At 35.3% G+C, this 121,550-nt stretch overlaps 4 protein-coding genes across 7 annotated transcripts; 1 reads left to right on the forward strand and 3 right to left on the reverse strand.

Annotated features, from left to right (window-relative positions):
* Positions 1–14,296: 14,296 nt before the first annotated feature.
* LOC136031342 (galactose-3-O-sulfotransferase 2-like) lies at positions 14,297–37,023 on the reverse strand. Of its 4 annotated transcripts, XM_065710830.1 has the most exons (5): positions 32,812–33,077; positions 29,620–29,915; positions 23,869–24,223; positions 22,857–23,065; positions 14,297–15,392 (listed from the first exon to the last, which is right to left on the reverse strand). In XM_065710830.1, exons 1-5 carry the CDS (start codon positions 33,009–33,011, stop codon positions 15,361–15,363), a joined length of 1,092 nt encoding a protein of 363 aa, XP_065566902.1. In that variant the 5' UTR covers positions 33,012–33,077; the 3' UTR covers positions 14,297–15,360. The 4 variants fall into 4 exon arrangements, with proteins under 4 accessions (XP_065566902.1, XP_065566904.1, XP_065566901.1 ...); XM_065710832.1 differs by lacking the exons at positions 14,297–15,392; positions 32,812–33,077 and adding an exon at positions 36,931–37,023 and having other exon boundaries at positions 22,066–23,065; XM_065710829.1 differs by lacking the exon at positions 14,297–15,392 and having other exon boundaries at positions 22,066–23,065.
* A 9,497-nt stretch (positions 37,024–46,520) lies between these two features.
* On the forward strand, positions 46,521–81,630 carry LOC136031344 (proline-rich protein PRCC-like). Its single transcript, XM_065710834.1, has 7 exons — positions 46,521–46,566; positions 54,607–55,022; positions 59,968–60,021; positions 70,546–70,683; positions 72,521–72,820; positions 75,583–75,795; positions 81,473–81,630. The coding sequence occupies exons 2-7, from the start codon at positions 54,642–54,644 to the stop codon at positions 81,557–81,559; spliced, it is 1,173 nt and encodes a 390-aa protein (XP_065566906.1). The 5' UTR covers positions 46,521–46,566; positions 54,607–54,641; the 3' UTR covers positions 81,560–81,630.
* Positions 81,631–88,867: 7,237 nt separating this feature from the next.
* Positions 88,868–105,088, reverse strand: LOC136031343 (protein asteroid homolog 1-like). Its single transcript, XM_065710833.1, has 3 exons — positions 104,991–105,088; positions 91,410–92,237; positions 88,868–89,990 (listed from the first exon to the last, which is right to left on the reverse strand). Exons 2-3 carry the CDS (start codon positions 92,205–92,207, stop codon positions 88,989–88,991), a joined length of 1,800 nt encoding a protein of 599 aa, XP_065566905.1. The 5' UTR covers positions 92,208–92,237; positions 104,991–105,088; the 3' UTR covers positions 88,868–88,988.
* Positions 105,089–111,109: 6,021 nt separating this feature from the next.
* LOC136030812 (zinc finger MYM-type protein 1-like) lies at positions 111,110–112,027 on the reverse strand. Its single transcript, XM_065709858.1, has one exon. The coding sequence runs from the start codon at positions 112,025–112,027 to the stop codon at positions 111,110–111,112; it is 918 nt and encodes a 305-aa protein (XP_065565930.1).
* Between the last annotated feature and the right edge of the window lie 9,523 nt (positions 112,028–121,550).

A 121,550-nucleotide genomic window follows, 5' to 3' on the forward strand; every position in this document is an offset into this window, starting at 1 on the left:
ATACGGGCCATTTTCGATGACGAGGAAACATATCTACAACAAAAATGTATTCGGTACAACAAAAAATGTATTCGGAAAAACAAAGATGATAAAAAAATAACATTTTGATACGAATAGCTAATATGTTTCAAATAGCTAAATACTATAAATATTAGCTAAATATAGGCAATATGTATATATTGCTATATTTAGCCAATTAGCTAAATATTAATAAATTTATAAATATGTTCCAAAAAAGTTAAATACAAAAGCGATTTACAAAATAAAAATACTTCACCCATTATTTAGAATGATTTAATAAATATCAAAACATATTCAATAGGATCGACCTTGGAAAGAAACAATTCCCACAGTCGTGTCGAAATTAGATCAAACTTCAAAGTATAAGAATTACGGGTAGATAATATCCCCGGCCAAAACACGAGGAGCCATTTTCGATGACAAGGAAACATATTTACAACAAAATGTAATCGAAAAAATAAAGATATAGAATAAAAAAATTGTCACCTGCTGGGAACCGTTACCAACGCACACCGTCCTTACTCCGATTCAGTCTCTATGGAGACGATACAGATCGGTAGCCAGCGCCACTTCGCCAAGCTGACATGTCACTAAATAATATTTTGCAATAAGTTGATTACTGTTTAAGGGTTTTTTTTTCGCAGGTATTTGGATTATTTCAAATGAATTATTTAAGATAATTGATGGATTGGGTGACGCAAGATAAGGAAATGGAAAGTTTCTCTATCTTTTTTCTTTAGTCAATATCCATCTTTGGTTCCAGAATTTCAAAACTTTTATCCCGAGATTTTTGTTGTTGTTTCACTGTCAAATAAAAGGATATGTCCTTATTGAACTGTTTTTTATACGTCCTAGCAGGGTGATGTGGTCTTCGAAAATATTGAAATAAAATCTTTGCATGAGATTAAAAGAAACTCCTTACTAAAATATCAAAGAATAATATTTCCATTTGATGTCCAATTGCTTTGTGTACATACGAGCAAATAGGGGAAATTTATGAAAAGTAATTCAACGTTAAATTTTATTGTTCCTAAACTGGAGTTTTTACTATCATTATAATTATAATCGGTATCTGAATAATCAGAAGAACTATGTTATACTTGAGACTGGTAATCACTACCAGGGGTTTAAGTTGCTACTCCTAACATTGCCATAATTAAAAGGACAAGTTGTCCTTTTTATTATGTTACTTCCGAAAATATCAATAATTTCGTTTGAGTGGTCAAAAGCTACTGCTCAGAGAAGGTAAAGAAAATCAAACAATTTTTGAAAGTTGCCTATCATTTGAAATCCACAGTGAATTTAGTAATAGTCAGAATCTCTGGGACATTTTGTGCGTTATTTGGATACATTACGTCAAATTCTATTCTCGTATCGCCGGTTAACGCTAAGTTAAAGCAAAATAGATGTAGAGGCAACTAGCTCACGCAACAAAAGCGAACCATTGTTTTTCTTCAAGTCTGTTATTATGTAGGTTTAATGATCAGATGTTTCGCTTTATATTGGAAGCGTTGGGTGATAATTCGACTAAACGATATATAGATGCTTTCACTTTCACTGGCTATCTTTTGCTATTCAAAATCATGACTATTTAAATATTTTCCCCTGAGAATTGTTTGTGCCTTTGAGTGATTAAAAAAATCCTTTTTCAACAGGAAGTAAGGATCAACATTAAAACTTAAACGGACAGAACTTACTGCGTTTATGAGGAGGACACCCCCTCCACAATACCACGCTCTTCAATGTTACGTCTTATGCTAATTCAACAAATCTTGTGTTTCACTTGTTTTTTGCAAAGGATACTGATACAAAGTCATATTTTAGGGTAAAAAGTGAAGTATTTAAAAGGGTATCCCCACATCCTACCACTAAAAAATTCCCCCAGAGAAGAATCGCCTCCCCGAAATATGTCTGTTTACTGCTCAATAACAAATGCTATGTGTATATAATAAAAAATTATTTTTTTATACTGAAATTAAGGAACAAAACTAAAACTTAAAATTGAAAAAGAAATTATTCTGTATAATAATGGCGCTGTCAAATAAAACGATATGTCCCCACTGAACTGATGAAACTTGATGGGAAGAATAAGCACAAGTTATAGATACAGGATTGACATAATTGGTACGGATCCGTTCTCATTGGAGGAGCTGGGGACTGTTAATTTGGAAAATTAGAAAAATTGAGGCATTTGTAACTTAAGAACAGGTGACCTGATCTTAATGAAATTTGATATTTAGAAGTGACTCATGTCTCGGAGCATTTATTTCGAATCTCGACCAGATCTGTTTACATTGGGGGGAAGTTGGAGGGGGAAACCGGAAATCTTGGAAAACTTTTATAAATGTCCTAGATACGTGATTGACGTAACCGGACTGGATCCGCTCTCTTTGGGGAGCTAGGTGGTGGGGCTCAGTGCTTTTGGCGAGTTTGGTGCTTCTGGACGTGCTAGGACGATGAAAATTGGTAGACGTGTCATGGAGCAGCACAAATTAACTTGTTAAAGTCGTTTTCCCCGCTTCGACCATCTGCGGGGCTGAAGGGAGAGGAAAAATTAGAAAAATTTAGGCATTTTCAATTTAAGAGTGGGTAATCGGATCTTAATGAATTTAGATATTTACAAGGACCTCGTGACTCAGAGCTCTTATCTTAAATCCCGACCGGCATTAAGCCTCTGATTTTCCTTTTAAAGACATCACATTTCTTGATGATAGTCGAGAAAACTGTTGAGGTTTAACAAGGCGCTTGACATGGGCAATATATATATATATATATATATATATATATATATATATATATATATATATATATATATATATATATATATATATATATATATATATATATATATATATATATATATATATATATATATATATATATCCCGGTCGTTATTTATATTCCCTGTGTCCCGGTCGTCATTTGTTTCCCGGTGTCCCAGTTTGTGATTTCTCTTTGAGTGTCCCGGGCGTCATTTATATTCCTTGTGTCCCGGTGTCCCGGTCGTCATTTATATCCCCCTGTGCCCCCCGGCGTCCCCGTTGTTGTGTCCCTGTGCCCCGGTCGTCATTTATATTCCCTGTGTCCCGGTCGTCATTTGTATCCCGGTGTCCCGGTCTGTATATACATTCGTTTTTTTAGTTTTGTTTTTCTCGTTTATTTTTCATGTTTTTCCTTTTTTATTTTTTTTTTTATTTTTTAGTTTTTTTTTAGTTTTTTAGCTTTTATAGTTTTTTTATTAGTTTTTAGTTTTTTTCTTTTTAGTTTTTTTGTAGTTTTTACCTTTTTTCTAGTTTTTTTAGTTTTTTTTTACTTATGTCCTGGTCGTCATTTATACTCCCTGTGTCCCGGTCGTCATTTGTGTCCCGGTATGTAATTTCATCAGTTGACAAACATGACGTCAGTCGGCAAACTACAGCTCAATCCTTATAACGACGTCAGTCGACAAACATGACGTCAGTCAACACACAAACATGACGTCACTCGACACACACACAGACAGACAGCTTATTTTTATATATATACTAGCTGTTGGGGTGGCGCTTCGCGCCACCCCAACACCTAGTTGGTGGGGGCGCTTCGCACACCCCCCAAGCCCCCCCGCGCGCGTAAGTCGTTACGCGCCATATTAGTTACGCGCCATTGTAGTTGTGTCCCTTGATTGCCCTTGAGCTTTGTTGATGGTGATTGCTAATCGACCATTTCCTTTGTTGCCGTCGTCATTTATATATCCCCCTGTGCCCCCCGGCGTCCCCGTTGTAGTTGTGTCCCTGTGTCCGGGTCGTCATTTATATTCCCTGTGTCCCGGTCGTCATTTGTGTCTCGGTGTCCCAGTCTGTGATTTCTATTTGAGTGTCCCGGGCGTCATTTATATTCGTCAGGATATTGTAGGGCATCGTAGCATCGATGAGTTTATGCAATTCTTGTCAACTGATTGTTTCGCCTATAAAGAACATTATCTCGAGGTAAGAACTGATCACCGACCACAACGATTGCCACTTTGTTGATAGTTGCGTATCAGGAGGCATCAATTCGATTGCTGTTTTTAAACAGAAGCACTAAATTATTATTTTTGTGGAAAAGATGATATATATAAATATATATACAGATTTTCTTTTTGGTTTTTTTGTAGTTTTTACCTTTTTTAGTTTTTTTCTTCTTTTGTATTAATGCTAAAGCCAAGGTTCAAACCTGGAGCCTCTCGGACCTAGAACCTGAAACATAACGCTTTACCAACTCAGCTACTTCGGCTTGAATACATTCGTTTTGAGCAGCTTCCTCGGGTGTTGCCATTGTAGGTTCTTCAGTCATTTTACAATTAGAAATTTCTCTTTCAACGGTCTTCTTACAATTAAAAATTTGTCTTTGAACGATATTCTTAAATACCTGTGTCCTGGTCGTCATTTATATTGCCTGTGTCCCGGTATCCCAGTCTGTAATTTCTCTTTGAGTGTCCCGGTCGTTATTTATATTCCCTCTGTCCCGGTCGTCATTTGTGTCCCGGTCTGTAATTTCTCTTTGAGTGTTTTTTCTTTTTAGTATTTTTTAGTTTTTTACATTTTTCTTTTTTCAGTTTTCTTTTTCTTCTTTATTTTTCAGCTTCACTATGAAATACATATCGCCGAACCTTTGTTTTTTTTAACTAAAATCTGGTAGGCATTGATGACCTTATCCAAGTCAAGATCCCAAACCCAATCATCATCGCTATCATTTTCAGTTTTGATATGTTTTGACTCTCGCTGTCCAGGTGGATCTTCATCTAACTGCGCGGTTTTGCGTTCTTTAGCCTCAAGCCTGTTTCCTTGCTGTTCTTTTGATTCCTCGGCACGCTTTCTTTTCTGACTTTCTCTATCAGCAGTAAGTTTTTTGGCATAGACTCTTTGAGCATCTTCATCGGCTTTTGCCATGGTAAGTTCATCAGTCATTGTAAACTTAAACATTAATAGATTTCTACGTGAACATATGTCTTAAATATCTTGAATGACGTCACCGTCAAAGCAAAAATGACGACAACTAATTTCATGACGTCAGTCAACACAGAAACATGACGTCACCTGATCCACAGACAGACAGACAACTTATTTTTATATATATAGATAGATAAATAACACATATAACAATGTGTGATATATAACATAATATATATAACACATATATAAATCTATCTATATTCACAGGTGGGACACAGGGACACAACTACAATGGCGCGTAACTAATATGGCGCGTAACGACTTACGCGCGCGGGGGGGCTTGGGGGGGCGCGAAGCGCTCCACCAAATAGGTGTTGGGGTGGCGCGAAGCGCCACCCCAACAGCTAGTATATATATATATATATATATATATATATATATATATATATATATATATATATATATATATATATATATATATATATATATATATATATATATATATATATATATATATATATATATATATATATATATATATATATATATATATATATATATATATATATATATATATATATATATATATATATATATATATATATATATATACATATATATATATATATATATATATATATATATATATATATATATATATATATATATATATATATATATATATATATATATATATATATATATATATATATATATATATTCACAGGTGGGACACAGGGATACAACTACAATGAAGCGTAACTAATATGGCACCTAACGACTTACGCGCGCGGGGGGGCTTGGGGGGGGTGAAGCACTCCACCAACTAGGTCTTGGTGTGGCGCGAAGCGCCCACCCCAACAGCTAGTCTATATATATAAAAATAAGTTGTCTGTGTGTGTGTGGGTCTGTTGGGTGACGTCATGTTTGTGTGTCGACTGACGTCATGTTTTCGACTGACGAAATTACAGACCGGGACATCGGAACACAAATGACGACCGGGACACCGGCACATAGTGAATATAAATGACGAACGGGACACTCAAAGAGAAAGCGACCGGGACACAAGGAAGGTTCGATTAGCAATCACCATCAACAAAGCACCGGGACACAAATGACGACCGGAAACAGGGAGTATAAATGACGACCAGGACATATGTAAAAAAAACTCAAAAAACTAAAAAAAGGTAAAAACTAAAAAAAAATAAAAAGAAAAAAACCTAAAAACCAATAAAAAAACTAAAAAAGCTAAAAAACTAAAAAAATTGAAAAAGAAAAAAAAAGAAAAAAAGGAAAAAAAATGAAAAATAACACAACTACAACGGGGACGCCGGGGGCACAGGGGGATATATAAATGACGACGGGGACACAGGGAATGTTCGATTGCAATCACCATCAACAAAGCTCAAGGGCAATCATTAGAATCATGAGGTATAACTAAAAAAACTAAAAAAAAGGTAAAAAAACTAAAACCTAAAGAAAAGACCAATTCAAAAACGAATGTATATACAGACCGGGACACCGGGACACAAATGACGACCGGGACACAAGGAATATAAATGACGCCCGGGACCCTCAAAGATAAATCACAGACTGGGACACCGGGACACAAATGACGACCGGGACACATGGAATATAAATGACGACCAGGACACAGGAACACAACTACAACGGGGACGCCGGGGGGCACAGGGGGATATATAAAGGACGACGGCGACACAGGGAATCGTCGATTAGCAATCACCATCAACAAAGCTCAAGGGCAATCATTAGAATCATGAGGTATAGATCTGAATACGGATTGTTTTCCCATGGACCATTATATGTTGCATGTTCAAGAGTCGGTAAACCTGACAATCTATTTATATGCACAGACAATGGGACAGCAAAGAATGTTGTATATTCGCAAGTTTTACGTGGTTAAAAACATATATATATATATATATATATATATATATATATATATATATATATATATATATATATATATATATATATATATATATATATATATATATATATATATATATATATATGTATATATATATATATATATATATATATATATATATATATATATATATATATATATATATATATATATATATATATATATATATATATATACATATAAATATATATCTCTATTCAAAGGTGGGACATAGGGACACAACTACAATGGCGCGTAACGACTTACGCGCGCGGGGGGGGCTTGGGGGGCGCAAAGCGCCCTCACCAACTAGGTGTTGGGGTGGCGCACCCCTACAGCTAGTATATATATAAAAATAAGTTGTCTGTGTGTGTCGAGTGACGTCATGTTTGTGTGTCGACTGACGTCATGTTTATCGACTGACGAAATTACAGACCGGGACATCGGGACACAAATGACGACCGGGCCACTGAGACATAGGGAATATAAATGACGACCGGGACACTCAAAGAGAAAGCGACCAGGACACAAGGAATGTTCGATTAGCAATCACCATCAACAAAGCACCAGGACACAAATGACGACCGAGACACAGGGAATATAAATGACGACCAGGACACTCAAAGAGAAATTACAGACCGGGACACCGGAACACAAATGACGACCAGGACAAAAATGACGACCGGGACACCGGGACACAGGGAATATAAATGACAACCGCGACACTCAAAGAGAAATTACAGACTGGGACACCGGGACACAAATGACGACGGGGACACAGGGAAACAACAACAACGGGGACGCCGGGGGGCACAGGGGGATATATAAATGACGACGGGGACACAGAGAATGTTCGATTAGCAATCACCATCAACAAAGCTCAAGGGCAATCATTATAATAATGAGGTATAGATCTGAATACAGATTGTTTTTCCCATGGACAATTATATGTTGCATGTTCAAGAGTCGGTAAACCTGACAATCTATTTATATGCACAGACAATGGGACAGCCAAGAATGTTGTATATTCGCAAGTTTTACGTAGTTAAATATATATATATATATATATATATATATATATATATATATATCACAGGTGGGACACAGGGACCCAACTACAATGGCGCGTAACGACTCAAAGAGAAAGCGACCGGGACAAAAGGATTGTTGGATTCGCAATCACCATCAACAAAGCACCGGGACACAAATGACGACCGGGACACAGGGAGTATAAATGACGACCAGGACATAAGTAAAAAAAAACTAAAAAAAATAAAAAAAGGTAAAAACTACAAAAAACTAAAAAGAAAAAAAACTAAAAACTAATAAAAAAAACTATAAAAGCTAAAAAACTAAAAAAACTAAAAAAGAAAAAAAAAAGGAAAAAAAAATGAAAAATAAAGGAGAAAAACAAAACTAAAAAAACGAATGTATATGCAGACCGGGACACCGGGATACAAATGACGACCGGGACATAGGGAATATAAATGACGACCGGGGCACAGGGACACAACTACAACAGGGACGCCGGGGGGCACAGGGGGATATAAATGACGACCGGGACACCGGGACACAAGGAATATAAATGACGCCCGGGACACTCAAAGAGAAATCAAAGACTGGGACACCGGGACACAAATGACGACCGGGACACAGGAAATATAAATAACGACCGGGATATATATATATATATATATATATATATATATATATATATATATATATATATATATATATATATATATATATATATATATATATATATATATATATATATATATATATATATATATATATATATATATATATATGCCCATGTCAAGCGCCTTATTAAACTTCAACAGTTTTCTCGACTATCATCAAGAAATGTGATGTCTTTAAAAGGAAAATCAGAGGCTTAATGCCGGTCGGGATTTAAGATAAGAGCTCTGAGTCACGAGGTCCTTCTAAATATCTAAATTCATTAAGATCCGATTACCCACTCTTAAATTGAAAATACCTAAATTTTTCTAATTTTTCCTTTCCCTTCAGCCCCGCAGATGGTCGAATCGGGGAAAAGGACTTTAACAAGTTAATTTGTGCTGCTCCATGACACGTCTACCAATTTTCATCGTCCTAGCACGTCCAGAAGCACCAAACTCGCCAAAAGCACTGAGCCCCACCACCTAGCTCCCCCAAAGAGAGCGGATCCGGTCCGGTTACGTCAATCACGTATCTAGGACATTTATAAAAGTTTTCCAAGATTTCCGGTTTCCCCCTCCAACTTTCCCCCAATGTAAACAGATCTGATCGAGATTCGAAATAAATGCTCCGAGACATGAGTCACTTCTAAATATCAAATTACATTAAGATCAGGTCACCTGTTCTTAAGTTAAAAATGCCTCAATTTTTCTAATTTTCCAAATTAACAGTCCCCAGCTCCTCCAATGAGAACGGATCCATACCAATTATGTCAATCCTGTATCTATAACTTGTGCTTATTCTTCCCATCAAGTTTCATCAGTTCAGTGGGGACATAACGTTTTATTTGACAGCGCCATTATTATACAGAATAATTTCTTTTTCAATTTTAAGTTTTAGTTTTGTTCCTTAATTTCAGTATAAAAAAATAATTTTTTATTATATACACATAGCATTTGTTATTGAGCAGTAAACAGACATTTTCGGGGAGGCGATTCTTCTCTGGGGGAATTTTTTAGTGGTAGGATGTGGGGATACCCTTTTAAATACTTCACTTTTTACCCTAAAATATGACTTTGTATCAGTATCCTTTGCAAAAAACAAGTGAAACACAAGATTTGTAGAATTAGCATAAGACGTAACATTGAAGAACGTGGTATTGTGGAGGGGGTGCCCTCCTCATAAACGCAGTAAGTTCTGTCCGTTTAAGTTTTAATGTTGATCCTTACTTCCTGTTGAAAAAGGATTTTTTTTAATCACTCAAAGGCACAAACAATTCTCAGGGGAAAATATTTAAATAGTCATGATTTTGAATAGCAAAAGATAGCCAGTGAAAGTGAAAGCATCTATATATCGTTTAGTCGAATTATCACCCAACGCTTCCAATATAAAGCGAAACATCTGATCATTAAACTTACATAATAACAGACTTGAAGAAAAACAATGGTTCGCTTTTGTTGCGTGAGCTAGTTGCCTCTACATCTATTTTGCTTTAACTTAGCGTTAACCGGCGATACGAGAATAGAATCTGACGTAATGTATCCAAATAACGCACAAAATGTTCCAGAGATTCTGACTATTACTAAATTCACTGTGGATTTCAAATGATAGGCAATTTTCAAAAATTGTTTGATTTTCTTTACCTTCTCTGAGCAGTAGCTTTTGACCACTCAAACGAAATTATTGATATTTGGGAAGTAACATAATAAAAAGGACAACTTGTCCTTTTAATTATGGCAATGTTAGGAGTAGCAACTTAAACCCCTGGTAGTGATTACCAGTCTCAAGTATAACATAGTTCTTCTGATTATTCAGATACCGATTATAATTATAATGATGGTAATTACTCCAGTTTAGGAACAATAAAATTTAACGTTGAATTACTTTTTATAAATTTCCCCTATTTGCTCGTATGTACACAAAGCAATTGGACATCAAATGGAAATATTATTCTTTGATATTTTAGTAAGGAGTTTCTTTTAATCTCATGCAAAGATTTTATTTCAATATTTTTGAAGACCACATCACCTTGCTAGGACGTATAAAAAAACAGTTCAATACGGACATATCCTTTTATTTGACAGTGAAACAACAACAAAAATCTCGGGATAAAAGTCTTGAAATTCTGGAACCAAAGATGGATATTGACTAAAGAAAAAAGATAGAGAAACTTTCCATTTCCTTATCTTGCGTCACCCAATCCATCAATTATTTTTAAATAATTCATTTGAAATAATCCAAATACCTGCGAAAAAAAACCCTTAAACAATAATCAACTTATTGCAAAATATTATTTAGTGACATGTCAGCTTGGCGAAGTGGCGCTGGCTACTGATCTGTATCGTCTCCATAGAGACTGAATCGGAGTAAGGACGGTGTGCGTTGGTAACGGTTCCCAGCAGCTGACAAATTTTTTATTCTATATCTTTATTTTTTCGATTACATTTTGTTGTAAATATGTTTCCTCGTCATCGAAAATGGCTCCTCGTGTTTTGGCCGGGGATATTATCTACCCGTAATTCTTATACTTCGAAGTTTGATCTAATTTCGACACGACTGTGGGAATTGTTTCTTTCCAAGGTCGATCCTATTGAATATGTTTTGATATTTATTAAATCATTCTAAATAATGGGTGAAGTATTTTTATTTTGTAAATCGCTTTTGTATTTAACTTTTTTGGAACATATTTATAAATTTATTAATATTTAGCTAATTGGCTAAATATAGCAATATATACATATTGCCTATATTTAGCTAATATTTATAGTATTTAGCTATTTGAAACATATTAGCTCTTCGTATCAAAATGTTATTTTTTTATCATCTTTGTTTTTCCGAATACATTTTTTGTTGTACCGAATACATTTTTGTTGTAGATATGTTTCCTCGTCATCGAAAATGGCCCCGTATTTTTTGGGTGGGGATAGTTACTTACTGAAATTATTGTGCTTTGAAGTTTGATCTAATTTGGACACGACTGTGGGAATTGTTTTTTTTTTCTAAGGGCGATCATACTGAATATGTTTGGATACTTATTGCGCCATTTTTGATAATGGGTGAAGTATTTTTATTTTGTAAATCACTTTTGTATTTAACTCTTATGGAACGTAATATTAATTGTAATATTTATAGTATTTAGCTATATGGAACGTATTAGCGCTTCGTACCATGGTGCAAGCATATATCGAAATTTAGCCAACCCGGAATTTGATCACCATTCACATATTTTTCGTTCATTCCTCCTATACGCACACGTGTTTATAGCCAGTTATTTTACAGTATAATATTTTACTGTATTCTGTTCCTACAAGACGATTGATGGCGGTGGAACTTGTGGAAATAGAACAAATTCAACTTCTAGGTAATGTTATTTGACTATTATCATATGAATATGATCATATTTGGTCCTTTTTTTGGTTAATCTACCTGGAAAGATCTTATATTTCTTTTTGGAAAACAACTCAGAATTTGATCACCATTCACAAATTTTTCGTTCATTCCTCCTATATGCACACGTGTTCATAGCCAATTATTTTACAGTATAATATTTTACTGTATTCTGATCCTACAAGACGATTGATAGCGGTGGAACTTGTGGAAATAGAACAAATTCAACTTCTAGGTAATGTTATTTGACTATTATCATATGAATATGATCATATTTGGTCCTTTTTTGGTTAATCTACCTGGAAAGATCTTATATTTCTTTTTGGAAAACAATCTTTCCTCTTAATATCACCAGGCAGATGTCAGCAGTTTTTACCTTCTGAGCAGAAGATATTTCAACTTTCCATAAAAAAAAAAGCTTGAAAAATTATCTTAAGCCAATTTTTTGGAACACGTCAATTCACAACAATTTGGGGTAATATTCCAAAAATTTCATCTGAGAAAAAAGGGGAACAGTATAGAGAATTTTGTAGTTAAAAAAGCAAGACAATAAAAATGACAATAATAAGTTATAAAAACCATCCCATTAAAAAAATAAAAAATCTGTTCACTATCTATAAAAAAAAATTATATTTAATATTTTCTACATAATTTTTTGCCTTTGCATTTCTGACCACTGACGAGTGAGTAAAGCTTTTTATTGTCAAAAAAAAAAAGATTTTTTTTTCAATGCCTCGCGCAACGAGCGAGGTATTGACAAGGAGGCGGACCCCCATATATACGTAATAATTTCTGTTCGTTTTAAGTTTTCATGTTGCTCCTTACTTTCAGTTGAAAAAACTTTTTCTTATTTAATTTCTGATTGTTTTTTTTTTATAATACTGGGACACCGGCGCCCCCTTTATGGAAGATTCTCTTCTCCCAAACATTCCTCCATGTTTAAGTAGATCCTAACCCTCAAATAGGGTTTCATTACCAACGATATAGTTGTCTAGTCCATTGCTAAGTTGTTAGCTTACTCTTGTAGTAATTTTGTCTATTACTTTTAATTTTAATTTTCATTTTAATAACGGGGATTCAGTTAGCTAATATTTGGTACTTGTAATTAAACGAAACACACTCATGAATTAGGCTACTTAAGATCTGTTGAAAAACAAGTTTGCCTAATGGTTACAGGTGACAGAATACATTGAACTTATATAATGTAGGCTATATATTTGCACATTAGGCGGGGTGCGGGTAAAGTATTTGGACAGCGTGAAGTTAAAAAACAATTATTACTTCAAAATGTGCAAAAGAATTGTAGCTAACACATTTTATGTCTTTCAATTTAATTTCTTTTAATGCTTCAAGGTTTAATTGACAACGATATAAAGACTATCGTAAAAACCGTTCAGAGGGATTTACTTCTTCCGATAAATGAGGATTGTAAGAATGTGATTTTTTCTGTTAACTCGATTTGAATTGAAGCATTCCTTAAAGTCTTTTTTTCTTAAGTCCGATTCCTTCCGAGCTTCCATGAAACTATTCTCAAAAGATTCTCTTTTCTTGGACTAAAACGGATCCATCTCAGTGACTGGTCAATTTGGCCTTAGTAAGTAAATTAATATAAAAAAATTAATTGAAAGTAAGGAGCAACATTAAAAATTACGACGAGTAGTAATTATTCCATATATGAGGGGGACTGTCCCTCCCTCGCCCCTTACTCTTTACGCTAAAGTCTTAAAACTCTTTAGAATAATTCTCATTCAAATTTAACGGCCTCTTTGTTTCAGGAGTCGTTCTTAAAGAATTGTGACAAAAAGTCAAAATTCAGCGTGAAGAGGCAGGGATGAGGAAGGGGTAGCTCAGCTCATATAGGGAATAATTTCTGCTAATTTTAAGTTTTGATATTGCTCCTTACCTTCAAATGAAAAACTTCTTTCTTTTTACCTAATTTCTGACCGTTTTTCAGGTCATGCTAGGGAATCCCCTTCTGTGTGTAAAATATTCCTGTATAATTCTTCTCAGAAACTTTCCTCTCCACAGAAAATTCTCCCCGATGAAAATCCCCAACCCCCCATAGATAATTTCCTGTAAAAAATTTCCGTTTGTTTCCCAATAACAAATACTATAAGTAAGCAATTGGCATATTGCAAAACTTAAAGCCCTTTTCACAGGGGTTGTGGCTGTGTCATGTCATATCCAGAGGCATAGTTGTTGAAACTTTCAAATAATCTGAATCAAATGGGTACCTCCAAATAATGATTGAATGTCTTTGGGGAAAAAAGGGTTGTGGGAAGGATTCTAGTTGCCATCCAAACCTTCAGGTCACTCAAAAGGGTGCTAGAACTTCAAGTTTCTGTTCAAATGGACCTCCTTCCGACCTTCCAGGACCACTAATTCGATACGATAATCTCTGGGGAAAAACAACAACAAATGAAGACGAAAAAGTGATCTTTCTTCTGGCAAAACAAAATACAGAATTCTACATTTCGGTGCATAGGAACTAGAAACTTGAACAGTAGGGTTCTCTGACACGCTGAATCTGACGGCGTAATTTCCATTAGCATCGCTTGACCTTTTGAGGATATTTCCTCTTTTTTTGGAAAACCAATCAAATGTTGTCAGGCTCGGAGACTTTTGATGGGTAACATTAAATTTAATGAATTCAAAAATGCTTTCTCTCTGATTCACCTAAACATTTTTGAGCTAGAAGCTTCTATAGGAATTCGAATCTATTCACGTCTAAGTAGAACGGTAAATCAAAAGATGCTACGTGTTGCCAGGATATCAAAATACTGTATTTGAAATATTCCAAAAATGGCTTGATCTATTAGGTTAAGTGGAAATTTAAGAATATCTATCTCAGTGACCTGTTTATTTGCCCTTATTAGGTGTTTCAATTAGTGCCCTTAAGGAGTGGATAGTAAAAAAAATGTAAATACAAAATTAAAACTTTAAAAAATCGAAAAAAATGCACCATATTTTCAATCCGAGTTAAGACCTAAGATTCAACCAGTAAATTTGTTCCAAACAACTGGTTCATATTTACATAATGAGGAATAACTGAAAATTTTTAAAAATTTATAAATTTAACACATAATATAGCGACTCTTCAAAGAGATCTTCTAAATATAATGCTGGAGTCTTTAGCTCATCGTCACCATAGGGGGATCGTCATTGAGAGCGAAGATTCATGTCAGCAACTGTAACATTTGCATGATCTAGGGAATCAATTCTATAGCATAAATCTATGACCAGTAGGCTGGTCATTTTCATTACATATCAGACGGGCTGTAAGGCTAATGCACGATGGAAATATTGTATCAAGCATGCATCAACGACTAGGACTTTCGTCCCATTTATATCACTCGGTTGTGAGGTTATGATAAAACCTGAAATCTCGTTGCCTTTGTAGGACCTTTAGTTCATCAATGAAGACGTTTTCTTTCAAGCCATATAGTCTGCACCGAATGTTCTCGCTGAAAAATAAGAACGTTCTTTCAAGAAATTAACATTAAAAAGAACTTTTTCCAGAAAAGAACTTATTCAACGAAAAGTAAAAAGCTACAGTAAACCGAAAATGAGCAGAAATAAAGTCAAATAATCTTTTTCAATCTATGAGATCTTGGAAAACTTGTTAATATTTATCTGTGAAGCACCTGTCTTACATAATATTTGCATAATTTGGAGTCAGTGGTGGCTATAGACTGTTTCAAGTTTATAGATATAACAATCTAGTTATATGCAACATCGTATTTGGTCATAAATGGCCCATAACTTAACCTGAAATCATTGTAAAATGACCAGCTTTATTGTTTATGTTATTGTAAATCGAAGACTGAGAGAACCGATAAAAGATACAAGAATATACAGGAGTGCTGGTATTGACCTAATAGTGTCTAGGGTTAACCTAAAGCCGAAATTTAGGAAGGGTAGTTGCAAACCAGTAAGCTATGACCTCCTTAGAAGTCATACCTGAGAGAGAATTTTCAGGAACAGTTTAATATTAAATTGGAGTCTAAAATTTGAAAATATAGATTAGGGATAGAAGGAAAATAGTTGCAAAGTAGTGGATAGTCTTAGGAAGGAGAATTAGGAAAACAGCTAAGAACATTAGTTAAAACGTTTTAAGTTCAGTAGAAAAGAGGAGGGGCTTGTACAAGAAGTATTTGAGTGACAGATCTTATGAGAATAAGAGGAATGTAAGGAAATTAGGGAAAGCATTAAACATAATATAATTGTGTAAATTAAGGAGGCTGGGATCAAATGTAAGTTAAGGAAGCGTGAGGAGGAGGCGATAGATAAGGTTGCTGAGGATTTGGAAGAAGCAGCCAGACAGCACAATAGTAAAATGTTGTTTTGGCATGCTAAAAAAAAATGAGAGGGAGTGTTAAATCTGAGGTTGCCCCAGTTAAAGATAGGAACGGGGCCTCAATTAGAGATAAGGAAAATGTTAAAGACAGATAGGTAGAGCTTACTGATAATGTGCTAAGCAGTGGTAAATTTACAGGAAATGATAGGAAAAAAAAATGAAATAGTTAGCGACACTTTGGAAGTGAAGGAAAACTTATTTTGTAAGGAAGAATCACAGACAGTATTAAGATACTGTTTGTAAGGATTGAAAAACAATGATGCCCCAAGTGCTGATCATGAGATAAATGAATTATTTAAATAGGGGGGTTGTGAAGTTACAGATATAATACTGAAGATGAACAATATGATTATTAAGAAAGGGGAAGTGCTTATCAATATCAGGAGAATTTAATTTGACCCCTCTATAGGAAAAGTGTTAAAGAGTGATTTTGATAATTATGTAGGTGTGACCTTTGTTTCTATACGAAGCAAATACCCTAGCTGGCGATACTTATTATGCTCATAGACTTTAGAGATAACAATTTTAAAAGAAGAACAGGGTGGTTTTAGGAAGGGGAGAGGATGAGCCGATCAAATTTTCAGTCTTAGATTAAAAAATATGAAGTGCCCCTGGGTTATGAACAAACGTTTGATTCAGCCGATAAAAGAGCTTTAGCAAAGGTCCTATCCTTATATAGCGTACCAAATAAATACATTATATTGATTAGTGCTATATACAAGAACAAAATTGGTGTGGTTAACTTGCTAAATCGTGGTAAATTTACGGGAAATGATAGAATTCTGCGTAAAAAGTGGAACATGAGTGGGGTTTCCATTCACAAAATATGATAATTTTTGTTTGTGAAACGTTTTCGTATTCACTTAATAATTAGGCAGGCTGATTCTCTATCACCATTTAAATGGATCATTTCGATGATTTTACTCCAAATGAACACGGCAAAGGGTGTCGGAGAGCATTTGATGGGTTGTCCCCTCCGCAATCCCTCGCTCTTTATGCTAAAGCTTTTAATTGTCTTAAAAAGTAGAATTGTGGCAAAGAGTCACACTTTAGCGTAAAGAGCGAGGGATTGCGAAGGGGACAACCCATTTCATATACGGAGTAATTTCTGTTCGTTTTAAGTTTTAATGTCGTTCCTTACTTTCAGCTAAAAAAAATTAGTTTTTTTATTTAATTTCTGAACGTTTTTGAATTAATGCATGATTGGTTTTGGCTCTCCGCACATAAATTATTAAAATGAAATTTGTATATTAATTCATTTTTGGCTAAATGGCTTTCTCTTAGTTTTGATCAGACGATTTTGAGAAATAAGGGGTGGAGAAGGAGGCCTAGTTGCCTTCCAATTTTTCGGTTACTTAAAAAGGCAACTAGAACTTTTAATTTTTAACTAACGTTTTTATTAGTAAAAAATATACGTAACTTAAGAATTAACTTACGTGACAAACTTTCATAACCTTATATTTTTATTATGTATACGAGGGGGTTTGTACCCTCGTTAATACCTCGCTCTTTACACTAAATCGTAAGTTTTGTCCCAATTCTTTAAGAATGACCCCTGAATCAGAAAGGCCGTAGAATAAATAGTTGAAATTACTAAAAATACTTTAGCATAAAGAGCGAGGTATTTATCTCCTCCTAAATACCTCGCTCTTTATGCTAACGTATTATTAGAACCCCTCATATTCGTAATAATATCTGTTCGTTTTAAGCTTCAATGCTACTCCTTCCTTTCTTTTGAAAAAGTTTTCAGGTTTATTTTTCATTGTTTTCTTATAGTAATGCTAGAAAATCCTGCGCCCTTTTCATTGAATTTTTCTTCCCCCATGACCGATTCCTCCAAGGAAAGATCCTCCAACATAGCCCCCTCTCCTCATCCCCACCCCCAAACAAAATAAAATCCCCCTGAAAACGTCTATACACTTCCCAATAACCATTACTATATGTAAACACTGGTCAAAGTTTGTAACTTGCAGCCCATCCCCCAGGGATTTTGGGGGAGTAGGTCATCCCCAAAGACATAGTTATTATGGTTTTCAACTATGCTGAACAAAATGGCAATCTCAAAATTTTGATCTGTTGATTTTGGGAAAAAATGAGCGTGGGAGGGGGCCTAGGTGACCTCCAATTTTTTTGGTCACCTAAAAAGGGCACTAGAACTTTTTATTTCCGTTAGAATGAGCCCTCTTGCGACATTCTAGGACCACTTGGTCGATACGATGTCCCCTGAGAAAAAGAAAAAACAAACAAATAAACACGCACCCGTGATTTGTCTTCTGGCAAAAAATACAAAATTCCACATTTTTGTAGATAGGAGCTTGAAACTTCTACAGTAGGGTTCTCTGATGCGCTGAATCTGATGGTGTCGTTTACGATAAGATCTTACGACTTTTAGGGGGTGTTTTCCCCTATTTTCTTAAATAAAGCAAATTTTCTCAGGCTCGTAACTTTTGATGGGTAAGACTAAACTTGATGAAACTTATATATTTAAAATAAGCATTAAAATTTGATTCTTTTGATGTAGCTATTGATATCAAAATTCAATTTTTTAGAATTTTGGTTACTATTGAGCCGGGTCGCTCCTTACTACAGTGCGTTACCACGAACTGTTTGATAAACACAAAGTACAAACAACAGGGATTTTTTCTAAGACAGTGAACTTCAATTCAGTGGATATTTCGGCCCTATATCCAAGGATCGTCTTCAGCATAACACCAGAATATACATGCGTACATACTGCATTGGTGATTTCTCTTTTCATGATATATATATATATATATATATATATATATATATATATATATATATATATATATATATATATATATATATATATATATAATGAATAAAAATATATATAATTAAGGAATATATATATATATATATATATATATATATATATATATATATATATATATATATATATATATATATACTATGAATAAAATTGTCGAATAAAAAGCATTACATTGGGCTTATTTAAGTTTACAACAGTTCAAAGCATTTGTGTTACATTGATTGGTAGGCTATTCACTTTTCAATTTTCAATATTTTTTTTTTTTTTTTTTTTTAATTCTCATTAAATAGATGACACTGTCAAGGAAACAGGTTATGTTTGTACTGTTCTATTATCATTTTTTGCTTCAAACCAAAGGAAATATTCATGATATAAGTAACTTACAAATTAGCTTACGTAACGAACTTCTGTATTCTCATGTTTTTGTTACGTATATGAAGGGATTCAACCCCTCGTCAGTATCTCGCTCTTTACACCAAAGCTTAAATCTTGTCCCAATTTCTTAAAAATGACCCCTGAATCACAAAAGCCGTAGAATAAATAGTTGAAATTACTAAAAATGCTTTGGCGTAAAGAGGGAGGTATTAGGAGGAGGTGAGCCCATCATAGACGTAATAATTTCTGTTCGTTTTCAGTTTTAATGCTTCTCCTTACTTTCAGTTGAAAAAAACTTTTTCATATTTATTTTTTATTGTTTTTTTTTAAATGATGCTTGAAAATCCTGCTCTCCCTTTATGAAACTTTTCTTCCCCCATGACATATTCCTCCAGAGAAAGTTCCCCCCAACATATCCCCCTATTCTCAACCCCCCCCCCCCCTCAACCTAAAAATCCCCCAGAAAACGTCTGCACTCTTCCAAATAACCATTACTATATGTAAGCACTTGTCAAAGTATTTAACTTGTTGCCCCTCCCACGGGGACTGTGGCGGAGTAAGTCGTCCCCAAAGACATAGTTATAAGGTTTTTTTACTACGTTGAATAAAATGGCTATCTCAGAATTTTGATCCGTTGACTTTGGAAAAATAATTAGCGTGGGAGGGGGCCTAGGTACCCTCCAATTTTTTGGTCACTTAAAAAGGGCACTAGAGCTTTTCATTTCCGTTAGAATGAGCCCTCTCGCAAGATTTTCGGACCACTGGGTCGATACGATCACCCCTGGAAAAAAAACACACAAATAAACACGCATCCGTGATCTGCCTTCTGGCAAAAAATACAAAAATTCCACATTTTTGTAGAGAGCTTGAAACTTCTACAACAGGGTTCTCTGATATGCTGAATCTGATGGTGTGATTTTCGTTAAGATTTTATGACGTTTAGGGGTTGTTTCCCCCTATTTTCTAAAATAAGGCTAATTTTCTCAGGCTCGTAACTTTTGATGGGTAAATTTAAACTTGATTAAACTTATATATTTAAAATCAGCATTAAAATGCAATTCTTTTGATGTAGCTATGGTATCAAAATTCCTTCTTTTAGAGTTTTGGTTACTACATTCTAGGACCACTCGGTCGATACGATGTCCCCTGGGAAAAAGAAAAAACAAACAAATAAACACGCACCCGTGATTTATCTTCTGGCAAAAAATACAAAATTCCACATTTTTGTAGATAGGAGCTTGAAACTTCTACAGTAGGGTTCTCTGATGCGCTGAATCTGATGGTGTCATTTACGATAAGATCCTACGACTTTTAGGGGGTGTTTTCCCCTATTTTCTTAAATAAAGCAAATTTTCTCAGGCTCGTAACTTTTGATGGGTAAGACTAAACTTGATGAAACTTATATATTTAAAATAAGCGTTAAAATTTGATTCTTTTGATGCAGCTGTTGATATCAAAATTCAATTTTTTAGAGTTTTGGTTACTATTGAGCCGGGTCGCTCCTTACTACAGTTCGTTACCACGAACTGTTTGATAAACACAAAGTACAAACAACAGGGATTTTTTCTAAGACAGTGAACTTCAATTCAGTGGATATTTCGGCCCTATATCCAAGGGTCGTCTTCAGCATAACACCAGAATATACATGCATACATACTGCATTGGTGATTTCTCTTTTCATGATATATATATATATATATATATATATATATATATATATATATATATATATATATATATATATATATATATATATATATATATATATATATATATATATATATATATATAATGAATAAAAATATATATAATTAAAGAATATATATATATATATATATATATATATATATATATATATATATATATATATATATATATATATATATATATATATATATATATATATATATGAATATATATACTATGAATAAAATTGTCGAATAAAAAGCATTACATTGGGCTTATTTAAGTTTACAACAGTTCAAAGCATTTGTGTTACATTGATTGGTAGGCTATTCACTTTTCAATTTTTAATATATATTTTTTTTTTAATTCTCATTAAATAGATGACACTGTCAAGGAAACAGGTTATGTTTGTACTGTTCTATTATCATTTTTTGCTTCAAACCAAAGGAAATATTCATGATATAAGTAACTTACAAATTAGCTTACGTAACGAACTTCTGTATTCTCATGTTTTTATTACGTATATGAAGGGATTCAACCCCTCGTCAGTATCTCGCTCTTTACACCAAAGCTTAAATCTTGTCCCAATTTCTTAAAAATGACCCCTGAATCACAAAAGCCGTAGAATAAATAGTTGAAATTACTAAAAATGCTTTGGCGTAAGGAGGGAGGTATTAGGAGGAGGTGAGCCCATCATAGACGTAATAATTTCTGTTCATATTCAGTTTTAATGCTTCTCCTTACTTTCAGTTGAAAAAACTTTTTCATATTTATTTGTTCATTGTTTTTTTTTAAATGATGCTTGAAAATCCTGCTCTCCCTTCATGAAACTTTTCTTCCCCCATGACATATTCCTCCAGAGAAAGTTCCCCCCAACATATCCCCCTATTCTCAACCCCCCCCCCCTCAACCTAAAAATCCCCCAGAAAACGTCTGCACTCTTCCAAATAACCATTACTATATGTAAGCACTTGTCAAAGTTTTTAACTTGTTGCCCCTCCCACGGGGACTGTGGCGGAGTAAGTCGTCCCCAAAGACATAGTTATAAGTTTTTTTTACTACGTTGAATAAAATGGCTATCTCAGAATTTTGATCCGTTGACTTTGGAAAAATAATTAGCGTGGGAGGGGGCCTAGGTGCCCTCCAATTTTTTGGTCACTTAAAAAGGACACTAGAGCTTTTCATTTCCGTTAGAATGTCGAACCACTGGGTCGATACGATCACCCCTGGAAAAAAAACACACAAATAAACACGCATCCGTGATCTGCCTTCTGGCAAAAAATACAAAAATTCCACATTTTTGTAGAGAGCTTGAAACTTCTACAACAGGGTTCTCTGATATGCTGAATCTGATGGTGTGATTTTCGTTAAGATTTTATGACGTTTAGGGGTTGTTTCCCCCTATTTTCTAAAATAAGGCAAATTTTCTCAGGCTCGTAACTTTTGATGGGTAAATTTAAACTTGATTAAACTTATATATTTAAATCAGCATTAAAATGCAATTCTTTTGATGTAGCTATGGTATCAAAATTCCATTTTTTAGAGTTTTGGTTACTATTGAGCCGGGTCGCTCCTTACTACAGTTCGTTACCACGAACTGTTTGATATGGGATAGTGTTGATGGCTTTACATTGTTTGCAACAAAAGTGGGCGGAATGTGTCCTCCTGATATAAAAAAATACATATAAGCCATGTTATTTTTTTCGTATTTATTACCCTGCAGTAAAGAAAAAAAAGATACGTCCCTGACTCGAACAACAATCACTTCGTCACTGTAAGGTCGGCTCTTCAAGTTGCTTATTTCGTCGTGCTTATTTAAACCCAAAACACAGTTCCTTTGAACAAGTTCATTGGCTTTTTTCAGTTTCTCCACTTCCTGGTCCAAATAGACAGAGTCAAACTCGCTCACCTTCTCTTCAAATCTTCTGTAAAGACATGGAATAACACTATAAGGAGCTTTATTGTAATTTTGTGATATAACAATATTAACTACAGTATAGACATTACCGAACAGTCTGAAATAACGGGTTCCCTGAATAGTTAATAGTTAAATAATAGTTAAATAATTTTATATCTGTACACTGTCAATTAAAAGTTTTCATCCCTATTTTGAACTGTTTTACTTTCGTTATGAAATATTTTACTACAATGTTGGTATTAAATGCACATAACAAGCCCAGTACTTTTCACAGTTTATTTTCGTGGATCTATATGCCATTTATGCCTTCTGTCGAAGAAACCAACAGATGTTTTAATCAAATAATTCCCCAAGAAAGAACTTTCTAGATGGATGAGCTGCACCAAGCAAAGCCACTTTTAAAATATTCTTTTCAAAGGTTTTCCCTTTTAGATACTAAGAGCGAGCTATTTTCTGGATAAAACTTGAAGAATTGTGTTTTCCTGAAAAATTACTTTATCGGCCACTGTAAACAACATTTTAAAGCATTTGCTAACTCTGTCAGTTCGTCATTCCTCTTTACTGCATCCCCATAATTTGGCTAATTAATTTAGCTAATTGGATTACTGTCCACCGGAATGAGGAGGGATTTTATCCCTCCTCAGACAGATTTAGGAATTTGACCTGGCAAATGAGTGCCAATGATTTGTCTCACAACACCCTATTTTTCTAAAAATAGTCAGTTGTGCTTAAAATGTGAGCAGTGTTCTTTTAATACAAGTTTGTCACGAATCTTGGAAAAATTCCTGAATTTTAAAGAGAAAATCTCACCTTAAGAAATATTTGTATATCATCATGTCTGCAGAAAGCCATTCCTCAAGAGTTTCTCTTTGTCTTTTTGAAAGTGCCTCTTTATTACCAGCTTTTCTCTCGTTCAACTTCAAACTCGTGACGTCTTCAATCGACCAGCACAAGGAGCTCTTAAGTATAACCAGGGATTTTTCGATTTGTTCAGCAATCATCACTAAGTGAAAGTTTTCTTCTACCGATCTTATGAAGTCTTTTATTTTTTTTGGACGAGCAAAATCACGAGGCATTAATCCGAAGTCCCAAGATATTTGATTCCAACCATATCGGCCATTGAGACGCATTCTTTGAACATCAGTTATATTGTTTCTCTCGAGATCTAAGAGAAAAGGAGATATAATACACTTGGATTACAATGAGTGATTCAGTTACAATTAAGTGTTTTTCATTTTATTTCTTGTTGACTATTGTTATTTTTTTTAATGCAATAGTAAATGTTGGACCTTTGACTCTGATTATCTGATAAATGTACTTTTCTCGGAATTTATTATTTTCGTTTAAACTCATTCTTTCCTCCTCTGCAATCCTTTTACATCTTACATGAATAAGCCAGCTGATTAAAGTCAACTGGATATTTGCCGGGACGATAAGCTAGTTCAGATACCATGGTTAGTGTTTGTCTGAACTACACTGTAGTTTAGCAGCCAATTCATTGAGCAGGATCATATGGTTGCCGTATGTCGCAATGAGCCTTGATCGCTCAGGTCGTCAAAAGGATACACCCGCTCAGAAGCTGCTAAATTTTTTTGTCCTTTGTTTTTTCTAAATCCAGTTTTTCTTACGCTGAACCCAAAAGTTAGTCTTTTCCAGTTATTGCGTCTATATATAGTTATTTCTTAGCCTAGGTTCAGGTTTTCGAAGTTTTACCATGATTTTTGTTTTAGGAGAATTCGTCTTCTGTTTCGATACTAGGATATCTTACCTATGGGATAATCGGTTCTAGGCGTTCACCATCCCTGGAGATTATCCCCGCAGAAACTGCCCCCAGCAAATCCCCCCTCAGAAAATAAACCCCGGAAAATACCCCCCCATAAAATCCCCTTCCCCCCGTGGAAAATAAGGCTTTCCAAATTTGAGAATTTTATTTGAGTTTTTTTTTATATTTCCGTAGGGGAAAGAATTTTGGTACCTGTGTAGTATGCGCCACTCACTCAAGTCTACGCTGTGTAAAACTCGAGAAGAAACCAGTTTCTTCGTTATTTTTTTTTCAGCTTAACACGAAACAAGACAAAGACAAGTCCATATATGAGAAATATATAATTTGGGCTATATATTTCCATATAATGGGGGGGGGGTAAAGGATTTGGACAGTTTGAAGTCAGAAAACAATTCTTACTTCATAATATGCAGAATAATCGTATCTAACACTTTTTGCATACAGACTTGTCAAACTTAGCCCAAATTTGTTTCTAAAGTAACTAAGAAAGTAACGAAAAAAACGGTTTTTTCTCGTGTTTTACACATCGTCAACTTTTGTGAGTGGCGTATAATAGACAAGCACCGGAATTTTTCATAGAGAGAGAGCCGGATTTCCTAGTGTTATTTAAAACGATCAGGAATTATATTTAAAAAAGCAAGATTTTTCAACTGAAAGTAAGGAGCAACATTGAAACTTATAACGAAAAGAAATTATTACATATATGAAAGGAGTTGCCCCTTCCAAATAACCTTGCTCTTTACGCCAAAATTTTTACTTTTTGTCCAAATTCTTTAAGAACGATTCCTGAAAAACAAATGGCTGTTTAATTAGAACAATAAGTTTTGTTTAAAATTCTATACAAAAACTTAAGCACAAAGAGAAAGGTCTTGAGGAGGAGGCTATTGCTCCTTACTTTCAGTTGAAAAAACTATTTTTTATAAATTTCTGATCGCTTTTAACTAATATCGGGAAATCTGGCTCATCCTTCGTGAAAAATTCCGGTACTTGTGTATCATGCGCCACTCACTCAAGTTTAAGGTGACTCGAGAAAAACCCGGTTTCTTCGTTACTTTAGAAACAAATTTGTGCTATATATTTTTACATTAGGGGGGGGGATAAAATATAGTCGGTTTGCATGAAAAATATGTTAGCTACAATTATTCTGCAGATTGTGAAGTAAGAATTGTTTTCTGACTTCAAACTGTCCAAATACTTTACCCCCTCCTCTTACGTACAAACCTACAGCCTAAAATATATATTTCCCATCTATCCTATCACTTGACTTTGTCTTGTCTCGCGCTAAGCTAAAAAAAACAAACTATCGAACACATCCGTTTGTTCTCGAGTTTGACACATAGCGTAAACTTGAGTGAGTGGCACATAATACACAAGTACCAAAATGTCTTCCCCCTACGGAAACTGAAAAAAAAACTCAAATAAAATTCTCAAATTTGGAAAGCCTTATGTTCCATGGTGGGGATTTTCCGCGGGGGGAGGTATTTGCCTGGGGTAATAGCCGGGAGGATTTAAACGCTGGCCACCGGGATAATCCTTCTTCAGCCTAGTATTGAGCGTGGTAGCCCGAGGTGGCGAGTGATTAACAGAGACTCAGAAAGATTCCAAGTGTGGGGTTTCTCTGGGACGGTTTTCTTTAGGCTATATGAAAATGCCCAAAAGGATTATGTATATAGGCTATACTATCACATTAGGAGTAGACTTTAAGTGTCAGTTGTACTAACAGCCCCTTCCAAACCTAAAACACTGGTTGCATCGGTTCGAACCTGCTATTTTGAGGATGTAGGCTATTTTAGCCTATGTAAATTATGCAAATATCTAAAAAACTAAGAATTTTCTTCCTTGATAAAAAATGTCGGGGACCTAGCCAGAATCTGGGACTAACGTATTAAGAGAAATACTGTACCAAAACATCGTTGATAGGATGATTCACAGGCATAATCTATAGGGATCTATTACCCAAGGAATCGCAAAAAATAGACGCGAGAAATTGAGTAATTTCATCCCGGAAAGAAATTCTTGTTGGTGACTGACGTGTTTTTCCGATTAGAAATAGTGAAATTGCGCAAATATATATTTAAAACTATAGAATGGAAGAGTTAAAAGCACCATATTTTCAACGATAGTGCATTTTTAATTTAAGCATGTGAATTGAGCAGAGTATTTAGTATAATCTTCAGAGTTGAATATTATTTTTGGTAAATTATTGAGATTTGGCTGTGAGTTATGAAGAAAGGTGGTAAGCCTGTCCTTTAGAAGCAAACTACCAGTTTGGAAGTTATAATCTCGCAGTTTAAGGAGAAACTTCTTTGTGGGAGAAGAAAAAACTAATATTTGAGCTACATATATTAAACGTTGCGATACAGGGTAGTTTTGCCTTGTTTATTTTATAGTCTTGCTAATTCATTAAGAAGATTTTTTGTTGCACTCTAATAAATGTAAGTGTGTTGTTCCTTTAAGGACTATACGCATTGAAGTTCAGAGTTTGAAGTTAGAGAAGAACTGAATTCGGACTCCCGACTTCAGAAATGTATTCCCTGAAAATTGCAATAGTTGTTGAAAATTGAGATTTACGACGCCTACAAGGTAGATAACGCTTTCCAGTTCCCCCAAGAGAAGAGATAAATTGCTAGAATAAGAATAAACTCAAGGAGAAGCCAAGGAGGTTGAAAAAATCGGTCATAAGGGTTGCTACCTGAAGAAAAGACAAGTAGAACAAAAATCATCGGAGAGCTCTTCAAGCCAAGCACTGATAATTATAGATTAACGATGGTTTCAACGAGAAGTTCACTTCCATCAGTACCAACACATACCAATATCAACAGGGTTACCTGTCGACGAAAAACGTAAGTTGAGTCAGCTCATTAGATAACAGTTTCATATAAAGGGGGTGAATTCCCAAGAAGCTCATGGATACTGAGATCTCCAATATCATTTGAAAGGCGGAGGACAATAAACACCAAAATCAAAAATATTTATTCCTGTTTTTCAGTCTTTAAAAAAATATATATCTGTCAATTCGGTAAATTATCGGCAACCCTGTCACATTCCCCCCCCCACCCCAAAAATTTCCTCTAAACCCGCCTTTGAGGATACCATAACATAAAACTTAGGAGAACTAAAAGAAATGTTTGGCAAAATAGTAATGGGATAACATTGGAAAATATTATAAGCAAATTGAGAACATATTTAAAAGAACAAAACTGGAAACAAGTGAAGAGCTGGGAAGGCTAGCCGGCAATTATGTTGAGATTAAAAAAGATTTATCAACTGCAACAAGAGGTAATAGTAGGAGCTGTGTTAATAGTAGGGGAGGTAATAGTGGGGGCTGGGTACTATTACACAGGAAAAAAATTGGATCAAAAATAAAATGGAACCTACTTGCTATCATTGTAGCCCTTAAGGTCATTTTAACAGAGACTGGTCTAAAAGAGAGGATCAAAAGACTCATACAACAATAACAAAAATACTGATAGGTTTGTGGAATCATACAATGTACATGGAAAACTATATACAGTTAGTAGAAGCGGCCATTCGTCCTTGTAGTGATAAAACCTACGTGTGGACTACCCTAAATAATAGAACAGGGATTAACCCTATCTGGATTGGAATGAAAAGGATACTTAAGGCACTATAAGACTTTAGCGAAAAGGATGGCCGGCTTCTACTCCCTCTCCCCGTAAAATACCCCCCCCCCCCGCGAAAAATTCCCCCCAAGAAAATACCCCAAGAATATACCCCCACCCCGCAGAAAATACCCCACCACGGAAATATCCGCTGGAAAAATACCCCCCGCGTAGCGGGATTGTCAAGAACGAAAATGGATTGATTTGAGAATTAGAAAATCTTTCTTAATCTTGTAACATTGGAAAAGTATTTGAATCCAAGTGATCAATGTTAACCGTACAAAAGAAAATATTCTCTAAAAAAAATGCTTGACATTATCATGGAAGGTGATTCTCCGGCTTTGGATTATTGTATGAGGCTTTTACCTTGTAGACCAAATGTGTTTACTCAATTTATTAACGAACTGATTGAGACAAGACAAAATGCTATGGTTGATTTGATTTTTAACACTACCTAAAAAATTCAAGTTTCCATGACGATTTTTTAGTCTCTGTTGTTTTTTTTTCGTTAGACAGAAGACAATTTAAAAAAAAAATCTGTCAAAAACAGATATAATTGATTTTAACGTCACTCGGTTACTCCTCTCTCTATTTCTCTATAAAAGTAAAAAGAACATTCCTGTTTTTCGTAAGTCAGTTTCTATTTGGTGGTGTGAGAGTCAACATAGTAAAAAAATTTCTACACATGACCATCCTGTTAATATACATCGGGCAGCTGTTTGTCATCGGAGAACTGCATTACAATTGATGACTATAGTGAACTATAATAAAATGCATTGTCTTCAAGTCAGTGGTGATTGATAACATAATCACTAAACAATTACTTTAAAATTAGTGATTTAATTGTCGTTCGTTATGGACCGCGGTTCGCTCTTTACTAGATTACATTCAACTTATTGATATTTCTCAGGTTTCGAGCCGGAGTATTTCATTTGTTAAAAGCCAAGGTTTATTTGTTATTTTATACTCAGTTTTGTAGCCCAGGAGTATACTATGAAGGGGAGCTTTATCATTCTATATACTCGCCTGGATATGCCCATTTTAACATACATTACTACCACGACAATAGCAGATAGATGTAAGACCAAGCAAAACAGAACGGAAATTCAAACAAGGAACAAATTTGCAGATAAAATAAATCGACTATAAGCATACGTTCAATGAACTCCACTAAGGATCCTCCGTAGAACTTATCCAGATGTCCATAAGCAAATAATGATTCAAACAGATCAACAGGATGACGAAGAATAGTTACGTAGAATGTATTAGGCCCAAGTACTTTTGATACTTCTTGATGGTCCCATCTCGTGTGCAAAAGAAACATTTCAAATCCTCCATAATGCCCGGGAGAATTCTTCAGCAATTTAGCTTCGAAATGATGCGGATTTCCAAGATAGTTGTTATATTCTTCAGGTGGTACGGCAACATTGATATTATTCAAATAAGCATGCCTAAAAATAAACATTATAACTAAACTAGCTAGTCAATACAAATCGATGACTGGAACTTTAATCTCAGGTATGTCACTGGAAATTTTGTGGTGTCCTGCGATTTACTTGAAAAAAAAATCCTGAGGCTGGGAAAAATTTTAAGGTAAAATATAATTATAACTCTATACTTTAGAAACTTAGCGAGTAATTTTTAATAAATACAAATTTCCAGAGATTTAAATTGCATGACTGCTATTGCAGTTTTCTTTGCTATTTTGTTTACTAAGATTGCGGTAGTCGTGGTGGTGAGAGGTGGGGGGATAAATACCGACATTTAGCAATAGGCAATTATTGGAGGCAATTATACAGATTATTTCGTCTAGGGCCAAACAAAAAGCAGGTCGTCCCCGGTTGGGTACGAGGAGGACGGTTGGGTACGACATATCGCAATAGGCAATTATTGGAGGCAATTATACAGATTATTTCGTCTAGGGCCAAACAAAAAGCAGGTCGTCCCCGGTTGGGTACGAGGAGGACGTAAGGAAAGATTTAAGTGAAATTGGAACTTCCTGGGAGGGTGTAAAGAAGGAATCTTTGAATAGATTGGGCTGGAGGAGGAGCGTGCGTAGCTATGTTAGCCTCAGGCTACTTGGTGCTGCAGTGAGTAGTAGGTAGGTGGGGTAGGTAGTACTATTGCTGGAAATAATTCACATTGAAAATCAATGAGTGATTCTGTTCAAACAATGTCTGACATAGTCGTACCTATCTTTCTGCAAAATAAAGGTCGATAGGAAGGGATTGGAGATGCATAGGTTGGCTTTGTGCATCTAATTATGAAATTTTAATCTCTGAGCCTTCTCAATTTGATTAAGGAGCTAGCTGGTAGGAAGTTGGAACTGGGAAAGCACTCAGTGCACTTACCCTTTTTATACACAAAATCATAATCCAGTATTTCTCGCTATTTAGTATACCATAATAATGAAGTTGTAAATTCCTTGAAAATTTCAAAACGGTGCATCTCTACACCAAAATTTAACGTGATAGAACTAATGGTGTAAGATCGGCTCAACTCATCAGTAATAAGTGACCAAGGTTAAAAAAAAAGAGAAATTCTCTTTTGCCTCAAAAGTTGAAAATCTTACTAAAGGTAAAATTTCAAATATTGGTAGGCCTTCTAAGACAGAGTATAAGGGAAAACTCCAGTTTCTTATGTGATTACAAAACATTGAAGGTTATGAGACACATCTGAATCATATGATAACATTCCTCTATTCCTCTATTAAACACAGAAATTCGATAACAAATCGAACAGAGGTCATGAACAGAAAAGGCTAGTAAAAGCAGATGGAGCACTTTCAGAGCCGCGCAGAATCTTACATTTTGGATCTCTAATTTTGTTTCCTACTTGTAAATCTTATGTTTCCTACTATTAAGATATTTTGGCGATGGGACAATGAAACGGTTGCACGTCTTAAGCAGTTTTAGATTCCAGTCTAACCTCAGCAAAAACTGATGTTTCCCCCAATGCCTGCTAGAACGGAGCTTTCCCCGTGAAACCAGAAGCATGGCTCGAAGAAACGAAAGTTTGGCGGAAAAACCTTAGAAGCTAAACCTTTACCAATTAGTCGTGATCAACCAAAACCAGCGGCATAGAAAAAAAAACAAATACAAAACGGAAATGCCGCTCCTTCAACATAACTTATAAAAGCCTCATTGCTGTAGAATCCGCCTTTTTTTGTCAAGCCTACCTTAGCGTGTTTTTAGCAGACTTACCGGGTTTCTAATCTTACCTGGAGCAATTTTTGTTTGGGTACTTGTATGATATCCCGATCATGATGAAAATATAATGCTTTTGTAACAAAATTGCAGAAACTACAACAAAGAATTATGGAAAGCAGGCCACCCAGAACGCATTATATTAAATACCTAACCTAACACCTTTATATATTAAATATTTAATTAAAATATATCTGTTATTTTTTAATCCCAAAAACACTAAAATTTGAACCAAGCCGAAAATTTATTAAGAAACATCAGAATGTGCAGAAAATCTTCCAAGATGCTAAAACACAGTTCGATGACTTCGTCCCAATAATAAAGTTGTAAAGTTGTGCGATTTCATATTGCGTCCACCCCAAAGATTATGGGCAGCCAACAAAAGTTGAAACTGATAATAGTGTCGACAAAAATCAGGGACACCATCTAGCCTTTGGAGTTTCTTCACATTTATTTCAAGATTCTTTACATTTTAGGTACTTCCATATTAGCCAGTACACACTCGAGAAGTTTGTTGAATGAAAGATCTCAGAAAAACCGGTTTCATAGCCACAAAGACAAACGATGGGTGACAGAATGCATTGAACGTGTATAAATTGGGCTATACATTTGCACATTAGGGGTGGGGGTGGTGGTAAGGCTGTGTTACTTTGTCCCCCCCCCCTATTGTGCAAATGTAAAGCCCAAATCATATTATTATATAAACTAAAGTATTGTATTTTCACCATATATTGGTATATTTTGTTAGGATTAACCTAATTTCGCTTCTCAAGTGTGTACAGGTACTGGCTAATACGGAAGTTCCACATTTTTAATCAAGGTTCTAACTGTTTTCGTATCTTTTAAGAACCTGAAAACAGACAAATTACTGCTCCGACTTTGTACAATTGCTTTTATTACACTAATTTTGCCTCATTACCAGACTGAAAAAAAAAACAAGAAAATCCAAACGTTCGATGGCGTTGTTATTTGTTTGTTTTTTTTCCAACACTAGCACTAATTCCCCCTGTTGTGTATTACTCATACTCTTTGGTCCGTCTTTTAAACGAGGGCACTTGATCTGAAGAGTATCTACTTTCAGAATTCCTAAGGCAATTTAGAAATTCGTTTTGTGAAACGTTTTCTAAATAAATTTACTTACCTCAAAAAAATGTTTTGAATAGTTGAACTTGCGCATTTATGGATTTTCAGAAAACCGACTTTCCTTTTTGATACACATTGTAATCGAAATTTAGCGGAAAAACTTGAATTTTTCTTATTGAAACTTTTGAGGAAGATCATGCACGTTAAAGAAAATGCGCAAATAATTGTCATAGTAAAAAATTTCCTTCTGCTAGACATTGCTAAACTTCTCTTTTTTCACACACAGAAACCAGGCTTGAGGAGGTACAAGGTAAGCTTACTAAGTGAAAATGTCTTGTATTAGCGCATAAACAAAGCAAGTTAATAAATGTGCCTAGGCGTATTACCTGTTTGATGACGTCAATCTCGCAATTAACAACAGCCGAAGACACGTTGTACGTTATGGTTGCTGCCTAGATATTTTTACTATTTAAATAATTTTTTCCACGAAAATCTACTTATTAGATAAATTTTCAAAGTTTAAATTAGGAACTTTATTTTATTGTTCATTAAAATAGGTATATAAAGAAAATCCAAACATAAGAAATTAAGTTGATAAACACAAGGAGATCAAGTTTAGACTTCTGTACAGACAGTCTGTCTGAGGGTCTTAGATAGAAGACTTTTGTGTTCTCCATTTAGCGACAAATCTGCATAGTTTAATGAAAAAATAAAAATTACTAAAATTTTGGGCAATGCGTTTTCCAAAATAGGATTGTCAAATTGACTGTTTTCTTATCACCTGGTCATGCTTTAAATTGTGCATTTCCACAATCCACAAAGGTAGCATAAACTCAAATACTGAAGACCAATGTTAGTATGAACAGCATTTTTCTTAAAAGTAGATGAATTTTTCAAGGTTATTATTCACAGACATTTATTCCGAGAGGAATTGATGCAAATTAGCAAATTTTAATATTTGATGGACCTTTTCAAAAGAATATTAGCGGATAGACGATTATTTGACAAGTTCTATCAGATAGATTTCTATCCGTCACCTCGTTCGTCACAACTAATCTTTCGGAGTACAAGACATTCAATGTCTGCAGCGTTAAGAAGTACTTCAAATACAAACACCTGAAATACCGTGCTTATTACTTAATCAAAAAAAAAAGGTTTTTCAACTGGAAGTCATGAGGAGCATTCAAACTTAATTTGAACAGAAACTATTTCGTATATAAGGGGGCTGTCCCCTCCTCACAACCTCACTCTTTAAGCAAATGTTTTTTTGTATTAATAAAAAGCTTCTCCTTTCAAATCAGGCAACCTACGCGCTTCATGAGACATTCTTCAAGAATTAAATAAAAAACAAGTTTTTTTATCTGAAAGTAAGGAGCGATATTAAACTTAAAACGAACAGAAATTACTTCGTATATGAAAGGGGCTGCTTCCTCATCAACGCCCCGCTCTATACGCTAAAGTTTGAATCTTTCTCTCAACTCTCCTTTTAAACAGTAAAAAACTTTAGCGTAAAGAGCGGGGCGTTGATGAGGAAGCAGCCACTTTCATATACGAAGTAATTTCTGTTCGTTTTAAGTTTTAATGTTGCTTCTTACTTTCCGATAAAAAAAACTTGTTTTTTTTTTATTTAATTTCTGAACGTTTTTAAATCAATGCATGTCTTGATTTTGGCTCTCTGCAGAGGAATAGTTAAAATGAAATTTGCATTTTTTTTTTTTTTTGGCTAAATGGCTTTCTCGTAGTTTTGATCGAATGATTTTGAGAAAAAAGGAGCAGGGGAGGAAGCCTAATTGCCCTCTAATATTTTGGTTACTTAAAAAGGCAACTAGAACTTTTAATCTTTTACGAATGCTTTTATTAGTAAAAGATATACATAACTTATAAATTAGCTTATGTAACGAACTTTTGTATTTTCATGTTTTTATTACATATATGAGGGGGTTCACCTCCTCGTAAGTACCTCGCTCTTTGCACTAAAGCTTAAATTTTGTCCAAATTCAATAAGAATAACCCCTGAATCACAAAAGCCGTAGAATAAATAGTTGAAATTCCAAAAAAAAACTTAGCGTAAAGAGCAAGGTATTAGGAGGAGGTGAGCCCCTCATATGCATAATAATCTCTGTTCGTTTTAAGTTTTAATGCTGCTCCTTACTTCCAGTTGAAAAAAACTTTTTTATATTTATTTTTTCTTTGTTTTTTTTAATAATGCTAGAAAATCCTGCACTCCCTTCATGGAAATTTTCTTCCCCCATGACATATTCCTCGATGGAAAATTCCCCCAGCATATCCCCCTCTTCTCAACCCCTCCCCCAACCAAAAAATCCCCCTGAAAACGTCTGCACACTTCCCAGTAACCATTACTACATGTAAGCACTGGTCAAAGTTTGTAACTTGTAGCACCTCCCAGGGGGCTGTGGGGGAGTAAGTCGTCTCCAAAGACGTAGTTATAAGGTTTTTCGACTACGCTGAATAGAATGGCTATCTCAGAATTTTGATCCGTTGACTTTCGGAAAATAATTAGCGTTGGAGGGGGCCAAGGCGCCCTCCAATTTTTTGGTCACTTAAAAAGGGCACTAGAACTTTTCATTTCCGTTAGAATGAGCCCTTTTGCAACATTCTAGGAGCACTTGGTCGATACGATCACCCCTGGGAAAAAAACAACAAACAAACAAATAAACACGCATCCGTGATCTTCCTTTTGGTAAAAAATATAAAATTCCACATTTTTTTAGATAGGAGCTTGAAACCTCTATAATAGGGTTCTCTGATACGCTGAATCTGATGATGTGATTTTCGTTAAGATTCGATGACTTTTAGGGGTTTTTTCCACCTATTTTCTAAAATAAGGCAAATTTTCTTAGGCTCGTAACTTTTAATGGGTAAGACTAAACTTGAGAAAAACTTATATATCTAAAATCAGCATTAAAATGCGATTCTTTTGATGTAGCTATTGGTATCAAAATTCCATTTTTTAGAGTTTTGGTTACTATTGAGCCGGGTCGTTCCTTACTACAGTTCGTTACCACGAACTGTTTGATTTGGACAAAAGTCAAACAATAACTTAAAGTGTGAGGTATTGAGGGTTTGGCAGCCCTCCATGTATATGGAACAATTTCTGTTTGTTTTAAGTTTTAATGTTGCTACTTACTTTCAGTTGAATACACCTTTATTATATAATTTCTGATCATTTTCCAAATAATACCAGGAAATTAGCCTCCACCCCTCCATGGAAAATTCCCAACCCACCTCCGCGAAAAATTCCCCCAAGAAAGAAGTTAAACGTACAATCTCCCTCTGGAAAATTTCACCTTTGGTGAAAATTCTCCCCAAAAATTTCCGGCGGACAATTTTGCCTGGAAATTTTTCCCTAGTGGCACTTTAAAAAGACTTGTGTTTACCTAAACTTTGATTTTTCTTAGAAATCTCCCCCCAAGGGAAAGTTTCTGATGTAGAAAATTCCCCCATGGAGATCCCCCATGTAGGTCTGGAAAAAGTGACTGTATTTCGGCTTTAATATACTGCGGGTAAACTGCAAGTAACTTTTTCATTTAAATATATTTTTTGTGCGATGAATACTTTAATGCTATCATTACCTCCCCGTCCCAATTCTGTCTTTCAAGAAAGGCTCGAATCTTACTTGTATATGATTGTACTATGTCTTTAGGATCCGAAAAATACTACTCTCTCTAAGGGTGTTAAATGAATCCCCAAACTCAGCTTTAGGAATATAAGCACTACTTAAGGCAGTATTAGACAGATAAAAATCAGGCATTACTGGGGTGAACCACTACTACTTCGTTCTGCTCCCCTTGAAATTCTTTGAAAAAATTCTTTTTGAAAAAATGGCTTTTTTTAATTAATTGTAATAAAGCATAGAAATTATACCACATTTTCTTTTTCAAAAATATTCCTGATTGATTGTTTTTAATATACTTCAAAATTATATTCAAACCTTCCTGTAACGGCAGTACATTCACTATATTTACCTTTGCTGAAAAAAAAAATTGTTCATCCACTTTAAATCTACTCAAAGATGTCACATATCTACCAAACATTTCCACCCACTCAAATGTCAATCAGCATACTTTAACGATTTCTACTGTCACGATGGGCCTCTTTTCTTCGTATCATCATCAGTGTCAGTTCTCATAACATCCAATAATATCAAACCACTTACTTCAACAATCAAGAAACCGATCCAAAACGTTTTCGAAAGTTAAAAAAATTATTTTTTCTTAAAAAACTATAATATAAGTGGATTTTGATCAGTCGACACTAATATTAAATGTATCTCTAGTATGACGGACTACAGAAAGTATTTTTACTTATATTCACATATAAGGGACGTAGAAACAGTTTTTAAATGAGTTTCAAAACATGCATAACTAGTTTTAGGATAAATATTTTTTGAAATTCCAATAAATTAATTAGGGCCGTGCCTTAAAAAGCATAAATCTCTAGTATTGATTGAGGGTCTTTCTGCTAAAGCTGCTGAGCATAGACACTTTTCCCTTTCTTTTAATCAATGAAAGTCGGCAAAAGAGAAAAATAAATATAACAATAAGGTATATGAGCGTCGAAAAAAGAGTAAAGTTATGGTGAAATTCAATCAGGAACGAGTATTAATAAAGTAAAAGTTTTATGGTGTTTTCCTATTTAAGTGTCTAACTAAAGCTTTCAAGCATTTTTTTTTAACCAGTCTGGTTTGCAACTTCTAAAGGTTATTATCAAAACAATAGAACAGAACTATTTTTACAGATAACCCAAGCATACATTTAAACACACTAGTAGCTAAAGAAAAACTAAAGCTTATTTTTTGTAAATAGCAGAATAAGATACTTGTTTACAGAAGGGTGTAATCAGGATTGGGATGTATAAAATTCGAAAATTCTTGCAGGTTTTCAATCTCTGTGATTAGAAATCATCCTCAGAATCCATACAAGTGTCATAGAACAGCCTCTCAACCCACCTATGATAAGTCATATAACAAGTCAGACATAACAGAAATAGAATTGATTATGAACGAATATACGGAATTTAGAACAAACAAAACTGAAACTAGACCTACGTTGCCTGGGCAACGTGAAGTGTTGCGGCAACCTTTGTCCGGCTTTGCCGATTAAAGTGTTGCGAGAGCAACACTTTGGTTTTGTTTCTTCGCTATCGGTTAAATGCTGAAGTTGTCAGCCTATCGAAGCTTTCAAAACGGCATATTCAAAGAAGAACACAATCAGTAATCACATGATCACACCCCAGCGTTGAAAAAACAACAACAAAAGAATATTGAAAGAAAGGACTAAATTGACTTTGCAGCCAGTTGAACATTATCTTTTTCAATCGTAGACATCGTAACGGATGAAAACTAGGAACAATATCTTGTATAATCTAGTTGGTATTAATTATAAAACTATCCGGAGCTTTTCAGGATCAAAATACCATAGATGACATTCTATTAATTATTACGAAACTACCTCATTGTTTTGTATTATCGTTTGTACCCGTTGCGTAGCATCTTAATTCTAGGTTACAGTGATTGATAGACCATCGATATGAACTTTCTTACCGACAGATTTACAGGGATCGAATACAATGTGCACCAATTTGGACAAATTTCTAGCCTAAAGTGAACTGATTTTTACTTACAAGTCCCTCTCCCGAGATAGACATCAAGTTCAACCGGAAACAAATAATGGGTACACCAACAAGCAAAAGTTGCAAACTCCTCATCTCTGAAAATAATTGTAACCTAACAGCCGATTATTACTTACTAGGCCCCTAAATGTCACTTTGCAGCCGGTTGTACTTTATCCTTTTCAATCGTAGACATCGTGACGGATGGAAACTTGGAACATTATCTTATGTAATCTAGTTGGTATTATAAAGCTATCTGTAACTTTTCAGGATCAAAATACCATCAGGGACCCATAAATTTCCTGTAATGACTCGCCATCCAGGATCGCTTATTATTGGATGGCGAGTCATTACAGGAAATTTATGGGTCCCTGATTCCATAGATGTGTACCAATTTGCACAAATTTGTAGCCCCTCGTGAGCCTCCTCTAGCAACCGATTCTTACTTACAAGTCCCTCTCCCGGGATATACATCCAAGTTCACCGGAAACAAATAATGGGTACACCAACTAGCAAAAGTTCCAAACCCCTTGTCGCTGAAGTCATTGTAGCCTAAGAGCCGATTATTACTTACAACTCCCCTACATGTCTTACAATCGGGAACCAAGTTGTTCTTACCATCAATTACACCAGAAACAGATAATAGGTACACCAATCAGCAAAAGTTGCAAACCCCTCATTGCCAAAGATGATTATAAGCTAATAATCGACTGTTGCTTGGAAGTCCCCTACATATCTCACAATTGGTATCGGCCTATTTTTGGTTCAAGTGTGTACCTTACCACTGAAGTTGTCAACCCCTTGAAACTTTCAAACTGGTGTATGTCATGAAGGAATTTTTGTAACAAAAAATGGATGACATATACTTTGATCAGCTCATCAAGGTCTATCGATTGTCGTTGAAAAAAAAAATTCTATCTGTCTTAGTTCAAAAGTTGACTTTTTTGCCGGAGGCCAACTTTCTAACACCACCACTTAGAAAGGAGCAAAGGATAAACTCTAATTTCTTTAGCAATGAAAGAACTTTTAAAGTTTAAGAGGTATATCTGATACCATTTCTCTATTGCAATCCCAAGTAGAAAAAAAAAGAATGGTAAAGTCAGCTGAACTCACGAACAGAAATGGCTAGAAACAATAGATGGCAGCACTTTCAGACCCGTGGGAAAATCGCACTTTTTTGTTTCTGTAAATTTTTCTATTTATCACTCAAAGAAGATATATTGGCTGTGGGGCCGGGGAACTACCGCATATATTTAACACTTATAGATTTTAGTCCATCTTCAATTTGAAACTGGTGCCTGCCTGCTTGCCTGCTAGAACGGAGCTTTCCACTCGAAAGCAGAAACATGGTTTGATGAAACGAAAGCTTGGCTGCACAACTTCAGATACTCCTCTCTGACATAGGCTATATAACTCCACTTCACTTCGCACACCATAGGCTCTGGCTCGAGGACAAGCAAAAACCATCCTTTTTGGCCCCAGGCAAGAGTTCTACGGAGCTTTCCAAAATATAATGTCATATTCATCAATCCGGCCTGAGGTCCACACTTTCCGTAAAAACCGCACAGGTTAGACCCTTACCAGTTTCCAGGAATAAGCTGAGATCGGCGGCATAGGAAAAAAAAAACAAAAAAAACGGGACAAAACCAAAGTGTTGCTCTCGCAACACAATGAATAATCAAGTTTAAATTAAAAATCACATAAGCCAACTCATGGAAGAGTGGGGTTCCACTCACCTTAAACCCGTCTACTGATTAGATTAGCGGTTTCCAAACTTTATTTTACCACGGCTCCTTAAAATTATAAAATCACGTGGAGCCTCCCTTCCATTTTTTAGATAATATAGACACAAAAATGTTTAGTACTATGAATTCTTTTAAAGATAGACTATTACAATCAAAGAAACGAATAACAATTTTAAATTTTTGTCTTTTAGTAATATGGATGCACTTGCCTATAATAAGCACAAAATCCATCAAATGTCGTGGTCAATCATGAGATAGCTACACGAAGCTCATCTTCTATAACCAAACGGGCACAATATTTCAATTTCGTTTTAGCTAATGCAGATTTTTTTTTTTGTACAAATAAGATTTTGCGAACGGCAGCAATACTTTTAAAATTTTATTTGACAAAATATCATATTCACTCAACATAGCTTTGTAAATAATCGAACTGATCAAACAGTTCGTGGTAACGAACTGTAGTAAGGAGCGACCCGGCTCAATAGTAACCAAAACTCTAAAAAATTGAATTTTGATATCAATAGCTACATCAAAAGAATCGCATTTTAATGCTGATTTTAAATATATAAGTTTCATCAAGTTTAGTCTTACCCATCAAAAGTTACGAGCCTGAGAAAATTTGCCTTATTTAAGAAAATAGGGAGAAACACCCCCTAAAAGTCGTAGGATCTTAACGAAAACGACACCATCAGATTCAGCGTCTCAGAGAACCCTACTATAGAAGTTTCAAGCTCCTATCTACAAAAATGTGGAATTTTGTATTTTTTGCCAGAAGGCAAATCACGGGTGCGTATTTATTTGTTTTTTTTTTCTTTTCCCCAGGGGTCATCGTATCGACCAAGTGGTCCTAGAATGTCGCAAGAGGGCTCATTCTAACGGAAATGAAAAGTTCTAGTGCCCTTTTTAAGTGACCAAAAAATTGGAGGGCATCTAGGCCCCCTCCCATGCTCATTTTTTCCCAAAGTCAACGGATCAAAATTTTGAGATAGCCATTTTGTTCAGCATAGTCGAAAACCTTTATAACTATGTCTTTGGGGATGACTTACTCCCCTACAATCCCTGGGGGAGGGGCTGCAAGTTACAAACTTTGACCAGTGTTTACATATAGTAATGGTTATTGGGAAGTGTACAGACGTTTTCAGGGGGATTTTATTTTATTTGGGGGTGGGGCTGAGGAGAGGGGGCTATGTTGGAGGATCTTTCCTTGGAGGAATCTGTCATGGGGGAAGAAAAATTCAATGAAAAGGGCGCAGGATTCTCTAGCATTACTATAAGAAAACAATGAAAAATAAACATGAAAACGTTTTTTCAAATGAAAGGAAGAAGTAGCATTGAAACTTAAAACGAACAGAGATAATTACGCATATGAGGGGTTCTAAAAATACTTTAGCATAAAGAGCGAGGTATTTAGGAGGAGATAAATACCTTGCTCTTTATGCTAAAGTATTTTTAGTAATTTCAACTATTTATTCTACGGCCTTTCTGATTCAGGGGTCATTCTTAAAGAATTGGGACAAAACTTACGATTTAGTGTAAAGAACGAGGTATTAACGAGGGTACAAACCCCCTCGTATACATAATAAAAATATAAGGTTATGAAAGTTTGTTACGTAAGTTAATTCTTAAGTTACGTGTATTTTTTACTAATAAAAACGTTCATTAAAAATTAAAAGTTCTAGTTGCCTTTTTAAGTAACCGAAAAATTGGAGGGCAACTAGGCCTCCTTCTCCACCCCTTATTTCTCAAAATCGTCTGATCAAAACTAAGAGAAAGCCATTTAGCCAAAAAAAGAATTAATATACAAATTTCATTTTAATAATTTATGTGCGGAGAGCCAAAACCAAACATGCATTAATTAAAAAACGTTCAGAAATTAAAAAAAAACTAATTTTTTTAGCTGAAAGTAAGGAGCGACATTAAAAATTAAAACGAACAGAAATTACTCCGTATATGAAATGGGTTGTCCCCTCCGCAATCCCTCGCTGTTTACGCTGAAGTTTGACTCTTTGCCACAATTCTACTTTTTAAAACAATTAAAAGCTTTAGCGTAAAGAGCGAGGGATTGCGGAGGGGACAACCCATTTCATATATGGAGTAATTTCTGTTCGTTTTAAGTTTTAATGTCGCTCCTTACTTTCAGCTAAAAAAAAATAGTTTTTTTTTGTTTTAAGTAAATAAGACAGCACTAGGCCCTTAAGGTCCTAACTAGTGGCGCTGATCTCCGTTTCGTGACCCTTCAGGCAGGTAGTGCAATGGGAGGCAGGGGGCCATCTTATGCTTTCGCAAGCCCTTCCTGCTTACCTTCCCCATGTTTCTCCAGGTACCCATTTAGAGCTGGAAACTTATAACGGATTGTTTTTATACAGTTTATATTTTTTTATTATTGTAAAAACTTCTTTATGTTCGTCACTCATATTTTCAAACTGTTTGTGATAAGTAAGGAGCTATGCGGCTCAATAGTAACCAAAACTACAAGAAATGGAGTATTGATAACAATAGATACATCAAAAGAATTGAATTTTGAAGCCTATTTGAAATATTTAAAACTCATCAAATTTAATGTTACCCGTCAAAAGTTACGAGGCTGAGATAATTTGCCCAATTTCTAAGAAAAAGGGGGAAACGCCCTCAAAGCATCAAGTAATCTTAATAAAAATGACACCATCAGATTCAGCATACCAGAGAACTCTACGGTAAAGGTTTCAAGTTCATATGTCTAGAAAGGTGTAATTATGCTTCTTTTTTTGCCGGAAGAAGGGTCACGGATGCGTGTTTTTTTTTCCAGGGATGATCGTATCGAACCAGTGATCGCTAAAGATCGAGAGAGGCCTCATTTGATAGTTTTAATGTTGTTCCAAACTTTCAGTTGAAAAAAAACTTATTTTTTATTTCAGCTTATATAAGAGCTGCTTTGTAAGGCATGCAGTGAGTCGAGAGAACATCGGTTGTTTTCATTTTAGTTAGTGCTAGAAGGTAAGTTTTGTGTTCTGATATTGACTTAGCACTGTAAGTATTATTCCACAATATGCCTTTCTCATTAAAAAAATGTCACTTATATTGAAATTTCGCTGGATGTGACTTTGCAAGGAATGAGATCGCAAAAAAAATAATCTTCAGTTGTATTATTCTCTTCAACATATTGCAAATATCCTATCAAATATGCGGTTTTAGCTGCCTCAGTTCTTTCTTCAAATTGTGAGGTGAATTCCGATTTTGAAGTGTGTATTGAGAAACTAATTGATTACCATGATCGTCTTCAATGATCCTCTAATTGATTATCCCCCTGAAAGGATTATTTACCATCATCTATAAGATCTCGCTAATTTTACTTTAAGATGGTGACAAAGGTTTTGTTCAGCCTGGACCAGGAAACCCCGTCAGTCTCGAAACGGTTGGGATATTTTGCGTTTCTTCGTAGTTTTAATTTCATTTGATATTGTTTTAAATTATGTTAGTCAGTGCCACCCCAGGGAGGCGCGCTACCCAGTTTGCAAAACGCTGGATTAGATCATGTTTATCACTTTACTGAAAACAATTTGCGTTTCGAATAGTTGTTTTAAAATATACTCGGTTTGCTCATACTTTTACATTGAAATATCTTGGGTTAGATGTAGGAATATAAAGACATTGAATCTTATAGAGTGCCAGCATTCACTCCCTCTCACTCATGGGGTGTAGACAGTACTTGATGTTTAAGCCAATCTCTTTTTTGAACTTTGGTAGGATTAAGGAACATTATTCAAAGAACAAAATAAAATTTAGGCTAAATATCTCACAGAAATTGTTTTTTTTTCGTGATTTTGTCAAAGTTTGCTTGAGAATATTCGTATGAAAGTAAAAAAGGCATCTACTTAATTCGCTTTAAATATTTGATGAATGTTCACTCTGTAAATCACAAAATTCAGTGCGAATAATCAAATCTTCGTGCGACTACGAAAGTTGGATCCCACAAGAATACTCTTTAGCACAGGCTTCGCTTCATCCATTGGAAAAGATAATCTAAAATATTTTAGATTTTTAGAAATGATACTGCCAGTAATCAGAGAAAATGGAAAGAAACTAGTCAGTTTGGAATAATCACTTTATTATGGGTTGTTTCAAACTAGGTTGTATTTTTCCAGGGGAAAACATAAAAATAGCCTTAATTGCAAAAAGAAAATGAGAAGTAAACTATTAATATACAGATACTGATGTTAAACATTAACATCAATACTGAAAAACATCAATACGTTAAAGTTTAAAATGTTAAACTTCAACAATATTTCATACTGAAATATTGTTGTTAAAAATTAACAACAATAACATCAATAACATCAATACCGGGAAAACCTCCTATTTTATAAGGTTTTCCCGATAGAAGAGTTTTCAACTAAACGATTGACGCTCAAACTGTTTGAATTTGTTATCAAATATGGAATCATAAAAACATAAACTCAATTACTTTACAACAAGCCCGACTGCTTGACTGTTATTAGCAGTGACTTTGAAAGGATACCATTCATAGAAGACAAAACGAGAACATCTCACCGGACAAAAGAATACCCTCGGTTTCTGCATAGTTTTCTATTTATTTATCAGGTTTTTTTTTTATTTGGGAATGTAGTACTAATATATTGACCAGAAAAGAATGTGCTGGATCTGTCAGAATTGTAACTCTGACAGAAACGTATCCTGTTTAATCAATCGTGTTTAACCTTTAGTGTGTATTTGAAAGGAAATTTATGAAATCCTAGGGATCTGGCTGAACAATTTTATAGACAAAAAATCTACTGAGGATCTGTTTGCGATAAAAACTTAACATAATGTATTTTTTTACCATCTGAGGTGTTCTGGTGTATTTTCCGATAACTGTAAAATCTAAAACAGTAATTTTTCAGAAAGCTCACATTGAGTAGTTATTAAATTTACTATTCTTCCTTCCAAACTGTAGCTTAAAGAATCGAAGCGTCTTAAAGTTGCTTTTCCTGTTAAAACAATTGCTTACATGAGTTAATTCACGACAAGCAGTATCCACCAGGGGACACCCAAGCTGGCTTGTGATACTAGTTAGCAATGTTTATATCGGCCAGTCGTGAATAATGATTAAAAACAAGTCACTTCAAAACTGACCATGCTACTATTATTCTATTCATAACCATCTTAGGCTTTCTGTCGATAAATCGGATGTAATGGTATGGTTTTGCAGAGTTTTCGAAAACACCATTTATTTCTTGAACTCGTTGACTATAAAATAGCGGAAAAAGACAAAATGGAAGTCTTATAGGAGTCATAAGCAAAATAACTTGAATTTAGCGCTGAAATTTTTTTTCTAGAACCACTTTCCACCAATAGGCTGGATTCGTTTTCCAAGTCTAGCCATTCCAGTTTTTTTCGTTGTCAATTATTTAGCATCTGTCTGCTAGTTGAGAAGAAAGACAATAAACAATGGAAAGCTAAACCAGCGCCTTTTTTCGGCTGACCAATAAAGACCTTATATCGACTATATTTTAGAGAAAAATTTGAAACTGCAGTCATAATATTACAAAATAGGGCAAGTTTAACGTGTGAAAATTCAAGTTATTCATAAATTGACCGCGCTCATACATTCTCATAATCAATTTTTATCTGTGAATCAGCGTTAATAATGTGGCAGTTTTTACACTGGAAGGCTTTGAAAATATAGATATAGCACGAAGAAAGAAAAAGGCAAAATCAAAAGTTTTATAAAATCTAGTCAATTCTTCTTTTCTCTTGAATAACCCTTTGGCAGGTTTGCGCACCTCACGAATGGCTAAAATATACAATGAAATGCTAAGCAGGGTTTGCTTTCCAGGTTAAGAAAACAGGCCTTTCTTTGCTCTGGATTTCAAAAGTGTGACTGTAGGTGTAGCATACATAATGGAAATGATAATTTTTTATAAATCTTATAAACACTGTGGTATTTTCTGTTAAAATGAGAGTTCATTGTGGCTTTCATTAATTCTTTGGAATCCCTAGGCCAGTTGCAAGTCCATCGTCTGAGGTTGTGCTAAGAATATCTGAAGGGTATTCGGTGAAAAATGAGCCCTTTTGAACATCTTACCATACAGAAAACTGATGATTTTTGTTTTCCTTTTCTTTTGAACAATGCATCATAATTTAAATAGATTTGCCAAGACAAATTTGTTCATTAGACATATAAAGAAGAATCTAAAGGGTTGACTTATGCTTTACTAGCTCTAAAGGAAACAGGGCTCGTAAGAATCCGCTTGTGCGTTAGAAACTTCGGTTCATTATCCCTTTCATTTACAAGGTAAATTATTTAGTTTTGCAAACTTTTATTCAAATGAAAAAAATATAGCGCTGCCTATTTATTTTGTCTCAAAATAGATGGGCCGTAAAACAACGAATTTCAAACATTGAGAATGCTTTTTATTCTTTATCCATAGAATTAACTGCAATAGTTTTGAAATTTCGTGGTAGTTAGCTGTTGTAAATAAGGCATGTTCACTTATGATAAATGAAATACATTAAGTAGCATTGAATTAGAGTTGAATCCGCAACAAGAGGCTTTTGCTATTTGGAAATTTGTTGACTTAGGTGAATGAAACTCTCAGGAATAGCAGAGCTTTCTACCCCAAACTATAATGTTAGGATGGTATTTTCATAACTCTGCCCCTTAGTAACTTTTCGGCTTTAAAGAATTGGTAAAGACAGGCCTAAACATAACTAGGCTAGCCTAATCTAACTTCATGAAAAATGTTGCTAGGCCTAGACATGCAGTCTCATGTAAGATTCTTTGTGGGGTTGCATTTTGTCACATTATAAAGTATTTGGGTAAAGTTCTAGTTCATTGACTTCTTACTATCTTGGATAGGGGCTAGGTTAGGAAAATGAAACTTTCAGGGATGAATCTACAGGCTAAAGTATATCCTGGGAAGATATTTTAAAGTACCCACCTCCACTCCTTCTCCCCCTAGAGGGCCCTGATCTTTGATGACCTTTAAAAATATGTGTTTTATAAAAGTGAAACCTTGCAAAATAGATATTCTGCAGAAGTGCTTCTGAATGAAGTACAACAAAATTGTTTTCAGCTTCACAACTTTGCTCAATCCCAATTTATAAGGTTTTAAAGATATGCAAATACAGTTCCTAAATTTTGAAAAAAAAAATGATATGGCTGGGAATTCTACTCAAATAACAGGAATTGCATTTTCAGAACTAAAGACAGAGAAAAAGCAACTGGTAACTGAGAATTAAGGTAAAATGTTGTTTTGTCAAAATTTCAATAGGTATAGACCTGTCATTTAAACAAATTTCAGGGCCCTCTAGAGAGAGAAGGAGCAGAGGTGGGTACTTCAAAATAGCTTCCCAGGACATACCTTAGCCTTTAGACCCATCCCTGAAAGTTTAATTTTCCTAACCTAACCCCTTTCCAAGATAGCCAAAAGTCAATCAACTAGAATTTGGTAAAATTATAGCAAACAGTATTACTGGCTTTTGTATAAAGTGAATATACCATTTGATGCTTTTTTTATGCTCTTTACAAATATAATAATTGCTTCTACTAGAAATTCAGTTTTAAGCACTTTTTGACCTCTTAAAAATGACCTAAATATAGGGTATAAAAAAGGCTTAAAACATTGCTCTCAAACTTTATAACATTGTACTCAAACTTACTGTTTCATTATAAATCCATTTTTTTTAATGTTATATTATCCAGAAGCACTGATTTTCCACAATTAAATTGGATAAATAAATTTTATCATTGTTATGGCAGCTTCTTCTTCATTGTTGCCAAAATTGCCATTAAAGCATGCGTTTTTGGTTGTTTTTTACAAAATAATAGGATATTTGAAATCACAAATCTGTAATAGTTTAGAAACAAATTTGGGCTTTATATTTACACATTGGGGGGTTGGGGTAAAGCATAGCATATATTAAATATGCAAACTAACCATTGCTGTATTTAATATGGTTAAATTTATAGCAAACAGTATAACTGGTGTTCATAATAGCTGGCTTTCATATTTTTGACCAAAAACGCATGCTTTTATTTAAAATTTGATGTCAAGGAAGAAGTAAACATCATAACATTGGAAAAATTAATTTATCCAAATTAATATTGGAAAATCAGTGCTTGTGGATTATATAACATAAAAAAAATGATTTATAATGAAACAGTAAGTTTGAGATCAATGTTATAAGGTATTTAAGGTTCAAGACCAATTTGCTTAGCCTTTTTTATACCCCATATTTAGGTCATTTTTAAGAGGTCAGAAAGTGCTTAAATCTGAATTTCTGGTAGAAGTGATTATTATATTTGTAAAGAGCATAAAAAAAGGCATTGAGTGGTATATTCACTTTATACAAAAGCCAGTAATACTGTTTGCTATAAAATTACCTAGAATTTTAACAGTTTTTGGGTTTAACAAATGAATTCAGAGCTGAAGTTATGCCTGTTGCTCTAAGAAGACATTTTCAAGCTCCTAGCTTATTAAATTTACATTTTACTTATTGCCTAGCCTAGGGTTTAAATAAGGATAAAGGTCTAGAATAGCTCTGCTTCAAAAGGACATGTGCTTAAAAAGGAGAGATATAACATTTCCATATTTTCCAGGGGGTAGCCTATATTCTGCAGGGGGTAAATGCCAGCCAGCCCACAGTGATAATTTTATTTCATTCAACTTGTTGTAATGAATTTCACACATACATCATTAGACTATATTGAAACAGATTTTGAAACAAAAGTAGTAAGCTTTAAGCTACAGATATTAGCATTAATTTCACCCTGGCTAAGTTAGCATGATCATAGCTCTGCCTAGATTTTTCTTGAAACTAACATGTAATGCTTAAACAACTCAGTGCCAGCAAAAGAAGTGAAGTGGCAGGTATGGCTATGGACTCTTCCAATCATCACATCCTTCCATTGTAAACATGAATTAAGACAAAGTGGGATCTGCTTTCTGTAATTCGTGTATAGCACAAATTACACTGACCATTGAGCAAAGCACTGTTGCTCCACCCACATCTTCTAAATGGCACCCTTCTGGAAGGTTCTTACAAATGCTGATAAATTGAAAATCTGTTCCACTTTCTTCTGTTTGCAAAATACCTACTGAGATATCCAATTTGGACATTCAATGCAAAGCTCACCAATATTCTTTGCAAACCAGATCCTACTAAAGCTGTTGCTAAACTAACCAAAAGATTTCAAGACATGCTTGGAGCCAACTTCTTCAACTCCAGTTACATCATCATAGTTGTATAGTGATATTGTACTTTTGTTTTTTCTCTTTGCAGTGCTTTGTGATTTTCTGTTTTCAATATATAATTTTAATTATAATAATAAGCTTCTTACAAATACATACATTATGACTCTTGTTGCATTATTCATGTCAAGGCTCAACCCAAATTTTTGCATTAAAATTAAGATAAAAATTTAATGGCAAATTGGGTAATTGCTAAAATTGGCAACATAAAATGCAGTACTAGTAGAAATAGAAGCCTGGACCCATTTTGATAACCACTGGGGGGTGTATGTGCATACTAAATTTTTTCTTGCACTTTAGAGATTAAGACAGTGAGATAAAGAACAAGAGATAGAAACTGAAAACTTTTTTGCTCAGATAGAAGCTTGAAAAGTAGTACTATAAAAGAAAAAATTACAGTATTTAAAATAAAGTATTTGTATCCATGTTCATTCCTGAAATTTGAGCTACATCGTTGTGTTTTATATTATTAAATAAAAACATTTCTTCAACTGAAAGTAAAGAGCAATATTAGAACTTAAAATAAGCAGAAATTCTTCCGTGTGCAAAGGGGACTGTCCTCTCCTCAATCCCTCACTTTTTATGCTAAAGTTTTTTAGCACCTAAAGAATGCTTCTTACTCTAATAACATGGCCCTTGTGTTTCAGGAGTTGTTCTTAAAGAATTGGGACAAAAAGCCAAACCTAAGCATAATGACTGGAGATTGAGGAGAGGGCAGTCCCCCTCATATGTGCAATAATTTCTGCTTCTTTTAAAGTTTAATGTTGCTCTTTACTTTCATTTGAAAATATTTGTTTTTTTAATGATTTACCCCCCCCCCCCTCCCTAAAAAAATTCCTCTTGACAATTCCACACTTGCTGAGACTTCTCCTGGGAAAATTTCCTCTGACAATTCCTCACTTCCATCTGAAAAAAAAAATGTTTTTATTTATTTCTGATCATTTTCTTTCCTCCCTTTCCTTAGTAATTGTTTTGGAAACCCTCCCACGGAAAAATCACCCCAGACAATTCCAACTCTGATAATTCAGAAAATTTCCCCTGGACAGTTCCCCTGGAACCTCTCCAGTTGTAAAATTGAGTTATCAAAGAGAATGTAAGACAAATAAAACACATTCATTATGTAGATTTCAGTAAATTCTCCAGTGTAAATTTTCCCCTAGAAAAATCCGCCAGGAAACTGCCATTTTGCAGGAAAATCCCCTATGGGAAATGGCCCCCTGCTGAAAATCCTCCCCCCAAAAAAAGTCTATATATTTCCCAATAATATGTGCTAAATGTAAACAATAGACAAATTTCACTTGCCCTTTCTTTTGGGGCTATTGGGGTCATATCATCCCCAAAGGCATAGTTGTTGGATTTCTGGATATGATGAACAATATATCATCTGTAAAATCATGATCATTTGATCAGGAGAAAAGGAACATAGAAAGGGGGCTAGTTGACCTGTAATATTTTTGATCACTTAAACAGCATCCTAGAACTTTAGGTTTTAGTTTGAATGAGCCCCCCTCTAAACTTCTATGACCAATATATATATATATATATATATATATATATATATATATATATATATATATATATATATATATATATATATATATATATATATATACATATATATATATATATATATATATATATATATATATATATATATATATATATATATATATATATATATATACATATATATACATACATATATATATATATATATATATATATATATATATATATATATATATATATATATATATATAGCATAAAAAACATTTCTTTTCATTCATCTATTATTGTCAGAATCTCAATTTTCATATTTGTAGTTACTATTGGGCTGAAATGCTCATCACTTACAGTTTGTTACCATAAACTGTTTGTTAATCATACCAGGTAAATATATGTTTAATAAATGGTATGCTTTACATTTGACTAACCCAACCCACTACTACTACTACTATTTTCCTTGGCATAGGCCTATCAAAATGTGATAAATACATACCAGTGCCATTGTTTTCCCATAAAATATTTTCAGCTTTCACCCTAAACAAAGAATGGCAATATTTACAATATTGATTGTCTTGCAGGGAGCAGCAAAATATACATTTGCCCACCTGGAGAAAAAACCTAAATCCAACTTTGATTATAATTTATTTTTTTCCAGAGGAAGTTCATATGGAAGAGGTGGTCATATAAACTTCACATGGGATTCATTCCATTGCAAATTAAAAGTTCTAGTGCCCTTTTTAGGCATCAAAAGTGATTGAAAGACAACCACCACCCCCCACACACCGTTTCCCCTAAATATATCAAACCAAAATTTTGAAATAATCATCAAGTTTAAAATAGTCCAAAGGTCAAATAACCATGCCTCTGAAGTTGTCCACCCCCTTCAGTCCTCAGGGCAAGGGCTGTAAGTTATGCAAGCTGCCCATTGTTAAGATGTAAAGTTTTTATAGGAAGGGTGGTTGTATAAACTTTGGAGAGGGATGATCTAATTGCAAATCAAAACATTCAGTGCCCTCTTTGAAATTCAAAAGTGATTGGAGGGCAACCACCCCTCCCCTGCCCCTATTCCCTTTTCCCCTAAATGCATTCAATCAAAATTTTGAGATAGCTGGTTTTTGCAAAATAGTCTTAGAGTCAGATAACCATGCCTCTAGGTTTGAAAACCCCTATCCTGCAGCTCCAGGTGCAAGGGCTGTAAGTTATTGTTCATATACAGGATTTATCATTGGGGAAAGGGGAAAGCTTTGATTGTGGGTTCATTCAAAAATGTAAAGGTTATTAAAGTGAAACTCTGGAAAGTTTTTAGGGGTATCTTGTAATAAACAAGAGGCACCAAGTGCATCCAGTTTATCAAAAAGGTGATCTGCAATGTCTTAAGAATTGCTAAAGGTTTTAAGTTGAAACTTACACATTGAGACCTCAGATAAATACAGAATCAGCTCCAAGGAGAAAGGGGGGTGGTGGTAGAAATTGAAATATAGTGCCTCTTGATTTCCGGAAATATTTTTTAGCTATATCAGTGTTCCATTAATGAGAAAATTTACTAGTGTTTAACCCAAATTCAAGTTTTGGAGAAGGTATTTAGTAATGATTTGTGTAATGAACACTTGTCAACATCTGACAAAATATCCAAACATGGGGTTAGTGGCAGGAAATTGGGCAGGGTCACACCATTGAACAACTTTTCTGAAAGCTTGCACTTTAGACTAGCTTGCAAATAAACTGAACCAGGTTAAGCAGCATGTAGTTTATTTTCAATTTTCTTAATAAAAGCTTTCTTGTGTCAGAAGGGGCCTGATTTGGAGACCAAGTGAAGTCAGCTCTGGCACTAGGATGATCTCCAGCTCACCAAGTCATGCACTATCAGGGAATGCCCTGTTAGGGTAACTGAAAAATAGCATTTGTAATTTAGCCAGGGAAATAGATAAACCCATGCGAAAGTAACAGGCTGCAAGCTTACATCACAGTGGTCATTACCATAACATAGCATCAAGACCCATAGTTATATATAATTAGAGATGTAATTGTTCTTGGTTAATGTCAATATTAATGCCTGATTACCATAATTAGTTGGTATGTATACATTAATTATAGCTACATCATTGACTGCAACAGCACCATATTGATATTTGAGTTCCATGGTGTGGGTCTGGAGCTGGCCTAGTACAGCGAGGTCACTAGTCATGGAAATTGTATTTGGTAATATTTTAGATAATGTTTCATGCCATGTTTTCAACATTTAAAATAGACAGCCAGTCATCCAACAGATAGTGTTCCTGGAAGCCCAATACCCTGCAGTTCTGGGTTACCATTAATTTGTGCACAGTACTGATATTCATAAAAAGTTCAATCATATTCAGGATGACCAACTTGACCAAATTTATGTCTTTCATATACAGTCAAAATATTAGAGGATTTGAAAATTTAGATATGCTTCCTACCTTCTTTTAAGCCATAGTTTTTTTCACTTAGTTATGATTTAAAGCAACAGTTGCTTCAATTGTTCCATCTTAACATTAATTTCTACCAAAGAGGTAGAAATAAGAGCAAGAGCCAGAGCCTGCAAGATTTTACTTCTAACCCAGAGTCATGCTAATTTCTAGACTGGAAAATTTTAGTTAATCTCCCTTACCCCTAGACTTTTTTTCTTCCCTAGACTTGGAAAAAAAATACCTTTCTTTTATATTTCTATTGAAAAATTGTTTATGTATATTCATTTGAAAAATTGGAAAAAGGACAAGGTTGATCTCAAATCTCATTAAATGTAGTTGCTGTGGTAACTCTGCAGGGTTATCTGTTTCCTTAGCAAACCCCGTTTTTCTTGTAGCAGTTTTGTAGGGTGGTAGAAGTTACATTTTCCAGGCCTTGTCAATCATAATTATTGAGGTTAAAATTGTTATTTTCACGTTTTCCGTTTTATCAATGCTATCTAGAAGAACTTATATATTTCTACAGAGTATTGCCAAGCAAGAAAACCTAATTACAAACTCAAATTAACCAGGTGTTTCTTTTTCAATTTATCAAGGGTTTTTAAAGGGACCACAAAAAAAGTTACTGTTATTGAAAGATTCAAATTATTCAGAGTTGACTGTAGTATGATTATCCAGACGATTATTCAAATAATCTGAATGAAGTAAATATTTCTCCAATGGTGTTTTGTTTCTACTAATTTACAGTCAGGGTTTTCTTTTAGCTCCTGAATTTTGCATTGAAGAATTTCTGAGCTTGTAGTTTACATGGCTAAAATTTCAACTTAGAGGTCCAAAAGCAAATCATAACTTATACATATGTCATAATGGTACTTGATTTCCGCCAAAGTCACTAATTATGGAAATGCAGTTGAAATTACAATTAGGAAAATTTAAGAAACTTATGGAATATTTGACTAATATATGCTTTTCTATCTTTTCCTCTGTATTTGTCCTTTACTCCGTGGTGTCTATTTAAGTAATTTAGGGGGTTGAGGGGATGGGGGGATTTTTTTTCAATGAAAATACCAAAAAAGAATTTTCAGTAAGAATACCAAAAATGTCGTTTCTTAAGTCAAGGAAGGCGATGAATCCAGGGAATAAATGTCCCTCCTCTTTCCAATTGACACTCGTGCTTTTACTGTTAATTTCATTTTGTCAAATCTGGGCCAATCAATTTCTGAAACTTTTTTAGTTGTTTAGAATCAATACTTATAAATGCCTAAAATTTTCTGAGAGTCATCTTTTTTTAAATTTAAATATTTTGTTTTAGGTCCTATTACTTGCTATTTGTACTCTAGATATAGGATGGCTTTAGTGGCCTACAGTGATGAAAGTGACTATGAAGAAGAAGAGGAGCAAAATGATGTGGACTCTAAAATTAGCTTAGTTACCAATGTAGTTGATAAGCTTTCAGTCAACCAAGCAGAGACAAAGATAACAGAAACCAAGAGCATATCTGATGATGAATATGGAGAAGAAGCGATACAAGTTAAAAAATCAGCAATATTCGCATCAGTGCCACTGCCTTCCAGACTTAGAGATAATTTTGTGGAAGAAGAAAGTGTGATTCCTGTTGCATCTCAGAAGGAAAGAGAAGTAGCAAATGTTCTTGAAGAAGAAAAGAGGAAAATAAAAGAAGCAAAGCAAAAAGGAAAAGTAAAAATCGTCCTGCCATCACTTGCCCAGGTAATGCATTCTACCAAAAAAAGTAGGATTATTTTCTAGTTGGATTAGTGTCTTATTTGGTTGCTGAAAGCATAAACATTTATGTATCTAGATGTTTTAGGTGATTGGCAGGGAGATGCCTCTCTTTATTAGTTTCTGGATAACTATGCTGAGGTAGAAAAAATCTAAATATTATGTCGTAGAATTACTAGCATCAACTTGGAATGTGTCCTTTGCATTCTGGAAAAAAAGCTAGCTTTGGCAATATTTGTCAGAATACTCTCTCTTATTATGTATCAAATTTCTAAATAGTTGAAGTTCCAAATTTAATATACTACTATATCATTTTTCCCAAAAAAGCAGTAGAACTTCGATTTTTAGTATTTTTAAGGAGCACATTTTTAGAATTCTCATAATTATTAGCTGGAGGAGAGTGGTGATTGACTATTGATAAGTTGTATACAAATGAATTAGATATTGTCACAGGCACATCCTTGTGCACAGTTTATTGGGGACGAACAGGCTGGCACAAAGAGTAATTTAAAAAATTTTCTAAAAAGTAATTTTTAGAATTCTCATAATTATTAGGCGGAGGAAAGGGGTGATCGAGTATTGGTAACTTGTATACAAGTAAGTTAGATATTGTCATAGGCACATCCATGTGCACAGTTTTGGACAAACAGGCTGGCACAAAGAGTAATTTTTTGTATCAATAGTTTCTTATAATTTACCTGTTTTTATAAAAATTTCACTTTACAAATATTTAGTGGAGTGACGTTTTTTTTGAAATTGGGGTTTACCTAAAATCAGAACTGAAAATTTTTCACAGTTGTTGATTCAAAATGTTTCCTCAGTCAAGTTTTATTTCTTCCATATGAGACTGTTGCATCCTAGACTCCTATTTATTCTTCAAATGTTATTTTTCAATCTTCAAATATAGACTTTACTTTGACTTGCAGCAAGTCGCAGATTGAAGATAAGCTGACTTATTTTAAAAGTTGTCGTAAGTTACTTCTGAATAAATTTGGCCTGGCCAATACTATTTTGATTCTACAGATCAACAGCTTCTTGTTAAACAATTTCTGTCTATTCTGCTTAAAGTCCAATGCCAAACTGGAGATATCTATTCGGACTTAAAGTTGTTTTATTAAATAAAACAAGAAGTGTTTTCTTCAGTAATGTAACACATATTAACATAGCTTAAAAGTATAATTTTTTAACTAAAGTAAGACATTGTTTAGCTTTATTTTCTTAAATTATTCTATATGGCATAAAACAACAGGTACATACGCAGACACTTATTTTTCGGAGAAGTATGGGGGGTGAACATTATAAAATAGGCAAGTCAAAAAGAAAATGTGGAGGAATTGGAAAAATATGGACGGTTTGTAAGTGCTCAGACTTGAAAGATACCACGGAGACGTCTTTCTCTCTATCCATCCTCTCTCTCTCCATTCCCCCAATCTTTGCCTTATTTCTCTTCTTTTATGTTTTCCCTATCCTCTTTCCTATCTTTCTTCATATCTCTTTACCTTTCTCTCTCCCTCCCTCCCTTTCTCTTTCCCTTAATTTTTCCTCTTCGTGTTCAGTTTTATTGCTTGTATAGTTTCCATACTCCTATTTTAAGTTATTTTAAGAGATGATAAATAGCGTTTTTATGGCACTTGGTATTAACCAAGTGACATATAGCGATCGCAAATTCTGTCGGTCTGTCTGTCCCGGTTTTGCTACTTTAGGCACATCCAGGTAAGCTAGGACGATGAAATCTGGCAGGCATATCAGGGACTGGACCAGATTAAATAAGAAATATTTCGCGATTTTACCATCTGGTGGGGGGGGGAATGGGGGGTCGGTTAATTCGAAAAAAATAGAAAAAATGAAGTGTTTTTAACTTACGAACAGGTGAATGGGATCTTAATGAAATTCGATGTTTGGAAGGATATCGTGTCTCAGAGCTCTTATTTTAAACCCTGACCAGATCTGGTGACATTGGAGGGAGTTGAGGGGGAAACCTACAATCTTGGAAAACACTTAGAATGGAGGGATCGGGATGAAACTTGGTGGGGAAAATAAGCAGAAGTCCTAGATACGTGATTGACATAACCGGAACGAATCTGCTCTGTTTGGGAGAGTTGGGGGGGGGGGGGGGGGGTAATTCTGAAAATTAGAAGAAATGAGGTATTTTTAACTTACGAAGGAGTGATCGGATCTTAATGAAATTTGAAGTTTGGAAGAATATCATGTCTCAGAGCTCATATTGTAAATCCCGACTAGTTCCGGTGACATTGGGGGAATTCAGGGGGGACCTAAAATCTCGGAAAACGCTTAGAGTTGAGGGATCGGGATGAAACTTAGTGGGAAAACAAGCACAAGTCCTAGATACGTGATTGACATAACTGGAACGGATCCGCTCTCTTTGTGGGAGTTGGAGGGGGAGGGTTAAAAATGAGGTATTTTTAACTTACGAAGGAGTGATCGGATCTTAATGAAATTTGATGTTTAGAAGGATATCGTGTCTTAGAGCTCTTAATTTAAATCCCGAGCGGATCCGGTGAAGGGGAAGTTGGGGGGAGGGCGGAACCTAAAATCTTGGAAAACGCTTAGAGTGGAGGGATCGGGATGAAACTTGGTGGGAAAAATAAGCACAAGTCCTGGATACGGGATTGACATAACCAGAACGGATCTGCTCTCTTTGGGGGATTTGGGGGGGGGGGTAATTAAAAAAATGAAAAAATGAGGTATTTAATGAAATTTCATATTTAGAAGGACCTCGAAACTCATATCTCTTATTTTGAATCCCGACCGGATCCAGTGTCATTAGGGGAGGGGGGGGCGGAAATCTTGGAAAACGCTTAAAGCGGAGAGATAAGGATGAAACTTGGTGGAAAGAATAAGCACAGATCCAAGATAGGTGGCTGACAAAACCGGAACGGATCCGTTCTCTTTGGCGGAGTTGGGGGGAGTATTATGAAAAATTAGGAAAAAATGAGGTTTTTGTAACTTACAAGCGGGTGATGAGATCTTAATGAAATCTGATATATAGAAGGATCTTGTACTTTAGGACTTTTATCTTGAATCTCGACTAGATCTGGTGACATTGAAGGGAGTTGGAGGGGGAAACCGAAATTCTTGGAAAACGTGAAAATCGAGGTACCTTACGAACGGGTGATCGGATCTTAATGAAACTTGATATATAGAAGCATCTTGTGTCTCAGATGCTCCATTTTCAATTCGAATCAGATCCGGGGACATAGAGGGTTGGGGGGGGGAACAAAAATCTTGGAAAGCGGAAATCTTGGAAAGCCCTTAGAGTGGAGAGATCAGGATGAAACTTGATGGGAAGAATAAGCACAAGTTATATATACGAGATTGACATAATTGGTATGGATCCGTTCTCTTTGAGGGAGCCGGGGGTTGTTAATTTGGAAAAATCAAAAAAAATTGAGCTATTTTTAACTTAAGGACGGGTGACCGGATCTTAATGAAATTTGATATTTAGAAGGAACTCATGTCCCAAAGCTCTTATTTCAAATTCCGGCCAGATCTTTTGACATTTGGGAGAGTTGGAAGGGGAAACCGGAAATTTTGGAAAACGCTTATAAATGTCGTAGATACGTGATTGACGTAACGGGACTGGATCCGTTCTCTTTGGTGGAGTTAGGTGGTGGGGTTCAGTGTTTTGGCGAATTTGGTGCTTCTGGATGTGCTAGGACGATGAAAATTGGTAGGCTGTCAGGGAGCTGCACGAATTGACTTGATAAAGTCGTTTTTCCCGATTCGACTATCTGAGGGGCTGAAGGGAGAGGAAAAAATAGAAAAATTGAGGTATTTTTATCTTATGAGTGGGTGATCGGATCTTAATGAATTTTGATATTTAGAAGGACCTCGTGACTCAGAGCTCTTATTTAAATCCCGACCGGCATTAAGCCTCTGATTTTCCTTTTAAAGCAATCTATTGATTCTTAGAATTTAGCTAGAGCTCATACCATATGAGCTCTTGACTCTTGGCTCTTCCGACCTCGTCACAAGTGCCATATGAGCTTTTAGCTCTTGTTAATGCTTTTAAACATGTTGGTGTTGTAAAGAATAAAAACTAGTTTCAACAGTAAAAGTAAAGAGTGATTAAATTTAAATAAACAGAAACTAACCTTTGGGGGTAAGGAAGGGGGTAAATGAAACCCCACAGTCCTCACTAAGTATAAATGCAATAAATTCATAATCTAGTTTACTCAATTTGGCTGAGAGTTAGGATGAGCAATCATACCAGAAATATGATGCGGAACTGATATTGCAGCTGGGGCCCAGTTTGGTATCATCCAATCACTATAAACGTTACTGTAGTAAGCAGAGCCATTCCTAGGGTTGGTGGTTCCGGGGAAAAATTTATTGCTGTGCCTCCCTCCCGACTCAAATATAAGCAGAAAAAGCCAAATAAAACCAATGTCGTGAAAAATTTCATCAAAGTGCCCCCCAGCCAGGGTTCCCGGACACCTGTCCTGGTTGCCCCCCCCCTGAAAGGCTCCGGTAGTAAGGAAATTAGAACAATTTCCAGAGCCTGGCCTGTAACCAAATTTAGAACCGGGACTATATACACCAGCTCGGTACTATGTAGTTTTCATGCTTGGGTGAATTTTTTGAGGTTTCATTTGTTATTACAAATGACATAAAATAATAGATAACTGACTGATATAAATGTTAGTGTTTTCTTCAAGCAGAAAATGATTGTAAGCTATCATGAGAAATGACTTCTTGTTTTATATTTATTTACAATACACAGATAGACCTCATTCATTGATAAGAACATAATAAAAGCATGGACAACCCACCATTTTCATTTAATCCAATTGTAAATTCCAAAGTCTAGTGTATGTGAGCAGGTTTGGAATGTAATGATAGTTCTGTGATTGCTGCCTATTCCTAATTCAACAAAAAAGTGATTAATTTCTTTTTTTTTCCTTTTTTTTAGCTTTCTGATGAGGACTTGCCCGTGAAGAAGGAAAAAACAACATTGAAAATAAAGGTAAGAAACTCTGTCATACCTATGACATAGTCGACAATCAGTTTTAGACAAAAACAGACTTGCCAATGATAAAAGTGTTCAATTTAGAAGAGGACAGTGTCATTTAACCGACATTTTTAATGCTTATGCGTTGCTTGCATCTAATACCACAAATCTTAGTCGATTTAACCTTTCCAAACTTTGCAACCGTCCAACTATGCCCCATCTTCTTGCCGTGTCCCCCATTTAGAAAATTTTCTCTGCTTAAAAAATTATTAACCAAATCAATTTTAAATTCGCTAAGTATCTGCTGCATCTGCTTCCTTGGACCAGTAATTCTTCTCTGGTGCATACATCTAAATTGATTCTGCCTGCAAATATTATTGATAAAAAAGTTGAAGATTTCAAATCCTCCGTTAGAAACCTCAACCACCATTAGTCTTCCCTCTTCGTATAGTATGTAGTTATATGTGTGTTTGTTGATTGTGATCTCTCTTTTCGTTGTTGTTTATTTTCTTTTTTTATTTATTTTCTTACTCCGTCACTAGGGCTACAAACCCTCCTTTGTTTTATTGACGGGTCAGAAATAAATTGATTGATTGAAATTTCTAATTCAGAAGATTGTTTTTTCAAAGCTACAAAGTTTTAGTTTTTTCTCTGTTGGAAGTTGTTCCAACCTGTGTTCAATAACATAGTCTGTGGTTTTGTTACTATTTGAAATATTCGCTTATTACTCATGATATGTGTAAGTTCAAGAATTTGGTTATATCACTTTCCTGGGCTATAATATAACAAACGTTAAGATGGTTTGGACACATCTTATAGGTGAAAAATGAATAATGCCCGAAATAAACTTTTATTGTGACTATGTTTAAGAGTTACAAAAATGAGTTTCGATTCAAGTAGAAGAAGCTGTGTGAAACATCTCGATGTACTTTGCTACGTGTGTAGAGAGTACACTTTTCAAGGAGAAAGGAAACCTATTGCTGACTTTGTAAAGAAAGCACACCTTGGGTATTTTGGTGTCAAACTTGGTGACTAAGAGAAAACACGGGCGCCACATACTGTCTGTAAAACCTGTGAGAAATCTTTGTGACAGTGAACTACGAGGAAAAGAAGAAGTCTCATGGTTATCGTGCCGGGGGTTTAGAGGGAACTGATAACAAAATTGAGGGCTGCTATTTCTATGTCGTAAATATTAATGTAATAAATAGAAACTACCACAGTAATTGGTATTATCCTGATTTATCCTATGCACGACGACCTGTTGCTCATGATGATGATGCTCATATACCAACATTTCATCAGCTATAGAGTTCAGCAAGGAAGAATGCTCTTCATTTGATAAACCTCTTGCAACAATGCTTGTGATGACTGTAATTATGAGAGAGTTGCATCGTTTTCTCATCGCTTTAGCCAAGACGAGTTAAACGACTTTGTTAGAGACCTCACACAGTCAAAAGAAGCTTCAAAATGAATTGCTTCCAGATGGCAGAGTAAAAATTTACTGGAGCAAGGCAAAAAACCACAATGTACCGTAAAAGAGAAAAGGATTTCTTACCGTTTTTCAATTAAGAACTCAATCATGTATTCTATGACGATAATACAAACCTTTTATAATTTATGGGAATCATAAAATATTCTTCACTTATTCCTTGAGTGTTCAAAGTGATGTCTGAAATATGTTCTGTTCCACAATGGTAACCAATTTACATCCATATTGATTGCTCTCTTGGCCAAATGAATGAAGAATATGACTTTGTGGCCTTGTTTTCGGGAAAACTTTTAAGTATTTTGAACATCAGCGGGTGATCTGTGTGGATTTAAAAATGGTCAATTTTCTTTTTCGTCAGCTAAGTGGTTCGATTCCTGCATGAACAATTTCCAAGTGAATTTGTTTGGCCTGTTATAGGACATCGGCTCTCGAAAGAATTCCACCAACAAATACGAAACTGGAACTCATGTTTTGCTTTAACTTCATTCAATGTAAGCGATGATCAAACCCCGAATTTAACTAATCGAACCACTTAGCTGCCGAAAAAGAAAATTGACTATTTTTAAATCCACACAGATCACCCGCTGATGTTCAAAATACTTAAAAGTTTTCCCGAAAACAAGGCCACAAAATCATATTCTTCATTCATTTGGTCAAGAGAGCAATCAATATGGATGTAAATTGGTTACCATTGTGGAACAGAACATATTTCAGACTTCACTTTGAACACTCAAGGAATAAGTGAAGAATATTTTATGATTCCCATAAATTCTAAAAGGTTTGCATTATCGTCATAGAATACATGATTGAGTTCTTGATTGAAAAACGGTAAGAAATCCTTTTCTCTTTTACGGTACATTGTGGTTTTTTGCCTTGCTCCTGTAAATTTTTACTCTGCCATCTGGAAGCAATTCATTTTGAAGCTTCTTTTGACTGTGTGAGGTCTCTAACAAGGTCATTTAACTCGTCTTGGCTAAAGCGCTGAGAAAACGATGCAACTCTCTCATAATCACAGTCATCACAAGCATTGTTGCAAGAGGTTTATCAAATGAAGAGCATTCTTCCTTGCTGAACTCTATAGCTGATGAAATGTTGGTATATGAGCATCATCATCATGAGCAACAGGTCGTCGTGCATAGGATAAATCAGGATAATACCAATTACTGTGGTAGTTTCTATTTATTACATTTACTATTTATTACAGCCCCCAAGTAAATCATCTTTATTAGCTACTTTTCCTGTCGGATAATGGAGGACTCCACAATGAATACATACAGAGTTGAAGGGTCCCAATGACTGCGTAGTTTACGGCATCTTTGTAGGTTTTTACTGGGTTTTATGCCACAATTTGCTGGCATCGAAGATTGTGTTGGTGCTGCTCTTCTAACATGATATTTTATTCGGTTCTTGTGTACATAATGGTACACACTCGAGAAGTGAAGCTAGGTCGATCCTATTAAAATATACCAAAATATAATGAAAATGCAAAATTTAGAAAAAACTTGGCGATATTTTTTGCATATTAGAGGGGGGTGTATAACGGGTCTGCATGCAAGATGTGTTAGCTACAATTATTCAACATATTATAAAGTAATAATTTTTTTCAAATTTTATGCTGTCAAAATACTTTATCACCACCCCCTAATGTCCAAATATATAGTCCAAAATATGGAAGTCCAATGTATTCTATCACCCATCACTTGTTTTCCACTGGACGTTAGCTAATTGTCTCTTAGTACAGACAGATAAAACCGGTTTACTCTCGAGTGTGTACCATTATGTACACAAGTGCCTTTTTTTCTTCTGCACTTTCATTTTTGACTTGTTTTGATTCTCGCTGTCGTTTAACAGCACAGTTCTTTTTTTCTTCACTGTCATTTTTGGCACTCTTGATACTTGCTTTGGTGTGTCTGCTAAGCCTACAATTTTTTGTTCTTCACTTTCATCTTTGGCAAGTTCTGATTTCTGCTGTTGCTTGTAATTCTCGCTGCTGATTATCTTCAAACTGCATACTTCTTTTTTCTAGTGGGCGTATATCCTCTAACTGCACATTCCGCTGTTCTTCATTTTCATTTTGATTTGTTCTGATCCTCATTGTCGCATGTCTTTTAACCGCATATTTTTTTCTTCACTTTCGTTTTTGAGTCGCTGTGATTCTTGCTGCCACTTATATTTTAACTGCATATTTTATATTCTTCATTTTCGTTTTTTACTTGTTCTAATTGTCAGTTGCGCTAATATTTTAAATATATATTTCTTTTATCTTTATTTTCGTTCATCATTGCTTCGGATATTTTTTCGGTGTCTTTTGCCTTAGTTGCTTGGATTGGTCTTGTCGCTTTTGATCGTCTAGGTCAGTGGTTCTCAAACTCTGGTACACGTACCCCTTTGGGGTCCGCAACAATTTTTAAGGAGTTCGTGGCCGGCGAACCAAAAAAAAAAGAACCCTTAACTCTAGAACTGGTAATTTTATTTATATTTTAGCTATAGTTTACTTAGTACCGGCAACTGAGAATGGGAAACTTAAATGTATTGTGGGTAAAAAAGGGTACAGTGTCTAAATAAGTTAGGGAACCACTGGTCTAAGTTGTTCATTATCACCAGTCGTACATTCACGTTTCTCAGATCTTTCTCTTTATCTTGTCTCATTTGATGGTCCTGTTTCTTCATTTTGAGCTTACGGTTTTGCCTCTTTTGTTCTTTTTTGTACTCGTTCTGTGCTAACGTTAATTTACTTTTTTGTCCCGTAGATATTATGAAACTGCTAAAAATGCCTTTTGAAATTTACATCACCGAATATAGGCACATGAATTTACATGTTCCTAATATTTTTTTCTGCAAATGCTTCTAAAACGGTTTTAAAATCTATTTTCCTTGTGTCTCCACTTTCAGTTAACAGGACTGCTAAACTATTTAGTCAATCCTAATTTAATGTTGATATCACATAGTTTTTTTATTGATTTTAGCCTGGAAAATGATCTCTCTCAAGAAGAAACGCTTACTGGAATTGTTAAAAACACTTCACAATTTCTAAAATTAATTGTTCATTTTGATGGTGGCGCGGGGCGTGATTGGGCCTAATCGCCAATTTTTCGGCCCTTCTCCAACTTCTAAGTGGCAAGGGGCTGGAGTATGGATCTAGTGATCTACTAGAACTGTAGTTGCAAACCATGAAAGGGGTTTGAAAGAAAATGCTTGACAAGTTTTAAAAAAAGTGCATAAAGTTTACAAAAATAGTGAATTATCAGAAAAATTATCATATAAAAAACACAAAACCGTGATGGAAAAAAAATTCCCGATCAAGAACTCAACCCTTGATATTCTGATTCGAAGTCTAACACCCTAGTAACTGAACTACGTTGCCTGGTAACAAAATTTTATCTATTGGTTTTTATTAGGACCATAATTGCGTAACTTGCAGCTCTTTTCCCAGGGACTATGGCACGTCATTAGCAAAAGCATAGTAGTATAGTCATTGTACCTTATTCAGAAAATACTTTTGTAATTGGCTATTACAAAACATTGAGTTAACTAAAGTTTCCATTGTAAAGAGCGAGAACATTAGACTATATTTGGTGAAGCTGAACTTTTGCAAACAAGGGGAGGGTCAAGAAAACCTCATCACTCATCAGTCTCTACTCAGGGCAGAAACGAAAGACATCACTCTTGTCAAAGAAGAAAAAGAAACCAAGAAAAAAATTGTTAGATCGAAAAAGATTTCGTTTCCTAGACTGAAATGACGGATCTACTCTACAAGGAATCCCATCCCACAGTCTCTTCATCTTTAAATCTTTTCAATGAAGAAAGTGTAGATGTCAGTGTAAAACATGATTACTATGAACAATTCTACCCACAACAACCACTCTATGAAAACATGCGTTGTTAAATTTATTCCAATGAAGATTACTTCATCCATTTATTGTCCACATTTATTGATTTAAAGGTTGCGGTGAGGAAAAAGGCTGACAATCAAAGTCCCATCGCTACCGATGGATTGTCCTATAAAACTTGCTTACAACACAATTTGTTTTGACAAACATGTTTCTACATGAAATGGAACATTGGTGAGCACCAGCAACAATCTATCAAACTATGGAAGCTTCTTACAATTTATGTTTTTGACTCCAATGTCCCATAAGAAATCGAGAGGTCAGGCGATGGGCTATGATTATAGATCAAATGTTGATACTGATGGTGAACTCACTTGGGCGGTGAGCAAGGAGTATTATTTAGTTGGTAAACTAAATCATGAAATATTTTATATACTTCAATGGATGCTTCCCAATGTTATGGCTGACAGAGTTAAAACTTGCTCCATCCAATTTCATTTAGAGAAAAACACGTGTTGCAGCATCCAAAGCAAATGTCAACCTCACCTTGGCAATACTCCTATACGAAACATTGGGTTATGAGGTCTGTTGCTTCGGCAATTGAAAAATTAAGAACCACTGGAAAGAACATCCAACTCCTTTTTATTCACACAATCACCAATCAAAGGCATATTGCCACTGGTTCAAGTACCTACACCGACTCTTCATTTATCAATGGTGAAATTCCCTCAAAACTTGCTTTGGCATTCGTAAAATGTGCCAGTGCCAAAGGATCATGGACAAGTTCTTCACACAAATTTGAAATTTTTGTACTTTTCTCTCTTGTGTGTAAAGTAACTGGAATTCCCCTCTACAATTTATCCTTTGATATAGATATAGATTGACAATGCAATCCCTGGATCGACATTCACAACTATTAAGAAATGGTATAATAGATATAATATTCGCAAAAAGTCATGGTACTGTTGTGTTGAACTCGTCTTACACTCTAGATATGAGTATTTTTCGAATGGGTACTGTACGTTTAGAGTGTACCTTTGCCAAACCATTGACGGAGATTGTAGCAATAATCTCGCTAAATCAAGTTGAAACCTATTGGGAAAATTACCCCGGACGGTAGTGTTCTATTAGACTTGGCACCATGAACACAAATGAAATAATCGATGTATTTAGCTTTGATTTATACATGTCAAAATACAAATCGTAATGCAAAGCCTCGGACTTCCTTGAACATATTCATAGTGTTAGTAATATCATTATCATCGTTAATAGTAGTCCTATGTATCTTTCAATATGCAAATAGATATCAATAAATGGCTATGTATCTTTCAAATAGCGAATATTGTAGCATTTTTTCTATCCTCTTGGTCTGCCATATGCCTTCTATACATCTCACATCAAAAACTTCCTAAAAAGAATTGGGAAATCAATTATTCAACATTGGAAGCGAGTGCAAGATTTACTAAGTAAAATTACTATATTTTATTTTTCGATGTTAAGGCTATACTTATAATGATTTTGTCAATATTTATGTAGACATGCTACTGGCCGCAGTCTCGTTTTGTTTTTTTTTAGTTTTGTTTCTCTTGGTTGTTTGCAATCCTCGATTGAACGACTTCATATTAGAACATACCCTTTTTCCTACCTACATGATATTGATTTCAGTGCCATAAGAAAAAAATGTTTTAATAGTGTATTGGAATTCATTCCCATGCACTATCTTTTATCTTTTATATCATCTTTTAGATGTACTTTACTTACACTTCATCTTTTAGATGTTTTCTTCCTCGTCATTTAGGTAGTCATCGATAACGATTAGTGGTGTCAGATCATTGGGATTCAACTTGTACTGATCTTGGTATGCAAAGTCAGGGTCACATTTTCCACAGTATAATTTAACTACATTTTTATTATATCTCTTTGTGAAGTCAATGATACAATTATGATTCATATTGTAAAGTTCACATGCTTCAATTTGCTTTTTTGAAGTAATGCCACACACGATTTCCTCATATGAAGAATCACTTTCTGTAACAGCCAAATAAAGATCAGTAGGCTTATAATCATAACTGCCATTGTCCTCACAACGACGACGTAAAAACCATACTCTCTCTTTTTGTTTAAACGATTGAAACGTCTTCCAAATTCTTCATTCCAAAGCAATTCAAATCCACGACAAAAACGAATCCCTTTAAAATAAACTGAAATAGCGTCCATAGTTTTTCCAATCATACTAGGGTGAGTATATTTCCATGGATCACACTTATCATAGTGACAATTGGAACATAGGTATTCTCTAGGGTGGACAGGAATTACACCCTTTAATTTGCATTGCGTATCAATTACAATTCTTAATTTGTACAGCATATCCTCTATGCCATTTACTTGGATTGCATAACCTACAGTTTTCTTTATAGTCATCATTACTAGTGCAGTTCTCCCATGACGACCAGATGACCTATCTGATGACCAGATGACCTATCTGATGACCAGATGACCTATCACAGAGTGGACATGTACAGAACATTTTTTCACCTTTGAATCTTACGCCATCAAATAGAGACTAACTTGCGAACAATAGGAATGTTCTTTTTACTTCTAGAGAGAGAGAGGAGTAATTGAGTGACGTTAAACTCTATTATATCTGTTTGGACAAGTTTTTTTTTAACTGACGACTGTTGTCATGAAAAACAGAGACTGTAAATCAACACGGAAACTGGAATGTGCTTTTAGGTAGTGTTCAAAAGCAAATGCGCAATATCATTTTGTTTTGTTTCAATTAGTATGCGTTTGAATGCGTTTGAACCACAACGTAAAAGCCTCATGCAATAATCCAAAGTTTGAGAATCATCTTCCATGATATTGTCATGCATTCTTTCAGAGAAAAATTTCTTTTGCAGTGATAACTTCTGAAATTGATCATTTAGATTCAAGCACTTTTCCAATGTCACAAGATTCCGCATGAGTTTCTGTTTCTCAGATCCATCCGTTTTTGTTCTTGACACTCCCACTACCGATTATAGAATAAACTAACAAAGCCAAGATTCTTTCTACATTGTACGCACTCTCAGAGCCTATTGGTTTCATAGGAAGAGGTGTAAACGATCATCTAAAATATCTAACCAAAAAAAAATCATTATAAAAAAAAATTATTGTCAGAAATGTAATAATAGTGTACTGTACATTTTCATTCTTTTTTCATGAGGTGAGTCAATCCATTGTCCTCAATGTGCTTCATGGTTGCATTCAATCCATGTTGTAGTCTGGTTATGCGCATTATATTCGCTTTTGCTGTGAAATATAATTGTTCTTCCAACTTAAATTTACTCAAAGATATAATATATCTACCAAACATCTCATTTCACTCAAAAGTTAGTCGATAATCCTTTCCAATTTAAAATGCTACGTTTGTGACTCTTATCTTCATATCATCACTGTCAACTCCTTCAAGTTGTAATGCTGTAAAACCACTCATTTTAGTTTTTCGAACTTGAATCAATGTAAACTAATCAAATGTCCATGTGTAACTGTGAGACTTAGTAAGTACCCATAAAACTTTTATACCAATGATTACGTGATGCTCGCCAGTTGGGTACTCTCATCAAAATGACACCTGGCAAGCGATGTTTCCAAGGAATGTTATGGCTCTGCTTGGAGTATAGGTGGATACGAGGGGATAGCAACTCCAATAGTACATTGGGATAGAGCTGTATTGGGAGTCATTGAGGCCATACTACTAAAAGAAGGACTAAAGACTAGGAACTGTTCAAGCTTTTAATGCTATTAAAAGGTTAAGAACACTATTAACTCCGTTTTTTAATATTCAGATCCACCAAAAAAGGAAACAAATTATTATTTTTTCTTATGTGCACAAATGGCTTATTAGGATTAAAAATGCGTATTCATATTGTATTCTTGACCATTGTCGAAGAAAGAAAGAACATGAAGTTACGCGACCGGTTTTCGAGGAGGCATTTTTTAGTATTTTAAAGAGTAGTTTAGCTTGGCGAATGAAACATTAAAAGTTCTATAGAATTTGATATTGAGCTGATTTTCTACTACTTCCTTTAAGGGGATACGGTACCTTAAAAGATTATCCTATTTCGGCCGTTTTTTTTTTTTTTTTTTTTTTTTCAATTCAACATTGCATCTTCATCACCTAACCATCTTCCGTGGAAACAAAATCTTTAATTATAATTCTGTCAAACGTAAGCCTAGCCCCAGTAAGCGAACCGTTTAGTTGATCGGTTATCTCGCTATCTCAAGTCGTCGTTACTTCCTTGATTAATTAAAAAAGAAGTTCCACGAAATAAGTTTTTCAAAGAAAAGTAAGGAACTCCATTAAAGCAAAAATGAGTAAAAATAAAATCAAGTAGATTTTGTATTTGTAGATTCTATAAATGTGGCCGAGGAAAAAGTGTGGACATCATTTGTTGCAAGTCGTAGACAATTTTTCGGGTACCCACAAAGCTGAAAACTTTGTTCCACTAGTGATCGAGATACTTATAAGTTTCAGAAATCTTGACTGTGACATGAATATTAAAGTTCGCTATTTATGCAAACACTTGAAATGTTTTCCAAAAAATTTAGGAACCCCCAGTGAATAACAAGATGAAAGATTTCATCAAGACATAAAGACTATGAATGGTTGCTACCAATGAAGATGGGACACTTGTATAATGACTATTAAAAATGTTCATTTTATTTTTTCTGAATAGGTACTGACTTTTTAAGAGCTGGTAATACCATTCAGATAACAGATAGAAACTATGAAAAAAGAACAAAATAAGGAAATGTTGAGCATCAACCAAGCAAAAAAGGCACTGGAAGCTAAGCTTAGAGAAATGGTAAACTAGGAAGCGTAAAGCTGCTGAGAGCTATGCCTATAAGAGGGTCTTTTTCTGAAAACAAGACCAAAAAGTCTTTTTTCTGGAACAAAATATTGATCTTACTCCGGGTGCATATAGGCTGAAAGCTGGTAAGGGGGATCAGAGAACTCGTCCCATGGAAAGGGGTAGACAATGCAAAAAGCTATATTTCTTGGTGATACATTTTTAGTTTTATGCTTTGGGATCCAGCATACTAATCCTGTGGGGATCCGTCTCTCCCGCTTTCAGGTATGGGGTATACCACTAGGGAAAATGTATTAGATCAGTTTGTTTAAACTTTTTTTATTTCTATGAATTTATTTTGAAACGATTCATGCTTCTCCTTTTTCAGAGTGGATCTGGACTTTTGTCGATGTTACCTGATCCTAAGCAAGGTGGAGGAAAGCAATTGAATCGTTCTTTGATTCCAAATTCACTTTTGAAGCCACGAGCTGTGATCAGTATAAACAAGCTGGGAGTAAAACATGACGTAAGTATTGTAATCTTTTTTGGATTCCTATTTTTCTAAAACCACTTTTTTTTGAAAAGGAAAATTTTCTTCTTTTTTTAAATAATGCTTATCCCTTTGTCTTCTTTGATTCGTAACGCTGAAATTGACTAAATCTATTCATTCAGATAATGCAGAATAACTAAAATTAATATATCCTAAATGATCATTGAATTATAGTAATTCAGTTGATATGCTCACAAAAGTTGTATTTTTTCAATATTCCACACCGGTAAATTAAAGCATTGAAAAACCTAAGCAAGCTAAAACCACAGAAATTAGGTGTTGTAGCACGTATTTTTTTTGTGATTTGTTTCTATCTTTATACCTAGGACTCCAAAAACCTGACGTTGTAACCTAGAAGAATTAAATTTATAAATATTGTAGCTTCTGTTTTTATTACTTGTCGGTTAGGTGCTCCCTATAAAGCGAAAATTTCAACAGAAAGTATCAGATCGAAAATTTTGAAACCAACTTAACACTGAATTTCTTCTTATATTATCTACAGTCCAACAAATGTATGATTTGGGGGTGTTTTTGTGAGGTTGGAAGCTCCTGTCTGACTTAGAATTTCTCAATTTTTAAGTTTGCATTTGGATAAGAGAATAAGGATAACAAAAAAATGTATGTTAAAACTTATTAATATCTTTTAAACAAACTGTATCACAAGCCCTAAAGGGCCGAATTTGAATTTTGGTGCTAATAAATAACAACAGGACAAACAGAATAGTATATAAAGCCCACAAAAACTAAAATACTGGCAAAAAATGCTAAAATTCAAAATATTAGAATAAAAATCCATTCGGAAGCAATTACTTTAATTTTGCCTGTAATATCACACATTAATACCTGACATATATGGACTACTCAGATATGAAGTGTGTGTTTTAGTTTTATAGACTGTTTTAAAGCAAATTTTAGAATGGAAGTACTCAAATTGGCTACTGAAAACATTAATTAGTCATAAGACATTATTTAGAAAGAAAAAAATGTTGTGCTATTCTCTTCTCTTAGAGTTATCAGTCGGTTGATCTGACGCTAAAACCTCAAAGAGTTGAAAAACTGGGCTCAGTCAGGCAGTCTTCTAAAAGAGAATCTATATTTTCATTGTGCGTGGTTTTTGTTTTATACCCTTGTGAAATTTTAATCTATGTGTATGTGCCTCTTTTATTTCCTTTCTTCAAGGTCTAATTTAGAACTGGATTAACACTATGCTGTTGATCATGTTATGAAATTAATACAACTGAGGCCTCAGTCTGTTGTATTTATTATTTGGCCACATAATGTACATTAAATATCGTAAGGGGTCTCTACAAAAAAAATGTCTGTTTATTTTTAAATCATAAAAATTAGTTTGATTTTGACCGCTTTATGTTTTTTGACTCCTTTTCCTTTATATTGCGCAATTAGATACCTGCCCTTGTTCAAATGTATTTTTTTTGTAGTGTCAAAAATTAATGGAATTTTTTCTTATGGTTTTTGTTTTCTAATTGTTTTGTAATGATCCTCAAGTTGTAAATATTTTCTATAATAACTATCATCGAATCCGTACCTAAACAAAAAAAGATAAAGGTTTACTTGGCGTCTGATAAAATCCGTTTGATCCATAAATAAAGTACTCTAAACACAAAAAAAAAGTAAAAATAAACTTTTCTAACAATGTATCGAGCGAAAAAGAGGAACGCATTGCAAAAATTTAGTCAAAAATACATAATAAACTATATAGAAATTGGCAAGCCCTTCAAGGTGAAAAAACATAAGCTGAATGGCTCTTCTTTTACTGCTGATGATTGTTATTTGTTTTTTTGTCATCTTTTAGGCCAAACTGGATTTAGAAAAGAAGATAACTACAGCGGACAGTGATGAAGAAAGTGGAACCTCAGACTTTTTCTCTTTACACAAAGAAAAAGAAACTATAAATGCTGAACCTTTACCGCTAGAAGACATAGTTGGTCCCAGCTACGCTAAGAAAAGGCCTGCTAGTCCAGTGCTAGAACAATTTCAAAACCCATATACAAGTGGGATTGACTCTTATGAGGAAGTAACACATACGGAGGAACATCCAGTCTCCGAACTTTCGTTAAGTCAGCCATCACAAGTATGCCTTGATGAAAAAGCTGTAAGTCTTTTCGGGGTCATATTTAAGTCATTTCTAGGTTTATATGCCCCCGGGAGGATGGGTGATTCCCCTGCTCTGTCTTTTTCTGATCAATTTTTCTCTATCAGACTTCTGATAGGTCAGAAGCCTGAGAAAATTCTTTAAGAGCCTTAATTTTCGTTTTTGGGATATCCTTGCATAAATAAAAACGATCTAGATAGGTCAGAAGTCTGAGAAAATTCGTTGAGCCTTAATTTTGTTTTTTGCAAATGATGTCATTTGCTATGTTAGTACATCATATAAGCATTTCTTATTACATCATATAAGCATTTTTTTACATGATGTCATGCATAGCATAAATAAGATTGTTGAGTTTCCAACGCATCAATTTTGAATATAACATAGTGCCTGTTGGAAGGCCCAAAAAACAAAAATTTGCAGTTTCAGTTACTATAAATGCTTATTCTTTGGAACCAATACCCGAACTATCAAACGTGATAAAATGTGAAAATTGACAACCTTGGCCATCAATTGCGACAACACTAATACGGCCAGCTAAAGAAGAGACCATTGCTAAATTGTCTGAAGTAATCAAAATCCAAAAACGTGTCAAAAATGAAAATGAGAAGCAAAGATACGGGCGGTTTGAAGATATGCGAAAACGACAATTAGAGCGTGTCAAAAATGAAATGAAGAGCAAAGAAATACGTGGTTAGAAGACATGTGACACCGAGCCAAGTTATTCGATCATCGATTATCAAAATTTTGAGATAGCCATTCTCTTCAACATCGTCGAAAAATCTAGTAACTATGTCTTTGAGGACGACTTAATCCCCCACAGTACCCGGGGGAAGGATGCTATGAAGTGCAAGCTATGAACTTTGCCCATTGTTTATGGTCGGGGGAGAGGGTAACGTGGGAGGATCTTTCCATTGGGGAAGAGAATTTCCATGTAGGGGGCGCTGGATTTCCCTGCATTATTTAAAAAAACAAGAAATTAAAGAAATTGAAATTAAGAAATTAAATTTTGAAAAGCAAGTTTTATAACTGAAAGTAAGGAGCAACATTAAAACTTAAAATTAACACAAATTATTACGTATATGAGGGGGTTCGTCCCCTCGTCAGTATTTTGCTATTTACGCTAAAGTATTTTTAGTGATTCCAAAAGAGCTATTTATTCTAATTAAATGGCTTTTGGGATTGAGGGGCGAATTGGAACAAAATTTGAACGTTAGCGAAAAGAGCGAGGTATTGATGAGGGGGCGAGCTCCCTCATATTACGTATATGAGGGAGTTTCTTCCCCTCGTCAGTACCTCGCTCTTTACGCTAAAGTTACTATTTTGTAAAATAATAAACAATAATTTGCTTGTCTTATTTTTCGGCCAATCTTAGCATTCAATATTATCTTAAGCAGCTTCTTAACTATGATTTTTGTGTGATAATAAACAAAAGATGTAGTAGGTTTTCGGCTTGTGGTTGTTATTAAGTAAAAAAAAAAAAACTAGTTTTTTCGACTTAAAGTAAGGAACAACATTAAACTTAAAACGAACAGAAATTATCATGTATATATGGGGATTGTCCCCTTCTCAGTGCCTCACTCTTTACGCTATTTTTTTACCTTTTGTTCCAATTATTTAGGAATGACTCCTGTCACACAAGGGCCGTTTAATTAGAATAATAAGCTTTTTGCAAATTCACAAACATTTTAGCGTAAAGAACAAGGTACTGAGGCGGGGGCAACTCTATCACGTAGGCAATAACAACCAAAAGAAATATCTGAGGAAATTGCGGTTCAAACAGTTCGTGGTGACGTACTGTAAGAAAGGAGCGAGCTGGCTCAATAGTAACCGAAACTCTAAAAAACGTTTTTTTTTCAAAAAACAGATTTTGATACCAATTGGTATATTAAAAGAATCTGCTTTTTATGCTGATTTTAAATATATAAATTTGATTAAGTTTAGTCTTACCCATCAAAGGTTACAAGCCAGAGGAAGTTTTCCTGAGTTTTGAAAAAAAGGGGGAAATACCCCCTAAAAGTCAAGATATCTGAATGAAGATCGCACCATCAGATTGAGAGCATCAGAGAACCCTACTGTATAGGTCCTCTCCGTAAAAATGTGGAATTTCTATCTTGTGCCAGAAGAAAGATTTTTGCGTGTTTATTTGTCTTGCTTTCTCTTTTCCGTCTCAATTTTACGTGCGGAGTGGTTAAGAGTAACTGTTCGGGGTAAATTTCCATCGGGACTCAGTTGTCTAGAGGCCACTTCCATTGTGAGGGGGTTTCTCCGTGGAGGTGGGGTCAGGTTTCCTGGCGTATTTAAAAAACGATCAGAAATTAAATTAAAAAAAAAAATTTCTACTGAAAGTAAGGAGCGACATTAAAACTCAAAACGAACCGAAATTATTCGGCATTTGAAAGGGGCTGTCCCCTCCTTAACGCCTCGCTGTTTATGCTAAAGTTTGACTCTTTCTCACAGCTCTATTTTTTCAAAACAATAAAATTTAGCGTAAAGAGCGAGGCATTGAGAAGGGGACAACCACTTTCATATACCGAATAATTTCTGTTATAGTCCTAATGTCGTTCCTTACTTTCAGTTGAAAAAACTTGTTTTTTTTTATTTAATCCTTGATAAGAAACAAAGTATGTAAACCTTATCATTTTATAGGATGTCTCAACATCCTACATTTTATTCATTTTGTGAGTTAAACGTTAACCACAAATCTAATGAAAAACAATTATTGCTGTTTTATTTATATTACCAGTTCAGCTTCTTCTTTTCAGCTCATGCAGCTGCAGGGTAAAAGGGCAAGATTTAATGAATCAATCCAAATTCGAGATATATCTGAAGCATCTATACGGTCAGATCCAAACGAATGGTTAAAACAAGTATCTGTCGAAAAAGCTTCTATTCCTGGTGGATACAGTGCAAGCAAAAAGGATGGCCCAGATGCAGCTTCCAGAAGAAAGCATCAAATGACATATCTTGTTCATCAGGTATGTACAAGTACCTTGGATTACCTAGACTGCAATTGGGATAAAATTACTGTGAGAAACCTAAGATGATTTAGATTCCTCGTGAATTTTTTTCAGTGTTACAATTTAACTTTACAGGATGGTTGATCCTAACCCCCCATTGCACTTCTTGGTTGACAAGCCCCGAAACGAGATCAGCACCGCCGGTTTGGACCTTAAGAGTCTAGTGCCGTCTTACTTACTTACAATTTAACTTCTCATGTATTATATAGGTACTCTTCTGATCTCTGTACATAATATCTTTTCTGCAAAGAAAGAAAAGAAACATGGAAGTGGTGGGGAAAAGTATTTTGGCGGGGAGGGCAGGGCTAAGTATCATAAGGTGTCTAAGTTTGTGTTGTTACTACGCAACTTCTTCACAAGCTATAAAATTGCCAATATTTCAGCCCATGAATAATGTTGCATATAATTTTTCGAAGGTCTCACATTTTCAAAAGATAGTCTTTTGGAAGGCGGAAAAACGGGTATTAGACGACGTTTTGAACATTTCACCATCAGTTTAGAGGATTGTTTAACGTCAAATGTTACGGTATTTGAGACATTAAATAAATAAAAAGGGTTTTATGTAAATAAAGCAACAAATACATCAACTGTCAGAAGCGAACTTGTTTGGGCTAAACACTGTTAAAAAAAACAACCCCTGATAGTTATAGTGCTAACGACTAGTAAGATAAGGAAGAAAAAGAAGTTAAAAAAGAAAAATAACGTGGTTCAACCTCACTAAGCTGATCTGAACAAGGCCTATAAGTCTAGAAGGTTTTTTATCCAGCCAAGCCTTTTGGAGGTTCTCAGCAAAATTTCAGAGTCCACCCTCACTAAACGTAGTTTATGGACAGGCTATGCCAACTTACGGATACAGCTTTGCAAATTGTGTATCGGTATATATGAGTTAGTAATATTGAATTGGCTATTCTTCTTCTCGGTAATTTGCGAAACAATTTCTATGTTAGATTTCTTCTCCTGGACATTCACCGGTAGATATCAGAAAAATCCGGAATAATATCATTTTCGATATAGATATTTACGTTTTGATATTTAGGGCGATATATCGATATAGCAATATTGATATTCAATATCGCCTGACACTACACGAGATACTTCACTTAAAGTAAGTAAATGCCGTTTAACATATTTCTGTCTCAGTGATGTGCCTTTTTTGATTTTAATGACTGAGTTTTCGATCGCACGAAGAAGAAGTGAATGAGTTGGAAAACTACTTGACCCGGCAATGTTACAGTACAAGAGATAAGGGTGAACCATAGAGAAATAAAGAGACCTTGTTACATGAATGTGGGAAAACTTCTATAACTCTCTCATAGTTCCAACATTCCATGCAACTTTACTGCATAACAGCCAAATGTCCTGCTTGTAACTTAGGCGTTCCTATATTAGGACAGCAAGATATTTAACGCTGTTTAGTCGTTAAATTGAAGTATCACCAAATCTTAGTTCATTAATCCATAGCAATAAGGTCTTCTTCCTTAAACTAGAAATTGTGATGTTACGGTATTTAATCTCACTTCGTTAGCTCGTGGCTATTTCTCAATTTGGCTAATACCAGTAATATGCTTCTCCATTAGTTGTCGTTCTGTTTTCGCTGCCACTGTAGAATGTACGTGCATCGTGTAGTTTGTGACACTGTAGAATGTGCTGCCACTGATCCGTAAATAGTGCATTAATTACTTTTAAAAACTTACTGACAGGAAAAGTCAGGTCAAACGACTTTCTATTGATTGCTCCACACAGGTATTGATCGATATTGGAAGAATTGTTGGTCTCAGCAAAGTCCCTTATGGATTACCGTATTCAACTTTTTTTTTAGATCCGATATCCAGAGGTGGTTTTAGGTGGGGAGGAACACAGGGGGCATTCGCCTCAGGTGCAGCAATTTTAATAACGCAAAATTTCAAATAAATAATCTAATGATTATAATCATTTTGTAATTTTTGAGATTTTATTTTGTTAAAATAGAGGGCGCAGTTGACAGTAAGTATAAGCAAATTGAATCCAAAAGTTTATATTTTTTTTCATATCTTCATCACCATTCCTTGAAAAAAAAGTAAGCAGCAATAAAAGTAAAATATTGCGATGATTTCGATCCCATTCAGTTTTTCGGCTAACACCAAGATATACGAACACCAATATTAACGCCGACACATTTCCTTAATGAAACCTATAAATGTGTTAGGATTAGTTATGCAATGCGGAGATGAAGAGGTCTTCACAAACTATGCCTATTAAATATTATTAGCGATTAGAGTGTCGGTGGCCAGTAAGCAGTCGTTTAGTAAACTTAAACTAGTGTTAACGTACCTCAGATCGACTATGGGCTAGGAGCGGCTAAATTATTTAGCGTTAATGAAAATAGAAAGTGAAGAATTAGGAGCAATCAATTGAGAAAAATTTGGCCTGAAAAGTTTTATTATTCAGGGGAGGAACACTAATAAAGATTTTGCCTCGAGCGCAAGAGAGGCCTGAACCGCCATGGCCGATATGGCACCACCAACACATATATAAGGAACGATTACCAAAGGGAAAGTCTCAAAAGGTTTAAGAAAGCTTTTTGGAATCAATAATTATAAAGTTTTGTAAGCAAAATACCACTTTCACCTGAGTCAAAGGCTTTCATAATATAAAGGAAAATAAAGCCACTTTCCAACCAGTTTCCAGGACATCATTTACTACCGTTACCAGAAAAAGCACTGCCCTGGTCTGTAGACATTCCTTTTCGGAATCAAAACTGGGATGAGCTTAGAAATCTCTGCTGTTCAAGAGACTCAACTATTCTACCATTGATTATCTTCTCAAACACTTTACTTCACACTGGGTGAAAAGGAGTAAATCTATGATTATGTAACGTTTTCTTGTCACCATCTTCGAATAATGGTATAACTTTAGTCGACCTTAAAGAATCAGGAAAAATGTGATGTTTTATACACCGATTAAATAGGTACACCAGATCTTCTGATACAATTAGAAACATGTGTTTCAAAAGTTTCAGCGAAAAACTATCACTACCTGTGGCAATATTTTCATGCTCCAAACTGCCTTCGAACCTCCTCAATATTTACTGCACGTAAATAAGCAGAAGCATCACTAGCCACAGGTCAAAACCGAACAAAGGACTCCGCTTCACAGCAAAGGACCTCGGTATTTGCCACGTTATTTTCAGTAGTTGTGAAATGGTTTTACGTTTCATCTGCTATTTTCCGTGGCGATGAGATACAATCCGGGTTAGTTGGAATATTCATTTATGGTGGAATATTTTTCTGGTCTGGTTGGATTAGGAAGCTAATTTTTTTTTTCCAGATTTTCAGAGGATTTCCTTCCGAATTCATAAATTTGTCTCTAAAATATCCCTTTTTTCGAAGTAACTCTTCGTTGTTATGTTTTCTGTGCCTCTCTTCAGCATGCGGTGATGTACCGGAATATTCAAAAAGTCATCTCCTTTCCATTATTGCAGCCATTAATCCTTTTTGAAATGCGAGGTTTAAATGGTATGTTGGTCGGAACTGGCTGATTTGACATTTTACAACTGGTCCTTAATAAACCCAATTCATTTTATAGTACCGTAAACAGAACTTCAATTCAATCAAGCTCATTATCTTTAAAAAACTCAAACCTAGACCTTTCGCTAAAGCCTTCCATCAATCTTCAGGCGATCTGTTTGTGTTCTAAGAGTTGTACTTTCTGGTCTTCAAAAATTATTAACACCCAGCAAAACTCCAAAGTGATCAGACATAATTAACCACAACTGCGGCTAAATAATTCTTAATATTACGAAAAATATTGTCAGTTAACAACTCGGGGTTAGCAGGAACCCGAGTAAAAAATGTTCACCAGAAACACCATTATAGCACATCAAATTAATAAATTTGCGACTTTAAGGATCTGTCTTTAGTTTGTTAAGGTTCAGACTAAAGTTCCCACTCACGAACAACGACATATTAACCTCATCAAGCTCATTCAACGGCTTGTGTAATAGCTACAGAAAATCTTCTGTAGAAATTGAAGGTGAGCGATGAATTATGAGCGCAGAACGTGTTCTGTCCCGATTTGCATAGTTCTAATACCCAAATTTAAACATCATTACCCTATTAACCTGATTGTCACTCCTTACCTTACTCTTCATCTCACCTTGCTATCCATACCATTCCTGACGTAAACAGCCCTTCCCCCATGTTCCTTTTTTCCCATATTTTGGACATTGGTAGAGAATGTATCTAATAAGGTTTAGAATTTTTAGCACTATGGACATAAAGCTTAGTCAGGGCATGCTTTCTATGAGAGCTCATGAATAAAGGGGTCAGTTTAACCCCTGGGTCATTTTTGAGAAATCCATTTAGATTAAGCATTTAACAGGGGTGTTGAAAGAATAATGGTTCAATCTTATTGTTGAAATCGTATTAGCTTATTGTTCCATCAGCTACTGATGAATGCATTATTGATCTTTTTCTAAGCTGGTGTATAAGTGTTTGTGAAACAAAAGGGGATTTCGTACATAAGTGTTTAATTTCCTCCAGACTGTGAACCCTGGTCTAGGCAATCGCGATCCTCAGGTTGAGAAATGACGGTCTAAAATAATAATGACACAGTTTTAAAACTGCCATGAGATAGATAATATCCATGCCTTTTTTATTTTTATTTTTTTATTACATGTTGATTCTACAAAAATTTAATATTTGTTGAAACTGGTGTCTAAAATATGCGAACAATTTTGTCATTTGTTATTTTTGATAGTAATATTTCTCATAAAGTTAGGACGTTTTATTCACTCACAATAATCTGTAAGATAATTAATTCTTATCTATAGAGATAATTTCCCAATAAAAGAGAATAATAGAAAGGCTGATTTGTCATAACTAGAATGATAGACACGTTGTAAACCTTTTTGATTGTTGAAGAATTGAAATAAACTAGACATAATTGTATATCAAATTTAATAAATAAATAGCTAAAATTAAATGAAACTAACAAACGAGTAAAATGTGAAGAGAAATTCTTATTTAGGATTTTTATAGACAGACTCTGTATAAGAAATATTTTTTTTATTTAATTAAAAAAAATGGATTTCTGGTTATTGCGATTGTCGCGTGTCCAACTCTTCTGTGACTCTTTTGACAAAATTTAACTAAAGAATTTTGTGAAATTAGTTTTCCTAGCTTGTTGAATATATAGACCGCAAAAATCTTAAAAAAAAATTATAACAAAAAAAAATTGTGTCTGTTAATATCCGAGCGAATTTATACGTACCGCATCAAATTCACTGTGATTCGTCTATTTATGAATGAAACTGTTTAGTTAGTTTGATTATGTGTTATTTATAAAGTGACCAACAGATAACTTGCCAAAATTAGTTCTTAAGTTTTCCTGAAAATTGTCGGTTATTTCATATCCAAACTTCGCACATGATGCCAAATTATAGTCCTAAACAAAATGGACCTTTTCGTCTTTTTCTGTGATGTTGAGAACTTTCAGGTCAAAAATCGGCCTACAAAATTGGTCCTAAATCTTAGTAAAACTTACAAAGACTAAAGAAGACTTTGGCAGACGTTTATTTTATGGACCATTAATAAAACTTTAACATATGTTTTGATGTATTTTTTTTGCCTGTATTAAGAGTAAATTTGATTTCCAGGCAAAAGCTAGAGAAGTGGAGTTGAAAAATCAATGGGCAAGTAATCGGCAAACGAAGCGTCAAACTCAGTCCAAGTATGGCTTTTAAGGTGGTTGGACGTTTTACTTTTTGTAAATAATTTATTTCTATTAAGACGAGCCTTAGAGTTTTGTACCCAAGATTTTTCTAGTCTATATGTGTGTTTTGAATTTTTACCAGGATAATATAAGCTGCGTAACTGAGATGTAGTAAAGTAGGCAAGCTGTTTACATGTTATTTTTTTGCTCTCAAAGAGGATATGAGGAACCGATTGGTCATGATTCAAGCCGATCTATATGGTTAAATATTCTAATCTCCTATCCCCTCTCGCTCAATTTGCGATCTTTAAGTATCTTTGCTTCTCATGTTTACAGGTTTATATTCTTAAAAAGGGGAAGGAATCTTTATAAATTGAATCAGATCCAAAACTACTAAGAATTAGTTATTTAGGGCTGTGTAGAATTCTTTATAGTTTTTGTTTTGTTGGGACGGCTCATCTTTTCAAGTATATAATATGTTTAGAGTGTCGAATTTAGAGTGTCGTGTTGTTTAGGGAAATTAAAGGCTATTGAGCCATTGCTAGCTAGGAGCTTCAACTAACTGCTGGAACTAGGAATTTTGCTGAAAACACTAAATAAAGGAGTGACAGGAACGATCAGATCTAATAATGTAATTTCAGTATTTTTGTTTGGTTTTGAACATTTTCCACCCTCCGATGGAGTTGATCGAGCCTTTCAGGCCAAATCTAAGTGAATTCGATTTTATGGTTTTTTTTTTTGGTTTTATCGCCAAAACATTTTATTGGTTAAAAAAAATTCTAAATTCTCAAGGATTTTCCCTAAAAATAAGGAGCGTCACGAAAAAGGACAAAGAGCTATTTTTTCACCAACTACTGAATAACTTTTAGCCAATTTTATATTACCGACTATGGTAATCATAACAGGCTGTAATTAACTCTACTACCTAGGATGGGATGGAAATACAAAGAAAGGCAGGATCCAAGCCATAGCAAGGGCTTGGAACTCTTTAATTATCTTTGGCTTCAGACTTCTGCCTTTAGCGTTTTTGACTTGGGTTAGTGTTTATTTTCAACCAAATGGCCTTCAATGATGGTAGCTATTCACGAATAAAAAAAACCTGAGGCTGTTTATTAAATAGAATAAAACATGCAAGACTAATACAATTTATGATAAAACGTTTTTGATTGTGAGTAATTCAAGGGCCATTAGTTTGCAAGGTATAAATTTTATAGAGGAACAAAAAATGATGAATGCTCTGGTCTATCACTATTACTAATAAGCAGTTTCTTGCGCCAAGGAAGACTTTTATAGATTTCTAGAACAAGAAAATTTGGGTTAAAGGAGAAGCCTTCAATCTTATCCGTCATATTACTACTTCTGGTCTTATTATTGAACTGAATCAAAAGGGTATAAGGGCATCCAGGTTGTCGAAATAGCATGGGTAAAATGTCTGAAGACCAGAATAGGGTATTAAGTTTCGTTTCTCAGGGAAATTTGAGCAGGTGTAAAAATAAAACAAAAGCTACTGTTTGTGGCAAGATTTTCAAAAGGGCGTACATTAAAAATTCCTGTAAAACCTTGTCCTGTGGTGGCGCAGTGGGTTTGACCTTAGCTTGGTAATACGGGACCCAGAGGTCGAACCATGCTGCAGGAATGCACTGCAGTCAAGAAGCGTCGTTAATCCGATACAATAATACAATATAATACCTGTAAAACCTTGTTCAAAATATAAGTAGTAGGCCGAAAATCAGATTCTTAAAGAGAAAAACCGAAAGTATTTATAATATTCTTTTCTTTACCGATGAAAAAGACAATGTCAATTAAAAATGAACAGAAATTAATTTGAAAAAAAGTTCGTATGCAAAATAAAGTTTAAAAATGAAAGTAAAGAGCTACATAAACCCAAAAATAATCAGAAATAAAGTCAAATAATTTTTCAACGTGAAACTACCATAAATTAGTTTCAGTGAATAAATTAAACCAGAAAGGGACAGATTAGCCTACAATAAATAAACAAGTGAATCTCAAAACAAGTAATGATTTCTCTTTTTAAATGATTTCTCTTTTTTAACTGTAATAAGTCCAGGATTAATAGGAATTTCAGGAATGAATGTCAGCATATATTAAACTGTCAATCCATGCTATTGTGAATTTCAAAAAATAGACTGAAACCCTATAAACCTAAAATAGTATCAAAGCAAAAAGTACTCCATTGGAATCATCATGGATGTAAATCTTACACAGGAGACTTACAGTCGTCCAGCAGGACTTGAAAAAACTTAAATTGGCCCAAAATAATTCATAATTTTCTTAATAGTTTTGTTTAAATACGTCAAGGTTTTGAACTGTGTCTTGAGAGATGGCCTTAATTCTCGTCTCCTTACTATTTCTCTTTACTTTATGATTCCTTATTATTCTACCCTAGCAATTGATATTTGTCTCTGTGATGAACTTTCTTATTCTTATTTATCTGAAGTGTATGATGCTGAGCACCTACAGTTGTTCAGCTCACATGTTACTTGCTAAGTATTTGTCCCTATTGAATATATCTGGACCATCAACAACTATAGTTGACTAAACCACAGTCAAGTCAACTATAGTTCTGAGCGGAACGCTTATAGTTTGCCTTCGGAAGTTCTACCTTGTTTTGCCATTATTGTCTGAAATTCTTTTTCTTAAACTGGCCAGTCAGAATTTTTTTTTAAACTTAATTTTTTTTTAAACATGGTCAGTCAGAAAAAATGGCAATTTATATCTGACCCAAGAAAGGTAGCTATTATATTAATTGGTCCTAATTGTAAAACGTTATTTCGAGAACAAATTTATCTTGATCTCGAAAAATAGGATCCAACCCCTAGAACTAGGTGTTGGATCGAAGCAAAAGGTACACCATTGAAATTACCACGGCCGAAAACCCTATAAAAGAAACTTATAGTCCTCCAACAGGATAATTTTAAAGAAGCTTTTTATTTTTCTAATTAAACAGTCCTTGCGTTTTAAGAGTTGTTTTCAAAGAATTAGGACAAAATTCAAACTTTAACGGAAAGAGTGAGGTGTTGAGGAAGGTACAAACCACCCCCCCCCCTCCGTGTGCGTAATAATTTCTGTTTGTTTTAAGTTTTAATGTTGCTCCTTACTTCTAGTTGAATAAACTATTTTTTGGTTTAATTTCTGACCTTTTTTAGATAATGCCTGAAAATCTGACTCCATCCACGGAAAATCCCACTCCCCATGAAAATATCCTCAAAACAATCCAATCCCGGTGAAAATTTACCCTGGACAGTGGCAAAAAAGGGCACTCTTAACATCTCCACGCGTACAATTGAGTCGGTAAAGAGAAAACAAGACATATAAAAAGTACTTTATATAGGAATTCTGGCAAATCTGCCTTGAAAAGTTCACTCCCTGGGAGCTTCCCTCCCAATGAAAAATTTCCCATGTGAAAAAAATAACTGATAAATTCCCCCGGCCCAAAAAATGTATTCAAATTTCCCAATAACAAATACTATAGTAAACAGTGGGCAAATTTTATAGCTTAAAGATCTTTTTCCAGGTTTTTTTTTTGGGGGGGGTAGTCTTGTTTTCTCCAAAAGCATAATATTTGGTCCTTTCATCTATTTTGAACAAGATAGCCATTTCAAAATTTTAATCTGACGATTGTGGAAAAAAGGAGTGTAGGAGAGAGCCTAGTTGCCCTCTAATCTTTTCGGTCGCTTTGAAAAGGGCATTAGAACTCTTAATTTGTTTTCAATGTAGCCCTTTCTCGATATTCTAGGACTACTGGGTCGATGCGATCACCCCTTGGAAAACAAACAAATAAACACGCATCGGTGATCTCTCTTCTGGCAAAAAAAAATACAAAGTTCCAGATTTTGTAGATAGGAACCTAAGTCCTCCACAATATGATGCTCTGATACACCAAATTTGATGATGCAATTTTCATTAAGATTATTTAACTTTTAGAGCTTGTTTACCCCCTTTTCTGGAAATCAGGTGAATTTTTTCAGACTCATAGCCTTTGATGGGTAAAACTTAATGAAATCTATATATTTAGGATCAGCATAATAGGCCTATTCTTCTGATATATCTATTTTCGTCAAAATTCTGTTTTTTAAAGTTTCGGTTACTATTGAGCCGCGTCACTCCTTACTTACAGTTCGTTACCATGAAGTGTTGATTCCTCATAATATTCAAAAAAATAAAAAGAAATCACCATCAAAACCAAAATCAGACCTACTCCTTTTAGTTTCCGCTCGTTTTGAGTTTGACTCGGTTATTATTGTAATTTCTGTTTGTTTTGGGTTTCATTTATTTATTTGATCTATGGTAGTTTTAAGATTCAAAAATTATTTAAATCTATTTCTGCTCATCTTTGGTTTAACATGTCTCATAACTTCTCTTCGAAAAAATACTATAGTGGAAAGTTTTGTATATTTAATCTCTGTTTGTAATTAATTGACATTTATTGGATAAGAAAATCATATTTCAAATCTTGTCGTTTTTTCTCTGTAAGAATCCAGATTTTGGCTTACTATTTATATGTTGGAAAAAAAATCCCAAACTTTTTTAATAACATACATCTTTTTGAAAATCTGGGCTCACATAGCCTATTGTGCTTTAGTTTCACACCTCAACTTTCCCTGAAAAATAAAACTTAATGCCGTATTCTGTTCCTAAGACATTGTATCTATGCTAATTCAACAATCTGAGTGCACTTAGCCCTTCTGATTTGTTCAATGGTAGGAGCATAAGTAATAATATTAGTACTTCTGAAAGTTTCAACTTGCAACCAGCATGCACATCCTGCCATTTGATTTTATTTTAAAGCCTGAAAGTTTCTACTTTATACCCTATCCCAGTCTTAAGATACCCTGCCTTGATTTATTGAAAACCTGGTCTGTTTTGACAACCTGGATGGACTTGCGATTTAGTTAAGTGGTAGGAGTATTAATAGTAGATTTAGCGATAAAAGTGTTAGTAATATTGGTAACACTGAAAGTTTCAGTTTTATATTCTAAGGCACTACTGTTAAAATCCTAATACACCCCTTTAAAACTCCACATGTATGCTTTGATTCAGTTCAACAACGCCCTTACCTTTCCCTGAAAATTTCCTTACTAACCTTAGCATTAGCAACGGTAGTAGTCATGGTTGCAGAAGTAATAGTTGCATTATTGGGAGTAGTATTAGTAACATCAGTACTAAATATTTCAATATATTTCTGAGATGTTGCTGATAAGCCCTTTGGTAGTCTAAATGCAAATATTGTGTTTAAATTTTTCCCAACGTTCCCCTTGGCAGTCTCTGAAAATTCAAAATTATTACTACTTGCCTTACTAATAGAAGCACTATTAAGATTGGCAGTAGTAGTACTGCTACTACTTGTATTGGTAGTATGCACATACTGTATTTCATTAGTTCAACATGCTCCTCAATAAGTCCTGAAAGTTTCAATCTAATACGTATAGCCGTACTACTGATGCGTATTTTTGACAACCTGCACTCATATAACATGTTTCAATTTAATTCAACGTCCTCCTCAGCATTTCTTGAAAATGTCTCAGAAATACTCTTAGCCTTTGTAGTAGTATTAATAGTAGTCGCAGAAATAGCAGTCATAGTGCGTAAATAGTACCTTTGGGCTGGTTCAACATCTCCCTAACCATGCAGTGAAAATTTCAACTTAATACTATTAGCTGTTCCTGGGAGCTGTCATGCCCTTTTAATAACCTGAATCGACATAGTGTCTTTCGATTTAGTTCGACATCCTATTCAGCATCTCCTAAAAGTTTTGCCGTAATACCCTTAGCTTCAGTAGTAGTAGTAGTAGTAGAAGTAGCAGCATTACTAGGAATAGCACCATACAGAGAGTACCTTTTGGTTAGTTTAACATCCCTCTCAGCACGCCCTGAAAGTTTCAACTTAATATTCTAAGCTGTTCTTGACAAATTGTTCATACATCTTTTCGGCAACCTTAAAACACATATTGCTTTTGATTTAGATTTATATCCCCCTAAATATTTCTTGTAAGTTTCCCCTTTATACCCTTAGCTTCAGAAGAAGTAATAGTCCTATCACTAGTAATACTAGCAACAGTGGTAACATCCATATAGTGCCTTTTGGTTTGCTCAACATCCCCTTCACCATACCCTAAAAGTTTCCATTTAATATTCTAAGCCGTTCGTAAATTATTGCTTATATACTCTTTAACATCCTGCATGCACTTTGGAGTTTTTCGGAGTTGAAACTCACCAAAATACTCCCTGAAAATTTTAGTTTAAAACCATAAGCCTCATTGGTTGCAGCAATAGAGGGCTATACACATAGTACCTTTGTTTTCAAAATCTCCCAACATACCTTCATACCCTTAGCCTTATTACTAGTAGAAGTCATAACTGTTATAGTAGAAATAGTAGCCATAGTTGTATTAGTAGCAGAAGTAATAGTATGCACATAATATCTTTTGGACAGTTGAACATCCCCTCATCATGCCCTGAAAGTTTCGACTTAATACGTTATGCTGTTCCTAGGAAATTGCCCGTGTGTCCTTTTGACAACCATTATGGACATAGTATGCTTTGATTTAGGTCAAATTCCCCCTCAACATTTCCTGAAATTTTCACCACCTTAATATCCCAAGCCTTTGTAGCCGTCACAATACAAATAGCAGTTTTAGTAGCAGTAGAATTAGTGGTAGGAGTAAAAGTGGAATTAGTAGCGCGTACATATGTCCTTCTAGTCAATTGATCGTCCGCTTTATCATTCCCTGATAGTTCCAACTTAATACTCTACGTCACTCCTGACATACGCGCTTTTGACAACCCGCATGCACATAGTGTGTTTTGGTTTAGCTTAACACTCCCTTTAACATTCCTTGAGAGCGTCACCTCAATATTATACGTAAACGATGGGCGAATTGCATAACTTATAGCCCTTACCCCAAGGGCATAGGGGGTTGTCATCCCCAAATACATAGTGAATTGACCTTTCAATTATGCTGAGGAAGATGGCCATTTCAAAATTTTGACCAGATGGTTTTTGGGAAAACTGCACGCGGGAGGGAGGTTGGTTGCCCTCCAATCACTTTTTACTCTTAAAAGGGCACTAGAAATTCCAATTCATAATCGAATGATCCCTTTTGAAATTTGTACCCCAGCTTCCAAACGAAGTGCCTTGGTGAAAAAAAAACATTTTCGCCACATCGCTCTTTACTTAGGCATTATTGTTGCACTACATATGATTTCTGTCTTGCTAGAACAGTTTTATTTTGCGCCAGTTACCGTCAGATTTGTTTTGTTTTATGTCTCTTTTACTTTTTTGACAATTAGTGACGACTGCTTTCATTTAGACTAAGTACTTTCAATGGGAATTTGTTTATTTCGTTACGTAAAATAAATCATGAACAAACTCATTAACTGCATCATAGTGAACTTTAAGCACTAATGCAAGCAAAAAAAGTTTATATCAATCATTGCATATCAATTGATATCGTGAATCAGTTTTGTGATATCAATTATGATATCGTAAACAGATTTGGCACTATGGAGAGTTTCAATCCACTCTTCGCTGATAGTAACGTTGTGCAAGAACAGTCCATTGTAAAGCCGTATCGCATCTGGCTCTTCATATGGACATTGAAGCAAACGGTTGAAATATGTTGTCAGAAGATATACGATTTGCAATTCTGAATAGCTGTTTACCACTCTTTTATCATATTTATCAGCAGATACACTGACATTACATAGGTCTTCAAGTCGCCTCCTTCCAATAAGACAATCATGTTCCTTCAATTCAGGCCATAGCGACTTACCACCAGCTATGACTAGCATTGAAACCAATGCATCAATATGGTCATAACTGACTTTGCAGCGTTTGCGCCAGTATAATATTGCACAAACAAAAAGCTGAATTTTTCTGGGAAGTGAATCGACGACGCTTAATTCATTTCTGCTCAAGTCTAAAACCTTATTTAAAAATTCCTGTCGAATTTTTATTGGCAAGTCGGGAATTTCCTTTAAATTAGGAACACTTGCGCCCTTTTCCTGGTAAAAGTGCATTATCATATCTTTGATTTCTTCTTCCTCTCTTACCTGGACAATAATTTCTGCACATTTACCACCCTTTTCCGTCATGGATATAGTAGGATAATCATGGCTCAAGATTACTGCTGCGAAACCCCTGAGTATATCTAACGCTGCCAATAACGAACATGGCTCTTCCTTCTTTTCAACTTGTGGCACAAACAAGAACTCATGCTTGAGAGCAATTCTAAGAGCCCAAGGAGGGAGCCAGTATTGTCGACTAGCAGTCACAAACCACTGGGGCAGTACATTGTCCCTTTTTGAACGAACCAAGAAAAGATGGTCAGTTTTATCAACAATATTTTTAAGGAGGCATGCTTCAACTGGAATTTTCGTCGAATAATACCCAAGAAGCTTTGTTATATTGTCCCTTTTTTCTTCATCTACGGTAGATCTTATCTATAATCAATAAGGCAAATGAATTAAAAGAACAAATAAATAAAAGGAGCAGTAAATCTGAAGAGTTAGAATACGGAAAATACAAAAAATAAAAACGTAATATCAAGGCGTATCTTTTACCACGGGTAAGGAGCAGTCGATTCCAAGTAGCTTAGAAAGAGAACAAGAAATGCTAGTTATAATTTGTTTTTCTTTCTCAACCAAGAGAGGTGCAATTCAACCCCAACTATACGCCACATAAATACGCTGTCTGACGATATAAGTATAGGCTACCGCAAGAACCCTGACAAAAGAAAAATCCGGTGTGAATTCTTTATGGACTTGTCAAAAAGAAAAACCGAAACGGTTGAAATACATTCTTGCGTTGTGAATTCTTAATTCTTTGTGGTTCCAACCTTTCTGGTACGAGAATCCAACAAAAGGATCGTCCAACAAACGCAGGTAGTATGCTCTATAAATGCTGCGTCGTATTTTCAACCCCTCTCAAGTAAAAACATTTTGACAACCCCCCCAAAAGCATTGCGCTTATGTGCACCTTTGATTCTAAGGATTAACAAATTTAAATTAGCTACGTAAAATTCAGACACTTTAAAAAGAAAACAACTCTTGAGCGTCTTCAGCATAGAGCTAATATATTACACGGTCATACACAGTTCACAGCAGTCACATGTTTGGATCCCCCTCCCAACTTAGATGGGTGAGAAAGTAACTCTATTAAAATTTTTCTTTTTTATGTAATAGAAAAAAGCTAAAAATGCTTTTTTCATATTTGAACCTCAGCCCCTTCCCCTTATTACTCTGTTTCCCGTCCCATTCAAAAACAAAATTATGCTTAAATCTCTACTATGTTACAGAGAAACCGATGATGAGTATTGAGCCTTGAATAGTCAAGAACCGAAAATTGAGCTCATCACCTTTCATGTGAGCAATCGGTAAAACGTGGAAATCAGTCGTGCATAGAATAGTCAAAGGAATTTCTCTGGACTATAGGAAAAATTGAACATTCATACAAACTAAAAACAAACAAATCTATCAGTAGCTATTTCTCACATTTCTGATGTGATTATTTGTTTTGATTTCTGTTGGTCTTGGGTTTTGATTATTCTTTGTCAGTAATTACCGGTTGTTTTAATATTCAGTTATTATAGGTCTTTATTTTTGCTCGTCTTCAGTTTCAGTGTGGCTCTTAACATTCCATTGAAAGGTTTCTTTTACGGAAAGTTTTTTTTTAGTTAATTCCAAGAAATGATACGAATTTCTTTGTCAGGTATATTTAATCATTATTGTTGACAAACCTGAATAAGTTAAGGAATATGTAACTATTGTATCGAAATAAAAATCCAGCAAAGACGATTCGATCTGAATTTTCTCTGCTTTAAAAAAAAAGGTTAGAATAAAAAAAATGTTTAACTCCATTACTTTTCGTACTGCCGACTCGAATGTTTCCCTCTGCAACCATCTGCTGGCAGCATCTAGCTTTTTTTGAAAGCTCATATAGTTTCCACGGCTCCGAGGGATCACGCAGAGCTTCTCAAAGCACTGAAATCCACCATAATCATCTCCAAGCAGGATGAGCAGCAATGGCAGATGGCAACGATTCAAATGGAACATGCCCAGGAGCTTGTCAATATCTAAAATCCTGCAGGCAATGGATTTCCGTCCCTTCGCTTCAGTCGGGACCATTTGCATGGAATTAAAGGTTATTAGCTTTAATCCATGAATAATAAAGTCTGAATCACTGCTAAGTACTGGGCAATCCAGATCCCTGGCTAATGCAGCAATTTCATTATCAGCCTTATGATCATTTTGAATTATTTTAAAATTATAGTTCCTGCAGCATTTTGCAAATATCTCCCGTAGAAATATGGGATTCGGACAGTCATTAGACCCAGGGCTGCTGTTTATAACTGATTGTACTCTTCTCTCGGAACGTTGTGCCCGTATCTTCTCCAACTTGTTCGTTTCGAGATCAATCCTACCATCAAAAATAATGATGGGTCTTATGCTACACTCTTGCATTCTTATAGCGAATTTGTCACATTCCAGGAAAAATAAACTATAATTTCCACCAAAGGCTTTATTTAGTTTTGGATTTTGTGACAACCAGCCAATGAAATTTTGGGCATCTATTATTATTGGAGTGGATGCCAGTTCATGTTTGACCATAAATGCTCCTGTGTCTCGTTCTATATAAGACAGGAAGCCTCTTATACCCATTGTGGCAGCTGAGATAAACAGAAGAACGAACTGAAAAAAAAAATATGATTTCTTTTTACTTGTTTAAGAAAAGAGCCTCAGCTTATCATATGCAAGACAATTTCTATCGATTTTAGATTTATTGTCACCGTCAATTTGAAAAAAAAAATGTCTATTTCAATTTTGCTAATTGGCAGCAAAGACCATTCTGACCATTTCTATCTTAGACATTGCAAAGGCCTTAGTAAATTCAAAATCTTAAAATGGTCACTAAAACTCGCCGTTCTCGTTCAAAAGAGTCTTTTTTCAATACTTTAAAAAAATGTTGCTTATTGGTCATATTAGTCGACCCCATTTTTTTTAGTCACTCTTGAAGAACTGCGACAACTTGGGATTTGAACGACATTTTTTTAATGTGCAGAGTAGCAACGGTTAGCCAATGGGTGTGAATAAAAACAAAGCTAATAAAAAGGGTTTATTGGGCAAAAAACGATCACATTATCTCCAAGGCATGATTTTTGGAGCTTTCAATTATGCTGAACAAATGGCTATCTCAAAATTTTGGTCAGACGGTTTTGGGGAAAAGGGGACGTAGTAATTCGGCTAGTTGTTCTCCAATCTTTTCGGTTCCTTAAAAAAGGCACTACAACTTTTAATATCCGTTCGATTGAGACTTCTGTTGATGTTCAAGGACCATTGGTTTGATATGATCACCCCCAAAATAATTAAAACAAACGACAAAAGTAGAGAAAAAAAAAACACATCTGTGATCTTTCTTCTGGTAAAAAAATTACAAAATTCCACATTTTTATAGGTAGGAGATTAAAACCTCTACAGTAGGATTCTCTGGTACGCTGAACCTGATGTTATAATTTTCAATAAGATTATTTGGTTCTCAGGGGGTGTTTCCCCTCATTTCTAAAAATCAGACAAATTTTCCCAGGCTCGTAGCCCTTGATGGGTAACACTAAGCTTAATGAATGTTGTGGATTTGGAATCCTAGGCAGATCAATATCACTGCTTAAGTAAAGAGAAATGTGGGCATAATGTATTATTTATTTTTTTTTTTTTTGTTTAAACCAGGGCACTTCGTATCCAAGGGCTCATTCGATTGGAAAATGAAGGGGATAGTGCCCTTTTTAATAGCGGAAAGTGACCAGAGCGCAAATAGCCCCCTTTCCACGCCCACAATCCCTCAAACACTTCCAATCAAAATTTTGAGATAGCCACATTGTTCAACCTAGTTAAATAGTCCGAACATTATGTATTTGGGGATGAACAACTCTCAGGGCAAAGGTTCTAGGTATGCCCAGGGGGCATATAAGGTAAATATACAAACGGTGATCGTATAAACTTGGGAGGGGGCTCATTTACTAGTATTCAGAAGTTCTACTGCCCTTTTTCAGAATCAGAGGGATATGAGGGTGGATACCCCCCCAAACCCCTTGTTTTCCCGAAATGTATCAGATAGAAATTTGAGGTGGCCATTTATTGTCTTAGAAACTTAAAAAAGAGCTCGTTCGATTGCAAATTGAAGGGACTAGTGCTATTTAATAGTCCAAAGCGGTTGGAGGGCAACTAACCCCCTTCCCACTCCCACCTTTTCCCCAAACACATCCAATCAAAATTTCGAGATGGCTATTTTGTTCAACGTAGTTAAAAGGTCCGGAAATTTCGTCTTTGAGGATCCCCTCCCAGTGCCCTTAGGGCAAGGGTTGTAAGTTTTGCCCTGGGTGCACCCCCCCCCCATAGTCCTTGGGGCGAGGGTTGTATGTTATGACATGGGGGCATATAAGGTATATATATATAGAAAGGATGATCGTGTAAACTTCGGATCTGGCTCACTGGATTGATAATCAGAAGTCCTAGTGCCCTTTTTTGTTCAACATAACTGAAAGGTCCGGAAAATATGTCTTTGAGGATCGCCCCCCCCCCCCCATCTCCAGAGCCCTCGTCTGAAATCATAAATTGGTCACTGAAACTCGCCGTTTTCATTCAAAAAAGTCTTTTCTAATACTTTTAAAAAAGCTGCTTATTGGTCTGGTTAGCCAACCCACTTTTTTAGTTAGTCTTGAAGAACTGGGACAACTTAGGACTTGAACGACTATTTTTTAAACATGTAGAGTAGCAACAGTTTGCCGATGGATGTGAATAAGAACAAAGCTAATAAAAATGGTTTATTGGGCAGAAAACTAGCTAATAAGGGTAAGACATATGTAAGAATGAATGAAGGAACTTACAATTGTCTACGAAACAACTAAAGACTCTGCACATTAAATAGCTTTTGAATCCTTTCGAAAGTTTGCATTAATATTAATACTAAGAACCTAGTTTGATAAAGGATAGTCATAAAGTCATAAAGGATATCATAAAGTATGATATCAGCGACTAGAATAGAGGAATTGTAATAAACTCAAAGTTCAGAATATTTTTATCTTTCCTAGTAAGAATTTTAACCTAGTAAGATAAAAGATAGTCACAGTATAATATCAGCGACTAGAATAGAGTAATTGTAACAAATGCAAAGTTCAGAAATATTTTTATCCTTCACGAAATTCCCCCCGCCCCGGAATTTTTTTTCCCCATAGAAAATAATCCCCGTGGGAAATCCCCCAGCAGAAAATTCACCACCCCTCCGTCCACCGAAAAATGCTTACCACTCCCCAAACACATCAAATCAAAATTTGAGATAGCCATTTTGTTCAACTTGGTTGAAAAGTCCGAAAATTATGTATTTGAGGATGAACAACACCCCACAACCCTCAGGGCAAGGGTTGTAGCTATGTCCAGGCGGCATATAAGGTAAATATAAAAAGCGTGATCGTATAAACTTCGGGGGGGGGGCTCATTTACTGGTAATCAGAAGTTCTAGCGCCCTTTTTCAGAATAAGAGTGATTGGAGGGTTGATACCCCCCCAACCCTTGGGGGTTGATACCAACCCCCAAGGGTTGTAGCTATGTCCAGGCGACATATAAGGTAAATATAAAAAGCGCGATCGTATAAACTTCGGGGGGGGGGCTCATTTACTGGTAATCAGAAGTTCTAGCGCCCTTTTTCAGAATAAGAGTGATCGGAGGGTTGATACCTCCCCCCAAACCACGTATTTTCCCGAAATGCATCCGATACAAATTTTTAGATGGCCATTTGTTGTCTTAAAAACTTAAAATAGAGCTCATTCGATTGGAAATTGAAAGGGCTAGTGCTCTTTTTAATAGTCGAAAAGGAATTAGAGGAAAAAAAACCCTCCCACGCCCACTGTTTCCGCAAACACATCTAATCAAAATTTAAGGGAAAGGTCCGGAAATTAAGCCTTTGAGGATGACATCCTCCCCTCCCCCCAAAAAAACCCTGTATAGAAAGGGTTATCGTATAAACTTCGGAGGGGGCTCATTGGAATTGTAATCAGAAGTTATAATGCGTTTTGTAAGATTCTGAGGGACCGGAGGGTGGATAAGCATCCCCCCACACCTCTTATTTTCCAAAAATCCATATAACAGAAATTTTGTAACGGCCATTTTTTGTCGTAGAAACTGCGAAAATAACTCATTCGATTGGAAATTGAAAGGGCCAGTGTCCTTTTTAGTAGTAAAAAGTGAATGTAGGGTAAAAAACCCCCCTCCCACGACCACCAAAACACATATAATCGAACTTTTGAAATAGCCACTTTGTTCAAAGTAACTGAAAGGTCCGAAAATTATGTCTTTGAGGATGACAACCCCCTCCCTCAGCCTTCAGGGCAAAGGTTGTAAGTTATGCCCTGAAGGCTTATAAGGTACATATAGAAAGGGTAACTGTATAAACATCAGAAGGGGGTCATGGATTGGTAATCATTATCTTTAGTGCCCTCTTTAAGATTCAGAGTTATCAGAGCCTGTATAACCCCTCCCCCACACCTCGGGTTTTCCCAAAATGAAATTTGATAGATATTTTGAGACAGCCATTTGTTGTCGTAGAAACTTCAAAAACAGCTCGTTCGATTGGAAATTGAAAGGGCCAGTGCCCTTTTTTATAATTGAAAGGGATTGGAGGGCAACTAACCCCCTCTCTCGACCACCCTTTCCTCAAACACATCCAATCAAAATTTTGAGACAGACATTTTTTCAACATAACTGAAAGGTCTGGAAATCATGTCTTTGAGTATGAACCCCCCCCCAGCCTGAAGCCCTCTGGACAAGGGCTGTAAGTTATGCCCTGAGGGCATATAAGGTATATAAAGAAAGGGTGATCGTATTAACATCGGATGGGATTAATTGGATTGATAATCAGAAATTCTAGTGGCCTTTGTAAGATTCAGAGTGACCGAAGGTTGAATAAACCCCCCCACACACACACACACACCTCATATTTACCCAAAATGCATCTCATAGAAATTTTGAGATGGCCATTTATTGTCGTAGAAACCTTGAAAAAGGCTCATTCGATTGAAAATTGAAAGGGCTAGTGCCCTTTTTATTAGTTAAAAGTGATTGGAGGGCATCAAGCCCCCTCCCCCTACGCCCATCAATTCCCAAAGCAAATCTAATAAAAATTTTGAGATAGCCATTTTGTTCAGCGTAGTTGTAAGCTCTGGAAATTATGTCTTTGTAGGGATATCAGAAATATCAGCCCCCCCCCTACAATTATGCAATTGGTCTATTATGCTTTTTTAAACTAAAGCTGCTTTAAAGTAAATCCAAAGGTAATGTGTTGCCAATAAGACTCCCCAGCAATATATCGAGACGAATGGGGGTATTTAGTTGAAAATTTTGGGGGTACTACCGTTACTACCTCCGCTTTTACAATTTAAATAAATAAAAAAAAGTCTAAGTTTATTCAGGTTGTCAAAGAGCATAGATATAATCTTTTGGGAAGGATATTAAGTTTATTTTTCATGTCAACTTCAGAAGCTAAAAATTAAATTTAAAATTAAAGTGTTTGCGTCAGGATAAAAAACTGTATGAATTCTTATAGCAAAAAAACTGATAAGATATACAATATTTTTTTTTTTTTCATAAAAAAGACTATGTCAATAAAAAGCAACAGGAATTTATTTGAAAACTTTTTCCACAATACAAGTTTTCAAAGAAAAGTAGAGCTTCATTAAGCCAAAAATGAATAAAAACTAAGTATATTATCTTCCAAGCATAAAACTACTACAAATCACTATCAATAAATAAATGAAAGTCAAAACAAAAACAAATTTCAATAAATAGCCAAGTCAAACTCAAAACGAGCAAAAGTTAACATGAGTAGGACTGATAATCCCCATACCTTCTTCAGACCAGCACACAATTTGCGCTTTACTTAAAACAAAATGTGATTAGAATGTTTTCACCTTTCTTACTTTCATAAATAAAAATTATTAAAACCTTAAGGAACAAATTTCAGTATATATCAATTAAACTGACAATCCACGGTCATTTGTTTGTTGTTGTTGTTTTTTTTTCTTTCTTTTTTTCAAGAATAACAACTCCGTTTTGATTAAAAAGCTATTGAACAAAACCAAAATTTGCTTAATCGCTTTGTTTATAGAGATCATAATGGTCCAAAGAAACGCTAATTCTTTTGATATACCTATTGCTATCAGAAACCCGTTTTTTTAGATTTTCGGTTACTATGGAGCCGCGTCGCTACTTACTTACAATTGGTTACCACTAAGTTTTTGATGACTCTGAAAGAATCACAACTTCGTTCTGATTAAAAAGCTATTGAATAAAACACAAAACTTGGCTTGATCACATCGGTTGACGACATCATAATGGTTCAAGGAATCACCAATTCCTTTTAACAAAATATTAAATAAAAAAAACTAGTTTTTTAAACTGAAAGTAAGGAGCGACATTAAAAATTAAAACGAACAGAAATTACTCCGTATATGAAATGGGTTGTCCCCTCCGCAATCCCTCGCTCTTTACGCTAAAGTTTGACTCTTTGCCACAATTCTGCTTCTTAAAACAATTGAAAGCTTTAGCGTAAAGAGCGAGGGATTGCGAAGGGGACAACCCATTTCATATACGGAGTAATTTCTGTTCGTTTTAAGTTTTAATGTCGCTCCTTACTTTCAGTTTAAAAAGTAGTTTTTTTTTATTTAATTTCTGAACGTTTTTGAATTAAGGCATTTTTCATTTGGGCTCTCCGCACATGAATTATTAAAATGAAATTTTCATATTAATTCTTTTTTGGCTAAATGGCTTTCTCTTAGTTTTGATCAGACGATTTTGAGATAAGGGGGTGGGAAGGAGGCCTTGTTACCCTCCAATTTTTCGGTTACTTAAAAAGGCAACTAGAACTTTCAATTTTTAACGAACGTTTTTATTAGTAAAAAATATACATAACTTAAGAATTAACTTACGTAACAAACTTTTATATTCTTATATTTTTTATTATGTAATATGAGGGGGTTGTCCCCTCGTTAATACCTCGCTCTTTACACTAAATCTTAAGTTTTGTCCCAATTCTTTAAGAATGACCCCTGAATCAGAAAGGCCGTAGAATAAATAGTTGAAATTACTAAAAATACTTTAGCATAAAGAGCAAGGTATTTGTCTCCTCCTAAATACCACACTCTTTATGCTAAAGTATTTTTAGAACCCCTCATATGCGTAATAATCTCTGATCGTTTTAAGTTTTAATGATACTCCTTACTTTCAATTGAAAAAACTTTTCATGTTTATTTTTTCATTTTTTTTTTATAGTAATGCTAGAAAATCCTGCGCCCTTTTCATTGAATTTCTCTTCCCCCATGACATATTCCTCCAAGGTAAGATCCTCCCACATAGCCCCCTTTCCTCAACCTCACCCCAAACCAAAAAAGTCCCCCTGAAAACGTCTGTACACCTCCCAATAACCATTACTGTATGTAAACACTGGACAAAGTTTGTAACTTGCAGCCCCTCCCCCAGGGACTTTGGGGAGTGAGTCATTCCAAAGACATAGTTATTATGGTTTTCAACTATGCGGAACAAAATGGCTATCTCAAAATTTTGATCCATTGACTTTAGGAAAAAATGAGCGTGGGAGGGGGCCTAGGTGCCCTCCAATTTCTTTTTGTCACTTAAAAAGTGCACTAGAACTTTTCATTTCTGTTAGAATGAGCCCTCTTGCGAGATTCTAGGACCAGTTGGTCGATACGATGACCCCTGGGGAAAAAAAATAAAAATAAACACGCACCCGTGATCTGTCTTCTGGCAAAAAAACCCGAAATTCCACATTTTTGTACATAGGAGCTTGAAATTTTTGCTATAGGGTTCTCTGATACGGTGAATGCGATGGTGTGATTTTCGTTAAAATCCTATGATCAAACAGTTCGTGGTAACGAACTGTAGTAAGGAGCGACCCGGCTCAATAGTAACCAAAACTCTAAAAAATGGAATTTTGATACCAATAGCTATATCAAAAGAATCGCATTTTAATGCTGGTTTTAAATATATAAGTTTCATCAAGTTTAGTCTTACCCATCAAAAGTTACGAGCCTGAGAAAATTTGCGTTATTTTAGAAAATGGGGGGAAACATCCCCTAAAAGTCATAGAATCTTAAAGAAAATCACACCATCAGATTCAGCGTATCAGAGAACCCTATTGTAGAAGTTTCGAGCTCCTATCTACAAAAATGTAGAATTTTGCATTTTTTGCCAGAAGGCAGATCACGGATGCGTGTTTATTTGTTTTTTTGTTTTTTTTTGTTTTTTTTTCCCCAGGGGTGATCGTATCGACCCAGTTGTCCTAGAATGTTGCAAGAGGGCTCATTCTAACGGAAATGAAAAGTTCTAGTGCCCTTTTTAAGTGACCAAAAAAATTGGAGGGCACCTAGGCCTCCTCCCACGCTAATTATTTTCCCAAAGTCAACGGATCAAAATTCTGAGATAGCCATTTTATTCAGCGTAGTAGAAAAACCTTATAATTATGTCTTTGGGGATGACTTACTCCCCCACAGTCCCCGTGGGAGGGGCAACAAGTTACAAACTTTGACCTGTGCTTACATATAGTAATGGTTATTGGGAAGTATACAGGCGTTTTCAGGAGGATTTTTTTTGGTTGGGGGGAGGGGTTGAGAAGAGGGGGATATGCTGGGGGAACTTTCCATCGAGAATTTGTCATGGGAGAAGAAAACTTCCATGAAGGGAGAGCAGGATTTACTAGCATTATTTAAAAAAAAAATTAAAAAATAAATGTGAAAAAGCTTTTTCACCTGGAAGTAAGGAACAGCAATAAAACTTAAAACAAACAGAAATTATTACCCATATAAGGGGCTCACCTCCTTATGATACCTAGCTCTTTACGCTAAAGTATTTTTAGTAATTTCAACTATTTATTCTACGGCTTTTGTGATTCAGGGGTCATTCTTAATGAATTGGGATAAAATTTAAGCTTTAGTGTAAAGAGCGAGGTACTGACGATGGGGCGAATCCCCTCCTATATGTAATAAAAACATGAGAATACAAAAGTTCTTTACGTAAGCTAATTTATAAGTTACGTAAATCTTTTACCAATAAAAAGATTCGTAAAAAATTAAAAGTTCTAGTTGCCTTTTTAATTAACCAAAAAATCGGAGGGCAACTAGGCTTCGCCCCCGCTCTTTTTTTCTCAAAATCATTCGATCAAAATTATGAGAAAGCCATTTAGCCCCCCCCCCCCCAAAAAAATATGCAAAATTTCGTTTTGATTATTCCTCTGCGGAGAACCAAAATCAAAACATGCATTGATTCAAAAACGTTCAGAAATTAAATACAAAAAACGAGTTTTTTTTAACTGAAAGTAAGGAGCGACATTAAAACTTAAAACGCACAGAAATTACTTCGTATATGAAAGAGGCTGCTTCCTCATCAACGCCCCGCTCTTTACGCTAAAGTTTTTTTACTGTTTTAAAAAGAAGAATTGAGAGAAAGAGTCAAACTTTAGCGTAAAGAGCGGGGCGTTGATGAGGAAGCAGCCTCTTTCATATACGAAGTAATTTCTGTGCGTTTTAAGTTTTAATGTCGCTCCTTACTTTCAGTTAAAAAAACTCGTTTTTTTTATTTAATGACTTTTAGAGGGTGTTTCCCCCTATTTTCCAAAATAAGGCAAATTTTCTCAGGCTCGTAACTTTTGATGACAAAGATTAAATTTGATGACTTATATATTTAGAATCAGCATGAAAATTCGATTCTTTTGATGTATCTTTTAGCATCAACATTCTGTTTTTTAGAATTTCGTTTACTATTGAGCCAGGTCGCTCCTTACTACAGTTCGTTACCACGAACTGTTTGAATATTCTGCAATACACTCTTTTGGGATTTTTTATACAAGCAATAACACTTATTCTTTTTATTTTCGAATGAGCCCTCTCCCTGTTTTCTAATACTAATAGTTTGATACAATCACCCCTGGGGCAAGACCCATCGATAATCTTTTTCTGGGAAAAAGAAATGTATAATTCCTCAGTTTTTTTTCTGTAGGAGCTTGAAACCCCTACAAAAAAGCTCTCTGAAATGTTTAGTATGATAGTGATGTTTATGTTAGGGTCACTTGACTTTGAGAGGGGGGTCCTTCCTTTTTCTAAAGTCAACCAAATCTTCTCAGGCCCGTAGATTTTGGTATGTGACTTTAAATCATATCTTTTTTTTTACGTTAGGAATCGCCATACAAAGTCAATTTATTTCGGTATGTATATTTATTGAAAATTTAATTCAAGAGTTTCGGTTACTAGTAGTCCGTATGTCCCCTTACTAACACTTCGTTCCCACGAAATTTTTTAGTTTTGCAAAATATATTCTACATGTATTTGAAAAAAAGCTTCACTATTACAGAATCCCTTGTTCTTTTGTCTTAATTTGAGAGCACAGCTTTAAATAAGAGCAGACCTGTCCAGGGGGAGATTATCCACAGGGTTGAAGTTTCTGGAAGGGAATTTTCCACTAAACCAATTTTTTTCCGGGGGGGGGGGATGTTTTAAAGTGGGAGTTTTTTAAATAAGCCTAAATTAAGGGCTATTGAGAAAGAAACTGGTTAAGAAAATAGCTCCTACTTGCGTAGTTAGAATTGTTAATGTAGTTCACATGTAATGTAGTGAACACATTTTAACCGCAGCTCCACTATACTTCACCCTAAAAATCCCAAAATCCTTTGTGGGATTCGTTTTTTTCTTTTTGTATAATGGGTTACAAATAAATAATTACCTAGAGTATCATGCCTTCTGTAGTACGATTTAGTTAGTAATGCTTGATTTTTTAGCATAAAATACTGCCACCTCGTGGTGAATTGTCCCATAAATACCCTCCTCCCGGTAGAAAGTTGCTCCCACCGATAATTCCCCAGGTAGAATTTTGACATTCCCGGGGAGTGGGCAGTATTTTTCTTTTCGTTATAATAAAATTCGTAAATAATTAAGCTATGCAATAAAAAACTTCCCTAAGAATTTTAACAAATAAAATTTCATTCGCAACCTTTTGGCTGATATGAAGACCCATATTTTTGAAGGGCCCGACAGTGCTTTTCCTTTGCAAACGTTTAACATTATACATTACTTTAAGTCTTTTAGTTTACCTTATATAAAAAAAACAAGCTTTAACTGAAAGTAAGCAGCAACATTAAAACTTAAAATGAACATAAATTATTACATATATTAGGAGGTTCGCCCCCCCCGTCAATACCTCGCTCTTTAAGCTAAAGTTTGAATTTTGTTCCAATTCTTTAAGAATTAAATAAAAAAAAAATTGGTTTTTTTTAACTGGAAGTAAGGAGCGACATTAAAACTTAAAACGAACAGAAATTACTCCGTGTATGAAAGGGGCTGTTTCTTCCTCAACGTCCCGCTCTATACGCTAAAGTTCGACTCTTTCTCTCAATTCTACTTTATTAAACAGTAAAAAACTTTAGCGTAAAGAGTGGGGCGTTGAGAAGGGAAGTAATTTCTGTTCGTTTTAAGTTTTAATGTCGCTCCTTACTTTCGGTTAAAAAAGCTATTTTTTTATTTAATTTCTGAACGTTTTTGAATTAATGCAAGTTTGATTTTGGCTCTCCGCACATAAATTATTAAAATGAAATTTGCATATTAATTCTTTTTTTGGCTTTCTCTTTGTTTTGATTAGACGATTTCTAGAAATAAGGGGTGGAGAAGGAGGCCTAGTTGACCTCCAATTTTTCGGTTACTTAAAAAGGCAACTAGAAATTTTAATTTTTAACGAACGTATACTTTACTCCACTATACTTCACCCTAAAAATCCCACAATCCTTTGTGGTATTCATTTTCTTCTTTTTGTATAATGGGTTACAAATAAATATTCACCTAGAGTATCGTGCCTTCTGTAGTACGATTTAGTTAGTAAGGCTTGATTTTTTACCATAAAATACTGCCACCTGGTGGCGCATTCGCCTCTATCGCTTCCACCCTGGTTCTCTATTAAGAAAGCTATCCTTACATAATTTAATACGCGAATGCCACTAATGTGTAGTAGTCTAGATTAGTGACAGATGAAAGGAGCGAAAATCATCCACTTGGCTTGGCTGTAGTTCTTTTTATAAAGTTTTCGCTTAAACATAAAAAGCTTGGTGTCACCAACCCCCAGTAGCGGCTCAGGCCTCATAATCTTGGGGGGGGGCAAGGTGCCTAATTTGGATTGTAAAAATATAGAATAAAAGGAATGCAGTGTCAGATGTAAGAAAACTGAGGGGAGCGGGGACAGCTGCCCCTCTGCTTAGGCCAAGAGACACCATTACCCAACCCTTCTAAAAATCGTGGCATCGCCACTAGGTAGCGCCGGAAAAAGAACTGGTTTAAAAAACTTATTTAGGCCTATTATTCTTGCAATCTTATTATGAAAATCACTGATTTTATAGGCTTGCAGTATTTTTTTTTCTTATTTCTACTTCAGAATGATGGATATTAACAATTTGAAAGAAAATCAGCAAACTTGAATAGAGCCCAGGGTTGTATCCAGGCATTGGAAGGGGGTAGGCACTTTAACACGGTAGTCACCATAGAATACCAAGAATGTTGCAATTATTGTTCAAAAGAGGTGACAGACTAAACAGTAACCCCTTTACTAAGGAGATTTTCCAAAAAATTGGCATTTTAAGTAAAATTCAAATATATAAGCTTTTTAAAGGGAAGGGGTGAAACGATATATTTACCAAAGTTGGAAAAACTCTAGTTTAGCGACTTCTTGCTATCTCGGAAAGGGGTTAGGTTAGGAAAACGAAACTTTCGGGGATGGGTTTACAGGCTAAAGTATATCCCGGGAAGGTTTCTTAAAGTATCCACCTCCACTCCTTCTCCCTCTAGAGGGCCCTGAAATTCACCTTCTAGACAGATCCTATGCCTATTGAAATTTTGACAAAACAACATTTTACCTTAATTTTCAGTTACTAGTTGCTTTTCCTCTGCCTTTAGTTCTGACAATGCAGTTCTTGTTATTTGAGTAGAATTCTGAGCCAAATCAATGTTTTTTTTTCTTCAAAATTTAGGAAATGTATTTGCATATCTTTAAAACCTTATAAATTGGGATTGAGCAAAGTTGTGAAGCTGAAAACAACTTTGTTGTACTTCGTTCAAGCAGAAGATCTATTTTGAAAGGTTTCACTTTTATTACACACATATTTTTAAAGGTCAGGACCCTCTAGAGGGCGTGAAGGTAGGTACTTCAAAATACCTTCCCGTGACTACTTTAGCCTTTAGACCCATCCCTGAAAGTTTCATTTTCCTAGCCTAACCCCTTTCCGACATAGCCAAAATTCACTAAACTAGAACTTTACCCCAAAGCTTTATTAATAAACTAAATCTTACATAATAATCCTACCTACTAAAAAGATTTCTGGTATTTAGTAACTTAATCGAAAACACAACATACCTTATCGACTCTTCCTTCTTTTCCCGACAAATGTCCGTTGGAAACTGATCTCAAATAGTTAGCTCGAACTTCGAAATTGAAACACACAGCAACCCAGTCATAAAATCACTGCAAAATACGGCAAATGACTTGCTTACTCAGTTTTCATAAAATGTTTTTGTGTGTGATGAAGACAAAATGTTTGGGTTGTGTCTTCTTTGATATCGAAAGATTTGCTCTGTGTTTATATTTTCTGCAGTTGTACAGATGTATGTGTACCAAAAATTATAATTGTGAATAAAAAAGAGCACTTGTTTTTTACCTTAGTTGTACAAAATCAAAACACGAAAGTTGAGCTTTCAGCAATTATAGCTTAAAGTTATTTCAATCTAATTTGCATAAGACGCAAAATCATGCCTAGCTGGAATAAAAGGGAATCCTTTGGGCCAGAGCTTAAGAGGGGGCCAGTGTTGTAGGATGTGAAAATTTACCATAAAATTTTTATTTATTTATTTTGTTAATTTGATTGATAATCTGCAAATCTTTTTGAAGCCAATAATTTTACTTTTTAATAGGCACAAGGTAATCACACATGAAGATTAATATTTAGAGGGAAACACTCTAAAAACGAAACATTTGAAAAATTGAATTTTCCATTCAACACTGTTTCATAGCGTAATGGCTCTCCCCTTACTCTACTGAGGCGAGTTAAAGCCCAAAATGACATATCTACCTATTGTTGCAACAAAAGTCACATCTACATTAAACAAACATTTTGTTCGGTAGCACTATATTCTGTAGGAAACACCATCAGACCGAACGCTCTAACGTCGCCTATAGTAAAGAGCCATTAGTCTTCAACGTATTATTTTTCTTCCGAGTGTCACTTGATACGAAGAGGGTGGTCGTAAACAATTTTGAGGGGGCTCATTCGGTTAAAAATAAAAAAGTTAGAGTTCTCTTTTTAAGAGTCAAAAACGATCGAAGGGGATCTGCCCCCACCCTTACCTCTTTTCGCTGCCAATCCCCCTATAGCCTCCAAAGACAGTAAATCGAATTTTAAGATAGTTATTTTCTGGAAAATACTTAAAAGATTCTACAAACATGCTTCCAGACGTAATATGACCCCCACAGGTCCTGGAGCTAGGGCCGCAAGTAATGAAATTTGGCAATTGTTTAACGAGACGTTACATAATGAAATTAATGAACTTTTCCAAAGAAACGTAAAGAGCTACATTAAACCAAAGATGTGCAATATTTAAGAGTTAAGTAATATTTTAAGCGTAACTGGGCGCCGAGGCTCCGTACCAAGCGGAAGCAAGGCACTAAGAGCACTGCTTGGACCATCCACGACCAGCTTGAGAAGGGATCGAGCATCCTTGAGAGCACCCAAGCCCAACTCCGTAGCCAGTCGCATGTTACTCCAAGCCTGACACCCTCAACCTCATCCTTATCCCGAAGTTAAGGATCCAATTTGCCGATTTCCCTTACCTACATTCATCTATTGCCTAGAGGCTGTCCACCTTGGGGACCTGATACGGTTATCGGCACGGTGTGGTGGGAGGAGTAGACCCTTGCCCTCATCATGGTTTTCAAGGACCGGCAAGAATGCACGGCCGTCGCTCAAGTGTAACGCTCTTCGGAAGATTAACCCTATCTCTCCGCGGAGGAATTCCAGGGTTTGTATCTCCTTTACACAGAATCCCGGCACTCCCGCCAGCTTTCCATGGCCAATTCTCATCCCCGAGACGGATACGAGGATCCGAACGTTGCCCCAACCAGGTTGCCGAATAAAACGGGATTCCCTTTCGAACTTGCCACGAGCCGCACGCTTTGCAATCAACACATCGTGTCTCTTCCTTTCAACGCTCTTCTTGTGCTACCATTTTAGGTTTTGCTTAGCACCAACTGAACCATGTCCAAAAACTGTTCACGTGGAACCCTTCCCCACGTCAGGTCTCAAGGATCTCTCTCGAGTATTTTCTACTACCGCCAAGATCTGCGACACTGGCCGCTCCAGGCAGGCTCACGCCCAAATCCTTCAACACAACCAACGCGACCCCCCTACTCACCGGCGTGTCAGCGATGATCACCAAGGATCGACGAGCTCTGCGACCGTCGGTCCGGTATCAGCACAATGCTAAAGCGCCTCCCATTTTAAGGGCTAGTTGCTTCGGCAGTTGAGTTTTTGCACATTCCTAAGCGGTTTCTGACCTCCATTGCCACCGTCCTGCTGTCTAGAGTAACCAACTCCTTTCCGTGGGGTCGGGAATATGCATTGGCTGTGGCACTTTAACCGGACATTTGATTCATCCCACAATACCAGTTCTGCTTACCAAAAGTGGCCCACTGGGAACTCTGATCCGAAATCCTTGCCGCTCACCACGGTCGGCAAGGCATCTCACCCACTCGCTTATACGTTTACGTTTTAAATATTATCTAACTTTATTTCTGCTCATATTTGGTGTAATCATCTTTTTACTTTTTCGAAACTTTTTTGTAATAAAATTTTGAAAATTGCTTTCTGTCCTTTTTTAATTTACAGAACCTTTTTATCAGTTAAGAAAGGGGTATTTGAAATCTTTTTGTTTTTGTCCATGAGAAGCCAGATTTTGGCCTACCATTTATATATTGGATGAAATTTGATAACACTTTTTAGTAATGGTTGCACTATACTGCTTCGGGTGGACAGGTACTAGAAATATTCAAAGATAAGACAATATTTAATAGAAAATATTAAAAAATAGGTTGAAAATCTGCAGAATCTTGGGATTTTATAGGTTTGAATGATTTCTACCCCCTTGAGTATAGAAAAATATTGGTCAGGCATCCCTCGCAACTTGGCCCGGAAGCGTCAACATAAGTCCCATTACCAAGCAAACATTCGCAGTTGTCCCCTCTCGATCCTTCATTCTTCATGGTGAAGTTTTTAAGTAATTTTAAAAAGACTTCTATTTAAATGGCTCTTGTGTTTCAGGAGTTACTCTTACTTTTCTAATTAGAGATTGAACAAAAAGTCAAACTTTAGCGTAAAGAACAAGAGTTTGAGGAGGAATAACCCCCCTATATATACGGAATAACTTCTGTTCGTTTTAGGTTTTAATGTAGCTTTATACTTTCAGTTTAAAAAGCTTGCTGTTTGTGTAATATCTGGTCGTTTTTTAAATTATGCTGAAAAATCCAGCTTCCCTCCATGGAAAATTCCCTCCTGCATGAAAAACTCCTCCATGGGATGTTCTTCCCGCGTCAAATATCCCCCTCTCCGGAAATTCCCTCCAGACAACTCCACCCTCAATGGAAATTTTCCCAGAAAAAGTTCTTGCGGACGATTCCGCCTGAAAAATTATCCTTCGCAGGTTTTCATTTGAAAAAACTTTAATTTCTGACCATTTTCCAAATCATGTGAGAAATTAACCCCTTCATGGTAAATTGTCCCATAAATCCCCTCGTCCCGGTAGAAAGTTGCTCCCAGGTAGAATTTTGACATTCGCGGGAAGTGGGCAGTTATTTTTCTTTTCGTGATAATAAAATTTGTAAATAATTAAACTATACAATAAAAAACTTCCCTAAGAATTTTAACAAATGAAATTTCCTTCGCAACCTTTTGGCTGATATGAGGACGCATATTTTTAAAGGGCCCGACAGTGCTTTTCAATAGACCATCAGATAAAGGATTCCTTTGCAAACATTTAACATTATACATTACTTTAAGTCTTTTAGTTTACATTAAATAAAAAAAACGAATTTTAACTGAAAGTAAGGAGTAACACTAAAACTTAAAATGAACAGAAATTATTACGTATATGAGGAGGTTCGCCCCCTCGTCAATACCTCGCTCTTTACGCTAAAGTTCGAATTTTTTTCCAATTCTTTAAGAATGACCACTGAATCACAAAGGCCGTTTAATTAGAATAAATAGCTCTTTTGAAAGTCCTAAAAAAAACTTTAGCGCAAAGAGAGAGGTATTGACGAGGGGCGAACCCCCTCATATACGTAATAATTTCTCTTGGCTTTAAGCTTTAATGTTGCTCCTTACTTTTAGTTAAAAAAAATGTTTTTAAATTTAATTTCTGATCTTTTTTAAGTAATGATCTAAAATGATAAAGAGGATTTTCTCACCAGCGAAAATCCCCCCCTTAAACGTCTGTATACTTCACAATAGCCAATACTATATGTAAACAATGGGACAAACTTCATAACTTGCAGCCATTCCGCCGGGGAATGTGGGGGATTAAGTCATCTGCAAAGACATGGTTAGTAAATTTTTCGACTATGCTGAACAAAATGATCAAAATTTTGACCGGTTGCCCTCTATTTTTTTTCCACTTAAAAATGAGCTCTCTTGCGATATTCTAGGGCCACTGGGTTGATACGATCACCCCTTAAAGAAACAAACAAACACACATCCGTGATTTTCTTCTGCCAAAAAATTCCACATTTTTCCAGACAGGAGCTTGAAACCTTCGACAGCAGGGTTCTCTGATATGCTGGATCTGATGGTATGATTTTCATTAAGATTATATGACTTTTAGGGGGTGTTTTTCTCTTTTTTCAAAACTAAAGTAAATTTTCCAAGGCTCGAAACTTTTTATGGTTAAAACTAAACTTGATGGAACTTACATATTTGAAATCAGCATAAAAATCAAATTCTATAGACGTGCCTATTGGTATAAATGTTCCATTTTTTAGAGCTCGTTACCACGAACTGTTTGAAAAGATTAGCTTTAATTTGTCTTCAGGGTTGTAAATCCGACAAGTTAGCCCATGAGAAAACCCATAATGCTTGTTGCAACAGACATATAGCATTTTAGTTGGACTGACTAAAGTAAACCTTATTCCAATCGAATATTCATTTTATTGTTTATCTTAGAATTCTAGAATTATAGAAGAACATCACGAGCCAGTTCATTTAAACCGTTTTTTCAAAAATATGTTGCTTCACATCCTTCACAGATCGTGAACCAGTAATTTTGTTTACTTTAAGTTTCAACTTCACTATTTATTTTTATCAGAAAAGCTTTTTTTTATTGAATTATATTTTTTCGGTTTTTAGCTTTGAAAATATTGACAATAATCCTTATAAATATTTTTTTTCAACTTAGGCAACGACACTATTGAAAATAACACAAGTTTTTGCTAAAATAGCGTATCAAACATACATTTAACTTCAAATCTCTCATAAACTTTACCTTAAAAAAATCTAGGATTTTCCAAAAAATAAAGGCTTTCAACTAAACTGAACAAAATCGCTCTCTCGAAAATATGATCAGACAACATTTTAGAAAAACGAAGTGTGGGAGGGGGCTAGTTGCCCTAAAATCAATTGGCTGCTTAAAAAGGGGGCACTAGAATTTTGATTTATGTTGGGAGCTATAAACTTCTATAGTATGGTTTACTGATTCGCTGAATTTTATGGTGCGATTTTCATTAAGATTCCTTGACTTATTTTGGAGGGCGGTTTTCTCCCCATTTTTAGATAATCACACAATTTTTTCAGCCTCGTAGCTTTAAAAGCCAATTCTTTTTATGTTCTATTGATATCAAAATCCGTTTTTCATAGTTTCGGTTTGATCCGTGCCACTCCAAATAGTTCGTTACCACGGACTGTTTGATAAGAAGTACTTTCAAAGAACTTTAAGGTTTAGCGTAAAAACCGAGAGTTAGGGAAGGGGCAGCTTCCCTCCTATGTAGAATAATTTAGGTTGGTTTTAAGTTTTAATATTTCTCTTTGCTTTCAGCCGAGAAACTTGTTTTTTATGTAATATGAATTAAAATTAAATATAAATTAATGGTTTCTGAAGAAAAAAAAATACAATAAATCTCATACTAATGAATATAAGTTAAATATTAATTCAGATGTAAAATGAACACAAATCAATAAATATGTACAACTCAAAGCAAACAACGATTACTCTTAAACAATCAGTTTAACTTAGAACAAACAGAAATTACAGAAAACAGGGACTTCCACTGTGCCTAGTAAACATCAGAGCGTCATTGACAGTTCATTGAAGAAAAAATACATTTTATACGTTTTATCTTTCATAACATTAATAAAAATAAAATTACTGTGATTTCCAGGAATGAATATATACTAAACTGTCAATCACCGGAGCATTAGATCTTTTCAGTAACGTCTGTTAATATATGTACTCTCGCTTCATTTCATCCACCAAATTTGTAGTCCGATTGCCAGATTCGATGCAGTTCTTTCCTAGCGTCGAAGTTGTCACAAATTGTTTCAGAAGCTTGGTGATATTTTGAGTTCTTCGAGGTCGTCCTTTCTGACCAACAGAGGAGGGTCTAGTCGCGGGTTCATTCACAGCTGGTACTTCGATTTCGAGTTCTGTCGCAAACTCTTTAGCCTTCTCGAAAAGCAATACGGATGAAGCGTCTGAACGCAGGTCGGTGAGTTCGCTTCTTGTGGCCTGAATCAGGGTGCACGATCGGGAAATAACCAAGTCGACAGCCTGGAGCTGCTGAGATAACGAGTTCTTCGCTCGCATAATTGCTTCTATGTAGTGCAATTGGAAGATAACAAGGAACGATTCCATCTTCTTCTGGAGCCCAGCTGCCTCTGCCCGTGCTTCGCCATGGGCTCCCTCGCTTACAGCAGAAAGTACAGCTAAAATACATTCATATTGGAGTCTAACATTCGATATAGATCGATACCAGTAAGACCATCGTGTGGAAGCACTTCTTTCCAGCTCCAGAACTGGCAGTTCGGCAGCTTTCTGGGCCTCAACAAACAACTGATGCCGAGTGCTGCTGTTGGAAATGATTGTGTATAGAGTCTGGACAAGTGAGAAAAAAGAACCAACAGTGCCGACAGATTCAACGCAGCTGGCAATGACAGAATTTAGCTTATGTGCAAGGCAATGAATGTAGATTGCCTCTGGCGATTTTGCTCTCAAACGAGCTTGAACACCGGAGAATCGTCCACTCCTTACGCTTTCTCCGCTGTAGAACAGTGCGACACAGTAGTTCCAATCGAGTCCAATTCTTGTCACTGTGTCATGAATGAAATTTGCTAGACTTTCAACATCCAGGCTCTTCATGTGATAGCATCCGATCGGTCTTTCTTTTACTTTTCCTTCTTCGAAGTAACTAAGAAAAATGACGAGCTGCTGTAACTTCGAGTTGCCCTTCGTTTCGTCGACCAGAACGACAAAGTATTTGGCACATTTTAATTCTTGCACTATCGTACGCTGAAGCCTGGAACCGATCACCGAAATAAGATCGTTCTGGTATTCATGGGATTTGTAGTGATTGTACCATCTCTGCAGCTTGTTGAAGATCGTAGGAGAGTACTCTGCAAGAAAATTGCACGTCTCGACAAAATTTCCCTTGTTTGTCGAGGATTCTATTTCGTCGTGCCCCCTAAAGGCAATGCCGAGTCGGCTCAATAGAGCTGTTACTTTTAATAAGGCTTTTACGTGCTCTCTGTTCTTCTTGATTTCCTAGTTTCTGTCTGTCATTAAAACAGACGCGATTGGTTGCATCTCCTTGGCTTGTATGGCTTTGAACTTCGCCTATAAAACTGCACTGTCTTTGTGGCGGTCACTTCTAGTATGCTGTTCGTAAACATTAGAGATGACTTTCCATCTTCTCACGCCGACGTCTATGAAAGGTCTAGACCCGTACCTCTGCCCGGGAAGAGTAGACGTGCCGCCAAAGTGTCTGCAGCGGAAGCAGTAAACAGAATCATCCTGGACAGAGTACTCCAGCCACGGGTGCTTTTCATAATATGAAGCATTGAATGACCATTTCGGCTGACCGTTTGCTGTCACTTGCGCAGGGTATTGTACTAGTTTCTTGGACAGAATGGATTAAGTTGGACATAATGGATTATTAAGGCCGGCAAAGGGCCCTTTGCGGTGGAAGCTTGGGCCCCCCTGGAAAATCCGGGGATGGGCATGTGCCCACCCCTGCCCCCTAAATGGCACCTCTGTTCACAATGACATATTGAAAAGTACCCTTGTAGTTAAAAGTTCAAAATGGATAAAAATAAAAATTCTGGACACGAGCATAAAATGGATACGAGACGAAGAATGATGGCTGAATGTGCAAGGGGTTCGAAGGATATTTCCAGAAATTTTGGTAAAATATCCGAAGATACCCGGAAATCGAAAGGTAAGTTTTGACTAACAATTAACCCCCTCCACCCTCAGAAAGTCCTTAACTTTAGTTTTGTGACTATTTAAATAGCGAACGACCCAATAGGGCTTTCATGTGAATAAATCTATCTATCTATTTATTTTAACTATGTAGCTAATTTGGTTGAAATTAGATGAATGAAAGAATTAAGAGCAATTTAGGTCAGGAACAGATACATTGAGGTCGAAGGGAGCAACCCTCCTCCTAAGACACTTCTGGCACACATATTCCGTTCTTTTTTCTTTTTTTTAATCCTTTTAAACTAAATTTTTTAATTTGGTGCCCACCTCGAGTCACATTGGTGCCCCTGGTTCAGCAGCCCCCTTACCCAAGATTTTACTCTTGATCTGTTAGAGATTCAGACATGAAACTGCTCTCACGATCAGTTTACGAATCATTTTGTCATAAAATTATAAATAAACCTGATCATCTTCAGAATGTGTTTTCTTTGTTTCTTTTTTTGGCAGATATGTTTTATTCTCTTTCTTGTGAGCCCGTCGATTTAGGATATGGTGTCTGGGCTTCAATGAGGAAGATATGACAAGGCAACTTACAACATTAATTTACGTTAAGGAGTAATTTTTTTGAACTGCCCCTATGGGATAAATTCGTGGGTCACCCCACCACGAGTCACATTGGCGCCCTTGGTCCAGTGGCCCCCTTACCCATGAAAATGCTCGCACGATCAGTTTACGAATCATTTAGTCATGAAATTACAAGATAAACCTCGTTTTCAGGAGAAAATAATCGCATAATTAAACTTGCTTTCGTGGAATAAATCTGTCTATTTATTTATTTTAACTATATGGTTAATTTGGTTGAAATTAGATGAATTAAGAAAATTAAAAGCAATTTATGCCAGGAAAAGATCCCTGGGTCGGGGAGTGACCCTTCCCCCTAGATATTTCTGGCACCCTTATTCTACTCTTTTTTCATTTTTTATTCTTTTTTAAAATAAACTTTTAATTTGGTTCCCACCACGAATCACATTGGTGCCCTTGGTCCAGTGGCCCCCTTACCCATGAAAATGCTCGTACGATCAGTATACAAATCATTTAGTCATAAAATTCCAAGATAAACCTCGTTTTCAGGAGAAAATAATCACTTAATTAAACTTGCTTGCTAGATCTTCATCTTCAGATTGTGTTTTCTTTTTTTTCTTTTTTGGCAGATTTTTTTATTCACTTTCTTAAGAGTCCATCGATTTAGGTTACGGTTTCTGGGATTCATTGATTGGGGTATGATGAGGATGGATCATTGGAGGGGAGACACATCATAAAAGGGGTTTTTTGGAAATGTTTTGGACATTTGAGTTTGCTGTGTGGGATTTGGGAGAGCTAATTCACATGCTCTATCTTATCGAGCTGCCTGACTGTAGTAAGATGCAGGGTAGAATACTATCTTCCTAGGACGAAGTCCTAGTGGAATCTCGCCTATGTTATCCGAACATAATATGGAAGTTAGAAACTACCCAGATTGACAAGGTCGACGTAGGCTGGCTGATTTACAAGTATAAAGTATCTCAAGGTCGATCGTCCCTGCAAGAAAACTTGGAAGACTATTGATGTTTTTATTGCCCTTGTATCCCTCCCTTTCGTCATTGACTATCCCGATATTATCCCCATATTTTGTTGCTTATTACCCCGAAATTATGGGGGATAAATAGATAATGACCATATCAATGTCTGTCTCATCGTATATCATTTCGTCTACCATAACTACAGTTTCTTTGATAGATACGTATTCTTTGGGACCCGTCTGCAAAACAGAAGTGATCACCTGCTACAAAGCATGTGAAAATTTCGTTTGCGAACAGGAGGAGGAGAGGGGTTACGTCAAGTAATAGTCATTTGGAATATTAAGATTCAATTATTTGTTCTTCCATGAATTTCTAACGTCAGCTGACCGTGTTAAAGAGTTCATAGTGAGTCCTCCCAACGGACTAATGTCATTTACTAAGGGGGCAGGGAGGGGGAGTATATGGGAGGGGTTCTTGTAAATCTCCAGTTAAGAGTTTTGGACCATAACTATTGCAATGGTTCCGTTTTATATTAAATAAAAAAAAACAAATTTTTTTTAACTGAAAGTAAGGAGCAAAATTAAAACTTAAAACGAACAGAAATTACTTCGTATATGAAAGGGGCTGCTTCCTCACCAACATCCCGCTCTTGACGCTAAAGTTTGACTCTTTCTTTCAACTCTTCTTTTTAAAACAGTAAAAAACTTTAGCGTAAAGAGCGGGATGTTGGTGAGGAAGCAGCCCCTTTCATATACGAAGTAATTTCTGTTCGTTTTAAGTTTTAATTTTGCTCCTTACTTTCAGTTAAAAAAAACTTGTTTTTTTTTTATTTAATTTCTGAACGTTTTTCAATCAATGCATGTTTTGATTTTGGCTCTCCGCAGAGGAATAATTAAAACGAAATTTGCATATTTATTATTTTTTTTTGGCTAAATGACTTTCTCATAATTTTGATTGAATGATTTTGAGAAAAAAGAGCGGGGGAGGAAGCCTAGTTGCCCTCCGATTTTTTGGTTAATTAAGATAAAGGCAACTAGAACTTTTAATTTTTTACGAATCTTTTTTTTAGTAAAAGATATACGTAACTTATAAATTAGCTTACGTAAAGAAGTTTTGTATTCTCATGTTTTTATTACATATATGAGGGGGTTCACCCCCTCGTCAGTACCTCGCTCTTTACACTAAAGCTTAGATTTTGTCCCAATTCATTAGGAATAACCCCTGAATCACCAAAGCCGTAAAATAAATAGTTGAAATTACTAAAAATACTTTAGCGTAAAGATCGGGGTATTAGGAGGAGGTGAGCTCTTCATATGGGTAATAATTTCCGTTCGTTTTAAGTTTTAATGCTGCTCTTTACTTCCAGCTGAAAAAAACTTTTTCATATTTCTTTTTTCATTGTTTTTTTTTTTTAATAATGCTAGTAAATCCTGCGCTCCCTTCATGGGAATTTTCTTCTACCATGACAAATTCCTCGATGGAAATCTCCCCCAGCCTATCCCCCTATTCTCAACCCCTCCCCCCAACCAAAAAATCCTACTGAAAACGCCTACACACTTCCCAATAACCATTACTATATGTAAGCACTGGTCAAATTTTGTAACTTGTAGTCCCTCCCCCAGGGACTGTGGGGGAGTAAGTCATCCCAAAGACATAGTTTTTATGGTTTTTGACTATGCTGAACAAAATGAGTATCTCAAAATTTTGATACGTTGACTTTAGGAAAAAAATGAGCGTGGGAGGGGGCCTAGATGCCCTCCAATTTTTTTGGTCACTTAAAAAGGGCACTAGAACTTTTCATTTCCGTTAGAATGAGCCCTCTTGCGACATTCTAGGACCACTTGGTCGATATGATGACCCCTGGGAAAAAAAAAAAAAAAAAAAAAACAAATAAACACGCACCCGTGATTTGTCTTCTGGCAAAAAAATACAAAATTCCACATTTTTGTAGATAGGAGCTTGAAACTTATACAGTAGGGTTCTCTGAGACGGTAAATCTGATGGTGTGATTTTCGTTAAGATCCTACGATTTTTAGGGGGTGTTTCCCCCTATTTTCCTAAATAAGGCAAATTTTCTCAGGCTCGTAACTTTTGGGATGGGTAACTGGATGGGTAAGACTAAACTTGATGAAACTTATATATTTAAAATCAGCATTAAAATGCGATTCTTTTGATGTAGCTATTGATATCAAAATTCAATTTTTTAGAGTTTTGGTTACTATTGAGCCGGATCGCTCCTTACTACAGTTCGTTACCACGAACTGTTTGACTTCCACGCTTTTCCACTTAAGAAGTGGTACCAAAAATGTTGTTTTTAGTGCTATAAGGAACTTACGGATGGTAGAACTGATAAAAGCACGTAGATATGAGCAATACCTTTCACATGAGCCATTAAACATCTCTCTAAGAAGTTCTGGATGCCCACTAGCCCCAGCTTTTCCACTTGAGACATGGCACCAATAGTGCCATTTTTAGTGTCATTTAGAACTTGAAGATGATGGATTTTATAGGGAAAACGTAGATATAGCAATATCTTTTATATTAGCTATAAAAAATCTGTGTACGATGTTTTAGTAGCTTGCTAGCTCCACTCCTTTAGAAATAGCACAAAAGGTGCCATTTTAGTGCCATATGGCACTTGCAGGTGTCGGAATCGGTAAAAATCACGTAGATATAAGAAATGGCTTTTGAATGACCCATTAAGCATCTTTATATGTTGTTTTGGTAGTCCGCTAGGCCTGCTGAAAAAAAAAAGAGAAAAAAACGGGAGACAGATCATTGCTACCGTTGCAAATAAGTGTAATTCCTGTACAATTTCCCTGTATAAGGTTTTCGACCATTTTGATTCCAATGGTACACTTTTTTTTGGTCTGACGCCATTTTCGAGTGGTTTCATACTTTTTTTCGAAATCACCATAAATTTCTTTTTGCAAGAAACTTTTACTTTTAAGATGAACCTAAATAATAGTTACCATTTCTGAGTCAGTGTCTGGATACAATTTTTTTTCATGGCAGTTTTTCTTCAAAACGTATTTTTTAACTTTTCGTTACTATGGGCTGTGGTTCGCTCTTTACTAAGTTGCAGCTTTCGCTGCAGCATGATAATAGCAGTGCAGACTAGAAATATCCCAGAAATCATAAGGGATTAAATATAAATTTTATATTTTGACGCGTTTTTTGAAGGTATTTTCGAAAGCTCAATAGCCTTTAACGAAAGTCTTGGTTACGGCCCTTGGGGGTTATATAATAATTTTTACCTCCACCCTCCCCTCGTCTCTCCCTTGGAACTAATTATGTATTTATCTGAAGCTTCAATGTGAGCTGGGTTGTTTTGATATTAAAATGCACCCTTTGAGGTATCCCCCCTAACTAACTACAAAACGATCAGATAACCCCATCATTGAAAATTAACTACCTTTTTAAGTTTTTAATTTGTCCAATGTTTACAGATAGTATTTGCTCTTAAGAACATACGGACATTTTTGGCGGGTTTTTTCTACAGGTAAGGGAAAATTGTCTAGCAGAATTTCCCTGGGGGAGAAAATTTTTGGAAAGTATTTTTTTCAAAGGGGATCGAATGTCTAACAACATTTTCCTCTAGTTTTATGTAGGCAATTTCCACAAGCGTACTACAAGGTGACATCTCCCTTCCTATTGAACAAAAATGTTTCTAGCGTTTATTTTAATCCTTTGAATTGATTTGCTTCATAATGCCGGGATATAGTTATATACCAAAGGTAACGTTTAGTAAGATACCAAAAAGAGGGCGTTTCAATTGCCTAATTTTCTTAGCTTCACTGACCCTTCAAATGAAAACTAAATGAGTTTTTGGGATTTGCTGTCTACTTTTTCGTAGTCCCCACTTATACATTCAGGCTACGACTTTATTGTTGGTTCTATGAGGGAGGGGGGAGAGTAGCAGTGATGAATTAAAATAAACACCGGAAAGATTTCTGTGCAATAGAAGGGAGTTGTCACCTGTAGCATCTTAGTGGACAGTAACCACATTTTTCCAAGGAAAAATTTTGCCACAAAATTTGATTCCTGCTGAGAATTCCTCTTGGACAATTCCGCCGTAACATTCTCTCCATACGTAAAATTGTGCATGCAAAGAGGAAAAAAGACAAATAAACAGAATTTGCGTAGAAGAATTCAGGGTAATTCTTCCGAAAAAGTTTCTACTCTTGGAAAATTCCTCCAGATAATCCCCCCCCACAGAAAAATCCCATGTGAAAAATATCCGTGTGTTTCCAAATAACAGACAGTTATCTGTAAACATTGGACAAATTAAAAAAATTAAAAGGGCACTCAAACTTCTACCATGGGGTTTTCTGATAGTTTCGTAGTTACAGAGGAAGGGAGATACTTCAAAGTTTGCATTTTAACGCCAAAAATTCCCAGATCCCATTGAGCCTTCAGATAAATACAGAATGAGTTCTAAGAGAGAGAGAGGGGGCTGTTCGGAGGTAAAAAATGATAGAAAATCGTGGCCATAAACAGGACTTTTATTTTTTAGGGGAAAGTAAAAAAAGAGACTTTAAAGCACACATCAAAAATTTTAAATTGATCTTTGATCCCTTTTATTTATTGAAATATTTCTGGTCTACGTTGTTATTAAGAAAGCAAAGAATAGCATTAAACCCACAAATGAGCAGAATTTATTCCGAATAGAAGGGAGACTGCCCCTTCCTCGTCCCAGCCTCCAAATCATGGTCGCAGAAATTTCGGAGAAGGCTCATTACATCAAAAATTGAGAGCTCTAGTCTCTTTTCTAAGTCAAAAGTGATTGGAGACCAGTCAACCACTAGGAGTATTTTCAGGGAAAGGGGGAGGGGGGTTGGTAAACACCAAAACCTTTGTATATGCAAGCAGTGCGAAAAAAGAGGATTTACTGTTGTTTATTTGGTAAATTTATCATTAATATTCAAGAATTAACTAATTAAAGTTTGCATTGCAAAAAATGAAGTTTTCAGTATAATAGTTTTAAAAGTTATATATATATATATATATATATATATATATATATATATATATATATATATATATATATATATATATATATATATATATATATATATAAATGCTGTTTTAACTGATAATAATCTTTTTTTTCTATGGTTTATTCCCATCACTAATCTGATTTCCAAATATCATGCCATATCTGATCTCAAAGGATGTCAATTTTGGGATCTATCACTGTCTTTTTCTTCTTTTTTTCTCTTCGTCTTGTTGACGATAAACTGCTCTTTTCAAACCCTTTCTAATATGTATCTTTTCTTTTATTATGACCGACTAATGGCTGATGCAAGGTTATTTTTGAAGTTTTGCGATTAATTTGAGTTTAAATTTAATTTTTATTATTAATTAAATTACTTGAATAGTTTGGTTGGCCCAATATTTATTTTCCGGTCTTAGGAGTGCCTTGGATAAATTAAATATAATAATTTTTATTTTAACCACACACTTTCACTTTGACACAAAATATTGCAACATTTTCTTTAAAGTAATTAAAGTCATTTAGGCTATAAGCAAATTGATTATACATCTTAGGCCTAGAAAATAACTTATTTGATCTCACTAGTCAGTCTTTAATTTGGTAGTTAAATTCTCACTAATTACTGCATGCTGCTGATGTATTTTGAACAAGGTCAACCTTTAGGTCCTGGGTACAAAGAATTTGGTCTTGGAATTTGCTAACAGCAAGCTATTGACAATGCATTAAATTGGTTGATATCGGCAAAATGAATGGACACCAAATCTGGTTGAAGTTGCATCAAAATTTTGTTGATATAAGCAAAATAATGGACCCAGTATTGGTTGAAGTTGCTTCAAAATTTGGTTCCAAACACACACAGTTAAAACAAATCTTATTTCATTCAAATAATCAAGAATAATGGAGATGAAAACTAATTCTTTTGGTGTATTTATTGTTATCAAAATTCTGTATTTTAGAGTTTTGGTTACTATTTGGTTGAGTCACTCCTTACTTACGGGTTATTACTGCAAACTGTTTGATAACATTAATAGATGTAAAATAGAAAAATGTGATCTTTAAAGGGGAAATTTTATATTGCTGTGAACCTCTTAAAATAAATTATCAAAATAAACTAAAGGAAATCAAGATGACTGCTACCATATGAGAAAATCAGCTCCTAAAAAAATCTTGAGAAATTTCTGGGGAACCCACGCACCTGGAAAGTAAGCATTGGCATATTCACCCGTTAAAGACGCAATTGCCTACTCAGACTGTAAGCTATTATCTTCATTTCCTGGCTAGAGCTTAATATCTAAAGATCTTTCTTGACATGGAATGTCAACGAAGCTTATTAAAGGAAGGCATATTTCAAAAACTGCCAGAAAATGTAAGTGGACGCCTTAAACCATCTATTTGAAACGTGAAATCTTAGAGTGGTGACGCCTTACCATTAATAGGGAAATAAATGTAGCGTTCTGCATTTTATAGGAAACAAATCGTAAGAAAAGAATATCTTAGAAATTTTTAGTTGTCCCAAGCTCGGAATTTAAAGTAATCATCAAATATGATATTCTAAACAATTTAGACTGTATTTGAAATTCGAGGAATAATAAAACATTTCTAGGAAAACCTATTGACCATGAAATTTATTCCTTTGTGGTTTCTACGAAAAAATTTTGGGTCAAGGCATGGCATATATAGCAAAGCAAAACTGTATTCAAGCTATAATTTAAATTAATTCAGATCAATTGCCTACTCCAATTAACAGCTATTATCCTTATTTTCTGGTTAAAACTCAATATGTATATAAATTTTTATAAAGTTGCTCCGCACGACAAGTTAGTTAGTATACCGGTATCGACATATTATTGCAAAAACGAGATGCTCAACACGGACAGTCTGGTGGCACACCACCACGTCGACAAAATTT

The sequence above is a fragment of the Artemia franciscana genome, chromosome 9 (assembly GCF_032884065.1).
Source record: "Artemia franciscana chromosome 9, ASM3288406v1, whole genome shotgun sequence".
NCBI lineage: Eukaryota > Metazoa > Arthropoda > Branchiopoda > Anostraca > Artemiidae > Artemia > Artemia franciscana.

Excerpts from the sequence above, each read along its gene's own strand:
- LOC136031342 (XM_065710829.1), bottom strand. The coding sequence starts at position 33,011 with ATGTCTAGCAGAAGGAAATTTTTTACTATGACAATTATTTGCGCATTT. Across the intron at positions 24,224-29,619 it reads CTTAGTGGAGTTCATTGAAC|ATCTCGAGAGAAACAATATA; the intron begins GTATGCTTATAG and ends CTTTTCTCTTAG. Across the intron at positions 23,066-23,868 it reads ATATACAAATATTTCTTAAG|AAGATTTGAAGAGAAGGTGA; the intron begins GTGAGATTTTCT and ends ATGTCTTTACAG.
- LOC136031344 (XM_065710834.1), top strand. The coding sequence starts at position 54,642 with ATGGCTTTAGTGGCCTACAGTGATGAAAGTGACTATGAAGAAGAAGAG. Across the intron at positions 55,023-59,967 it reads TCCTGCCATCACTTGCCCAG|CTTTCTGATGAGGACTTGCC; the intron begins GTAATGCATTCT and ends CCTTTTTTTTAG. Across the intron at positions 70,684-72,520 it reads AGCTGGGAGTAAAACATGAC|GCCAAACTGGATTTAGAAAA; the intron begins GTAAGTATTGTA and ends GTCATCTTTTAG.
- LOC136031343 (XM_065710833.1), bottom strand. The coding sequence starts at position 92,207 with ATGGGTATAAGAGGCTTCCTGTCTTATATAGAACGAGACACAGGAGCA. Across the intron at positions 89,991-91,409 it reads TCGAGTCGGCAGTACGAAAA|ATAAGATCTACCGTAGATGA; the intron begins GTAATGGAGTTA and ends TATTGATTATAG.
- LOC136030812 (XM_065709858.1), bottom strand. The coding sequence starts at position 112,027 with ATGAAGAGCCTGGATGTTGAAAGTCTAGCAAATTTCATTCATGACACA.